A 144179-nucleotide genomic window follows, 5' to 3' on the forward strand; every position below is an offset into this window, starting at 1 on the left:
TATTTCTCCTTCAATTTTAAATGATAGCTTTGCTGGATAAAGTAGTCTTGGTTGTAAGTTCTTGTTCTGCATTACTTTGAATATTTCTTTCCATTCCCTTCCGGCCTCTAGTGTTTCTGTTGAGAAGTCTGATTTCATCCTTATGGGAACTCCTTTGTAGGTGATAGCCTTTTTTCTCTAGCAGGTTTTAATATTTTTTCTTTATCACTTAGTTTTGTTATTTTAATTATGATGTGTCTTGGTGTAGATTTCTTTGGGTTTCTCTTTAATGGAGTTTTCTGTGCTTCTTGAACTTGTGAGAGTTTTTCTGCATTAAGTTAGGGAAGGTTTCAGCTATGATATGATTGAACAAAGTCTCTATCCCTTGTTCTTTCTCTTCTTCTTTAGGAACCCATATAATGCATATGTTATTTCTCTTATGTTGTCACAGAGCTCTCTAAAAGTTTCCTCAGACTTTTGGAGTTTCTCTTCTGTTTTCTTCTTTGCTTTCATACCTTAATTCCAGTTGTCCTCCAACTTGCTGATTCGATCCTCAGCTCTATCTATCCTGTTTTTAATTCCTTTTATTGTGGTCTTCATTTCTGATATTGTATTTGTCATCTCCGACTGATTCTTTTTTAATATTTCAATATCCTTTTTTATACTTGCTATTTCTTTATTTAGATGTTTGTGATGACCATCCATTGTTGTTCTAAGATCCCTAAGCATAGTTACAATCATTATTTTGAACTCTACACCCAGAAGTTTGATTATTTCCATATCACTCAGTTCATCTTCTGAAGGATTGTCTTGTGGTTTCATTTGGATTGCACTTCTTTGTCTTCTCATTATGTCTGTTTGGGTGTTTTCTTTGTAGAGCTGGTTGAGTCTAAGCTTGACGTTTTCTGCTTCTAGTTTTCACTTGTGTTGTTTCTAGCTCTTCTTGGGTTGGCATCAGCTATTATTTGGAATCCATTTTCGGATTTGGGCTGCTTTGAAGTCTTGATTTGTTTGTTTTCTTAACAGGTGATTGTCTTGTTTGCTGATCTCAGCAGGGGGCTTATTTAAAACTGTATTCAGAAATGTGGTGGGTGTGACCTAAGGCTCTGAAGTCCTCTTCTGCCAGTTAATCTCTCTGGCGGCGGGTTGCTTTCTCAGCTTCAGTAGAGGGAGGTGTATCTCAGATCTTCATGGAGACCTGAGTTACTGGCCCTCCTCCCCACTTCTTGTTTTCAGCTGTTTCCTGCTGCACTGATTGGAGCTAGAGATGTCTGTATCTCTGTGACCTGGAAGTACTTTTGTGTTTTGCTTTGTGGAATGATCAGCCCCTCCCCCATTTATGGCTGCTTCCAGCACTGAATAAGTGAGCTTTTCAGGTCATCACCTGCTTTCCTCTCCCCTCGGCACCCGTCTCTCTCTCTTTTCTTTCTTTTTTGAAGACAAGCGGGCCCTTTCAACACACCTCGTTTTCTGGTCACCAGGGAAGTGGCTGTGAGCAGTATTTACTGCTCTTTTTTTTGGAGTGAGAGCCCAGCCTCACCTCCCCCCCCACCTGTTCCTGTAAGCAGGGGAGACTCAGGTGCTCTCTACCAGGTTTATTGTGGCTTCTTTGCTCCTTGGTTTTTGAGAGCTGTTTTTGTAGTCCAGATTTGGTTTTTCACACTGATTGTTCATAAATTAGTTTATAATCCAGTTCGGTGGTGTGAGCTGGGAGTCTGTGTATCTGCCTACTCTGCTGCCATCTTCAGGTCTAAAACATTTCTTTTTTTTTTTTTTCTGTATTTTTCTGAAGCCAGAAATGGGAAGAGACAGTCAGACAGACTCTTGCATGCGCCTGACCGGGATCTACCCGGCATGCTTACCAGGGTGCGACGCTCTGCCCACCAGGGGGCGATGCTCTGCCCCTCCGGGGCATCGCTCTGTTGCAAGCAGAGCAACTCTAGCACCTGGGGCAGAGGCCAAGGAGCCATCCCTAGCGCCCAGGCCATCTTGGCTCCAGTGGAGCCTCGGCTGCGGGAGGGGAAGAGAGAGACAGAGAGGAAGGAGAGAGGGAGGGGTGGAGAAGCAGATGGGCGCTTCTCCTGTGTGTCCTGGCCGGCAATTGAACCCAGGAATTCTGCATGCCAGGCTGACACTCTATCACTGAGCCAACCAGCCAGGGCTAAAACATTTCTTTTTTAAAAAAATTATTATCATTATTTTTTATTGACTTTAATTTATTGCATTTAAATAGATTCTAGTGTCCCTCCGAGTGCACCCCCCATGTTCCCTTCAAAATCTTCATTGCTCCTTTCCCACAAAGGCAGGTTTTTTGGGTTTTTTTTTTAGTGTTTTTTAACATTTACTCTTTTTACATTGTTATTTTAATTAATTTTAATGGGTGGCATTGATAAATTAGGGTACATATATTCAGAGAAAACATCTTCAGGTTATTTTGACATTTGATTATGTTGCATACCCATCACCCAAAGTCAAATTGTCTTCCGTCACCATCTTCTGGTTTTTATTGTGCCCCTCCACTCCTCCCATCCCATCCTTCTCCTTCCTTCCCCCCACTCTTATTTGTGTCCTGAGTCTCATTTTTATGTCCCACTTATGTATGGAATCATAGAGTTCTTACTGTTTTCTGATTTACTTATTTCACTCAGTATAATGTTATCAAGGTCCATCCATGTTGTTGCAAATGATTCTATGTCATCATTTCTTATGGCTGAGTAGTATTCCATAGTATATATGTACCACATCTTCTTTATCCAATCATCTATTGAAGGGCTTTTTGGTTGTTTCCATGTCTTGGCCACTGTGAACAATGCTGCAATGAACATGGGGCTGCATGTGTCTTTATGTACCAGTGTTTTTGAGTTATGGGGGTATATTCCCAGTAGAGGGATTGCTGGGTCATATGGTAGCTCTATTTTTAATTTTTTGAGGAGCCATCATACTTTTATTGTGGTTATACTACTTTACATTCCAACCAACAGTGAATGAGGGTCCTTTTTCTCCACAGCCTCTCCAACACTTGTTATTACCTGTCTTGTTGATAATAGCTAATCTAACAGGTGTGAAGGGGTATCTCATTGTAGTTTTGATTTGCATTTTTCTAATAGCTAATGAAGATGAGCATCCTTTCATATGTCTGTTGGCCATTTGTATTTTTTTCCGGGAGAAGTGTCTGTTCATGTCCTCTTCCCATTTTTTTGTTGTTGAGTTTTATGAGTTCTTTGTATATTTTGGATATTAGGCCCTTATCTGAGCTGTTGTTTGAAAATATCATCTCCCACTTAGTTGGCTGTCTGTTTGTTTTGTTGTCAGTTTCTCTTGCTGTGCAAAAGCTTCATAGTCTGATGTAGTCTCATTCATTTATCTTTGCCTTCACTTTCCTTGCCTTTAGAGTCAAATTCATAAAGTGCTCTTTATAACCAAGGTTTATGAGTTTAGAACCTATGTTTTCTTCTACATAATTTATTGCTTCAGGTCTTATATTTAGATCTTTGATCCATTTTTAATTAATTTTAGTACAAGGGGACAAACTGTAGTCGAGTTTTATTCTTTTGCATGTGGTTTTCCAGTTTTCCCAGCACCATTTGTTGAAGAGGCTTTCTTTTCTCCATTGTGTGTTGTTGGCCCCTTTATCAAAAATTATTTTACCATATACATGTGGCTTTATTTCTGGGCTTTCTATTCTTTTCCATTGGTCTGAGTGTCTGTTTTTCTGCCAATACCATGCTGTTTTGATTGTCATGGCTCTATAATATAATTTGAAGTCAGGTATTGTAATGCCCCCAGCTTTGTTCTTTTTCCTTAGGATTGCTTTTGCTATTTGGGGTTTTTTATAGTTCTATATAAATCTGATGATTTTTTGTTTTATTTCCTTAAAAAGTGACATTGGGATTTTAATCAGAATTGCATTAAATTTGTATATCTCTTTGGGTGATATAGTCATTTCCACTATATTTATTCTTTCTATCTAGGAACAAGAAATATTTTTCCACTTCATTATATCTTTTTCGATTTCCCTTAACAATGCTGTGTAGTTTTTATTATATAGGTCCTTTACCATCTTTGTTATGTTTATTCCTAAGTATTTTCTTTTTTTTTGTTGCAACCATGAAGGGGTTTTTTTTGAGTTTGTTTTCTGATGTTTTATTGTTGACATATAGGAAGGCAATGGACTTTTGTATACTAATTTTGTATCCTGCGACCTTACTGTATTGGCTTATTGTTTCTAGTAGTCTTTTTGTGGAGTCTTTGGGGTATTCAATGTATAGGATGATATCATCTGCAAACAGTGAAACCTTTACTTCTTCTTTTCCAATATGAATGCTTTTTTTTTTTTCTTGTCTGGTTGCTCTGGCTAGAACTTCCAGCACTATGTTGAATAAGAGCAGAGAGAGTGGACAACCTTGTCTTGTTTCTGATTTCAAGGGAAAAGTCCTCAGTTTTATGCCATTTAATATGATGTTAGCTGATGGTTTATCATAGATGGCCTTTATTATATTGAGGTATTTTCCTTCTATACACATTTTATTGAGTGTTTTAAACATAAAATGGTTTTGTATTTTATCAAATACCTTTTCTACATTTATTAATAGGATCATATAGTTTTTGTTCTTTGTTTTGTTGATATGGTGTATTACATTAACCGTTTTATGTATGTTGAACCATCCTTGTGATTTTGGGATGAGTCTCACTTGATCATGATGAATTATTTTTTTAATGTGTTGTTGTACTCAATTTGCTAGTATTTTGTTTAGTATTTTAGCATCTGTATTCATTGAGATATTGGTCTGTAGTTTTCTCTTTTTGTGTAGTCCTTGGAGGTTTTGGTATGAGGGTTATATTGGCCTCATAAAATGTGTTTGTGAGTATTGCTTCTTCTTCAATGTTTTTGAAGACTTTGTGTAGAATAGGATCCAAGTCTTCTTTGAATGTTTGATGGAATTCACTAGTATAGCCGTCTGGCCCTGGACTATTATTTTGGGGGAGGTTTTTGATAGTTGTTTCTATTTCCTCTCTGCTTATGGGTCTGTTTAAGCTTTCTGCCTCTTCATGATTCAGTCTAAGAAGATTGTATTGTTCTAGGAATTTATCCATTTTTTCTAGATTGTTAAATTTGGTGGCATATAGTGCTTTATATTATTCTACAATAATTCTTTGTATATCTATGGTATCTGTGGCGATTTCTCCTCTTTCATTTTGGATTTTGAGTCCTTTCTCTTTTTTCCTTGGTGAGTCTTGCCAAGGTTTTGTCAATTTTGTTGATCTTTTCCAAGAAACAGCTCTTTGTTTTATTAATTTTTGTATAGTTTTTCTCTTCTCTATTTCATTTATTTCTGCTCTGATTTTTATTATTTCATTTCTTCTGCTGGTTTTGGGTTGTTTTTGTTCTTTTTCTAGTTTCTTAATATGTGAAGTTAAGTGGTATACTTGGGCTCTCTCTTGTTTGTTTATATAGGCCTGTAGTGATATGAATTTTCCTCTTATTACTGCTTTTGCTGCATTCTAGAGATTCTGATATGCCTTATTTTTATTTTCATTTGTCTGTATGTAACTTTTTATCTCTGCTTTTATTTCTTCATGACCCACTCATTTTTTAAAAGTACGTTGTTTAGTTTCCACATTTTTGTGGGTTTGTTTCCTTCTTTTTTTGCAGTTGAATTCTAGTTTCAAGGCTTTATGGTCAGAGAATATGCTTGGTATAATTTTAGTTTTTCTGAATTTGTTGATATTATTTTTGTGGCCCAACATATGGTCAATTCTTGAGAATGTTCCATGTACACTAGAAAAAAGTGTATACTCTGGCACTTTGGGATGAAATGTCCTGTAGATGTCTATCATATCCAATTGTTCTAGTGTTTCATTCAAGGCCAATATTTCTTTATTTATTTCTGTTTGGATGAACAATCCAGAGCTGTCATCCATGTATTGAGGTCTCCAAATATGATTGTATTTTTGTCGGGTTTTTTTTTAAGTCACTCAGTAACTGTCTTATATATTTTGGTGCTTCTTGGTTCTGTGCACATATATTAAGAAGTGTTATGTCTTCTTGATTGAATGTCCTCTTTATCATTATGAAATGACCATTTTTTTTTCTTTGGTTACTTTTGCTGTCTGTAGTCAACATTGTTAGATATGAGTATTGCTACATCTGCTTTTTTTTGGATGTTATTTTCTTGGAGTATTGTTTTCCAAACTTTCACTTTGAATTTGTTTTTATCCTTGTAGCTTAGATGTGTCTTCTTAAGGCAACATACAGTTGGATTTTATTTTTTAATCTATTTTGCTACTCTGTGTCTTTTTATTGGTGAGTTCAGTCCATTTACATTTAGTGTAATTATTGACAGTTGAGAGTTTTCTATTGCTATTTTATGTATTGCTTTCCAATAGTTTTGTATCTTGTCCGGTTCTTCTCTTTTATTTTTTTTATCATTTGTTTTGTTTGGTTGTAATCCATACTTCTTTCCTCTGTTGGCTCTTTTTTCAAGCCATGTGCTTCTGTGGTGGTTTTTTCAGGGGTGTTTACCATTAAGTAATGAAAAAGGTACTATCATATTTATTGTAGTACATTATCTCATGAGTGCTTCTGCACTCCATCCTCCTTTACTACTGTTAATCTTTGTCCTCTCCCTTTTTTGTTTTTGTTGTCACAGATTAAATTTGATTTTATTGTGTTCTTTTTATTTTTATTTTTGATAAATTTTTAATTATTTTAATGGGGTGACATCAATAAATTATGGTACATATGTTTAAAAAAAACATGTCCAGGTTATCTTGTCATTTAATTTTATTGTGTTCTTGATGGAGCTTTTACTTGTGGTTTTGTTTTGTTTTGTTCTCTGTATCTGGTAGGAAAAGCCCTTTTAGTATATCCTGAAGTTGGGGTTTTCTGGTGATAAAGTCCCTCTTTTTCTCTGTATCTTTGAATTTTTTTATTTCTCCTTCATATTTTAAAAATAGCTTTGATGGGTGTAGTACTCTTGGCTGGAAGTTCCTCTCTTTCAGAACTTTAAATATTGGGGTCCACTCTTGTAGCTTATAAAATTTTTGCTGAGAAATCTATTGATAATCTAATGGGCCTTCCTTTATATATTGTATTCTTCTTTTCCCTGGCTGCCTTGAGAATTTTTTCTTTGTCATTGGTTTGTGCCAATTTTATTATGATGTGCCTTGGAGTAGGTTTGTTTGGGTTAAGATAACTTGGTGTTCTGTTTGCTTCTTGAATTCGAGGCTTTAGTTCTTTCCACAGGCTTGGGAAGTTCTTGTCCTTTATTTGTTTGAATATGTTCTCCATTCCATTTTCTCTCTCTTCTCCTTCTGATATACTCATTTTGTTATGTTGCTCTTTTTGATGGAGTCAAATAATTTCTGTAGAGCTTTCTCATTTTTTTTTTAATTTGTGAGTCTCTCTGCTCTTCTTTCTGTAGTGCCTCTAGTTGACTATCTTCTATGTCACTAATTCTCTTCTCTATCTGGCCTGTTCTATTAGCTAAGCTTGTTATCTCGTTTTTCAGTTCATGAATTGAGTTTTTCATCTCTGTTTGATTTGTTTTCATAGTTTTAATTTCCTTCATGATGTATTCTTTCTGTTCATTGAATTATTTTTGAACTCCCTAAATTGCCTTTCTGTGCTTTTTTTCTATATCCCTGAGTATTTTTAGGACTTTAATTTTAAATTCTCTGTCATTTAACTCTAAGGTTTTCAAGCTATTGAAATTTTTTTTATAGATTTTTTTCTCATCTATCTGAGCTACATCTCTGTCTTTTGTATCCACAATATTCTCTTTCTTTTTTCTTAATAGCATTTTAAAGTGGTATTTTTAATTACACTAATAAGAGAGTTGATAAAGAATAAAAAATAAAAGTAAAAAATTAAAAATTTTTTTTGAGAATATACAATGAAAAACTGAAAATTATATTGTGCTAATTGGAACAAAAACTACATAGAACAGAGGGCCTGAGTTGGGGCAAAGTGACAAGGAGGCAAAAAATGAGGTAACCCACAAAATGCTACCAGAAAATAATTTGGATCAAGAATAACATAATTTGTTTGTATATGATGGTCAAATGAGAGATATAGTGAAAGAGAAAAAAAGAAGAAAAAAGAAAAAAATGCAGTGAAACATACAAATTCTATTGTATTAAGTGGAACAAAAGAGTACATAGAATGGAGAGTTGAAATTGGGAGGAATGCCAATGAGATAAACAGTAAAGTAAAAAGCACACAAAATGCCGCAAAGAAAAAATTTGAATCCAAAATAAAATTGTTTGTGAGTGAGGATTGAATGAGAGAAAAAGTGAAAGAGAAAAGAAGAAACCAAAAGAGAGGGAGAAAAAAGAGAAAAGAAAAAAAATGAAGACATTTAAGGTTTTTGGAATGTAGCCCTCATAGACAGAAAAGAAAAGAATGGAAAATGTAACATCTATGGATAATGAAGTTCAAAATAAAAAGAAAAGAATAAAATGGAAAGAGGACAAAAGGACCAAGGTGGGGAAAAAAAATACAAAAATGAAAAAAAAAATGGAAAAAGTTATAAAAACTGTGGATTTTTTCTGGTTTTGAGAGGTTATCTTCCTTTTTCTTCTTTCTCTTTTTGGCTGGTGGCACTGTACGGCAGGTTTGGCCCCTGTGGCACTCTTAGGTAGAGACTTGCAGTTAATGTGTTGCTATGGCGATGACATAAACTAGGCCTCAGTCCCGTTGGTAGGCAGAGCTTGTTACTGTTTGCAGGCTTTGACAGTGGGAGAGTCCATTTTCCCGGAGCCTCTCCCCAAATCTCTCCTTCCTGAACCAGCAGCCTGGGGACCCATCTGTAACATTGCTGCTGCCACTGCCTAGATAGCAAGAGGCTCTAAGAGCTGCCAAAACCCCCCTCTCTCCCCACTCAATGTAGGGTTCTGGGTAAGGCCTTGCCTGTCTGAGCTGCCAGCGTAATCAGGCAAGGCTGGGAGCTGATTGTTCCTCAGGTGTCTTTCTGTAAGCCTCCAGGCATGTCTAGTATGCCTCAGCACTTTGCAGGACTACTCTCCCCAGGCTTTTTGCACTTTTTAACCTATATTGACTGGCAGGAAGATGCCCCAGTCACTGCTTGTACAACAAGAAGTCTTAAAAGCTGCCAAGTCCCTCTTCCAGGTCTGTTCAAAGCACAGCTCTGTGTATAAAAGCTTTGTCAACCAGAGCCACCAGCTCAAGCCTGCAGGGGAGTGAGCATTTCTCTGACCTTTTTTTTTTGACAGAGACAGAGAAAGAGAGACAAATTGGGACAGACAGGAAGGGAGAGAGATGAGAAGCATCAATTTTTTGTTGTGGCATCTTAGTTGTTCACTGATTGCTTTTTCATGTACCTTGACCAGTGGGCTACAGCAGAGTGAGTTACCCCTTGTTCAAGTCAGCAACCTTGGGTTTCAAGCTAGAGACCTTTGGGCTCAAGCCAGTGGTCCCGCACTCAAGCTGTTGAGCTCGTGCTCAAGCCGGCAACCTTGGGGTTTCAATCCTGGGTCCCCTGGGTCCCAATCCGATGCTCTATACACTGAGCTACTGCCTGGTCAGAAAAACATTTCTTGTTTTAAATATGTGTTGTGTGCCCTAGAGGGGGTGACTTAGGAAACTTCTGGTCTAGATTCTTCCTTTCCCATAATTTGCTCAATAATTAACTTCTAATAGACTCCAGTTCTTCTTTTTAAATATTTGCATAGTATTACAGGTATTTGTACCAAAAGCCTCCTTGAGGGTGATTTTTAAATGTTTTTTACAAAGAATGGTGTGATATTGTGTATTCAAAGACCTCCCCAAATGAAGAATCATTTTACTGTCTTTTATCTATTAATAAACATTTTATTGAAGTATAATTCAGATATACAGTATGATTCAATGACTGCATATACTGAGAAATGCTTCCATAATGTCTATTTAACATTCATCACCATACATAGTTACATTTTTTTGTGATGAGAACTTTAAGATCTACTTTGTTGGCAACTTCCAAATATGCAATACTTTATTATTGACCATAGTCACTATGTTGTCCATTACATGCCATCATTTATTTCTTTTATAACTGGAATTTTATAATTTTTTAATCCTTTTTTCCATTTCACATCCTCCCCCACCCCCCACATACACCCTGGCTCTGGCAGTACCAATCTGTTCTCTGAATCTATGAACTATTTTTTCTTTCTTTCTTTTTCTTTTTCTTTTTTTCTGGATTTCACATATAAGTGGGTTCATAGGGTGTTTGACTTTTTTCTGTCTTACTTATTTTTCTAGGCATAATAATGTCAAGGTCCATCCATGTTGTCATCAATAGCAACATTTTATTCTTTTTTATGGCTGAATAATATTCTAATTCATGGATGGACACTTAGATTGCTTCCACATCTTGGCTATTGTAAATAATGTTGCAATTAACATTGGGGTACATATATCTTTTTGGGTTAGCATTTTCTTCAAATAAATACCCAGAAGTTAAATTGCTGGATCATATGGTAATTTTATTTTTATCATTTCAGAAACTTTCAAAACAATTTTATGCTGCTATTTTGAAAAAATATAGGTTCCCAGGAAGTTACAGAAACAATGGTAAGAGGTCTTGTGTACCCTTCACTCAGGTTCCTGGAAAGGTTACATTTTTATGTAATGATAGTGAAATACTTGAATTAAGAAATTGATATTGATACAATGTGTGTATATACTTCTGTGACAGTCTCTCTCAGGCATAGATTCCTGTAACTGTCACTGCAATCAAGATACATAAAGATTTGGGTCTAGAAGGCACCATAGGTAAATGTGATATTCACCTCTTCCCATGGCTACATCATTGAGGGGGTGAATGCACAAAACTGTGAATCTGTTGTAGAATTGGCACCTGAAAATTACATAATTATGTTATCCTGTATCACCCCAACAAATTTAAATAAAAAAGAATAAAAATAAAATGAAGGTTGTTTCATTCTTTAACAATATTCAAAACAGTCTTAGATTTATACTTCTTGATAGAAGACAATATTTCTGATATGTTTTTAAAAATAATGAAAACATGCCCCCCAAATTTTCCTGTAGTCTGTGTGATGGAATTTTGTTAATTTTTCTTCACTTTTTACATTTACTCTTTTCTATGAGAGTAGTGTCACCCTAAACTTACTTTGGTCCAGTTTTTCAATTATTTACTACAAGAGCTTTGCTTTAGTCTTGCCTAAGATATTGTCTTTAATTTTGTACTGTTGAAGGTAAACCATAATTAAAAATTTAAAAAGATGAGAAATAACAATAAATAACAAAAAGAAAAAAATTTTTGGTAGATTTTAATATAATATAAATTATTCAGTAAATAATATTTCTTAAATGAATAAACCGTTGTCTTGACACAATTTATTGGAGAGAATATTATTTCCCTGACTTTACATGCCATTTTTCACACATTGACTTGAAATGCCCTTTCTATTCAACATTATGTTGCTATGTATGATTTAATCTCTAAAAAATGCCATATTTTTGGGGTCTTTATTTGTGTGTGAGTGTGTGTGTGTTGAAACAAATCTTTGTGTTTTATATCAAATATGTCCAAATCTGATGTGGATAAGAGAGACTTTAATTAGAAAGACTCTTCCAATAGGGAGGATGCTCTGATCTCAGAAATCAGTGAGCATCTCAAAATTACATGGAAAAAGATATTTCTTTAATAGGATAAATAAGGTAAAGGCAGGCTCTTTGGAGGGGAAGCTGGACAAATAGGGGAAATCATCAGTAGGTTGTGACTGGAGATGGCTCTCTCTGTAAACAGCCAGTTCCCAATAGAAACTGATAATGTCACACTTTATTTTTTGTCTGTCCTTGCTCAGGCTTGTGGGTATAGTATGGAAAGAAAAGCCTGATTTAAGTCCGGTCAAGCAGAGGGTAGGAAATGGGCAATGTGAACACTTAATCCCTTACTATTGTTTACAACTGTTCTGTCTCTTCTTTTACATTTTTCTTCTGTATAACCTTATAGTTTACTAAGTTTCATTAAAAAAAATGTCCTGGGACTTTCATTGTGATTGCATATACTGTGTAGATTAATTTAGAGTTAATAGTTTTCTTAGAACATTAACATTATTTCATCCCATCAGTATAATTATCTGTCTTTATGTAGATTATAATTTTTCAGTTATACATTATGGTATTGCCCTTGAGAACTTTGTTTTCTTTTATGAATGTGAGTATTTCTGAAGTTTTGTTCTAAAATTTTAAATGGGTTTGCTACTGTAACTTTTTTCAAGTTTTTTAAAATTGTTTTATTATGATAGTTTGGCTTCCCTAGGCAGCTATTGCTGGACCCAGTTGTTGAGGTGGCTTTCTGTTAAGATAGCAGCTCTGGATTTTTGTATTTTGAAGGGGAGAGAGAGACAGTTCCAAAAAGAGAGGTACCAAGTAGATAACCCAATACTATAGAGATATGCAGCAAAATATGTATAAAAGACTAAATTATTTATTTTTTGTTTATTTATTAATTGGCTTTGGGTGCCCAAGTCTGTACAACATATTATGTGTTCATCTCCCCAAGTCATTGTCCATCACCATTTATCTCCCTGTATTCTCCACTACCTCCTCCCGTCCTGCAATAATCACACTGCTGTTCCTGTTCATGAGTTTCTGTTTTGATTTTTTGTCTTTTTATGTTCAGTCCCTGAACCATCTCAAACAATCCCCACCTCCAACAGCTGTCAGCTTGCTTTCTATGTATGAGTCTGTCTCCATTTTGCTTGTTAGTTCATTTTGTTCATTAGATTCCACATATGAGTGAAATCATATGATACTTGTCATCCTTTGATTGGCTTATTTCATTTAGCATAATGCTTTCCAGGTTCACCCATGTTGTTGCAAAAGGTAAAATTTCTTTCTTTTTTATGGCTGTATAGTAAGTATTCCACTGTGTAAATGTACTACAACTTTTTTACCTACTCCTCTACGTTGGGCACTTGGGCTGCTTCCAAATCTTAGCTATTGTAAATAATGCTGCAATGAACATAGCGGTATATATATTTATTCAAATAAGTGCTCTGGGTGTCTTTAGATAAATTCTGAGAAGTGGAGTTGCTGGGTCATATGGCAGTTCTATTTTTAATATTTTGTGATAACTGTATAGTGCTTTCCACAGTGGCTGTATCAATCTGCACTCCCACAATGCACGAGGGTTCCCTTTTTTCTACATCCTTGCCAACACTTGTCATTTATCGATTTATTGATGATAGCCATTCAGGCGTGAGGTAATATCTCATTCTAGTTTTAATATGCATTTTTTGATGATTTGTGACTGAGCATCTTTTCATAGATCTAACATCCATCTGTGTGCCCTCTTTAGAAAAGTGACTATTCATGTCCTCTGCCCATTTTTTAAATAGATTGTTTGTTTTTTGATGTTGAGTTTTATTACTTCTTTATAAAATATCTTTTTCCCATTTAGTAGGTTGTCTTCATTTTGTTAGTTTCCTTTGCTTTGCAAAAAATTTATAAAAAATTCATTTTTCCTGACCTGTGGTGGCACAGTGGATAAAGTGTTGACTGGGAATGCTGAGGTTGTCTGTTTGAAACCCTGAACTTACCAGGTCAAGGCACATGCAACAAGCAAACAATGAACAACTAAACTGAAGCAACTATGGGTTGATACTTCTCATCTCCCACCCCTTAATAAAATAAAAAAATAAAAAATATTTTAAAAAATGTATTTATGGCCCTGGCTGGTGGCTCAGTGGATAGAGTGTCAGCCTGGCAAATGGACATCCCGGGTTTGATTCCTGGTCAGGGCACACAGGAGAAGTGACCATCTGCTTCTCCCCTATTCTCTCTCCCTCTTCTCTCTCTGTTCCTTTCCCACAGCCAACTCAAATAAAACACTGAAGATAGCTCTGTTGGAGTGTATCAACCTCAGGCCCTAGAAATAGCGCGGTACTTGAGCTTTGGCCCCAGATGGAGCTGCTGGGTGGATCCTGGTCAAGGCACATGCAGGAGTCTGCCTCATTATTTCCCTTCCTCTAGCCTAAAATAAATAATAATAATTACTATTATTATAATTATTTATTTTTAATTTAATTGATTGGGGTAACCCTGGTTAATATAATTACACAGGTTTCAGGTGCCTAATTCTACGACACATCTCTGTATACCATACTGTGAGTTCACCTCTCAATTCAAGTCTTTGTTCATCACCATTTTATCCCCATACCCTCCTTCACCTACCCTACTAACAATCACCACACTCTGTCCGTGTCCATGAGGTTGTATTTGTCCTTTAGTTTGATGTAGTCCCATTTGTTTATTTTTTCTTTTGTTTCCCTTGCCCAAGGAGATATATCTGAAAAAATTTTGCTAAAGTAATGTCTGAGATATTACTGCTTATGTTTTCTTCTAGTTTTTTTTTATGGTTTTCAGTCTAATATTTAAGTCGTTAATTCATTTTGAGTTTATCCTTATTTATGTTGTAAAAGGTGGTCTAGTTTTATTTTTCTGTGCACATCTGTTCAATTTCCACAACATCATTTATTGAATAGACTGTCCTTACCCATTGTATGTTCTTGCCTCCTTTGTCAAACATTAATTGACATATAAGCGTGTGTTGATTTCTGATTTCTCTATTCTGTTTCAGTTATCTATATTTCTTATTTTTTTTAAGCAAGAGTGAGACAGAGAGACAGAAAGAAGGACAGATAGGGACAGACAGACAGGAAGAGAGAGAGAGATGAGAAGCATCAGTTGTTTGTTCTGTCACCTTAGTTGTCCATTGATTACTTTCCCATATGTGCCTTGACTGGGGGGTTACAGTCAAGCCTGTGACCCCTTGCTCAAGCCAGTGACCCTGTGCGCGCTCAAGCTGGTGAGCCCACACTCAAGCTGGCTGAGCCCGCACTCAAGTCTGTGACCTCAGGGTTTCAAACCTGGGTCCTCTGCATCCCAGGCTGATGCTCTATCTATTGTGCCACTGCCTGGTCAGGCATATATTTTTGTTTTTATGCTGGTACCATGCTGGTTTGATTACTATGACCTTGTAGTATAGTTTACTATGTGGTAGCATAATTCCTTCAACTTTGTTCTTCTTTCTCAAGATCACTGTGGCTGTTCAGGGTCTTTTGTGGTTTCATATAAATTTTTGGAATATTCTAGTTTTGTGAAATATACCATTGGTATCGTGATAAAAATTGTGTTGAGCCTGACCAGGCAGGCGGTGGTGCAGTGGATAGAACATCAGACTGGGACAAAGAAGATCCGGGTTTGAAGCCATGAGGCCCTTGGTTTGGGGGCGAGCACATCTGACTTGAGCATGGGCTCACTAGTTTGAGCACGGGGTTGCTGGCTTGAGCAAAGGGTCACTCCCTCTGCTGGAGCCCCCTGGTCAAGCGACATATGAGAAAGCAATCAATAAACAATGAAGGTGCTGCAATAAAAAATTGATGCTTCTCATCTCCCTCCTTTCCTAGCTGTCTGTTCATGTCTGTACCTCTCTCTGTTTCTCTTAGTCTCTGTCACACACACAAAAAATGTAAATCTGTACATTGCTTTGGATAACATAGACATTTTAATGATGTTAATTTTTCCTATCCATGAACAGTATATGGTTCCACTTATTTGTATCATCTTCAATTTCTTTTTTTCAGTGTCTTCTAATGATCTGCATACAAGGTTTTTACATCCTTGAGATTAAATTTATTTCTAGGTATTTTATTCTTTTTAAAGTAATTGTGAACAAGATTTTTTTTTAGTTTTCTTTTCTTATGGATTATTATTGATGTATAAAAATGCAACAGATTTCTGGATTTTTTTTTGTATCCTGCTACTTTACTGAATTCATTTATCAGTTCTAGAAGTTTTTTGGTGGAATATTTTGGGTTCTCTACATATAGTATCATGTCATCTGCAAATAACCACAGTTTTATTTCCTCCTTTCCAATTTGGATGCCTTTTATTTCTTCTTCTTATCTGATTTTTGTGGCTAAGACTTTCACATACAGAAGGTGGGAAAAAAATTGTGAGCCAATTCAGGTATCAATTTTGAGAGTTTTTTGAAATGTATTTTAATGTGTGAACTGTGAGGATGCCCCACAGTAAGTCCTGCTTCATATCCAAAGGTAAATGCTCAGTGGTTAATAAATGAGAACTTGTAATTTAACAAAAACACCAGATATTCTGTATGCAGAAGAAGTTTCAAGAAGCATTGTCGGCATGATGGAGCACAAGTTAAGAAGAGTTAAAATATCATGACTTGAACTTTTCAGTATCTATATTCTTACCTTCCTTTGAATAGGGCACATTATTAAAACAATGTTTTAAGTTTTATTTTACATAAAAAGTAAAACATAAATACATTCTTGTAAAAAAAATACCAGAAACACAAGAGATACCTGATTGACCCTTATGTTAACACCATAAATAGGCATTTATGGTGTTAAATAGGCATTCTCTCCCATCACAAATTATAATTTTCTTTGATAGACATAGAATCTATATTTTCATTATAAAAGTTAAGTAAGAATATATCTCTGTAAACATTCAAATGTTTAAAAATGTTTTTAGAATTATATAGTATTGTATTAAAAACATCCAAGTTGACCTCACTTTATATTGTACATGAAAAATTTTCTGTGTCAACATAGATAACATTAATTCAGTCTTTGTGTCTGTGAGCCAGCATTCCTTAAATTTAAAAAAGACCTTAGGCACTTGAGGCTGATTCCCAGATATTGGTATCCTCTGAATCTGGAAAGCAGAACTTTATGACTGTGTAGTGTGGGAACCAGTCATAGGCTTACTGTATCTGAAATTCCAGATAATAGATCTACACTGAGTGAAACTAAAATTGCAGTATCTGGTGTCCAGAAATCCAGGAACAGGGTCCATAAGTCCAAAGCTTAGTCATTTGAGATTCTGAGAACCCAGGAGATAGAAGTTCCATGAATAGTAGATGTGAGAAATTGGAAGAATGTAGAGCTTGGAAAAAAATTCTAGAATCAGAGAATGGGAAAGACTATTCTATTATTCTAATATTTTGTTACCTTCATCATTGAATTTTAGAATTTCTTTGTATAATGTGGATATGAATCTCTTACTAACAAACACGTATTTTATCTTGTCTTCAGACTTCAGAATGTTTTAAATTAAATTTATTGATGTTACATGGGTTAATAAGATCATATAAGTTTTAAGTAGTACATTTCTATGGTACACGGTCTATATATTGCATTGTGTGCCCCCCTCCTAAAGTTAAATCATTTTTGTCACTTCCAACTTTTTAAAAGAGTGTCTTTTATTACTTAATGACTTTTCTTTAAGTATTAAATATTATAAGCTCTTTTCTGTGCCTTTGGATTTCATTAAAAGGGTGTTAATAAGAATTTAAATTGTGACCTCTATTTCCTTTTGAAATTTCTCATACGTTCATAATATTGTCCACTTCTTCCCATAAAACCAGGGACTTCTTAACCTGGGGGATAACAGAAGAGAACATAAAATTTCCTGTTGAGACCTGAAGATGGCATTGGAGTAGGCAGACACACAGACTCCCAGCTCTCACCACCAAACTGGAATACAAATCAATTTAGGAACAATCAGTGTGAAAAACCAACTCTGGACTAGAAGAACAGCTCTCAAAAACAAAGGAGCAAAGAAGAAGCCACAACAAACCTATTAGGGAGCACCTGAATCTCCCCTGCTTACAGAAATGGAGGGGAGGGTGAGGCTGAGAGCCCAGAAGGGCTCTCACTCCAGGGAAAAGAGCAGAAAATACTGCTCACAGCCACTTGCCTGGCAACCAGGGAGCGAGGTGTGTTAAAAGGACTGGCTTCTCTTCCAGTGGAAAGGAGAGGGAGAGGGACAGACAGTGAGGAGCAGAGGAATGCAAGGGATGACCTAAAAAAGCTGACTCATCCAGTACTGAAAGTGGCCATAGCTGGGAAAGGGACTGATCCTTTCACAAAACAGAAGACTGAATTGCTTCCGGATCACAGATCTCCAGACATCTCTTAGCTCCAATCAGCACAACATAAGACTCAGCTGAAAACAAAAAGTGGGGAGGAGGGGCAGTAACTCAGGTCTCCATGGAGATCTGAGATACACCACCCCCTACTGAAGCTGAGAAAACACCCTGTCCCCAGAGAGATTAGCTGGTGGAAGAGGCCTTCAGAGTCTCAGGTTACACACATCACATTCCTGGATACAGTTTTAAGGAAGCCCCCTGCTGAGATCAGTAAAAAGACTATCACCTGTTAAGAAAACAAAAAAATCAAGACTTCAAAGTGGCCCAAAACTGAAAGCAGATTACAAATAACAGTTGATGCCAACCCAAGAAGACCTAAAATTAACACAATTGAAAACTGGAGGCAGAAAACACCAAGCCTAGACTCAATGAGCTCTACAAGCAAAACACCCAAACACAGACATAATGAGAAGACAAAGAAGTGCAATCCAAATGAAACCACAAGAGAGTTGAACTGAGTGATATGGAAATAACCAAACTTCCAGATGCAGAGTTCAAAATAATGATTGTAAAGATGCTTAGGGAACTTAGAACAACAATGGATGGTCCGAACACCTAAATAAAGAAATAGCAAGTATAAAAAAGGATATTGAAATATTACAAAAGAATCAGTTGGAGATGACAAATACAATAACAGAAATGAAGACCACAATAAAAGGAATTAAAAACAGGATGGATAAAGCTGAGGATTGAATCAGTGAGTTGGAGGACAACTGAAATGGAGGCATGAAAACAGAGAAGAAAAAAGAAAAGAGACTCAAAAAGTTTGAGGAAACTCTTAGAGAGCTCTGTGACAACATAAGAGAAATAACATCTGCATTATAGGGGTTCCTGAAGAAGAAGAGAAAGAACAAGAAATAGAGACTTTTTTCAATCATATCATAGCTGAAAACTTCCCTAAATTGATGCAGGAGAAACTCTCACAAGTTCAAGAAGCACAGAGAACTCCATTAAAGAGAAACCCAAAGAAACCTACACCAAGACACATCATAATTAAAATACCAAAGCAAGTGATAAAGAGAAAATATTAAAAGCTGCAAGAGAAGAAAATGCTATCACCTACAAAGAAGCCCCCATAAGGATGACATCCGACTTCTCAACAGAAACACTTGAGGCCAGAAAGGAATGGCAAGAAATATTTAATGTAATTCAGAACAAGAACCTACAACCAAGACTACTTTATCCAGCAAGGCTATCATTTAAAATTGAAGGAGAAATAAAAAGCTTCCCAGAGAAAAACAAAACAAAACAAAAAATCTCAAAGAATTTATTACAACCAAACGAATGCTGAAGGAAATGTTAAGGGGCATGGTGTAAACAGATCAAAGTGGGAAAAGAATATAGCAAAAAAGGAATACAGCTTTAAAGAATAAAATGGCAATAAACAGCTACATATCAAAAATAACCTTAAATGTAAATGGATTAAATGATCTGATCAAAAAATATAGGGTAGCTGCATGTATAAGAAAACAGGACCCATACATATGTTGTCTAAAAGAGACACATCTTAAAACAAAAGATGCACATAGATTGAAGGTAAAAGGATGGAAAAAAAAAACATTTCATGCAAATGGAAATGAAAAAAATGCTGGGGTAGCAATACTTATAACAGAAAAAATGGACTTTAAAAAAAGGCTACAGTAAGAGATAAAGAAGGCCACTACATAATGATAAAGAGAGTAATCCAACAGGAAGATATAGCTATTATAAATACCTATGCACCTAATATAGGAGCACCTAAATATATAAAACAAACTTTGATGAATATAAAGGGCGAGATCAACAGCAATGCTATAATAGTAGGGAATTTTAATACCCCACTAACATCACTAGATAGATCCTCAAGAAAGAAAATTAACAAAGAACAGCAGACTTAAAGGACATACTAGATCAACTCTATTTAATAGATATCTTCAGAACCTTTCACCCTAAAGCAGCAGAATATACATTCTTTTCAAGTGCTCATGGTACATTCTCTAAGATAGACCACATGTTAGGGTACAAAAGTGGTCTCAACAAATTTAAGAAGATTGAAATCATATCAAGCACTTTCTCTGATCACAATGGCATGAAACTAGAAATGAACCACAACAGAAAAGCTCAGAAATTCTCAAACATATGGAAACTAAATAGCAGGCAGTTAAGTAATAAATGGAATAAGAATGAAATCAAAGAAGAAATAAAAAAATTCCTAGAAACAAATGATAATGAGCATACAACAACTCAAAATTTATGAAACACAGCAAAAGCTGTACTAAGGGAAATTCATAGCACTACAGGCACAATTTAAGAAACTAGAAAAAGCTCAAATAAACAACTTAACTCTGCATCTAAAAGAACTAGAAAAAGAACAGCAGGTAAAGCCCAGAGATAGAAGAAGGAAGGAAATAATAAAGATCAGAGCAGAAAAAAATGACATAATGGCTAAAGAAACAATACAGAGGATCAATGAAACTAGGAGCTGGTTCTTTGAAAAGGTAAACAAGATTGATTAACCTTTAACCTGACTCACCAAGAAAAAGAGAGAGAGGATCAAATAAATAAAATTGAAATTAGAGTGGAGAAATAACAACTGACAGAACAGAAATACAAAATATTGTAAGAAAATACTATGAAAAATTGTATGCCAAAAAACTAGACAACCTAGATAAAATGGACAAATTCCTTGAAACATACAATCTTCCAAAAATCAATCTGGAGGATTCAGAAAACCTAAACAAACCTATTACACCAAATGATATTGAAACAGTTATTAAAAAACTCCCAACAAAAAAAAATCCTGGGCCTGATGGTTTCACAAGTGAATTCTACGAAATATTCAAAGAAGAACTGACTCCTCTACTTCTCAAGCTATTTCAAATTTTCAAGAAGAAGGAAGACTTCCAAGCTCCTTTTATGAGGCGAACATAATTAAGATTCCAAAACCAGGCAAAGACAACACAAAAAAAGAAAATTATAGGCCAATATTTCTGATGAATATAGAGGCTAAAATCCTCAACAAAGTATTAGCAAAACAGATCCAACAATATATGGAAAAAATCATATACCATGATCAAGTGGGATTTATTCTGGGGAGGCAAGGCTGGTACAATATCCGCAAATCAATCAATGTGATTCATCACATAAACAAAAGAAAAGAGAAAAACCACATGATAATTTCAATAGATGCAGAAAAAGCATTTGATAAAATCCAGCATCCATTCATGATCAAAATTCTCAGCAAAGTGGAACGACAGGGAACATTTCAACATGATAAAGGCAATCTATGACAAACCCACAGCGAACATCATACTCAATGGGCAAAAATTAAAAGCAATCCCCTTAAGATCAGGAACAAGGCAGGGGTGCCCCCTTTCACCACTGTTATTCAACATAGTTCTGGAACTCCTAGCCACAGCAATCAGACTAGGTAAAGAAATAAAAGGCTTCCAAATTGGAAAAGAAATAAAACTATCATTATTTGCAAATGATATGATATTGTATATAGAAAACCCTTAAGTCCCAGTCAAAAAACTCCTAGACCTGATAAATGAATTCAGCAAGGTGGCAGGATATGAAATTGATACTGAGAAATTAGAGGCATTTTTATACACTAACAATGAACTGTCAGAAAGAGAAATTAAGGAATCAATCCCCTTTACCATTGCAACCGAAAAACTAAAGTACCTCGGAATAAATTTAACCAGGAAGATTAAAGACTTGTACTTGGAAAACTATAAAACATTGATAAAAGAACTCAGGGAAGATACAAACAAGTGGAGGTATATAACATGCTCATGGTTAGGAAGAATAAACATCATTAAAATGTCTATATTACCCAAAGCAATCTATAAATTCAATGCAATACTAATTAAAATACCGATTACTTACTTCAAAGATATAGAACATATATTCCAAAAATTTATATGGAACTAAAAGAGAACACGAATAGCCTCAGCAATCTCGTTAATGAAGAATAAAGTGGGAGGTATCACACATCCTTGATATCAAGTTATATTATAAGGCCATTGTACTCAAAACAGCCTGGTACTGGCATAAGAACAGGCATATAGATCAATGGAACAAAACTGACAATGCAGAAATAAACCCACACTTTTATGAACAACTGATATTTGACAAGGAGGTAAGAGCATACATTGGAGTAATGACAGCCTTTTCAACAAATGGTGTTGGGAAAATTGGACAGCTACCTGCAAAAAAAATGAAACTAGACAACCAACTTACACCATTCACAAAAATAATCTCAAAATGGATAAAAGACTTAAATGTAAGTTGTGAAACCATAAACATCTTAGAAGAAAACATAGGCAGTAAGCTTTCCAACATCTATCGCAGCAATATATTTGCCATTTGTCTCCACAGACAACGGAAATAAAAGACAAGATAAATAAATGGGACTTTATCAAACTAAAAAACTTTTGCACAGTTAAAGACAATAAGAACAGAATAAAAAGACAAACTATACAATGGAAGAATATATTTGACAATGCGTCTGATAAGGGGTTAATAACCAAAATTTATAAAGAACTTGTAAAACTCAATACCAGGAAGACAAACAATCCAATCCAAAAATGGGAAAAAGAAATAAATAGACACTTCCCAAAGAGGACATACAGATGGCCAATAGGCATATGAAAAAAATGCTCAACATCACTAAGCATTAGAGAAATTTAAATTAAAACCACAATGAGATATCACCTCACACCAGTCAGAATGGTGCTCATCAACAAAACAAAGCAGAATAAGTTCTGGCAAGGATGTGGAGAAAAGGGAACCCTCCTGCACTGCTGGTGGGAATGCAGACTGGTGCAGCCACTGTTGAAAACAGTATGGAGATTCCTCAAAAAATTAAAAATCAAACTGCCTTTTGACCTAGTTATACCACTGTTAGGAATATACCCCAAGAACACCATAGCACTGTTTGAAAAGAAGAAATGCACTCCCATGTTTATGGCAGCATTGTTCACAATAGCGAAGATCTGGAAACAGCCCAAGTGTCCGTCAGAGGATGAGTGGATTAAAAAGCTTAGGTACATATATACTATGGAATACTACTCAGCCATAAGAAATGATGACATCGAATCTTTTACAACAGCATGGATGGACCCTGATAACATTTTACTGAGAAAAATAAGTAAATCAGAAAAAACTAAGAACTATATGATTCCATACATAAGTGGGACATAAAAATGAGACTCATAGACATGGACAACATTGTTGAGGTTACAGAGTGGGAGGGGGGAGGAGAAGGAGGGGGTTGGGGGAGGGGAAGGGCACAATGAAAACCAGTTAGAAGTTGACAGAAGACAATTTAATCAATGTCACCCCATTAAAATTAATAAAAACAGGAGTGACGTCACGGAAATGGCGCCGTGAGCAGCGCGTCCGACAGCTCACCCCTAAATCACAACAAATTTATCAACTAGAAACAGAAAAATTTATCCTTGGAGCATTCCGGAGTTCCACACAAACTGATAGCGAAAGGACTGTTATCACTTGAATCTGAGAGACGAGGGTGTGGAGGAATCTACCGCAGCGACGTTCATTCAAGCCGCGAGGAAGTGCTCCTGTGGTGAGTCAGCCCACATTTGGGAGCCGCGAGCCACCGCTGCGAGCCGCCGTGTGCGTGCCCGGTCCGGTTGGGCACCGCTAACATTCTTAGCGGCCTGCACACAGCGAGTGAGAGTCGCCAGCCACCGGTGCCTGGAGCACCCCATTCGCGTGCGTGCCCTGGGCATTCCACGCGCCCAGAGCGCCCTACTGGCCCGCAAACCCAGGTGCTCCATTATCCTGCGCCTGGTGCGATCCAGCCGCCAGCGGCAGGGCGAGCGGGAGAGGCTTGGGAGATTCTCTCCGTGGGCAGGGCACTTCACCCAGCCATTCAAGCTAACAATCAAGCATTGGGGGAGGGGCGCACGCAGGCAGCCTAAATACCTTCGGAAGCACAACTGCGACCCAATCACTGAAATTAGCTTAACCCATGAAATCTGCGCACCCTCGGTTCTAATTGATAAGATCTCTCTCAGTTCAGCGATCCAAGACAAGAGGCGTGATATTTTTTAGTGCCTCTCGCTAAAGGGGCGGGGGCAACTTCTGATTGATAGAGCCTCCATATTCAGGGATAAACGCTAACAAGAAGGACTTGGCAGATAATAAGATCTATACTACACTAGTCGCAAGCAGAGACTAGTGCCTCTTCTTCCCGGCAAAAACAGGCTACAAAGTGTGGAAAGCCTGGGTTGAGAGGTCCAACTAAATGATAGGCGCTGAACAGTCACCTTGACAACAATTGACTCCCACCCCCGCCTGATTAAACTGGAGGCCCTGACTGTCAGAGCCTTTCCCAAAGCCTTGCACTGAGTGGGGATAGAGTGGGGATTTCCCAGCTCTTTGAGCCTCTTACTCCCCAGGCAGAAGCAGTTGCAGCCTTATAGCTGGGTCACCAGGCTGCTAATTCAGAAAGGGGGGACTAGGAGAGAGAATCCAGGAAAGCAAACTCTCTCATCGTTGGACCCTGCAAACGCCAACAAGCCGTGACTACCAGCAAGACTAAAGCCAATTATATGACATTGCCATAGAATCCCATCAACTGCAATCCCTACCTAAGTGTGACACAGGGGCAGAGCCTGGGGTACAGAGTCACCGACCAGGAAGAGGGAGAGAAAAGAAAAAGGAAGAAGTTAACCTCTCAAAATCAAGAAAAATCCACAGACTTTACAACTTGATTCACTAATTTTTTTGTTGTTGTTGTTTGTTTCTTCTGTCTTGTTGCCTTTATTTCCTCCACATCGGTCCTTCTATTCTCTGCCCATCTTATGCTTCCCCTTTCTTGAACTACACTACCCATGAGTGTTGCATTTTATTTCTCTTCTTCATCCTCACCCTCCTTTAAGGTTATACTCCAAAACACTTAACTCTCACTCTCTCCTCTTTTGTTTTTTTTTTTTGTCTTGCTTTATTTTGTTTTTCTCTCTTCCTATTTTATTTCTTCCTTCGTTTTTCTTTTTCTTATTTTTTCCTTTCTATTCGTTTTTTCTTTTCTCATTTTACTTTCCTCCCATATAATCCTCAATCACGAACAAATTAGTTAATTTGGGACTCAAGGCTTTTTTTTTTAGATTTATTTCTCTGTTTTGCTTTTGTTTTTATTTTTTTTCTTGTTTGTTTATTTTTGTGGCAATTTGGGTCCTTCCAACCCAAGGTCTCCATTGTATTTAATCTTCACTCCACTTAATACAACAGATTTTTACTTATTATTTTTATTTTTTTCTTCTTTATTATTCTTTTTTGTTCCTTTTTTCTGGTTCCCTCTTATCCCTCTCATTATTTCTCTTAGTTGACCATCACTTACAAGCAAATCATCTTATGCTTGTCTAAGATTTTCTTCCTTTTTTTTCTTTTTTTTTTTGCATTTAGTAGGTCCCTACTCCCTTTTTTTGCCCCTTGAACTCTTCACCCCAAATCAGGCCCTCCATTATAGGCACGATATTTCCCTGAGGAGGGAAGAGGAGGGAAAGAGAAGAAAGAAAAAAGGGGGAAATAATAAATTATTACTGTTTTTTTGGGGGGGTGTTTTACCTTTTTTTTTTTTAATTTTTTTTATTTTTTATTTTTCTTTTTTTTTACTTTTTACTCATTAATTCTAATTAGTGCTATCAACAAGACCACCCTCAGATGCCGATAAGAAAGAGGAAATCGAATATTATGGATACAAAAGAAAGAGAGGTAACACAAATAGATGTGGAAAAATCTATGGAGAAAAGACTTAACATATTGGAAGCCTTGGAGCTAAATGACAGAGAATTTAAAATAGAAATCTTAAAAATACTCAGAGATATACAAGAAAACACAGAAAGGCAATATAGGGAGATCAGAAAACAACTCAATGAACACAAAGAATATATTACCAAGGAAATTGAAACTATTAAAACAAATCAAACAGAAATGAAAAACTCAATTCACGAGCTGAAAAACGAGGTAACAAGCTTAGCTAACAGAACAGCCCAGATTGAAGATAGGATTAGTGAAATAGAAGACAAACAACTTGAGGCACAACAGAGAGAAGAAGAAAGAGACTCAAAAATAATAAAAAACGAGAAAGCCCTACAGGAATTGTCTGACTCCATCAGAAAGAATAACATAAGAATAATAGGTATATCAGAGGGAGAAGAGAAAGAAAATGGAATGGAGAATATACTCAAACAAATAATAGACGAGAACTTCCCAAGCCTGTGGAAAGAACTAAAGCCTCAAATTCAAGAAGCAAACAGAACACCGAGTTTTCTTAACCCCAACAAACCCACTCCAAGGCACATCATAATAAAGATGACACAAACCAATGACAAAGAAAAAATTCTCAAGGCAGCCAGGGAAAAGAAGAGTACAACATATAAAGGAAGGCCTATTAGATTATCATCAGATTTCTCAGCAGAAACTCTACAAGCTAGAAGAGAGTGGACCCCAATATTTAAAGCCCTGAAAGAGAGGAACTTTCAGCCAAGAATACTATACCCATCAAAGCTATCCTTCAAGTATGAAGGAGATATAAAAACATTCACAAATACAGAAAAGATGAGAGAATTTATCAACAGAAAGTCCCCACTCCAGGAAATATTAAAGGGGGTTTTTCAACCAGATTCAAAGAACAAAAGAAAACAACACCACAAGTAACAGCTCCACCAAGAACACAATAAAACCAAACTTAAACTGTGACAACAAAGGAAAAAAAGGGGGGAGAGGATGGAGATTAACAGTAGCAAAGGACGATGAAGTGCAGAAATACTTATAAGATAGGGTACTACAATGAATATGGTAGGTACCCTTTTCATTACTTAATGGTAACCACCCTTGAAAAAACCACCACAAAAACACTTGACTTAAAAAAGGTAGCAACAGAGAAAAGAAGTATGGAACACAAACAAACAAAAACAAATGATAGAAAAACAAAAGAGAAGAATCAAACTAGATACAAAACTAACAGAAAGCAATTTATAAAATGGCAGTAGGGAACCCACAAGTGTCAATAATTACACTAAATGTAAATGGATTAAACTTACCAATAAAAAGACACAGAGTAGCAGAATGGATTAAAAAAGAAAATCCAACTATATGCTGCCTACAAGAAACACATCTAAGCAACAAGGATAAAAACAAATTCAAAGTGAAAGGCTGGAAAACAATACTCCAAGCAAACAACACCCAAAAAAAGGCAGGTGTAGCAATTCTCATATCTAATAATGCTGACTACAAGACAGAAAAAGTACTCAGAGACAAAAATGGTCATTTCATAATGATTAAGGGGAAGTTGAATCAAGAAGACATAACAATCCTTAATATATATGCACCAAACCAAGGAGCACCAAAATATATAAGACAGCTACTTATTGACCTTAAAACAAAAACTAACAAAAACACAATCATACTTGGAGACCTCAATACACCGCTGACGGCTCTAGATCGGTCATCCAAACAGAGAATCAACAAAGACATAGTGGCCTTAAACAAAATACTAGAACACTTGGATATGATAGACATCTACAGGACACTTCATCCCAAAGCGACAGAGTATACATTTTTCTCTAGTGTACATGAAACATTCTCAAGAATTGACCATATGTTGGGCCACAAAGACTATATGAGCAAATTTAGAAAAATTGAAATTGTACCAAGCATATTTTCTGATCATAAAGCCTTGAAACTAGAATTCAACTGCAAAAAAGAGGGGAAAAAACCCACAAAATGTGGAAACTAAACAACATACTTCTAAAAAATGAATGGGTCAAAGAAGAAATAAGTGCAGAGATCAAAAGATATATACAGACAAATGAAAATGAAAATACGACATATCAGAATCTCTGGGATGCAGCAAAAGCAGTAATAAGAGGAAAGCTCATATCACTTCAGGCCTATATGAACAAACAAGAGAGAGCCGAAGTAAACCACTTAACTTCACACCTTAAGGAACTAGAAAAAGAAGAACAAAGACAACCCAAAACCAGCCAAAGAAAGGAGATAATAAAAATCAGAGCAGAAATAAATGAAATAGAGAACAGAAAAACTATAGAAAAAATCAATAAAACAAGGAGCTGGTTCTTTGAAAAGATCAACAAATTTGACAAACCCTTGGCAAGACTCACCAAGGAAAAAAGGCACAGGACTCAAATAAATAAAATCCAAAATGAAAGAGGAGAAATCACCACAGACATCATAGATATACAAAGAATTATTGTAGAATACTATGAAAAATTATATGCCACCAAATACAATAATCTAGAAGAAATGGATAAATTCCTTGAACAATACAGCCTTCCTAGACTGAGTCATGAAGAGGCAGAAAGCCTAAACAGACCAATCAGCAGGGAGGAAATAGAAAAAACTATTAAAAACCTCCCCAAAAATAAAAGTCCAGGCCCAGACGGTTATACTAATGAATTCTATCAAACATTCAAAGAAGACTTGGTTGCTATTCTACTGAAAGTCTTCCAAAAAATTGAAGAAGAAGCAATACTTCCAAACACATTTTATGAGGCCAACATAACCCTCATACCAAAACCTGGCAAGGATGGCACAAAGAAAGAAAACTACAGACCAATATCTCTAATGAATACAGATGCTAAAATACTAAACAAAATACTGGCAAACCGAATACAACAACATATTAAAAAAATAATACATCATGATCAAGTGGGATTCATCCCAGAATCTCAAGGATGGTTCAACATACGCAAAATGGTTAACGTAATACACCATATCAACAAAACAAAGAACAAAAACCACATGATCTTATCAATAGATGCAGAAAAGGCTTTTGATAAAATACAACACAATTTTATGTTTAAGACTCTCAACAAAATGGGTATAGAAGGAAAATATCTCAACATGATAAAGGCCATATATGATAAATCATCAGCCAACATCCTATTAAACGGCATAAAACTGAGGACTTTCTACCTTAAATCAGGAACAAGACAGGGTTGTCCACTCTCTCCACTCTTATTCAACGTGGTGCTAGAAGTTCTGGCCAGAGCAATCAGACAAGACAAAGAAATAAAAGGCATCCATATCGGAAAAGAAGAAGTAAAGCTATCACTTTTTGCTGATGATATGATCCTATACATCGAAAACCCGAAGGACTCCACAAAAAGATTATTAGAAACAATAAACCAATACAGTAAGGTCGCAGGATACAAAATTAACATACAAAAGTCCATAGCCTTTCTATATGCCAACAATGAAATATTAGAAAACGAACTCAAAAGAATAATCCCCTTCACGATTGCAACAAAAAAAATAAAATACCTAGGAATAAACATAACAAAGAACGTAAAGGACCTATATAATGAAAATTACAAAGCATTGTTAAGGGAAATCAAAAAAGATACAATGAGATGGAAAAATATTCCTTGTTCTTGGATAGGAAGAATAAATATAATCAAAATGGCCATATTACCCAAAGCAATATACAAATTTAATGCAATTCCCATCAAAATCCCTATGAGATTTTTTAAAGAAATGGAACAAAAAATCATCAGATTTATATGGAACTATAAAAAACTCCGAATAGCCAAAGCAATCCTAAGGAAAAAGAATGAAGCTGGGGGCATTACAATACCTGACTTTAAAGTATATTATAGGGCCACGATAATCAAAACAGCATGGTATTGGCAGAAAAATAGACACTCAGACCAATGGAACAGAATAGAAAGCCCAGAAATAAAACCACATATATATGGTCAAATAATCTTTGATAAAGGGGCCAACAACACACAATGGAGAAAAGAAAGCCTCTTCAACAAATGGTGTTGGGAAAACTGGAAAGCCACATGCAAAAGAATGAAACTCGACTACAGCCTGTCCCCGTGTACTAAAATTAATTCAAAATGGATCAAAGACCTAAATATAAGACCTGAAACAATAAAGCACATAGAAGAAGACATAGGTACTAAAATCATGGACCTGGGTTTTAAAGAACATTTTATGAACTTGACTCCAATGGCAAGAGAAGTGAAGGCAAAGATAAATGAATGGGACTACATCAGAATTAAAAGTTTTTGCTCAGCAAGAGAAACTGATATCAAAATAAACAGACAGCCAACTATATGGGAACTGATATTTTCAAACGACAGCTCAGATAAGGGCCTAATATCCAAAATTTACAAAGAACTCATAAAACTCAACAACAAACAAACAAACAATCCAATAAAAAAATGGGAAGAGGACATGAACAGACACTTCTCCCAGGAAGAGATACAAATGGCCAACAGATATATGAAAAGATGCTCAGCTTCATTAGTTATTAGAGAAATGCAAATCAAAACTACAATGAGATACCACCTCACTCCTGTTAGATTAGCTATTATCAACAAGACGGGTAATAGCAAATGTTGGAGAGGCTGTGGAGAAAAAGGAACCCTCATTCACTGTTGGTGGGACTGTAAAGTAGTACAACCATTATGGAGGAAAGTATGGTGGTTCCTCAAAAAACTGCAAATAGAACTACCTTATGACCCAGCAATCCCTCTACTGGGTATATACCCCAAAACCTCAGAAACATTGATACGTGAAGACACATGTAGCCCCATGTTCATTGCAGCACTGTTCACAGTGGCCAAGACATGGAAACAACCAAAAAGCCCTTCAATAGAAGACTGGATAAAGAAGATGTGGCACATATACACTATGGAATATTACTCAGCCATAAGAAATGATGACATCAGATCATTTACAGCAAAATGGTGGGATCTTGATAACATTATAAGGAGTGAAATAAGTAAATCAGAAAAAAACAAGAACTACATGATTCCATACATTGGTGGAACATAAAAATGAGACTAAGAGACATGGACAAGAGTGTGGTGGTTACCAAGGGTGGGGGGCGAGGGAGGACATGGGAGGGAGGGAGGGAGAGAGTTAGGGGTAGGGGGAGGGGCACAGAGAACTAGATAGAGGGTGGCGGAGGACAATCTGACTTTGGGCGAGGGGTTTGCAACATAATTTGATGACAAAATAACCTAGACATGTTTTCTTTGAATATATGTACCCTGATTTATTAATGTCATCCCATTACCATTAATAAAAATTTATTAAAAAAAAAAAAAGAATGACATATACACCAATAGAATAGAATAGAGGGCCTAAAATAAACGTTTTCATATGTGATTAAATAATTTTTGACAAGTTTGCCAAGAACATTCAATGGAGAAAAGATAATCTTTTCAACAAAAAGTAGGAAAACTGACCATTTACAACCAAAAGTTGAACCTTACCTAACATAATTTACAAAAATTAACTCAAAAATACTTCAAAGGCCCAAATGTAAGACCTTAAACTATAAAACTCTTAAAAGAAAGCATAGGGCAAAAGCTTCATGACATTAGATTTGGCGATAATTTCTTAGCTATGACACCAAAATAGTATAACAAAAAAAATAAATAAGTTGTAGTTCATGGAAGTTTAAAAATTGTGTGCATCAAAAGAATACTATCAACAGAAGGAAAAAACAAACAATAGAATGAAAGAAAATATTTACAAATTATATACATGATAAGAAATTCATATCCAGAACAAGTAGTGAATTCATAAAACTCAACAACAAAAAGACAAACAACACAATTCAAAAATGGGCAAAGAACTTGAGTTTCTTCAAAAAAAATATGAATGTCCAATAAACACATTTAAAAATGTTTGACATCACTATCATTAGAGAAATACAAATTAAAGTCACCATGAGCTATTACCTCATACTTATTAGGATATCTACTCTCAAAAAACAGAAAACAATGAGTACTGGTGAGGATGTGAAGAAATTGAAACACTTGTACACTGTTGGTAAAAATGTAAAATGATACAACTGCTATGGAAAACAATTGGCAGTTCCTCAAAAAATTAAAAATATAGCTACCATGTGACTGAGCAATTCCACTTCTGTGAATATACCCCCTAAAATTGAAAGCAAAAACATGAACAGATATTGTACACTTGTGTTCATAGCAGCATTATTCACAATAGCTAAAATGTGGAAAGAACTCAAGTGTCCATCAATGGATGAATGGATAAGCAAAATGTGATAGATACATACAATAGAATATTACTCAGTCTTAAAATGGGAGGAAAGTTCTCAATATGCTACACATGAATGGGCCTTGAGAACATTATGCTAAGTCAAATAAACCAGTCACAAAAACACAAACAATATATGCTTCCACTTCTATGAAGTATCTACAGTAGTAAAATTCATAGGGATGGAAAGTAGGAGGGTGGTTGGCAGGTGATACACGGGGAGGGAGATGGGGAATTAGTGTTTAGTAGGGACAGGATTTCAGTTTGGGAAGATGGAAAAGTTCTGGAGTTGGATGATAATGGTTATACAACAATGTGAATGTACTTAATGCCACTGCAATGTACAACTAAAAGTAGTTAAAATGGTAAATTTAAAGTCATCTGTATTTTACCACAATAAAAGATTCATCTAACTTAAAAAATAAATGTAAACATTCTTTGGACATTTTTCATAAGGCCATGGAAGTAATCCATGTTTAACAGAACAAAACTCTCTTTGTAGTTGAAGTAGTTTCATGTTGAAGTTATGGAGAAAGGAAATGTTTTTCATTTGGATTTCATCAGAAAGTCAGAGTATCTAAGCTGGTATCAAGAGAGGGTGGTTGCACCTCCCCCTCCTGAACCCTCAGAATCCCTGTGAGAGGACATCAGGCACTCAGAACCATATGGCCTTGCTCCTGGACCCTGCTTTGTATGGGGCAGTGTGCCCTTCTGATCCATCTCACCTGGTACTCTGGAGGGTGGACACATCACTTTTGAGTGAGGAGAGCTTGTTTTTCAAAATCTAGATGGTTGTCAGAAACACCGCCAAGTTGATGTGTGGAAACCCCACAAGGCATATTGAATACATTACACATCTGTAAATCTTCCTCCTCATCATCCAACACCTAACCCAGTAAGTAAGAAGCCTTTGTATTTCACAGTCAAGGAAAACCAGGCCCAAGACCAAGTGATTCAGGCACATTATTGTCCTATAACTGGGGTGACAAACTTGTCTTAATTGGCATGGGAATTTCCAAGTTTTAGCACTGGAAGGAAATCCAATGTCTCAGGAATCCCATCTGTCCTGATTTAAAACTGAAACTATGCCTCCTGGAAGCCCCTTCAGTCCTGAAAAAACTGGATAATTTCTCGTCTTTCCTGCAACCCTCTTTGTCTGTAACACTTGCTCTTTGATTGACCCACAGCTGGGCAGGAAGGATGCTCTGATGTCATCATTTACTCACAGAGATGATGGTACAAATGGGCCCAAGGAAGGTCCATACAAATCCTTTGTGTGTGTGGAGCCAGCATCTAAGAGAGATGGACAGGAACTGAATAATCTATTTGCATTTGTGGATAAAGAATCAATAAATAAAAATATCTCTTACTTCCCACAGTTTCATCCTGACTCCTTTATTGTTATTTTTATTATTGCTTTTTGGGTAAGAGCATTTAACTTGAGATCTATCATCATAGTAAATTACAAGTATGCAATATAATATTGCTAACTATAGACACTGTGAATTTATACATGTTCTATAGATCTCCTGAACTTATCTTTCATAATCAAAACTTTCTTTAATCCCTTGAGGGTGGTAATGGTTTTATGGGTGTATACTTATCAGGTTGTATACATTAAATATGTACAACTTTTTACACATTAATTACACATTGCAAAATAGCTTTTAAAATTTGAATTCTTTTTTTTTTTTGTGAGAGATAGAGCAAGAGGGACAGACAGGGACAGACAGACAGGAAGGGAGAGAGAGATGAGAAGCATCAATTTTTCATTGTGGCACCTTAGTTGTTTGATTGCTTTCTCATATGTGCCCTGACTGGGAGCTCCAGTAGAGCCAGTGACCTCTTGCTCAAGCCAGCGACCTTGGACTCAAGCCAGAGACCATGGGGTTATGTCTATGATCCCACACTTAAGCCAGTAACCTTGTGCTCAAGCTGGTGAGCCCATGCTTAAGCCAGCAACCTGAGGTTTCAAACCTGGATCCTCAGCATCCCAGGCTGATGCTATATCCACTGTGTCACTGCCAAGTCAGGCTAAAATTTAAATTCTTTTAAAAAGGTTTTGATAAGTCCTGGGCCCCAGAAATGTTTGTAGATATATATATGTTTCAAAAATAATTGACAAATTCATTAATTTATGGTTTATTGGACAAATATTATGTCTCCTCTGTATCGGGACCTGTGCTTGACTTGAGGACCCAATTACAATTAAGATAGATGTATCATAGTCCTCAGGGAGGCCCCAGCTGAGTGAGAAGGTCACCAATTAGACAACAGAAACAATCAAGATGATGAGTTTTATGATCAAGTGTGAGGAGCTATGAGAACACTTAGCTGGATCCACAGACCAGTCTGGGCTCTAGGAGATTCAGGTACAGCCGTCCCTCACCGTATTGTGGTTCACTTTTTGTGGTCTCACTGTATCGCGGATTTTTAAATTGTGTATATTTAATTTTGTATCGCAGATTTTTCACTATATAATGGGATTTTGTGGTATATAAGTATTTTTATATATTTATTATTTTAATTATTTTTACAGTAAAATAAGCAAAATAAGTGTGGGAAAGGTCAATAACAGTGTAGGAAAGGTTTATAAGAGTGTGGGGAGAGTTTGTAAAGCCTTAAAATATATATAAATAATAAAATAAAAATAATGTCACTACATTGCTGATTTTTGCCTATCGCAGGGGTTCTGGAACCTAACTCTCACCATAGGCGAGGGACCACTGTACTTAGGAAGGGCTCCCTGAGAGAACTGTCTGTGCATATGCTGAGATATGAAGGATGGGTACATGCAAAGAAGGTGAAAACATTTGGGAAATGCAAGACAATAAAAAAATAGATGATAACAGTAAGCTGACACAGTACTAATTCAGGCTCATGTGCATTATAGAATTTATTCCTTTTGACAGCATTGAGACTTGAGTGATTACAGGTTGGCATCTGATGGTTAAGGAAGCACAGCAGCTAAGGCCACGCTGATAGAAATAATAGAACTGGAATCTGATCTCAATTGAGATGCTTGTGAATGAGTCAGGAGCTGTGTGAATGAGTTGGGAGGTGTGAATGGAATTAGATGGATCCCACAGAAGACTCACAGAGAACACTACTAAGGCAATGTTTGTTTACTACAAGCTGTGGGCCAAATGGGGTCACCTTCTGATGTTGTCATGTGTTTTATTGGAACAGGTTACACTCATTCCCTTATGTATACTTAAGGAAATAAATAACAAAAAACCCAGTCCCATTAATTAATGCAATCTATGGTGGCTCTTGTGCTACAAGGACAGAGATGAGTAGTTGCAACAGGGATTCTATGTCCACAAAGCTGAAAAGAATTAATCTTTTCCCTTTTAGAGAAAAAGCTGCTGACTTTTATGTTAAACTGTATGGGAAGCCCAGCTGGCCAGACCTTGTCGCATGGAGGTGAACATTCGTCAGCACAGGAGATGTTGTGAGTGCCATATGTCTGGGTTTGATCCCAGCTCTGCCACACACCAGTTCAGCTCTGTGATTATGGCCAGTCACCTATGTGCCTATTTCTTCATCTGTAAAACCTGCATTTTGCCTGACCAGGTGGTGGAGCAGTGAATAGAGCACCGGACTGGGATGCGGAGGACCCAGGTTCAAGACCCCAAGGTCACCAGCTTCAGTGCGGGCTCATCTGGTTTGAGCAAAAGCTCACCAGCTTGGACCCAAGGTTGCTGGCTCGAGCAAGGGGTTACTCGGTCTACTGTAGTCCCATGGTCAAGGCACATATGAGAAAGCAATCAATGAACAACTAAGGTGTCGCAATGAAAAACTAACGATTGATGCTTCTCATCTCTCTCCGTTCCTGTCTGTCTGTCCCTAGCTATCCCTCTCTCTGACTCTCTCTCTGTCTCTGTAAAATCAAACAAACAAACAAACAAAAAAAAAAAACCCTTGCATTTCACTGGTTTCTTATCAGAAAATTGTTGGGCCTGACCAGGTGGTGGCGCAGTGGATAGAGCGTCGGACTGGGATGCGGAAGGACCCAGGTTCGAGACCCCGAGGTCACCAGCTTGAGCGTGGGCTCATCTGGCTTGAGCAAAGAGCTCCCCAGCTTGGGCCCAGGGTCGCTGGCTCCAGCAGGGGGTTACTCGGTCTGCTGAAGGCCCACAGTCAAGGCACATGTGAGAAAGCAATCAATGAACAACTAAGAAGTCGCAACGCGCACAACAAGAAACTGATGATTGATGCTTCTCATCTCTCTCCGTTCCTGTCTGTCTGTCCCTGTCTATCTCTGCCTCTGTAAAAAAAAAAAAAAAAAAAAAAGAAAATTGTTGGGAGGATGATTTGAGTTTATACATGCAAAATATTTTAAACAGTGATTGCATTTCAGAAGTTTATAGTAATAATTATTAAATTAAAATCATCCTTCATTCTTTTAGATTTAGGAAAAGTGGGTTACACAAACCAGTGCAATCCTTTTGTTTCAATTTTGCTTTCTAAAAGATATAAAATAGTCTCCTCAGTGGGGCAATGAGTGGAAAAGTGACGGAAAATAGCATCAATAATATTGTGATAAGTTTGTATGGTTAAAGATAATTACTAGAATTAGTGAGATGATCATATTGTAAGGTATGAAAATGTCAAATTACTATATTGTACACCTGAAACTATTATAACTAATATAATATTGTATACCAATTATACTTAAATAAATAAATAACAAAAAAACCAGTCCCATTAATTAATACAATAAATATGATATTCATGTACAGTTACTTATTATAAGATTCAATTACTATTATACCAATAACTAGTTATTAATATCATATATAATTAATATTTGAAATAATTAAATCTACATGATCAAAAAATAGTCACCTTATTTATTTTAACTATATTTCATTTATAGTCATTAATACTATATTAGTATATTGTTAATGTTATGCACAATTAACATTATGTGAATATATAATTACTTGCATACTATATAATTAACATCTAAAACAATCAAATCTCTAAGGCATAAAAATGGCTACTTCAGTGAACACAATCTTCTACCAAGAAGACATCTTTGGGGTAATCACTGAGTTTTTCTCTGTTTATCATATTTTCATGAAATTAAAGTGCTTCATTGGTTCTAGCTGGTCATGGTCATGTGGAGAAGATAAGAATAGTGGAAATTTGCATTTACCAGGCGGGTGTTCCATAAAGGCGAGGTCTGGATGCTGCAAAAATGGCCACAATCACAGCTGGGACTCCGCAACCCACAAGGAGCATGAACTTCTTTATGAACTTGCTCACACTGGAGTAGTTGACCACCATCAAGTTGCGTGCAGTGAGGAAGAGGTTCAGGCCCTCCAGCAGCATCCAGGTGAAGGAGGCCAGGTAGAGATAGTGTAAGGCACCCGCGATGATGGCACACAGCACCTGGGGAGAAGCAAGAGTCATTAGGTGGGATCGTCAGTGTGGAGTGTGACCTGAGGACCTCCCCTATATATTGGAGAGAACTCTGTTTATGAAGTAATTGTCAAGAGAAGATCTGTTTTCTTGTTGTGTCAGTGTGAAAGTGGCTCCTCACTTCTCTAACCTTCCAAGAACTGAAAAACAGTTTATTAAGGTGTCCTATAAAGCATGGCCCCACAAACTCCACATCTCCTGGAGAGGTCATAGGGTCCTTTGAGACAGTGTCAGTACCTTGTGCTCAGTTCTGTCGATGGTTGTGAGGAAAAGCAGGTGGGCCAGGAAGAGGCAGACTGAGAGGTGCAGGTGGAGGGAGGTGCTGGTGTTCTGGATGGCTTTGCACAGCAGGAAGGTGAGCGCCGCCAGGAGGAGGCACAGCAGGGAAAGGCTCAGCCCCACATAGGTGATCACAACCAGGGCGGCATCCTCCTCCTGGGACTCAGCAAAGAGGAGATATTCGTTATATTTTCCTGCTCTTTGTACAATTGTGCTTTTCAAAGTACACAGATTAGAATGGCAAAACAAACAAAAATAGTGCCAAGTGTGGGTAAAATGGAGCAATTGGACCTCTCACACACTGCTGGGTGAGAGTGTAATAGGTAATACCTTCTGGAATGGAGTGTGGTCATTTCTTACAAAGTTAGACATACAATTACTATATGATCCAGCAATTCCATTTCTGAATATTCACCCAAAAGAAATGAAAACAAATGCCCACAAATGTTTAAGAATGGTCTTGGCAGCTTTCTTCATAATAGCCTAGAGAGGAAACAATGCAAATGTCCATTAACTGGAGAACAGATAAACAGATTGTGGGATAGTCATACATTGGCATGCTTGAGCATTAAAAGGAAATGAGCTATGGTTGTAGACAATAAAACAAGAGAGACTCTCATAGATATTATGTTGAACAAAAGAAGTCAAACACAAAAGAGAATGATTCTATTCTACTGAATGATTCTGGAACAATCAAAAGTAAACTATGGTGATGAACATCAGACCTGTGCTTTCCTGAGGGTGGGGATGAGAGCTTCAACTGAGATTGTAAGGAAGGACTTTCTGGGGTTATTGAAAGGGGGTATATATCTCAGGGTTGTGGTTACAGGGTGTTTACTATTATCAAAACTCATGAACTGTATAGTTATAATCAAATTTTATTGCAAATATATTGTACCCCAATAAAGTCAGTTAAAAAAATAAATTCCTTGAGTGTCTGAGGCCTAAAGGGGGAATAGAACTCTTATGAACTGCTTATTCTACTCCGTGGTACCAGTGTAGTAGGATAGCCCTCCCTCAAGACACCAAGCGTTTGAATTCATAATAGTTGTATTTTGATCCTGAAATTTGCATATCACTAAGCTTATTACAGTTGCATGTTGTTTTCCTGAAAGTGATGGTCAATTTTCTACCCATCCCAATCACCCAAGATCTTCTTCATGAGTGTTCATACCAGGTCAGCTAAAAAAGAATAATATTCCAGGGCTGTGAAAAATAAGATGGACCACAAAGTGCATGCATCAGTCTATATCTATCTCCTGCTCCCTTCCCATCTCTACACAGTCCAAGTCCTAGTATTTTCCAAGTTTTAAAGGACACCCTTAGCTGAAAGAAAAAGTCAATATTTTGGCACTAAAGATGATAGACCATAAAGTTTACACACACACACACACACACACACACACACCTTTTATTGAAAATAATTCAAATGCTACAAGTATAATGAGAAACAGTATCATTTCAGTTTTCTGTGAAACTAGAGAATAATTGAAAGAGATACTAAAATCAGAGAAGATTGACTAGAGAAACATGTGGGAGGGAAGTTGAATAATCTGTTTCATGACTATAAGAGTAGGAATGATGTGGGCAGGAGTTTCCTCACACTAGTTGGTTTAGAGATTCAGAGGGATTGAAGCTAAGTGTATAATTGGACAAACATAGTCCATATTTGCAGGAAGAAATTTGACTGTGGCTATGGAGGGAAACACGTATTTTGGACAAAAAAGCTTTCACCACTGACATTTCATTTTGTTTGGATAAATCCTAAAAACTTACACTATATCTCTATGATGTGCTATAATACAGGCTTCACCATGTTTACAGAAATATCTTGGAAACAAAATCCTCTAGGAAATACTATCTGCTTTAAAGACAAGTAATCAAAAGAATAAACACAATACTTATAGAAAATATTACAAGGAAAAAAGGAAAAGAAAAAAATTGTAAGGAAGGAAGACTCATCAAATAGCTTACCATGGAACAAATGAAAGTTGTGGCATTATTTGCCATGAATCAAAATATGTAAGGAAGCCTTTATAGGCAAGAAACAAAAGCAAAGATGTAAGATCTCATGAAGAGAGGCCTTGTGAAATTACACATTAAGAAAGCTCAGTAAATCAATGAAAAGAAACATCCCTACAAATGATGAAGGCAAAATATAAGGAGGTATGAAGTCTGGACCCAGATAGAAACACAGTTTAAGGAACACAGAAAATGGGAATGGAAAAAAGTTAGCAAAATTAACATTAAAATGATAAAACAAAAAAGACTCAGAGAAAAAACAAACATGAGAGTTAGTCAAAGAAGAGTCATAATATGCATAATTGGAATCTTCATTGGGAAAAAACCCACAAATTAATGAAGAGAGCAAATACTGTAAAGTAGATTTAAAGACATATTTCAAAAATAGAAGAAAAGTTGAATTTATACACTTAAACACTTTGCATGGGTGGGAAGGAGAACAGCCAAGAATGATAGTACATTTACCAAACTCAAAGATTTAAAGGACATTAATAGGAAGCTACAAAAATGTGTTGAAATGTGGCATTATCTATCAAAATTACAAGTTTGACCAGCAATGGTATAACTCCACAGAAGCAAAATATTGAAAAAAAAAGTTTATTATTAGAGAATTGTTGAAGTATAAAACATCCATAGAATGGAAAGGTATATCAATGCAAAAGTGAACGAGAAAGTTCTTTATGCACTAGTTTAGAATCTCTCAAATATTTTAAGTAAAAAAAAAAAGAAGCACATGAGAGTGACTAGGGTATGCAATGGCGTGAGTGAAAACAGAACTGTGTACTATGTGTATGTGTTTGTTTATACATAAAATATCTCTAAGAGGGCTCAGAAGAAACAAAGTTCTTCAAAGAAAGATCCTGATCACTGAGAAATATGGGTAGGAAAAAGACTTCAATGTTATCCCTCCCATTACTTTTGAGATTTAAATAGTTTTATCTCTTCAAAAATTTAAATTTAGGAAACTTGCTCAATGCTTTCTATTCTATAGCAAAGTGGCAGGAAGAAACAGTGTTTTTTGTTGGGAGGGAGGGGTTGAATTTTTCTGGATTCTCATGAATCCTGGCCATTTAGCTAAAAGAGTTCTCACCCTTACCTCCATGTGTTTCTTCATCACCTGGTGTCACGTGAGCGAATCTCAATTCCTGATGATCCCCCAGAAGAAGTAACCAGTGTGGCCAGGAGAGAATGGTTTGGCCTTTCATGTGGTTGCTCTCACTGGCTGCCCTCTGATCGCATCTCTTTCTGATCTCTGTAGTCCGAAGCATCCTCATCCCATTGCTCCTCTTAGGGATCTCACCTGCACGTCATAGTGGGCCAGGAGGACAGCAAAGCTGCTGAGGTGAGTGCATTGGCAGGTGGTGCTGGTGTTTCCGGTGTTCACCATCCTACAGCCTTTGATGGTCCAGTGACCACACTCATCCTGGACACATTCTCAGAAGACACAGAGTATCTTCTCCCTTGGCCCAGGGATCATCGGCTGTAGGCACAGGGCACAGGTGTAAGCTGGTTAATGGTTCTGGTGCTCAGAGATACTGATTCAAAGCTGACTCTAGAAAGGCTGACTTTCCTGGGGAAAATGTGTGCCCATGAGGGAGGGACTTGAATCCCAAGGCTGAGCAGAGTGGCAAGGCTGTGTCCAGAACTCAGATTCTTTCCATACACACAGCCCAGTCCCACCAGCACTCACATGGTGGGAGAAGATGAAAGTGACTGTGGAGCTGAGATTCTGGGTATCTTTGTTGCTCACAAAGGCAGAGTTGACATCAGAGAACAGGACAGAGGAGACTCCCTGCAGCAAGGCCTTGTGTGTCGCATGCAAAACTTCCTGCTTCTCAGGGTCCAGGACCAGCGGGACCTCAGCCAGCAACTTGCCCATCCCTGGAGTGGAGACAAGGCCCACCACTGAAGGGGCTGCAGGACGAGGCCAAGGTTGACATCTCAGGGCCCCACCAAGGCTACTTCCTCCTCATACGGTTTCTCCCATATGGTCCTACCCACCATACAATTTATTTTTAAATCTTTAATTCTGTGTGTTTGATGCTGGCTGTCTTGTCCCATGGCAAGTTCTAAGTGGCCTTCCCCTTCCCTTCTCAGTCATTACCCAAGTCGCTGGATTTCTGCACCATGTCCCAGTTCAACTGCATTTTTGCCTGGTTTTGTCTCAAGATGACCTCTCCTACTCCTTGCTCCTGTACCTTCAGAGACAGTTCTGCAGTGGTGGTGATGGTATGAGGGGGGGGGGGGGGAGAAATCAGGTTATTTTTTGCATTTGGGATTAAATTTTTTGTTATGCTGACACATGACATCAATTTTAAGCACTAAAAGAAGAGTAATGTATCTGGTTTAAGACTCATTTTAGCTTTTTTAATAGCTTAAAACCAGTAGTGTCTCCAAAAATTGCACTTATTTGGAAAACATTCTACTAACACTGCATCTCTAGAAAAGGAAGAGATGCTCATGAACAAGGCACAGTTTCTGTTGCAATGACAATTCTAACTCTAGTTCAAAGATTTTAGGGATTTAAATGTGTACAACACCATTTTTAAATCTGATGCAGGTACCTGCAATTAAGACTGACAGGGTCTAGTGTCCAGAATATACAAGGGTGGGTGAAAACAAATTAATAATCATTAGAATAAATAAAATAGTTAACTAATAAATAATAATACACAAATTGTTTTGCATGGTCACAACTGTAAAACTACTTTTGTCTACCCTTGTAGAGAGTTCTCACAACTCAATAATAAGACAAATAACTCAACTTAAAAATAGGTAAAATATTTGAATAAATGTTTATCTAAAGAAGATATAGAACATTTCAATAAACATATGGAAAGAATTTAGCATCATTAGTCACTAAATAAATGAAAACTAAAACCACAATGAGATATCATCTCACATGTACTAGGATGGCTGTAATAAAAAATTTCACAAAAATGACATGTTTCAACAATAAAACCATTGTTATGCTACTTAAGATTATACTCAAAATAGACAAAATATATACTTTTCAACATTTCAAGATTAAACACATTTTCTTCATTTTCAAGTAATGTTTATCTTTGAATACCTTATTTTTATGAATATAATTGCAGGGATTTTATATTATAATTATATAAATAATATAATGATATCTTACCAGTGATGTTTGTATATATTTACTTTTGCTTCTCATTTTTGAAAACATTTAATCTTTAAGACAAATAAAAGACTTAGTATCACAGGGCTTCATTTTATTATATGAGTAATATTTTACTTTAAATAAAACCCTGAGATGTGATTGGGATCACTCAGCTCCAAAAGGGCAGTCTTTAGGAAGAGGGAAGAATTAGATGGCAAATAGGTGAGTCAGGAGCCTGGGGCAGACCCCGGTACTTACCTGTGCCTGCAGGAGCATGCAGAGTCAGTGACCCACTGGGCAGGGCCTTGCTCAGCCCTCTCAGAACATCCTCCAGGCCAGTGAGCAGGTTGGCTACACAGTGCTGCTCTGAGCAAGGCAGGGTCTCCAGGTCTCTGGGAGTCTCCAGCAACTCATCCACCTCTTGAATGAGGTCCTGGGAGAATGGGGACACTGAGCCACTGGGCAACAGACCGAAGGGGTTGCATGAAGATCTCAATTATTTAGACCCAGAGAACAGACCCTAGAAACTGTCTATTTGGAGAATAACAATGGCACTGAATTAGATTCTTCAGATGGACCTTGATGCTTAGACCTCAGCCACTCAGAGGTCAACCTGGGCCAGGAAGTCCAAGGATGAGGTAAACCTAAAGTCTGAAACCAGCAATAGGGAACAAACCATAAGTTAGCACACCTGGGCGGTTTGAAAGTGCTTCTAGATTGCCGGGTGCCGCAGCCTTCTCTCCACCATAGGGGAGAGGCCAGTTGCAGTACTTACTACATGGGGCTTTCACAGCCACTCCTATCACAGTGACCCAGGTCTCTATGGATTTCCATATCTTGCTTCTTTCTTGGTTCTGACTTTACCTGGATAGTGTTCTCAGCCAAGGCTGGCTTGAAGTCTTGAGATAACTGCTGGACTTTGTCAAAGAAGCGGAGAGGTTCTGGAGAGGCAGGACATGGGGGTGGGTCAGGGGATCTGAAGGTGGAACTTGGAGAGAGGATAGAGACACAAGACAGTATTGGCAAGGATCTCTCTGCTTCATGGCCTTCTGCTGAGTCTTCACTCACCTGACCCTTGATTCCAGAAGGTGGTGTCCATGAGAAGGAGACTTCTGGAAGGAAAAGAGGCAGGAGCACCATTGGGATGTGTGCGTGCACATGCATTTTGTTAGTGTGTGCATGCAAGCATGCATGTGTATACTTGCTTTTGTGAATGTGCACACGTGCACATACACATCAGTGCAGTTTGAATAATGTGTGCACACATGTGTGTCTGTATGTGTATCAGATATACCTTCACAGACAGTGGTGCTTAGACCACTGGGCCCAGACCTGGCCACCTAGCCATGGTGACAGTAGCATGTGTAGCTGCCCCTCACATTGATGCAGTGTATAGAATTGTTGCATTAGTGTCATCTTGAGCTGCACACATCCACATCTGGAGACATAAAAAAAAAGGGTTAGTTACCTATCCAAGCCCTGCTAAGGCCTCCCTTCAACTTGTGAACCCCACCCAGACTTACTACCCTTCAGGACCTTTCTCAAGTTCATGCATCAGAAGTTCGTCACAGATGAGAGAGATAGCATCTTGTGGTAGCACTCTACTCTACAGCCCCCTCAGGGCATGAGTTGGCAAACTATGGTTCCCAGGCCAAACCCACCTTCTGCCTGTTTCTGTACAGTCCACAAGAAAAGAATGGTTTTAGTTGTTTTCAATGGCCAAAAATTTCAAAGAAAGAGCTATCTTTTGTGACATAAAAATTATACAAACTTCAACTTTTTAAGAACTTTATTTAGAAAATTAAATTTAACAGGGTGACATTGATCAATAAGAGTACATTACCACCTCACAGCTGTTAGATTGGGTATTATCAACAAGACAGGTAATAACAAGTGTTGGAGAAGCTGTGGAGAAAAAAACTCTCATTCACTGCGGGTGGAAATGCAAATTAGTACAACCATTATGGAAGAAAGTATGGTGGTTTCTCAAAAAACTAAGAATAGAACTACCATATGACCCAGCAATCCTTCTACTGGGTATATACCCACAAAACTAAAAAATATTGGTACATAAAGACACATGCATCCCCATGTTCAATGCAGCATTATTCACAGTGTACAAGACATGGAAACAACCAAAGTGTCCCTTGATAGAGTATTGGATAAAGAAGTGGTACATATATATAATGGAATACTACTCAGCCATAAGAAATAGTGACATTTATGACAACATAGATGGAACTTGGGAACATTATACTGAGTGAGATAAGTAAATCAGAAAAAGCTAAGAACTGTATAATTTCACACACAGGTGGGATATAAACTGAGACTATGGACATAGATAAAAGTGAAATGGTTACCGGGGTTGGGGGATGTGCAGGAGGGTGACTGGGGAGGAGGTAGTGGGAAGGGAGTAAAGAGGAACAAACATAAGGTGACAGAAAATAATTTGACTTTGGGTGATAGTTAAACAACAAAATTAACAGTTCAAATGCTATAGAAATATTTACCTGAAACCTATGTACTCTTATTGATCAATGCCACCCTGTTAAATTCAATTTTATAAATAAAATTAAAACTAAAAACTATATAACATAAACTTCAACTTCTAGTATTCATAGATAAAATGTTATTGGAATGCAGCCACTCCTATTTATTTTTATGTTGCCTATGGCTGCTGTCAAACTATAATGGCAGAGCTAAGTACCTGTGACAGGGACCTTCTGGTCCCCAAAGCCTAAGGTATTTACTATCTGGCCCTTCACAGAAGTAAGTTCCTGGCCTCTGTATTCAAGCAAGGTGGGCAAAACAAGAACTATGTGAGTGTGTATGTGCGCATGTGTGGGTGGGCGTGTGTGTGTGATATTCTAAACTAGAGCTGCTGGTGGATGGTGAGTATGGTAGACAAAATAATGGCCTCTTTAAAGATGCTCAAGTGTCCAAGTTCTAATTTCTGGAACATATGAACATGTTGCCTTTTTCTTGAAAGAATTTTTTTGAACTTTGTGATTAAGGGTATTGAAATGCGAGATTATCCTGGATGATCTGGCTGCACCTGGTGTAGTCATGAAGGACCCTTATAAGAGGGAGGGAGTTGGTCAGAGAGAAGAAGAGATAATAGCTGTGCTGTTGGTTTTGAAGAGCAAGAAATATGTCTAGAACCATGGAATGCAGGCAGCCTCTAGAATAGTGGTAGTCAACCTGGTCCCTACTGCCCACTAGTGGGCATTCCAGCTTTCATGGTGGGTGGTAGCAGAGCAACCAAAGTATAAATAAAAAGATAGATTTAACTATAGTAAGTTGTTTTATAAAGATTTATTCTGCCAAACAGTGAAAATCTGACATAAAGTATTTGGTAAGTAATTATTATTATATGCTTTAACTTGCTGTAACTCTGCTTTATAAATTTTATAAAGTAAAGTTACTTCCCTACTTTATAAATCACCATTACTGTGGAACCGGTGAGTGGTTAGAAAATTTTACTACTAACAGAGATATAAAAGTGGGCGGTAGGTAAAAAAAGGTTGACTACCCCTGCTCTAGAATCTATAAAAGACAAGGAAATGGTCCCCATAAGGCCTCTAGAAGAAACCATTTAAAACTCTGACCTCACAAACTGTAAGAATCTATTTTGCTTTCAACTACTAATCTTGTGGTAATTTGTTATGTCAGCAACAGGAAATGAATACAGTGGTCCATTCAGGAATCTGGGAATTGCTTCCAGCCCAGAAGTGTTGGTATCAGCTCTGAGTGTTGCTGAAGGAGTCTCATGGGTAACCTGGAGCTGTGCTTATCCAGTTCATAAAACCTTCAGCTCCTCTGGCTAATGCTTCTCTTCAATCATCTGTGGCTCCAACCGTAGTTTTACCCTCTAAGGCAGCCTTAGTACTGCCCACAACCCATGGGGTAGGTGGTGGGTCTGTTTTACATGCCACACCTAGAGGGAACTTATCTTGGCTTCAGAGTATCTTGAGCATTTCTGCTATCTCCTCACTCAGGGGAAGTTTGTGGTTGAGAAATGAGGAAGCCATGTGATTGTGGTCACAGTGCTAAGTAAGTGGCTCCAAACTTATCTTTCTTTTATAGTTAGGAGAGAAATTTGATCATCTCTTGTTAACTTAGAAACCAATAGAATGGAGCTTGGATAATATTTACTAAAGCTTTCTTTGTCTGTAGCCAGTGAAGGGAGAGGAGCCCCTCTTAACTGAAGATCAGAGGTCTCTCTCCTTTAGTGATAGTAACTAATTTATAAAGAGCATAACACTCTCAAAAAGATTGATGTTTATAAACTGATGATGTATAATAGAATTGTATACTCAAAACCTATTTAATCTTACTAATCAATGACACCCAAATAAATTTTTTATTTTTATTTATTTATTCATTTTAGGGTGGGGGGAGAGAGACAGAGAGAAAGAAAGAAAAGGGGGGAGGAGCAGGAAGCATCAACTCCCATATGTGCCTTGACCGGGCAAGCCCAGGGTTTTGAACTGGCGACCTCAGTGTTCCAGGTCGAATCTTGATCCACTGCGCCACCATAGGTCAGGCTCACCTAAATAAATTTAAATAAATAAATCTTTAAAGAAGTGAAACCATTTCAAAGCAAATATATTACTGTCATATTTCTTAATAGTGGATATAATATTTTACTTTTCTTCTTAGTGAATACTAAATACTTCTGTCTCTAAGTTTATTCAAATATTTTAAAACATTATTCAAACAACTATGTAAATGACAAAAATAGATAGTATAAAAATGATTAATGTTTTGAAAAGTCATTCATTCATCTAAGTCTGTTAAACTTTTTTTAGAAAGTGTATTGTGACACAGCTAGATGAGGAAAAATCTATGGAGAAAAAATTTAATATATTGGAAACTTTGGAGCTAAATGACAGAGAATTCAAGATAGAAATCCTAAAAATCCTCCGAGATATACAAGAAAACACAGAAAGGCAATTTAGGGAGCTCAGAAAACAACTCAAAGAACACAAAGAATATATGTCCAAAGAAATTGAAACTATAAAAACAAATCAAACAGAGATGAAAAACTCAATTCATGAGCTGAAAAACGAAGTAACAAGCTTAGCTAATAGAACAGGTCAGATAGAAGAGAGGATTAGTGAAATAGAAGACAAGCAACTTGAGGCACAACAGAGAGAAGAAGAAAGAGACTCAAAAATTTAAAAAAAAGAGATAGCCCTACAAGAATTATCTGACTCCATCAAAAAGAATAACATAAGAATAATAGGTATATCAGAGGGAGAAGAGAGAGAAAATGGAATGGAGAACATACTCAAACAAATAATAGATTAGAACTTCCCAAGCCTGTGGAAAGAGCTAAAGCCCAAAATTCAAGAAGCAAACAGAACACCGAGTTTTCTTAACCCCAACAAACCTACTCCAAGGCATATCATAATGAAATTGACACAAACCAACAGCAAAGAAAAAATTCTCAAGGCAGCCAGGGAAAAGAAGAATACAACATATAAAGGAAGGCCCATTAGATTATCATCAGATTTCTCAGCAGAAACTCTACAAGCTAGAAGAGAGTGGACCCCAATATTTAAAGTCCTGAAAGAGAGGAACTTTCAGCCACGAATACTATACCCATCAAAGCTATCCTTCAAATACGAAGGAGAAATAAAAACATTCACAGATACAGAAAAGATGAGGAAATTTATCATCAGAAAACCCCCACTCCAGGAATTACTAAAGGGGGTTCTCCAATCAGATACAAAGAACAAAAAAAAAAAAAACAGAGCCACAAGTAAAACCTCCAAGAAGAACACAATAAAACCAAATTTAAACTGTGACAACAACAAAAAGAAAGAGGAGGAGAAGATGGAGATTAACAGTAGCAAAGGACGATGGAGTGCAAAAGTACTCACAAAATAGTTCGCTACAATGAACAGGGTAGGGACCCTTTTCATTACTCAAAGGTAACCACCATTGAAAAAACCACCACAGAAGCACATGAGATAAAAAAGATAGCAACAGAGGAAAGATGTATGGAATACAACCAAATAAAAACAAAAGATAGCAAAACGAAAGAGAAGGATCAAACAAGACACAAAACTAACAGAAAACAAGATATAAAATGGCAATAGGGAACTCACAAGTATCAATAATTACACTAAATGTAAATGGATTAAACTCACCAATAAAAAGGCACAGAGTAGCAGAATGGATTAAAAAAGAAAATCCAACTGTATGCTGCCTACAGGAAACTCATCTAAGTAACAAGGATAAAAACAAATTCAAAGTGAAAGGCTGGAAAACAATACTCCAAGCAAATAACATCCAAAAAAAAGCAGGTGTAGCAATACTCATATCGGATAATGCTGACTACAAGACAGGAAAAGTACTCAGAGATAAAAATGGCCATTTCATAATGGCTAAGGGGACACTGAATCAAGAAGACATAACAATTCTTAATATATATGCACCAAACCAAGGAGCACCAAAATATATAAGACAGCTACTTATTGATCTTAAAACAAAAACTGACAAAAATACAATCATACTTGGAGACCTCAATACACCGCTGACGGCTCTAGATTGGTCATCCAAACAGAGAATCAACAAAGACATAGTGACCTTAAACAAAACACTAGAGCACCTGGATATGATAGACATCTACAGGACATTTCATCCCAAAGTGACTGAGTATACATTTTTCTCCAGTGTACATGGATCATTCTCAAGAATTGACCATATGTTGGGCCACAAAAACAACATCAGCAAATTCAGAAAAATTGAAGTTGTACCAAGCATATTTTCTGATCATAAAGCCTTGAAACTAGAATTCAACTGCAAAAAAGAGGAAAAAATCCCACAAAAATGTGGAAACTAAACAACATACTTTTAAAAAATGAATGGGTCAAAGAAGAAATAAGTGCAGAGATCAAAAGATATATACAGACTAATGAAAATGACAATACGACATATCAGAATCTATGGGATGCAGCAAAAGCAGTGATAAGAGGGAAGTTCATATCACTTCAGGCATATATGAACAAACAAGAGAGAGCCCAAGTGAACCACTTAACTTCCCACCTTAAGGAACTAGAAAAAGAAGAACAAAGACAACCCAAAACTAGCCGAAGAAAGGAGATAATAAAAATCAGAGCAGAAATAAATGAATTAGAGAACAGAAAAACTATAGAAAAAATTAATAGAACAAGGAGCTGGTTCTTTGAAAAGATCAACAAAATTGACAAACCCTTGGCAAGACCCACCAAGGAAAAAAGAGAAAGAACTCATATAAACAAAATCCAAAATGAAAGAGGGGAAATCACCACGGACACCATAGGTATACAAAGAATTATTGTAGAATACTATGAAAAACTTTATGCCACTAAATTCAACAACCTAGAAGAAATGGATAAATTCCTAGAACAATACAACCTTCCTAGACTGAGTCAAGAAGAAGCAGAAAGCCTAAACAGACCTATCAGTAGAGAAGAAATAGAAAAAACCATTAAAAACCTCCCCAAAAATAAAAGTCCAGGCCCTGACGGCTATACCAGCAAATTTTATCAAACATTCAAAGAAGACTTGGTTCCTATTCTACTCAAAGTCTTCCAAAAAATTGAAGAAGAAGCAATACTTCCAAACACATTTTATGAGGCCAACATAACCCTCATACCAAAACCAGGCAAGGATGGCACAAAAAAAGAAAACTACAGACCAATATCTCTAATGAATACAGATGCTAAAATACAAAACAAAATACTAGCAAATCGAATACAACAACATATTAAAAAAATAATACATCATGATCAAGTGGGATTCATCCCAGAATCTCAAGGATGTTTCAACATATGTAAAACGGTTAACGTAATACACTATATCAACAAAACAAAGAACAAAAACCACATGATCTTATCAATAGACGCAGAAAAGGCTTTCGATAAAATACAACACAATTTTATGTTTAAGACTCTCAACAAAATGGGTATAGAAGGAAAATATCTCAACATGATAAAGGCCATATGTGATAAACCATCAGCTAACATCATATTAAATGGCACTAAACTGAAGGCTTTCCCCCTTAAATCAGGAACAAGACAGGGTTGTCCACTCTCTCCACTCTTATTTAATGAGGTACTAGAGGTTCTGGCCAGAGCAATCAGACAAGACAAAGAAATAAAAGGCATCCATATCGGAAAAGAAGTAAAGGTATCACTTTTTGCAGATGATATGATCCTATACATCGAAAACCCCAAAGAATCCACAAAAAGACTACTAGAAACAATAAGCCAATACAGTAAGGTCGCAGGATACAAAATTAACATACAGAAGTCAATAGCCTTTCTATATGCCAACAATGAAACAATTCAGAACGAACTCAAAAGAATAATCCCCTTCACGATTGCAACAAAAAAAAAAAATACTTAGGAATAAACATAACAAAGAATGTAAAGGACTTATATAATGAAAACTATAAACCATTGTTAAGGGAAATCGAAAAAGATATAATGAGATGGAAGAATATACCTTGTTCTTGGCTAGGAAGAATAAATATAATCAAGATGGCTATATTACTCAAAGCAATATACAAATTTAATGCAATTCCCATCAAACTTCCAATGACGTTTTTTAAAGAAATAGAGCAAAAAATCATCAGATTTATATGGAACTATAAAAAACCCCGAATAGCCAAAGCAATCCTAAAGAAAAAGAATGAAGCTGGGGGCATTACAATACCTGACTTCAAACTCTATTATAGGGCCACGACAATCAAAACAGCATGGTATTGGCAGAAAAATAGACACTCAGACCAATGGAACAGAATAGAAAGTCCAGAAATAAAACCACATATATATAGTCAAATAATTTTTGATAAAGGGGCCAACAACACACAATGGAGAAAAGAAAGCCTCTTCAATAAATGGTGCTGGGAAAACTGGAAAGCCACATGCAAAAGAATGAAACTGGACTACAGTCTCTCCCCCTGTACAAAAATTAACTCAAAATGGATCAAAGATCTAAACATAAGACCTGAAACAATTAAGTACATAGAAGAAGACATAGGTACTCAACTCATGGACCTGGGTTTTAAAGAGCATTTTATGAATTTGACTCCAATGGCAAGAGAAGTGAAGGCAAAAATTAATGAATGGGACTACATCAGACTAAGAAGTTTTTGCTCAGCAAGAGAAACTGATAACAAAATAAACAGACACCCAACTAAGTGGGAAATGATATTTTCAAACAACAGCTCAGATAAGGGCCTAATATCCAAAATATACAAAGAACTCATAAAACTCAACAATAAACAAACAAACAAACAATCCAATAAAAAAATGGGAAGAGGATATGAACAGACACTTCTCCCAGGAAGAGATACAAATGGCCAACAGATATATGAAAAGATGCTCATCTTCTTTAGCTATTAGAGAAATGCAAATCAAAACGGCAATGAGATACCACTTCACACCTGTTCGATTAGCTATTATTACCAAGACAGGTAATAGCAAATGTTGGAGAGGCTGTGGAGAAAAAGGAACCTTCATCCACTGTTGGTGGAATGTAAAGTAGTACAACCATTATGGAAGAAAGTATGGTGGTTCCTCAAAAAACTGAAAATAGAACTACCTTATGACCCAGCAATCCCTCTACTGGGTATATACCCCCAAAACTCAGAAACATTGATATGTAAAGACACATGCAGCCCCATGTTTATTGCAGCATTGTTCACAGTGGCCAGGACATGGAAACAACCAAAAAGCCCGTCAATAGATGACTGGATAAAGAAGATGTGGCACATATACACTATGGAATACTACTCAGCCATAAGAAATGATGACATCGGAACATTTACAGCAAAATGGTGGGATCTTGATAACATGATACGAAGCGAAATAAGTAAATCAGAAAAAACCAGGAACTGCATTATTCCATACGTAGGTGGGACATAAAATTGAAACTGAGAGACATTGGTAAGGGTGTGGTGGTTACGGGGGGGGGAGGGGGAAATGGGATAGGGAAAGGGGGAGGGGGAGGGGCACAGAGAGAACAAGATAGAGGGTGACGGAGGACAATCTGACTTTGGGTGATGGGTATGCAACATGATTGAACGACAAGATACCCTGGACTTGTTATCTTTGAATATATGTATCCTGATTTATTGATGTTACCCCATTAAAAAAATAATAAAATTATTTAAAAACAAAAAACAAAAAACAAAAAAACAAAAAAAATAAAATATTAAATACATTTAAAAATAAATAAATAAAAAAGAAAGTGTATTGTGTTTCACCAAGTGGTTGAGCAGTGGGTAGAGCATCAACCTAGGATGCTGAGGGCCCAAGTTCAAAACCTTGAGGTTGCCAGCTTGAGCGCAGGATCGCCAGCTTAAGCATGGGATCATAGACATGACCTCATGGCCACTGGCTTGAGCCCAAAGGTCCCGGCTTGAAGCCCAAAGTTGCTGGCTTGAGCAAGGTGTCACTGGCTCAGCTGGAGCCCACTGGTCAAGGCACATATGAGAAAGTAATCAATGAACATTTAAGGTGCCACAACTATGAGTTAATGTTTCTTATCTCTCTCTCTTCCTGTCTGTCTGGCCCTCTCTCTCTCTCAAAAAAAGCATGTGTTGTGTGATACAATGAACTATCATTCAGAAATAAATGTGAAATTTTTCCGTTTACAATAACATGGATGGACCTAGAAGGTAATATGCTAAGTGAAATAAATCAGAGATAGAAAGACAATACTGTATGATCGTACTTATATGTGGAATCTAAAAAACAACAACAAGACATATAAACAAAACAGAAGCATACTTATAGATACAGAAAACAATATGATGGTTGCCAGAGAGTAGGGTGGTAGGAGGAATAGGAGAGTACAAAGCACCAGGTATAAAAGATATGTCATGGGGATATAGTGTACAGCACAGGAAATATAGTCAATAATGTCATAATAACTTTGTATGGTAACAGATGGTTACTAGACTTAGTGTGGTGATCACATTATAAGGTATATAAATGTAGAATTACTATGTTGTATACTTGAAACTAAGAATATACTATTATTTTTCAACTGCACTTTAATAAAAAGTGTATGTACTCTTTTATAAGATAAACAACTTAATATTGAGTTTTTTTAAAAACTTAGTCTCTTCAAGAGTAGATATTATCATTCCTGACTTAGATATAAGGAAACCAGAGAGTTAAAAAACCTGGCCAAAATCAAGGCCAAGTGTCAGGTTACTGTAACAACAGAGCTCTCTCAAGTTCTTCATTTATTCATATTTATAAAATGCCCTCATGTACCAGGTACTGGAATACAGTGATGAGAAGGAGGCTGTCTGCCCATGAAGTGGATGGTTTATGCAGTGACTGTTCCTTTTTACATTCTTGGACTTACATTGCACTTGTCTACAGGTCTGTCTGCCCACTGGAGAACAGGCCCCAGGAGATAGGACTTATCTCTCCCAGTTCTATTTATAGGTCTGGGTATGCAGCTCAGAGCAATGGTAGAAAATCAAATTATACCTATTATGATATTACTATCTTAATAATACTAAAAGGGACTTGAAGAGTTTTCAGATTAACTATATATATATATATATATCATTATTTAGTGAGAAAGAGAGAGAGAGAGAGAGAGAGAGAGAGAGAGATAGGAAGGGATAGAGATGAGAAGCATCAACTCATAGTTGCAGCACCTTAATTGTTCATTTATTACTTTCTCATATGTGCCTTGATGGGGGTAGGGGGATACCAGCCAAGCCACTGACCCCTTGCTTAAGTGAGAGACCTTGGACTCAAGTCAGCAACCCTGGGCCTCAAGCCAGTGACCTTTGGTCTCAAGTCAGCGACTGTGGGGTCATGTCTATGATCTCACGCTCAAGCCAATGATCTTGCGCTCAAGCTGATGAGCTTATGCTCAAGCTGGCAATCACACACTCAAGCCAGATGAAACTTTGCTCAAGCCAGTGACCTCAGGGTCTCAGCCCTGGGTCTTCAGCATCCCAGGCCAATGCCCTATACACTGCGTCACCCCACAGTCAGGCTAGATTAAAAATATTTTTAAAACAATACTTGAGATGAATAAAAAGGAAAATCAGGAAGAAGAAAAGCTGTTGGCATGCTATAGAAACCATTCTGCAGTATTTAAAAATGTTTTTAAACTGAACTTGAAAAGCATTCCAACTTAGTTTATCAAGAGCTTTCTCATTTAGCTCTATTCATAATCACCCAAGATTGGATGCTACCTGAATGCCATTCAATGGGAGAATGGTTAAACAAAGTGTGGTATGGCCGTATAATGAAATATCACTTAGCAACAAAAAGAAATAAACTATTGCTACACAAAACAACATGTATGAACTTCAAAATAATTATGCCATGTGGGAGAAACCTGACTCTAGCTCATTGTAGTATTCTGTTTTTATATATTCTAAAAGTCCATAGTACAAGCAAAAGAAAATAAGTTAAGGGTTTCCATGAGGTACAGGTTGGGGTGATAATAAAGGGACAAGATAAGGAAGCACTTGGGAATAATGAATTAATTGTTCTGAACCCTAATGGTGGTGGTAACCCAACTCTGGACATGTGTTAAAAATTCATAGAATTGTCCACGAAAATAAAATAAGAACTCATGAAAGGTTTTAAAACTTATCATTGTAAGGTTATATCATAATATATTAAACTATTCTCCATTAATGAATGCCATGTCATTTGTTTCCAATCTTTAACTGTTGCACATTATGTCACAATAAAGAATCTTCTAAGGCACACTAACATGAGTTATAAATCTGAACAAGAACAGAAAATGGGAGGAATAGGCCCCTAATAGACCCAAGAGTTTTCTCTCCTGGGCTCTCAGACCTAGTAATTATATTTTCAAGACAGTCCCAAAGTTGACCAGATGAGCTTGCGTGTGTGAACGCCGTGGGGTGACAGGTGGAAGGAATGAATATACGACCTGGGAAACTATTTACCTCGGCAAGTGTTCTCTTCCTCACTTTTGAGTTTGTTGCCCCCTGAAAGAAGCTCATACCCAGGAGTGCACTCACAATAATAACTTCCCTCCACATTGTGACAGTCTGCAGAGCTTCCACAAGACACATATAATGGCGGGCCACACTCGTTGATATCTGGAACACAAGTGGGAACTTCTAGGAATGGTCAAAATTCCAGTTAGGATGGGAAGCAACCCGATTTAAATTACTTTACCCATGGTGTTTTTCTTTTTACACAAAATAATGTGTTCACAAGAGAAAACTGGAAAAGAAGAAAATGCAAGCAACACAAAAATATGCAATCACTAAGACTGAAATAATTTTTTAAAAGGGAGAATATGTGCCTATGGCTCAGCTTCAACAATTCGGAAGACCGCATCGTTCCTGTTTCATCTGTTCCCCACTTACCATGACCACACCTTTGCTTTATGCAAATTCTTCCAGGATTAAAACATATTTTGTGACTCCTTTTCCATATTAAAATACTAAGTGATTTTCATGCCCATAGTATATTCTCTAGTAAGAATATTTCATATTTCATCCAATTCAGGACCAACTCAGAATACTGTAGTTTGAGACATAGGTCCAGGTTCTCCCACTTTCTAATTGTGTGGCTTCGGATAAGTTACTTCACCTCTTGGGGCCCAAGTTTCTTCATTTATTAAATGGCAGCAGCATGATTTTTTCAGGGGGATTCTCTGAGCCTCTTAGGAGACAGTATTTGATAGCTTTCTGAACTTCAGATAAACCCCATCTGACTCCCAGCAGCATGACCAGCTGCGTGAGCCTGAGAATGTTGCCTCCCAAAGTCTGTTTCCTTTTCTATAACTGGAGGATAATAATATTCACTCATCTAGATATTATGTGCTTTAAATTAATTTTAATTTCAGAAACTGTATTTTACAAATGGAAAATGGTCATACTGATGAGAGATTACAGTGATTATTTTTAGATGAAGGAACTGAAATTTTGACTTAAAGAGCGTTCCCTGCAAACTAGTGTTCAAGTTGGTAGAACACTCCAAATCTCTACTTACTGCATGGTCCTCTCCATATCTTCCTCTTTCACCATGCTGCCTCTGTCTTTGACCAATTAGCAACAACAACAACAAAATGTAGCAAGTTCTTATCAAGTTCAAGGGAGAGTCCTAAGTATTTTTACATGCATTAATTCATCTTTTTTATTGAAGTAAAAATTCACATAAAATCAACCATCTTAAACTGAACAATTCAGTTATATTTGACATATTCACAGTATTGTGCAACAACCACTTCTATTTAGTTCCAAAACATTTTCATCTCTCCAATAGAAAATGATGTTAAGTAGTCATTTCCCTCCTCCAGCATCTGGCACTTACCATTTGCTTTCTGTCTCTATGGATTCCATGTACATGTATCGTTCAAAGCAGTGGTCCCTAACCTTTTTTGGGCCATGGACCGGTTTAATGTCAGAAAATATTTTCACGGACCAGCCTTTAGGGTAGAATGGATAAATGTATCATGTGACCGAGACAAGCATCAAGAGTGAGTCTTAGACAGATGTAACAGAGGGAGTCTGGTCATTTTTTAAAAATAAAAACATCATTCAGACTTAAATATAAATAAAATGGAAATAATGTAAGTTATTTATTCTTTCTCTGTGGACCTGTACCAAATGGCCCATGGACCGGTACCAGTCTGCAGCCTGGGGGTTGGGAACTACTGATTTAAAGCATACAAGTCATAGATAAGTTGATACTATTATCCTGATTTACAGATAAGGGAATTGAGATACTGGGAAGTGAGACAATTGCTTGGGCTCACACAGCTGGTCAGTATATAGCTGGAATGGTCCAACTCCAAAGCCTGAGCTCTTAACACTACACCCCTTGACTATGAGAACTGGTTGTCCTCTTTCTTGGCTTCTCTCTTCTACCTTTGGCAAAAAATTTAATACTGCTTCAAGGGCTGAGGACTCTAGATGTCCTCAAATTTCTGATGACCCCCTCTGTTATCTCCTAGCCTCTTACCTGTACAGACTTCTAAGAGGTTGTTAAAGATGACCTTTCTGGACAGAGAAGTGAATCCAGGTTCACAGATGCAGAAAGTGGCATCGATACAATGGGCATTCCATGGGCACCGAGCACAGGGAGCTGTGGTAAATGGACATCTAAGTTTGAACTTCCTCAGAAGATGCAGCTGCCAGTTGGGAACAAGGAGATGGAGGAAGGAGAGGGAAGAGATGCTTGTCTTTATACAGGGAAGAGCCCTTGGAAATGGGCTGGAAGTTTGGAAAAAAATAAGGATCAATTTCTCAAAGCCTAAGAAGACCATTCCCAAGAAGTTCTTGTTAGTGTGAAGTTCCTGTCCTGGGGTTCAGGTGCTGGGAGGAGTTTGTTCACACATACGCACCTCTAGGCTTCTGGGCAATAACTCCCAATGATATCAGCATGACCCAGAGCCCTAGAACAGAGAGACAGGAGGTGAATATGGCTAAGAAATGAGATCCAAAGCACCCACAGAAAGAGCTTCTACCACCTGGTTAATGGATTCTAGCAGCTCCCAGTGTCTCCCTTTAGACAGGCTCCTAGACTTTCCCACAGAACCCAGGGAAAGATTTTCCCTTTTATGTTCCAGAAGCCTCCCAAGATATTGATAGTAACAGGCTTTTAGTATGGGGATCAAAATCTACACAGATGGAAAATAATAGGCACACATATTAAATAGATATTCCCATCCATTGTACAAGATATATCTTATGAAGAAACTCTTCGGATCTGGCTGTCTTTACTTAGTAAAAGTTATTAAAAGAAACTACTGCACAGTTTACAGCAACAAAAGAAAACAAAGAATCAAGAAACTAATTTTAGTTCTTTGCAGTTCGGGATCTTTTAAAATTTTTCATTGTTTAGTAGATGGGCACACAATGCAATCAACAGTTCACATGTTATAGAGATGTTAACCTGAAACCAACGTACTCTTATTGATCAGTGTCGCCCCATTAAATTTAACTTCAAAACAAAGGAAGATACTGTACTGTACACTAAAAATGTGTTAAGAAAAAACAGACAACAAAAAAGAAAATTCTGAACATACTAAAAAGTAGGAAAACAGACACCTGAACTCCTGTGTATCAATCACCCAGCTATAACAACCGTAAATTAAAGGCCACTTTTATTTCATCTATACATCCACTCACTCCCCTGCCCCCATGGGATTGTCTGGAGGCTCATTACAGGCATCATATTACTTCTCAGGATATATTCTAAGAACAAAAGTATTTATAGATAATAATAACAAAATATTATAGCTAATAAACTGAGAAATCCTCATATACGCCCCCAGATCCCCAACTCTAGCAGCAATTTCAAACCACTTCCCTCTCTGAGAGGTTGACAGAATAAAACAAACTGCCCCTTTTTGTTATTACCCTTCCCAGGAATAGTGCAAGAACAAGCTAGGCATCAAGCAGAAGACACAGATAGTGATTAATTACTTTTTACAAAGGAGGATATGAAGGCTTTTGTTTTTTAGGTATTTCTAGTAGACCCTATAAGGTATTTAGTCTCATTGAATTCTCCCAATACCCTGGTGAGAATAACTTTGGAGAACCAAAGGGATAAAGAACATTCAGATGGTTTTAATTAAAGACCCGCCCAATTATATCTACCTGGATAAAATGTAAAATATCTGCTCATCATTGTGCAGAAACATGAAGCCTGAGCAGTGGGAGAATTTTATCTTGAGCTGTGAACCAGTAGCACTTCCTGTTGAAGCAAATAACATATGCCATAGAAGAAGTGCCTTGGGAAAGAGCTGGCCGGGGTGCATTCTTCTCCTACCTCCACCCAATTTAAACTTATCAGATCTCTGTGTTCTGCTTTTTATTCTTTGCTTAGGGTTACTACTGTTTGGACTGCCAGACTCCTTGCTGGTGTCTCTTAATTCCTGATGATTAAAGACTGATGCTGACTCTATTTAGAGGGTCTTCCTAAAATAGTAAATGTGTGGGTCCCTGGCCAATGAGACTGTCCAGTACTGTTTGAGCCAGAGTAAGACTACCACCTAGCTCATATTCACTGAGTACCTTCAATATCCTGGGTGTCAGGTCATATGAGTTACTCTTTCTCATTCTTGCTTTTTCCTATTGCTTTCACTCTAGTGATTCCAATCAAACAAGAATTTGTTGAGATAGGAACATAAAAGGATTTACAGTTACTAGTTTTATCATATCAGGCACATCCTTTAAGATTTTATAAATATGGAAATAGTTATTCTCACCAGGGTATTGGGAGAATTTAATGAGACTAAATACCTTATAGGGTCTACTAGAAATACCTAAAAAACAAAAGCCTTCATATCCTCCTTTGTGAAAAGTAATTAATCATGAAAATTTAGTTATTTCCATTATTTCACCAACATTATTATTAATACATTAATTTTTGCTTTTAATTTTTTTAAGTTCCATAAAATTATTTGTCTCCATATCAGAATTCCAACAGAAATAAAGCTACTATTGATATCCTACTGAAATGACTTAAAAGTTTTATATCTTATTTTTAAATCGGCAAATTAAATAACTACATATTTGATTATTAAAGATATGTTTTGTAACTAAATGCATATAGATACAAAAATTCTCAATAAAAATACTGGCAAACCAAATTTAGCAGTACATTAAAAAAGATCATTCACTGTGATCCAGTAGGATTTATCCCTGGGAAACAAGAATGATTGAACATATGCAAATCACATAATATAACACATCACATTAATAAAATGGAAGTACAAAAATCAAAACACACACACACAAATACACAAAAATCAAATCACAAAACTTCGTTTTCTGACTACTGCCCACATGGCCAGATCCATGTCTCAGTTTTCATCAGCTGCCTGTAGTTTAATTAATTCCCACTTTAAATCTTCTGTGGGCTCCTCCTGGTGTGCACCTACCCTATATCCACTTGAAATAACTCCAACCTTCCTTCTAGCTTCAGTACAGTGATAGGTTTGTCTGTAAAGAATTTATTAATCTTCTCAGGAAGTGGTAACTTTTTTGAATCCATGTAGCAGGATACAGTGCCAGCTCTATATTGTACTTATTTACATGTCTTGTCCAAAGTTTAGATTTACTCTTGTGTTTTCTCTAAAGTGGTTTATAGACTTGTTTCTTTAAAAAATATATTTTATTTATTCATTTTTTTTAGAAAGGAGGGGGAGAGAGAGAGAGAGAGAGAGAGAGAGAGAAAGGGGGAGGAGCAAGAAGCATCAACTCCCATATGTGCTTTGACCAGGCAAGCCCGGGATTTTGAAGCAGAGACCTCAGCGTTCCAGGTTGATGCTCTATCCACTGTGCCACCACAGGTCAGGCCAGACTTGTTTCTTATGTTTAGGTCTGTGATCCATTGGAGTAATTTTTATGTATAGTGGAAAACAATAATCATTTTTTTTTGCTTGTGAATATCCAGATTTGTCACCCAAATTTCTTGAGAAGGCTGTTCTTTTACTATTAAATTGTCTTGACATGCTTGTAAAAGAATCATTCAATTGTATTCATGTGAGATTTATTTTTGGGCTCTCTTCTATTTAATTGATTTGTATTTCTTTGTTGTTGCTGTTGTTGGAAACTGATTATTGCAAAATTATAATGTAGTAACTGTGAAAATTATATTTTCCCCCTTTCTCAGGGTATTTTTGCTTGTTGTCAGTTGTTGTTTGCTTGCTTAATGGCTTTTCTAAACTATTTTTTTAAAGACTGTATTCTTTGTTATGTGTAGTCTCTGAAGTGTTCCTTTAGCTGGTGGTCACCTACTGGTTTGATGATATTTTCTTAAATGACTGGATCCCTCCTCCCTCACAAAAAAGGAGAGGGAAAAAAATCTCCAGGTTTATGGAAATTGGCTCTGTGTTGTTGTATTCCTCTCCTGATTAGCTAAATGAATACAACTCTGCCTTTAACTTCACATTTTTGTTTGTTCAGGTTTCAAATCAACAAAAGATGAAAGGCTATGGCCTCTTTAGATTTTTTCTGAGCACCAGTCTTGCCTGGGGCATGTCTGTGACTATGTAACCTTGTATATATGGGAGATTTTCAACTCCTCATTTCATAGACTCTCTCACTCCAGCTTTTCCTGACAGAACTTAATGAGTCAGTTGTTTGCCTCAATTGTGATCTTCTGTCGCCAACCATAGTATCTTGTTCATTAGCCTTTCAGTTTTTAGGAATATCTTCATTATAGTCATTTCTCCTCTCCGAGAGAGGTCCGAGTATACATGATACAGGTACACCTGTTATAACACTCCTGTAAGACAGGTCAGATCACAAATATATTTTGGGGGGGGGAAATGATTTTTTTCATCTCTCTAAAGTTAGGAAGCCACACTGGGGATTTGGACAGCCATCTTTATGAACCCCACAGGACCAGGCTAGATGATGGGATAACTTAAATCACCACAAAGCTCTTCTACTATGTTTAAATCATCTGTTTCCTGCTTCATCACATGTTTAGTTTTTGTAAACCTTTGAGTATCTTCTAGTGCCAATCAGATTGATTCTGAATATGTCTTTAGACACTTGGAAATTTTTGTGGCATTTCTGATAAAAAAAATGGCCCCTAAGTGTTACGGGACTCGCAAGGAATAAGACACATCAGATAAAAGTAGTACAAGCAAAGGGCTGAAACAGAGGCGGAATCAGCCCTGAGAAACTGCACCACTGCATATTTATTGAGTTCCAAAAATCACAGCTCAGCAGATAAAGCTAGAATGCTACAAAAGCCTTTTTTCCCATCCGTTTCACCCCCACCCTACACATCTACTGTTTCCTTCATGATCAAGGACACAAGAAGAGTCAGAGTCTCAGAGCTTATCAATCATAAAGGACATCTGGTTCTTGGAGGCATTCCTCCAAGAATCCTGCGTATTTGCATTTAAGTAACCCCAGGCCAGTCTCCTGTTATGGTTAACATACTCTAAGATCTCTTGTCTCCAAGTAACCCCTGCTGTGAAGTTAACTGCCATTTATATTTGTGCAGGGTCTTTTCCTTCACCTAAGTTTTCCTACTTTATGATCCTCTCTAACCAATAACTTTTAAAAATAACATTTTATTATTTTTTGCTGCCCTCACCATAATCACTCCTCATCTTTTCACCAATTCTTACCCTGTGCTCTTCTAGTACTCATCATTTCCACTTGATTTTCACAGTATCAGGTGTCTGTGTCTAAGATTGTCCCAAGATGACCTTTCTACAGGGTGAACTTGATCCTGGACATTCCTGTCTCGAAAACTCCACTGACTCTCTACTGTTTTCATTAACAAGCATCAATCCTGTAACCTAAGTATGAGCACTTCTATTAGCTAAGTGCTGCACACCTGCCCAGGTCATTCTTCAATTTACATTCTTGCACCTGATTGGTAGCCAGGTAGTATGAATTACTTTCAATATCTTGAGCACAGTCTCCAGTTTAATTAACCCCTACATTTATTCCCTTGATACTTCTTCCTGGAGAGCTCTTAGACATTTCTCTACCTTTATGGCTTGGCACAATTATTAGCTTGTAGGCACAGCCTTCACTTGAAGAGCTGACTATATTTGGATCCTCTTCACTGGGTTCCAGCACCACCTCAGGTCATTGAACTCATTGACTTTCACTTCCCTTTTCCTGTTTAGCCTGTGAGCTTTTAAAACAAAGGAACAATTTCTTACATTTTTTCATAGTTTAGTGCTGTATAAACATTTGCAAATGTCTGCAAAAACAAATGATTAGGTGATGTTAAGCAGATAGTTGCCTGCACCAAAGAAGAAGGGGAAAGCAGGGAAAAAGGAAATACGCAGTTGAGAGCAGGGCTTCCATGACTGGGAGTCAATACTAGAGAATGCAGATTGGAGAAAGGTGATATTTGTATATCTGGACTCTCTCTTCCAAATCAAGGATTGGATAAGGATTATGGGGTCCTGCTATTATAATGAGAATACCTATACAGAGATATCCTCCTCCTAGGGCAAAGAAGTTTAATGAAATAAAATATGATCATAGAATGCCAAAGCTCTTTTCCAAGACCAAAATTAAGACAAACTTGTATTGTACTTTCTCTCCTTGCTCCAGAGAACTAATTGTCTTAAGGGAATGAGAGACAGAAGAAGATGTCATTAGTGAGACTCATGAGAATTCAGGCACTAAATCACAGATGCTAAATGCTTCTGCTATACCCTAATCTCAGGTAATAGAAGACACACTTGTGTCTTCCAAAGCCTTTATGAGTGGGACCATTTGCTTTCTGTTCTTGGGGGCATAACTTCTGACTACATCAATCATCCATGAAAAAAATTGTATCAGTGATCTCAGACTGTTCCCTAATAACATGTAAATAAGCCATTGCATCTTCATAAAGGTGTGGAGAATGTGGTAAGCACAAGGGATCCCTTTTATTGGCAGTTACTTTAGGGGCAACAACAGGGTTAATAGGTTCAGAAATTTAATGCTAAGTCCTGATCATTTAAAGACCTAAATTCTGGAGGGTAATTCTAGAGCACTAAAACATCTTATTTCTCTGATCTGTTTTCTTTGATTTTGGTGCTTAATCAAAAATGTGGTCCTCTATTTATCAATTGTAATTTTATTTGTTTTCCTATTTGTCTATACTTTCCCATTGTTGAGAGTATTTGTTTCTCCACATTCAACTATTTGTCATTCAACAAAACTTTTTCAGCAATTAATGTACTTCAGGTACTAAATTTTATTCTGGAAATAAAAAAATAAATAAGACATTGTTTCATCTTTGAAGGTACTCCCTGTGTATATACAACAAGAGCTGTAAAAGCAAAGAAATGCAATATCCTGACTTGAAGTTGAAATCTGGTGAAAAGGATGCAAAGAAGTTGCCTCTTCAATAGGAGGTTAGTGAAGACTTCACAGACAAGCTTATAATTGTACTGAGTCTAGAAGGAGGTATTGAAGTTCTTCTGAGTGGACAAGGGGTATGAGCACTCTGGGTAAGACAGCAGAAGAGGGAATGTGGAGTTAAGCTATAAGATGGGTATGTTTATGAGATGACAAATATTTTTAAATATCTGACCAACAATCCAATGCAGGGGATGCAAAGTGAAAAATGAGTTTAGCCTGGTTGACAAAACGAAACTTATATTTTGGTTACAAGTTTAAAATTTAATTCTGAAATTTGGGGAGAGCAGCTCAGAGTTTATGTAAAGGGTTAACAATACCCCTAGGATGCAACTCTATCAACTATAGTACTGTGCTTCTATACTGTTTCTTTTGGTTTTAGTTTCACAAACCCTAGCCATTTCCAAAATGACAGTTCAGTATTCCTTCCTCTACCCTGTTCATTGAGGTTGTTTTATACATTTGTTTTATAGGTTATTCTTTACATTCTGCATTCCATTAAGGACTCTCTCAACTGTCTAAAGAAGTTCTTTTGTTTGCATACATTTCTTTTCACTCTCCATGCTGTAAAATTCAATGTTTTTGCAAATGCCTGAAATGTAGCCACATTTACAATATCATGCAGAATCATTTCACTGCACTAAAATATTCCATGTTTCATCTATTCAACTGTCCCTCTCTGTGGCTACAACTGATGTTTTTATTGTCTCTACACATCTGTCTTTTTCTAGAATAACATATAATTGGAATATATACTATGTAGCTTTTTCAGATTAGCTTACACATAACAGAAGCTTTTAAGATTTATCTATATCTTTCTGTGGCTTAATATTTTCTTTCTTTTGATCTCTGAATAATAATCTATTTTATAGAGGCACGATAGTTTTTTTCTCCATTCACCCATTTAAAGACATCTTGATTGATTTCAGTGTTTGAAGATGATGAGTAAAGCTAATACAAAGTTTTGCATGTGGGTTGTTTTAGTGACTGTAAGTTTTCAAATGAGGTGAGTGAATACCTAGTGTTGTAATTGCTGGGATGGTAGGAGTATCATTAGCTTTGTATAAAATTGCCAAACTGTCTTTCAATATGTGGATCTTATAGCTTAACTCCATAATATGGCTGTGCCATTTTGCAATCCCATTAGCAATGAATGACAATTTGTGTTGCCGCACATCCTCATGAATAATTAGTATCATCACGTGTCTTTTTATTTGTTAGTTTTAGCAACTCTGATAACTGTGTAGAGGGTATGCTTATTTTCTATCTGTATATATTTTTGGTGAGATGCCTTTTTTGATCTTCTGCTCATTTTTTATCTACTTTGAAATATAGTCTGCCAGCCTATGACTTTTTTATTCTATCAATAGTATCTTTTGGCCCTGGCCAGTTTGCTCAGTGGTAGATCATCAGTCCAGCATGTGGATGTTTTGGGTTCAATTCCTGGGAAGGGCACACAGGAGAAGCCCCCATCTTCTTTTCCACCACTCCCCCCCCTTGCTTCTCTTTCTGTCTCTCTCCCTCTTCCCTTCTTGCAGCCATGGCTTGATTGAAGCGAGTTGGCCCTGGTGCTGAGGATGGCTTTATGGCCTCCACCTCAGGCACTAAGAAGAGTCCTGTTGTTGAACAACAGTGCAATGTCCCAGATGGGTAGAGCATCACCCCTTAGCGGGCTTGCCAAGTGGATCCCAGTCAGGGCGCATGCGGGAGTCTGTCTCTCTGCCTCCCCTCCTCTCACTGAATAATAAAAAAGAAATTGTATCTTTTACAGAGCAAAAATATTTTAATTTAATAAACTCCAACTTATCAATTTTTCATTAATAAATTATGTTTTTGGGGTTGAATCTAAAAATGTATTTTTGAACTCAAAGACACCTCCATTTTCTATATGTTTTTTATTCCCAGAAGTTTTATAGTTTGCTGTTGGAGACTGCAAGATGACAGGATCCTTGGAGTTTAGATTTTGGGGGGATAGAGGTGTGGGGGACTGGTAGTAAGCTGACAGTCTTCCCAACCCCCCACTTCATTGCTTAAGCTGCTAAAAGCTAAGTTTTTCTCCACACCTCCATGTTAGCTGTGATGCTGGACTGTTTTTACTGTCCTATCCCCCATGTCCCTTGGAGAGACTAGAGGTAGTTTTCCTTTTATCCTTTGTTTTGTGAAGTTAAGATGTTATGTATGGTGGGGGTTTTCTGCATTTGGGAGAATTCTTGGGTTGCCTTGGAAATGTGACTTTGTATAAGAGATCTCTTTGATTTGCTAATGACTTCATTCTGCCCTATAAATTAAGTGGTTTAGGGGTGGAGACTCGCTCTTGCAAGCTATCTTGGTGCTTCAAAGAGACCTCCCGATCCCATCCTTTCTCTCTTAGTTTATTTCCTGCATTCTGCACTGTTCACACTCAGGAGCTGGACAGTTACTAGCCACACTGGTCCGCAGCAAGTTGTGCCTGAACAGGGACCTAAGGAAGAGAAAACTAAAGTAAAGGCAGGTGACGAACTCCCCAAGTGTGCACAGTGAGTAAAGTTTTTGGGGAAAGTATAGTCGGAGGTAATAAATTACGGGACAATTAGTGTCAAAAGTAAAGGAACTTTTTCTTTTTGTACAAATGTTTTTATTTGAGGAGGAGCTATTGTCTGAGGAGTATCAGGATGAGCTAGAAATGGAGGGATGTAAATATGAGACCTTGGGGTCTGAGGATGACTCAGGAGATAATGAGAGTGTTGTGGCTATGACTGCCTTAACCTTCATGTCTCCACTGCTCTCTGCTCCTTCTTATGCTCAACCCTCTGCTCCTCTTTACCCTTATCAGGTTGCTCCCAGGGCCTCTAGCTCAGACCCTTGGAGGTCCCCACTCCAACAAGCTTTAGATTGCTATGGACCAAACACGAGTAATTATTAACCCAGAGCCCAAATTGATTATAAACTTAAAGAGCTTTTATTAGCTGGGTGGCAACTGCTAGCTGAGAAACAGCTAACAGTCCCGAGCCTAGGGAGAGAGCAGTATTTAAGGGGATAAACCACAAAGTCATAGCTGTTACAACAGCTATGCACAACATTCTTGACATTTCAGTAGAAAGCATTCTTTGTTCTAAAGCTGTTTACAGTTTTTCCTGTAATTGCTGCAAGGCTAAAGCGTAAAACTATATCCTGCTTCTGTAGGCAAGATTTAAGTCAAGATATCTAGTTGGCCATGCGAACTTTTCCTGGATGTGGACTTTTCCTGGACTCCTGCTCCTTGTGACAGCTCCTAACTGACTGAACTGGGGTTGAGTTGCATTTGCAGGGATTTGGAATGGTGTGGGTGCCAACTTGGACTTAGTAAACATGTTAAGGACACTACTCTTTTATGGATTCTTGCTGTAATGGCCAAGAGTTTGCATAAAAGCCTTAATCACTGTAAAAAAAACCAGAAGACTGGATAAAGAATGTACACTATGGTATACTACTCAGCCATAAAAAATGATGACATCGGATCATTTACAACAAAATGATGGGATCTTGATAACAATGATTCCATACATTGGTGGGTCATAAAAACGAGACCAAGAGACATGGATAAGAGTCTGGTGGTAATGGGGGGGAGGGAAGGAGGGAGAGAGAGGGGGGGAGGAGCACAAAGAAAACTAGATAGAAGGTGACGGAGGACAATCTGACTTTTGGGTGCTGGGTATGCAACATAATTGAATGACAAGATAACCTGGACATGTTTTCTTTAAATATATGTACCCTGATTTATTGATGTCACCCCCCAAACCCTCCCCCCCAAAAAAAGACATCTAGTTGGGTTTGTAAAATTTTTCACTCTAAGCTACTACTACAGGCAAGCTCTGTTTAATGCTTAACTAACTTGTACAGACTATTTTCTACTCTTAAGCAGCTACCAAAAGCAAGTTTAAAGTTCATCTTTATGTCCAACTCTCTATACACAATAATGAGGTCCCATATATAACACTAGGCCCCTATCACAAGATCTGGCTCGAGATATAGGGGATTACATCAGAATATGCACTAATATTGGGCCATAATACATCCAAGGTCTGGGTATTGCTGCAGCTCTTCAGAGGAGGCCTCCAGGACAATACTTTGATAAATGGCAGAACAAACAAAGGAAAGGAGGCCAGGGAAGTACTTCTGCCAGTGAAACTTGTTTCCAATGCAGGGGTTTAGACATGTTGCGAGAAAATTCCCTACTCTCCTCAGATATCACTCTCAGCCTCCCCCTCAAGGGCAGCCAACTCCTAAAGCATCTGACCTCTGCCCACACTGTAGGAGAGGAAAACATTGGGTGAATGAATGTAAATCTAAGTATACTTCTGAAGGTCAGGTGATTCATAGAAATGAACAACGGGGCCCTCCCAGGCCCCATAAAACAGTAGGGGCAATGTCAGTGTTTCCTCGGCCAATTCTGATTTCAGCAGGCCAAACATCATCCAATTATCCCTAGCAATGGCAGGGCAGCTACTCCTAGTTCTCTCTGGATGCTTAGTCTGCCGCTCAGATAAAATTGAAATAGAGGAGAAGTCTCAGCATAGTCAACCTGAACTGCAGTTACAGCAATTATGGAATTTGAGAATGGATAGAAAACTCAAGTATTAGGCAATTATAGTGTGGGTCAAATAAGTTTGCAAATATGATGTATATGTTTGCTCGCTTATAATTTGCATTGGGTAGGGGAGACAGGCTGTAAGCAGGCAGGGTTCTTATAGCCTAAGACTTATCTTTAAGACTAAGCCTTTCCCACCCTTTTATCCTAAGATCTTCTCAACACTAAGCTTTTCTCCACACCCTTGACTATTGCATGATGTGGGATGGTGCACTCTTATGAAGAATCCCATTTATGCCTCAGATAAGTGACTTTGTATCAGACACTTTTTTATTTGTATGTTAGTTTAATGTTTTGATTTCTACACTATAAAATGGGGCAGACCAGGAGCTCTATAGCTTGGTTCCTGAAATTAGCATTGCTCATGAGAGGCAGCCAAGATGGCGGAGTGCTGAGGGAGAAGCTAATTTGTGCAGAGATTGTGTGGAGAGAAGGAGATGGGGAATAGAGGTGAATAAGGCTGGTGAGGTAGAAACCTTTGATTCTAGGATACTCGGATGAGTCAGTGGCTTTGGGAGCCCTGAATAGAAAGGGAAGTGTTTTTTCACTGTGTGTATTTCTTGCCTGCTAGGTGCAAGTTAGGATTAAATGTAATGGCCCATCAGTTCTCGGCTCTGTTGTTTCATACCATCTGTCCAAATCAAATGCAAAACTGCGCGGGCCAGGTGGCTGTGATGGTAGCTGTGGCTACTGGCCTTACATACAGCTTTTCCTGTTATTGTCTGATTTTCTTTAATGTTTTAGCTATAATACTCTAAACTATCATTTGTTTTTTTCCTATTCTTTGCCTGAAAATTAGGCAGAGTACCCCTGGTGGATCTGACTACAAAATTTCCCATGAAACTTCCGAGTAAATTTTCTTGAGGAGATTTTGTTGGTTCCATCCTTTAGTGTGCTTACATCAGAAAATGCCCTGACTGAGATCAGGCAGGCATCTTTCTGGTATGGTTGTGCCCTGAAATCCCAGGTTTTCCTCTGGTTTGTCTGATTCTACTTTCTGTTTAGTTTTTGTCTGATGTTGTCCAAAATGTGTCTGCTTTTAAGGTCTGAATTAAGTTCTTGCATGCAAAAGTTGGAAATGTTGGCTCTTATATTGAAAAAAAAGTTTCATCTCTACATTTCTGCTTAAAAATTGGAACTGTAAGGAACACTCATTTAAATTTAAATAGAATGGAATGTGAATCCTAAAGACTTGCTAATTTGGTTGGTGCTTTGTAAGATGTGCTCTGAGTTGGGAGCCAAATGATAACTCAGGTATTAGGATTAATCAGGTTTATGTGTTATATTGTGTTTCTGTACTGTAAATTGTCTTGTTTATGTGTAAAACTATACTCAGGTCTGTGAAACAAAAGAATTGAGCAGAATTAAGCAAGGTCCTGATAAGTTATTTCAAGAATTTGTCTCGAGCTGCTTCAGGCAGTTGGAAGAATAGTATAAAATGCTAATTCTGCTTTTCAGGCCACTTCCTGCAAAAGGGGCCCCAAGGAAATCTAGAATTTGACTCCTCTGATGCCCTGAAATGGAGTTAACAATACAAGGGTGTAAATTCAGAGGACTCTTAGATAAAGGAGCTGATGTATCTGTTACTGCTGAGCAATATTGGCTTTTTTCTTGGCTCATGCATGAAGCAGTCACAAAGCTAAAAAAGGCTTAGGGAAAAGTAAATTTTTCTAACAAAGCTCTAAGTTTTTTATTTTTACAATGGAAAGATTAAAAAGGTCATACTAGACTTTTTCAGTCTTATGTGCTCTCTAGATGCCTGTTAATTTATGGGATTAAAATATTTTGAAAGGTATGGGAGTGTTACTTGTAAAAGCATTTACTGTATTTTGTCAGAACTGACTTGAGGACAGGTATTTTTTACAATCCTCAGGGTCAAGACATTGTAGACCATGCCCATCAAACAGTTAAAAATCAATTATAAAAAAGTAAAAAAGAGGGAGTCATGCCTTGGAACTCTTGCAGATATTCTTTATCATGCTCCTTTTACTTAAAAATTTTTTTGAATACTGATATACAGGGCCATTCAGCAGCCAAGAGACTCTGAAATCCAACAAGGAAAGCCTTCCCTGAAGTGCAATGGAAGGACCCACTTATAGGAATCTCCTATGGGGCCGAGGATATGTGTGTGTTTTTCTTAGATCTGCTAAGGCTCCTTTGTGGGTTCCTAAACATTTGGTGAGACACCATGAGCCAGGATGAGAGACTCAGTCCACAAGAACAATTGTATAAGGCTTATTTTACTATGCTCTTGTCCCTCTCTCTGTCAAACCTGTTCCACCTATTAAATTCTCTTAGCACATTCCAAACATCTTCCTCCTGCAAATTCCACTGTCTTTCTCTTTTCTCAATCAGCCCCAGATATACAGAAAAAAGCTTTAAAAGGCAGAGGAGAGCCCTCAAACCTTTCAACAAGATCTCCTGAGCATAGCTTTTAAGGTCTATAATGATGGAGAGGAACAGGAGAAGGCAGACAGAGCCCAAAGAGATCAGGCAAAATGCCAGTTCTTGGCAGATGTCCTTAAAGGCTCCACCGCCCCTAAGAGGCCTCATAAGACTCCATCAGGGCCCTGCTTCAAGTGTGAAAAGGAAGGTCATTGGACTAAGCCTGCCTGGCTCTTCAGCCCCCACCAGGGTCATGCCCTCCCTGTGAGAGAAAGGAACACTTAAAGGTAAACTGCTCCTTTGCTCCTCCAAGGGAGGGTTCAGTCTGTTCCAGCCACCTCTGACCTTACCTTGCTCAGCTTGCTAGGACTTGCCTCTTTAGACTAAAGGTGCCCAGGGCTGTTGGCCCCATCTCATGTCACCATTGAGAAGCCCAGGGTAACCATCCAAGTAGCAGGTGGGCTGATCTCACTTTTTTTTTGTATTTTTTTTGAAGTGAGAAGTGGAGAGGCAGAGAGACAAACTCCCTCATGGACTGGGATCCACCAGGCATACCCACTAGGGGGCGATGCTCTGCCCATCTGGGGCATTGCTCTGTTGAAACTGGACTCATTCTAGTGCCTGAGGTGTAGGCCATGGAGCCATCCTCAGTGCCTGGGCCAACTTTTACTCCAGTGGAGCCTTGGCTGCAGGAGGGGAAGAAAGAGATAGAACGTAGAGGAGGAAAGGGGGAAAAGCAGATGGGCACTTCTCCTGTGTGCCCTGGCTGGGAATTGAACCCAGGACTTCCACACACTGGGTTGATGTTCTACTGCTGAGCTAGCCAGACAGGGCCCAATCTCATTTCTTATAGGCACAAGGGCCACTTACTCTGCTTGCCCGAATATTTGGGTCCTGCTCATCCCTTGAAGATCTCTGTTGTGGTGTTGATGGTCCTATTTCCTCAGCACTTGCCATGGATCCACTGCCTTGTCTAATACATTGTGTCTCCTTTGCACACTTTTCTCCTTCTACCTTGATTCCCCATGCCTACTTTAGGCCAGGAACTACTCTCCAAATTCAGAGCCTCTCTCTCTTTTCTCCTCCCATCCTTGGAGTTGGCCTTGTTTCTACTTTTGGCCAGCCATATTTGCCCACTTCTGTTACAAATTTACTCTACCACCCAGCATAGTAAATCTTAAAGTTCTCTTCAACACCCCATGGCTGCAAAACTCCAGGAAAAGACCCCCTGTTTTCATCTCTCCAGGTTAAAGAAAACAGAAGCTCCATCTCCACACATGCTATAGACGGCCCTTTCAGTCTACCTGAATCATTGCCAGAAATCCAGAATTGACATTAAGCTCGAGACAAAATATAAAGAACTTTTCAAACAATAAAAAACTAAAGGAGTTCATCACCACCAAACCAGTATTGCAAGAAATGTTAAAGGGTATTTAAGAAGAAGGAAAAGAAAGATCAATAATAAAATAGGAAAACTATATAATGGCATGAAATATGTATCTATCAACAAGTACATAAAATACAAATGGTTAAATGTTTCAATCAAAAGATATATGGTGGGGCCCTGGCTGGTTGGCTCAGCAGTAGATCATCGGCCCAGTGGGTGGAAGTCCCAGTTTGATTCCTGGCCAGGGCACACAGGAGAAGTGCCCATCTGCTTCTTCACCATTCCCTCTCTCCTTTTCCTCTATATCTCTCTTCCCCTCCTGTAGCCAAGGCTCCATTGAAGCAAAGTTGGCCTAGGAGCTGAAGATGGCTCCATGGCCTCTGCCTCAGGCACTAGAATGGCTTTGATTCAGTGAAACAACACCCCTAGGGGCCAAGCATCACCCCCTGTTGGGCATGCTAGGTGGATCCCAGTAGGGCGCCTGTGGGAACCTGTCTCTCTGCTCTCCCCCTCCCTGCTTCTCACTTCAGGGGGAAAAATAGATATATGGTGGGATTCCAAGATGGCAACAGAGTAAGCAGACATTCCAACTGTCTCCTCCCAAAAACAAATTGGATTACAAATTTATTTAAGAACACTCATCTTGAAAACCCAACTTTGGACTCAACAAAGAAAAGTCTATAACCAAGGATCATGGAAGAAGCTACAACAAGACTGGTGGGAAGAGCAAATATGTTGAAAGGGATTCTCCACTCTCAGGAGCAAGTGGCAGAGGGTCCTGAGGGACTCTCAGAGGAGGTTCCCTCCTGAGAATGAAGAGTCCTCAGCCCCAGGCCAGGTATCCCAGCCTAGAGACCCAAAGCCTAGAAGAAGAGCCCACACAGCCAAAGTTTCTTTCTGTGAGAAAGAGATGGAGCTCTCGGAGATGCAGGCTTTGTCTTATAGGGCCAATAAAGAAAATCTCATTCACAACTACTTACCTGGGACTCCTAGAGGGGAGCAATCAGAGGACTAGAGTTGCGTGAGGGGAGTGTGAAGATGGTGGTCTAAGGAGAGACACTGTGGGGGAAGGCCACAGAACCCCTGTGCTGAGTTATTCTCCAATACCATGGTCACCATCTTTCTTGGGTGGAGCAGTGCCTTCTGAGAGGCATGAGCCTGGGGAAAAGCCAATGCCCTGCTCTGGGGAGTCTTTCCTGCCCCATCCATGGAGACTTAGTTCCTTCTGAGAAGCCAGGAAGCAAAAGGCCCATCAATGACTCAGTTTTCTGACATTGAAGCTGAAGCTTTCTCCTGAACTCTCTCAAATCTATGACTGGTGCTTCTACCTCATGGGAAACTCAGTAGAAACTGTCTTGACTATGGGCAGGCCACACCTCTGGGTCTTAGAGGCCACCCTCATCAGACTTCTAGGGCCACACCCTACTGAGGGCTGTGAAAAGTCTGGACAGACTGATACCTGGGGCCGAGCTACACCCATCACCCTTCCTCATCCCTGAATTGCCATCCTCTAGACTCTACCAGAGGTTTTTTTCAGGGGCAAGCCCAACAAGCAACCAGCAGACAGAAGCTGCAAAAGCCAGGACTCAGAGAACCTTGGTCTTTTAAGCAGACCTTCCCCCAGGTCCAGTGTGGGTAAAAGACAGTCTAAGTGTGCAGCTTGATATTTCCATGTGCACCTGGGCCCAGCAGAGGCAGCCACAAACTTTGGATTGTTTGTAGCTCCAAGAAGGTTGCTAAGGGCCAGTCACAGGCAGTTCCTCCCACTGGTCTTCACCGGGTTCCCTCCAGGAGGCCCAGGGCTGACACATCCAGTGGCCAGCTTCAGAGAGCATCGGTTCAGAACCTAACAACCTTTGCTACTGGAGAATCCTAAGGAAGGGTTCCTCACACCTGGCCCAGCTGAGGTGAGTTCTGCTCTCTGTGATTAGCATCATCATAGTGGCTCCTGTACGTTGGATAGAGTGGAGCTTCAGGGTCAGCTGGGTATCCTGCCCCACTGGGCTAGGTTCCACAGGGGGGAGGGAGAGAGGCTTGGATCATGGACATTTAAGGTGTGGGTCCCTGTACACCTATTGTTGGGTCTGGTCAAGAGGCCTAGCCAACTTCCAGGGGGGCACAGTCAGCCCCAAGAGAGGACTCTCTCAGTCTTCCTTCCTGAGACCAGGGTCTCTCTCACCAGCTGTAAGAACTTCTGCAGAGGGGAGTATCAGCCCCACTTGATCTGAACCTGCTGCTCACCTTGTTAGAAAGAAAAAAAAATTGAGTATCCAGAAATGGCTGAAGGATTAAGCTCTGAAGTTGGGGCCACATTCCCTATACTGAGCTCCTGAACAAGAGACCCCTGAAGTACGGGTTCTAATAACATTGTATTTCCAACCCCAGCTGCTCTAACCCACAAAGCTATCAACCTGTAGAGAGATTGGTTGGGCAAGGCTAGTGGGAGCCCACAGTACAGTCTTTCTACAGAAGACTCTGGGAAGACAAGGCATCTGCAAGAGGAGAAGTGGCAGCTGAAAAGTGGAGACAAATCTTAAAGAACTTGGAGCTTTTACAGAGCTGCTGTTATCTCTAAGCAGGAGGAAGCTGATCCTTATACACAGGTTGGCCCTCCACACTACCCAAGCATAGGAAACACAGACACAAACAGCAAAAAGGGCAGTAGCTGCAGACAGGTAGCCCAAAGCAGGTTAAAAAAACCCAGCTGAAGCCAAAAATATCTAGAACCAACACAATTAGTAGTGGGTGGAAGAAAGCACCAACACTAGACTTAGCTAGATACACAAGCAGCATGCCTAAAGGAGGAGTCTAGCAGGCACCAGATTCTGTGGAGGACAAATAAGCCCAACAGGAAAGACATTGCATGGTATCTAATACAGGGTTGACCCTTAGAGCCAGCCAGCCTGAAGGGATAACCACACCCATAAAAGGACCAACTGCATTCAATACTCACATACAACGAGAGGGAAAATGCTACTTTCAAGAAGTGTTCTTAGAGCCTGACCTGTGGTGGTGCAGTGGATAAAGCGTCGACCTGGAATGCTGAGGTTGCCGGATCAAAACCCTGGGCCTGCCTGGTCAAGGCACATATGGGAGTTGATGCTTCCTGTTCCTCCCCCCTTTCTTTCTCTCTCTCTCTTCTCTAAAATGAATAAATAAAAATTTTAAAAAAAGAAGTGTTCTTAGAGCAAGGAAATCAGGTGGCTTGGAGATCAGTACCACTGAGCCCACCTACCTCATAAGGACAATACAAAAAATTTCAAAGTCAGACAGTGCTACCTAATATACAGACAAAATGAGCAGAAAAAGAAATACTACCCAAATTAATCAACAAGAGAAATTTCCAGGAAAAGAACTAAATGAAATAGAAACAACCAAACTACCAGATGCAGAATTTAAAACAATAATTTTTAGAATGCTCAAGGATCTTAAAGCAAAAATGGATGGTCATAATAAGTACCTAAACAAAGAGATAGCAAGCATTGAAAATGACATTAAAATTATAAAAAAGAACCAGTCAGAAATAACAAATACAAGATCAGAAATAAAGCCTGCATTAGAAGGAATCAACAACAGGCTGGATAAAGCAGAGAAATGAATCACTGATTTAGAGGATAAGATAAACAGAAACACAGAAGCAGAGCAGCAAAATAAAAAGAGGCTCAAAAAGACTGAGGAAACTGTAAGAGACTTCTGTGACAACATGAAGAGAAAGAACATCTGTATCATAGAGTTTCCTGAAGGAGAAGAGAACAATCAAAGGATAGAGAGCCTGTTTGAACAAATCATAGCTTAAAATTTCCCCAAATTGATGAAGAAAAAAGTCACACAAGTTTAAGAAGCACAGAAAGTCCCATTAAAAAGGAACTCAAGGAGGCCTACACCAAGACACATCATAATTAAAATGTCAAAGTTAAGAGACAAAGAAAGAATACTAAAAGATACAAGAGAAAAGCAATTAATTACCTACAGAGGAGCCCCCATAAGGATGACATTTGACTTCTCAACCAAAACACATGAGGCCAGAAGGGATTGGTAAGAAATATTTAAATGATGCAAAACAAGAATCTATAACCAAGACTACTTTATCCAGCAAGGCTATCATTTAAAACTGAAGAAGAAATGAAAAGCTTTCTGACAAAAAAAGACTCAAGGAATTCATTACAACCAAACCAGAACTGCAAGAAATGTTAAGGAGCCTGCTTTAAAAAGAGCAAAGTTAAAAATAAAATTGAGAAAAACAAAATTGTAGATTTAAAGAATAAAATGGCAATAAATAAGTACATGTCAATAATAACCTTAAATGTAAATGGATTAAATACTCCAATCAAAAGACATAGGGTAGCTGCATGAATAAGAAAACAAGACCCATATATATGCTGTCTACAAGAGACCCACCTCAGAACAAAAGATATACATAAACTGAAAGTGAAGGGATGAAAAATGTATTTCATACAAATGGAAATGAAAAAGAAAAGCTGGGGTAGCAATACAAAATACCTTTAAAACAAAGCCTATTTTAAAGGATAAAGAAAGTCACTACATAATGATAAAGGGACCAATTCAACAAGAGGATATAATCATTGTAAATATTTATGCACCTAACATAGGAGCACCTAAATATATAAAGCAGATTTTGATGGACATAAAGGTGAGATCAACAGCAATACTATAATAGTAGGGGATTTTAATACCTCATTAACACTTATGGATACATCCTTTAGACAGAAAATTAACAAAGAAGCAGCAGCAGTAAATAATGCTCTAGATCAGCGGTTCTCAACCTGTGGGTCGCGACCCCAGCGGGGTCACCTAAAGTCACCGGAAAATACATAATGCATATCAGGTATTTACATTCTGAATCTTAACTGTAGCAAAATTACAGTTATGAAGTAGCCACCAAAATTATTTTTTGGTTTGGGGTCACCGCAACATGAGGAACTGCATTGCGGGGTCACGGCATTAGAAAGGTTGAGAACCACTGCTCTAGATCAAATGGATTTAATTGATCTCTTCAAAACCTTTAACCTCAAAGCAGCAGAATATATATATTTTTCAAGAGCACATGGTACATTCTCTAGGATAAACCACATGTTAGGACACAGAACAGGTCTCAATAAATTTAAGGAGATTGAAATCATATGAAGTATATTCTCTGACCACAATAGCATGAAACTAGAAATTAACTACGAGAGAAAAACTGAAAAGCATTAAAACACTTGGAGGTTATATAGCATGTTAGTAAATAAGAAATAGAATAACAATGAGATCAAAGAAGAAATCAAGAATTTTCTTGAAACAAATGAAGATGAACATAGAACTACTCAAAATCTATGGGATATAGCAAAAACAATCCTGAGAGGGAAGGCATACCTTAAGAAATAAGAAAAAAAAATCAAATAACCAAATTAAACCTGCACCTAAAATAACTAGTAAAAGAACAACAAATAAAGCCCAGAGGAAGTAGAAGAAAGGAAATAATAAAGACCAGAGTGGAAATAAATGACATAGAGACTAAAAAAAATACAAAAGATTAATGAAACCAAGAGCTGATTCTTTGAACAGGTAAACAAGATTGATGAACCTTTAACCAGACTCATCAAGAAATAAAAGAGAAAGGAGTCAAATAAATATAATTAGAAATAAAGGTGGAGAAGTAACAAATGACACTGAAAAAATACAAAGTATTGTAAGAAAATACTATGAAGATCTATATGTCAAAAAGTTGGACAACTTAGGCAAAAGGAATAAATTCCTAGAAACATGCAGTCTTCCAAAACTCAACCAGAAAGAAACAGAAAACCTAAACAGACCAATTACAACAAATAAAATTGAAGCAGTTATCAAAAAAGTCCCAGGAAACAAAAATCCTGGACCAGATGGCTTTACTGGTGAATTTTACTAAACATTCAAAGAACTAATACCTATCTTTCTCAAGGTATTTCAAAAAATTTAAGAGGAGGGAAGATGTCCAAGCTCTTTTTATGAGGCAAGCATTGTCTTCATTCTAAAATCAGGTAAAGACCCTACAAAGAAGGAAGCGAACCCTCCTGCACTGCTGGTGGAAATGCAGATTTATGCAGCTACTATGAAAAATAGTATGGTATTTTCTCAAAAAATTAAAAATGGAACTGCCTTTTGACCTAGCTATTCTACTTTTAGAAATATATCCTAAGAATACCAAATCAGTGCTCGCTTCAGCAGCACATATACTAAAAATTGGAATGATACAGAGAAGATTAGCATGGCCCCTGCACAAAGATGACACGCAAATTCGTGAAGCATTCCATATTTTTAGATTAACAGTAGCAAAGGACGATGAAGCGCAGAAACACTCATAAGATAGGGTACTACAATGAATATGGTAGGTACCCTTTTCATTACTTAATGGTAACCACCCTTGAAAAAACATCCACAAAAACACATGACTTAAAAAAGGTAGCAACAGAGGAAAGAAGTATGGAACACAAACAAACAAAAACAAATGATAGAAAAACAAAAGAGAAGAATCAAACAAGATACAAAACTAACAGAAAGCAATTTATAAAATGGCAATAGGGAACCCACAAGTGTCAATAATTACACTAAATGTAAACGGATTAAACTTACCAATAAAAAGACACAGAGTAGCAGAATGGATTAAAAAAGGAAATCCAAGTATATGCTGCCTACAAGAAACACATCTAAGCAACAAGGATAAAAACAAATTCAAAGTGAAAGGCTGGAAAACAATACTCCAAGCAAATAACACCCAAAAAAAGCAGGCGTAGCAATACTCATATCTAATAATGCTGACTACAAGACAGAAAAAGTACTCAGAGACAAAAATGGTCATTTCATAATGATTAAGGGGACACTGAATCAAGAAGACATAACAATTCTTAATATATATGCACCAAAACAAGGAGCACCAAATATATAAGACAGCTACTTATTGACCTAAAAACAAAAACAAACAAAAATACAATCATACTTGGAGACCTCAATACACCGCTGATGGCTCTAGATCAGTCATCCAAACAGAGAATCAATAAAGATATATAGGCCTTAAACAATACACTAGAACACCTGGATATGATAGACATCTACAGGATACTTCATCCCAAAGTGACAGAGTATACATTTTTCTCTAGTGTACATGGAACATTCTCAAGAATTGACCATATGTTGGGCCACAAAGACAATATCAGCAAATTCAGAAAAATTGAAATTGTAACAAGCATATTTTCTGATCATAAAGCCTTGAAACTAGAATTCAACTGCAAAAAAGAGGGGGGGAAACCCACAAAAATGTGGAAACTAAACAACATACTTTTAAAAAATGAATGGGTCAAAGAAGAAATAAGCGTAGAGATAAAAAGATATATACAGACAAATGAAAATGACAATACGACATATCAGAATCTATGGGATGCAGCAAAAGCAGTGATAAGAAGGAAGTTCATATCACTTCAGGCATATATGAACAAACAAGAGAGAGCCCAAGTAAACCACTTAACTTCACACCTTAAGGAACTAGAAAAAGAAGAACAAAGACAACCCAAAACCAGCTGAAGAAAGGAGATAATAAAAATCAGAGCAGAAATAAATGAAATAGAAAACAGAAAAACTATAGAAAAAATCAATAAAACAAGAAGCTGGTTCTTTTAAAAGATCAACAAAATTGACAAACCCTTGGCAAGACCCACCAAGGAAAAAAGGCACAGGACTCAAATAAATAAAATCCAAAATGAAAGAGGAGAAATCACCACAGACATCATAGATATACAAAGAATCATTGTAGAATACTATGAAAAACTATATGCCACCAAATTCAACAATCTAGAAAAAATGGATAAATTCCTAGAACAATACAACCTTCCTAGACTGAGTCATGAAGAAGCAGAAAGCCTAAACAGACCAATTAGCAGGGAGGAAATAGAAAAAACTATTAAAAACCTCCCCAAATATAAAAGTCCAGGCCCAGATGGTTATACTAGTGAATTCTATCAAACATTCAAAGAAGACTTGGTTCCTATTCTACTGAAAGTCTTCCAAAAAATTGAAGAAGAAGCAATACTTCCAAACACATTTTATGAGGCCAACATAACCCTCATACAGAAACCTGGCAAGGACGGCACAAAGAAAGAAAACTACAGACCAATATCTCTAATGAATACAGATGCTAAAATACTAAACAAAATACTGGCAAATTGAATACAACAACATATTAAAAAAATAATACTTCATGATCAAGTGGGATTCATCCCAGAATCTCAAGGATGGTTCAACATACGTAAAACGGTTAACGTAATACACCATATCAACAAAACAAAGAACAAAAACCACATGATCTTATCAATAGATGCAGAAAAGGCTTTCAATAAAATACAACACAATTTTATGTTTAAGACTCTCAACAAAATGGGTATAGAAGGAAAATATCTCAACATGATAAAGGCCATATATGATAAACCATCAGCCAACATCATATTAAATGGCATAAAACTGAGGACTTTCCACCTTAAATCAGGAACAAGACAGGGTTGTCCACTCTCTCCACTCTTATTTAACGTGGTGCTAGAAGTTCTGGCCAGAGCAATCAGACAAGACAAAGAAATAAAAGGCATCCATATCAGAAAAGAAGAAGTAAAGATATCACTTTTTGCTGATGATATGATCCTATACATCGAAAACCTGAAGAACTCCACAAAAAGATTACTAGAAACAATAAACCAATACAGTAAGGTCGCAGGATACAAAATTAACATACAGAAGTCAATAGCCTTTCTATATGCCAACAATGAAACATTTGAGAACGAACTCAAAAGAATAATCCCCTTCACGATTGCAACAAAAAAATAAAATACCTAGGAATAAACATAACAAAGAATGTAAAGGACCTATATAATGAAAACTACAAAGCATTGTTAAGAGAAATAGAAAAAGACACAATGAGATGGAAAAATATTCCTTGTTCTTGGATAGAAAGAATAAATATAATTAAAATGGCCATATTACCCAAAGCAATTTATAAATTTAATGCAATTCCCCATCAAAATTCCTATGACATTTTTTAAAGAAATGGAACAAAAAAATCATCAGATTTATATGGAACTATAAAAATTCCCGAATAGCCAAAGCAATCCTAAGGAAAAAGAATGAAGCTGGGGGCATTACAATACCTGACTTCAAACTATATTATAGGGCCACGATAATCAAAACAGCATGGTATTGGCAGAAAAATAGACACTCACACCAATGGAACAGAATAGAAAGCCCAGAAATAAAACCACATATATATGGTCAAATAATTTTCGATAAAGGGGCCAACAACACACAATGGAGAAAAGAAAGCCTTTTCAACAAATGGTGTTGGGAAAACTTGAAAGCCACATGCAAAAGAATGAAACTCGACTATAGCTTGTCCCCATGTACTAAAATTAATTCAAAATGGATCAAAGACCTAAATATAAGACCTGAAACAATTAAGTAAATAGAAGAAGACATAGGTACTAAACTCATGGTCCTGGGTTTTAAAGAACATTTTATGAACTTGACTCCAAAGGCAAGAGAGGTGAAGGCAAAGATAAATGAATGGGACTACATCAGAATAAAAAGTTTTTGCTCAGCAAGAGAAACTGACATCAAAATAAACAGACAGCCAACTAAATGGGAAATGATATTTTCAAACAACAGCTCAGATAAGGGCCTAATATCCAAAATTTACAAAGAACTCATAAAACTCAACAACAAACAATCCAATAAAAAAATGGGAAGAGGACATGAATAGACACTTCTCCCAGGAAGAAATACAAATGGCCAACAGATATATGAAAAGATGCTCATCTTCATTAGTTATTAGAGAAATGCAAATCAAAACTACAATGAGATACCACCTCACCCCTGTTAGATTAGCTATTATCAACAAGACGGGTAATAGCAAATGTTGGAGAGGCTGCGGAGAAAAGGGAACTCTCATCCACTGTTGGTGGGACTGTAAAGTAGTACAACCATTATGGAGGAAAGTATGGTGGTTCCTCAAAAAACTGCAAATAGAACTACCTTATGACCCAGCAATCCCTCTACTGGGTATATACCCCAAAACCTCAGAAACATTGATACGTAAAGACACATGTATCGCCATGTTCATTGCAGCACTGTTCACAGTGGCCATGACATGGAAACAACTAAAAAGCTCTTCAATAGAAGACTGGATAAAGAAGATGTGGCACATATACACTATGGAATACTACTCGGCCATAAGAAATGATGACTTCGGATCCAGGGCTCCTTTTTACACAGGGGGTCAGTTCACTGTCCCTCAGACGGTTTTGAGGGCCACCACATACAGTGCTCCTCTCACTGACCACCAATGAGAGAGTTGCCCCTTCTGGAAGTGCGGCGGGAGCTGGATAAATGGCCTCAGGGGGCCGCATTGCGGCCCGTGGGGGGTAGTTTGGGGACGCCTGAGTGGGATCTTAATAACATTATACGGAGTGAAATAAGTAAATCAGAAAAAAACAAGAACTACATGTTTCCATACATTGGTGGAACATAAAAACGAGACTAAGAGACATGGACAAGAGTGTGGTGGTTACCAGGGGTGGGGGGAGGGAGGACATGGGAGGGAAGGAGAGAGAGGGTTAGGGGGAGGGGGAGGGGCACAAAGAAAACTAGATAGAGGGTGATGGAAGACAATCTGTCTTTGGGCGAGGGGTATGCAACATAATTGAATGACAAGATAACCTAGGCATGTTTTCTTTGAATATATGTACCCTGATTTATTAATGTCACCCCATTAACATTAATAAATATTTATAAAAAAAAAGAATACCAAATCACTGATTCAAAAGAAGATATGCATGCCTATGTTTATTGCAGCATTGTTTATAATAGCTAAGATCTGGAAACATCCCAAGTGTCCATCAGTGGACGAGTGGACTAAAAAGCTGTGGTACATATACACAATAGAATACTATGCAGCTATGAAAAAGAAGGAAACCTTACCTTTTGCGATGGCATGGATAGAGTTGGAGATTATGATGCTAAGTGAAATAAGCCAGGCAGAGAAAAACAAATATCATATGATCTCACTTATATGAGGAATTTAATGAACAAGGTGAACTGAAGGACAGAATAGAGGCAGAGGCAGAGTCACAGGGAGCAGAGGGACAGCAGGCAAGGGAAGGGAGACGAGGGGATGGGATCAGAGAAGGTGAAGGGATTAGTGAAATTATATATACATAACACATAAATACAGATAACAGGACAGCAAATCCCAGAGGGAAGGGGGAAGTGAGTTAGGGGTATGGAGGTAAAGGGGGGGGTAAAGGGGGATAAAGGGGTGGGTAGAGGGTGTTATATTGAGTGGGACACTTAAACACATGTTAACACAATAAATTAAAATTAATAAAAAATTAAAAATAAATAAAAACAACGGATGTCTGAGAAATCATCACGGCATAGAGGAGCCTAAGGATCAATCATCTCTAAATGTAACATTGTATCCTGGATGGGAGATATTAAATAAAGATGACTGGATATGTAGTTCATAAAAACTCTCTGTAATGTCTTTTTTTTATTTAGAAAATTAACTTTTTACAGGGTGACATTAATAGTAAGAGTATATAAGTTTCAGGTAAATGACATTTACAACAACATGGATGGATGGACCTCTGTAATGTTTTTATAAATCTAAACCTCTTTTAAAAATAGAGACTATTCAGTGGTAGAGCGTTGGCCTGGCATGCAGGAGTCCCGGGTTTGATTCCCGGCCAGGGCTCACAGGAGAAGCGCCCATCTGCTTCTCTGCCCCTCCCCGCTCCTTCCTCTCTGTCTCTCTCTTTCTCTCCCGCAGCCAAGGCTCCATTGGAGCAAAAAGTTGGCCTGGGCACTGAGGATGGCTCCATGGCCTCCGCCTCAGGCGCTGGAATGGCTCTGGTTGCAACAGAGCAATGACCCAGATGGGCAGAGCATCACCCCCTGGTGGGTATGCCGGGTGGATCCCGGTCGGGTGCAAGCGGGAATCTGACTGCCTCCCCGTTTCCAACTTCAGAAAAATACAGAAAAAAAAAAAAATAGACTATTAAAATTAAAAACACAAGTGAAATATGAGTGGAACACCTTGGAAACAGTGAATGCCATGTTTGACTGTGGATTCCACTGCATGCCTTTTGTATGCATTGCCACTGATGGAAGCCTCACATTCTTTACCCATAAAATAGGAGTAATGGTACCAATTTTGTAGAAATGTTGGAATAATTAATTAAAATAATGAATAATAAAATGCTCACTTCTGCCTAGCATTATTCAGTGAATTGTTGGATACACAGTCCCAGCTGCTAACAGATTCATTTCCACCTCTCATCACTACCTACACTGTGCCTTTCCACTACTCATTATCTGTCATGGCTTTGAAGTCAGAAGTTCTGTTTCTCACATCAGCATGGGTAATCTTCCCACACAGTGAACCTGATCATGGACATCACTTGCTATAATCATGTGGTTACTCCACTAATTTCAGAATCAACATAAATGCAATAATAAAACATAAGTTCTCTTATCTGGCTGCTACCTGGCCCAACTCATATTTCACTTTTCATCCGCTGCCCTCATTATTGGTCAGATACTAGAACTATTTTTAATTCCTAAGCACATAATACAGTTGGATTAATCTCTACTTTTACTTCCCTGCTGCTTCTTTTCTTTTATTCACTAGAAGAATTCACTACTGCTTCAAAGCTCAGTACAATTATAAGCTTATCTGTAGCCTTTATTAATGTCTCCAGAAATAATTGACTATTTTTTGATCCACTTTACCAGGATTGTAGTTCCATCTCGGGATATTGCCTTTGTGTATTTGTACATTTCTTCCGCTTAAACTGTATGCCCCTAGAGAGAAGGTACAATGTCTTATTCTGCTCTTCAACCCCAGAACAGTTTCCTGCCTGCCATGCAGTAATTCCTGAATCATCAGTATTTGTTGATCACCTGAAAGGACACAGTGTGGAATGTTAGATGGTTATTTCCATTAATGAAGAAGTTAAGGGAAGCAGTGAAACAAGAGGAAATGCTGTTGAGAGAGGAAGGTCCCATGATTGAGACTTAACACCAGAGGAGACTGATTGAAGACAAAAGATATTTCAGTGTACTCAGAATCTTCCCCCCAAATGAGGGATGCTAACTTGGCAGGGCTCTGTATTAGTACATTTTCTTTTCCTTGTTATCATGTTGATGTGCCCAAAGTTACTATGAATAAAAAGAGTTCATGATGCTCTTCCGTGTCCCCTGACACCTGTGAAGATACTATGGAATACCTACATATGATCAGGGGACAGCCTCAGTTCATTAATCTAGTTTCTTCTTTGGATGATGGATGAAGTTGAAAGCTCTGCCTCCAGGAAGGGAAGGCAGATGGAACCACTCATGAGGCCTATGGAAGTTATTGTTAGGTCTGTTCATCACCAGAGATTAGTAAACTAGACTTGAGAGAGTGGCAGAAGCATTTACAGCATCTGTGGCTTTACAGGCTGAATTCCCGTGAGCCTCATTAGTGAAGTATTCATTTGGCTCTCTAACCTTGAGAGATTCCATTCTCATGAGGGAAAAGAGAAAAACAGAAAAACTTGTGTCAACTTGGCCTTTGGGAGTGTGTTTGCAGCTCCATGTATATCTCTTATCTCATTGGGCTCCTTCCTTCTAGGTGTGGCCCATGGCAGGGGTGGGGGGGGAAGGGAACTCCACAACAATTGCTGCTGCCATTTCTGGGGTGTGCTTTCTTCTCCAAGAAGCTCAAGAACATGGTCTTACATCATTCATTGCCACCTTAGCATTTTATGAAAATAATTCTGACCACGTCAACTATGTATGGGTTCACTGCTGTTTCTTCTGTCATGGCTTCCATCTTGATTAATTGATAAGAGGTTCACAATAAAGGGAGAGGCATCTCTGTCAAGAGAGCCTAGGGGAAGAAACTTATAGAATGGTCTCTGGGACTATCTACACCTATTGGGATTAAAAAAAAGATAAAGAGACAAAGGGTGAAACCTTCTAATTTAGTGTGCCAGGTTACAAAATTTCTCGCAACAAATAAGAAACTCAAGCATTGGACTTCTAGTCAAGATGGCAGAGTAGGTAAATAAGTTATTTCTGGGGATATAATGTACAGCATGGTGACTAAAGTCACTAACTAATATTACATATGAAAGTTGTCAAAAGAACAAATCTTAAAAATTCTCATCACAAGAAAAACATTTTTTGTTATTATGTATGGTGATGAATGTTAACTAGACTTATTTGGTGAATCATTATTTTGTACACCTGAAACGAATAAAATGTTAAATGTCAATTATATCTTTAAAAAAACCACACACACATTTATTACCCTTCAGTTCTTAAGGTTAAATGTCCAAAGTATGCCTCATTTTATTAAAAGTCAAGGTGTCTGCAGAGCTGTGCTTTTTCAGGATGCTGTAAAGGATAACTGTTTACCTTTCCCTGGTTCTGGAGGATGTCAAGATTCCTTGACTTGTGTCCCGTTTCTCCATTTTCAAAATCAGCAAAGGTGGGTCAAGTCTTTCTTGTATCACATCTCTCTGCCACTGACTTGCTGGCTCTTTTACACTGAAGAGTCACACTGACTCTTTCACATTTAAGGAAGTGTGATCACATTGGGCCCATGCAGATAATCCTGGATAGTCTCCTGATCAATGGTTAGCTGTTTAGAAACCTCAGTTTCATTTGCAATCTAATTCATGTAACCTAGCATATTCACAATTTCTGGGGGTTAGGATGTGGGCATCTTTGGGAGTTCATTATTCTGCCTCCCATACTATGTGACACAATTTTGACCAAAGACATGTCAATGGTAGTCTGTTAGATGTAATTTTTTTGGAAATTCTGTATTTTTTTAATTTAAAATATGTATTTTTGACTGAATGGATTTTTTTTAATTGAACATATTAGGGTGACACTGGTTAATAAAATTATATAGGTTCCAGGTATACAATTTCACAACACATAAAATTGTATGATACATACACTGTATAATACAGTCACTATATCTGTACACTGTACAATACATACACTGTATGTGTTCACCACCCCAAGTCAAGTCTCCTTCCATCACCATTTATCTGCCCTATACCCTCCTCCACCTTCTCCCACCCACCCTTCCCTGGCAGTCACCACACTGCAGTGTGTGTACATGAGTTTCTTTCTCTATTTTTTCTTTTTTGCTGAATCCCCTCCACCCCTCACCCAGCCCCCCATTCCCTCACTGCTCATATCTGTCAGTCTGCTGTCTATCTATGAGTCTGTCTCTTTTGCTTGTTAGCTTATTTTGTTCATTAGATTCCACATATGAGTGAAATCATATGATACTTGTCTTTCCCTGACTGGCTTATTTCTCTTAGCATAATATTCTAAAGGTTCAAAAATACAGACTCATAATATTGAGCAATACAAGCATAATATTAAGCAAAATATGGCAGGCACAAAAATACACATTGTAAGATTCTATTTACATGAAGTTTAAAATAGGCAAAAAGTAATCTATGCGGTTAGAATTCTGGAGAATGGGGAGAAGTGGTGACTGGAATTAAGCACAAAGGAAGCTACTGTATGTCTAGACATGTTCTACATTTTTGTCTAGGTCACGATTACAAGGGCTATATTTATTTGTGAAAATTCATTAAACATTCGATATGACATTTTCCCTTCTGTTGGTTGCAACTTCAAAAAATGTTTTGAAGAAACACCCTTCTGGCATTCTCCATCAGCATGTTGAATCCTTCTGCATCTGGCAGATTACTGAGATCAGTCAGCTCCCGTCTGGGCAGGAAATGGAACTACTGGTCCCTGCAAAGTACTAAAATAGAGGCTAAAATAGAGATTGTTAGCAAAAATTTTGTTCCTGTTTTTGTTCCAATAGGCTTATTAGCTTTTAGTTAGTACATTTAATTTTGTTAGTGCTATAGAAAATAATGATGAACATGTAAGTGAAAACTGTAGGCTCAGATTTTCCTCTACAATAAAATTATGTAATTGACCTTAGTAGCCACGTGTAGTTTTGTCCATAGGAGTAGTATGATTGATGACTATTCTTTCAGTAAAAAAAATAGAAAAATTACTTGGAATAATATATGTCACAAGAGAATAAATTATGCTAAAGTAATTCATGTTAATCCATGAAATAAATGAGAATTTTTAATTACTACATATGTTACAAATATTGGATTAATTTATGTCAGAATTTCTGGTTCTGAAGCTTTGAACCCTACATTTATATGTGTACGTCTTTTTTTTCATTTTTTTATTTTGAAATTAAATTTACTGGGGTGACATTGATCAATAAGAGTACATAGGTTTCAGGTGAACATCTCTATAGCATTTAAACTGTTGCTAGCATTGTATACCCATCACCCAAAGTCAAGTCATTTTCTGTCATCTTTGTCCCTCTGTATTTCTCTTATTCCCCAACCACTCCTCTGGATAACCATTTCACTTTTATTTATGTCCATTAGTCTCAGTTTTACATCCCACCTATGAGGGATATATTTGTCCATGAGCACTTCTTCAGCCTAGTACAATTTGCCCTTGAAAAGCTTACCTGCCAAGAAATCTTTCCAAAGCCCTCTTTATGTCCTTGTTCCTGAGACTGTAGATGAAGGGGTTCAGCATGGGTGTGACCACGGTGTACATCACCGAGGCTGTTGCACTTGAGTGTGAGCTGTGGGTAGCAGCAGAGCTGAAGTACACTCCTAAGCTCGTACCATAAAATAAGGAGACAGCTGAGAGGTGAGATGCACAGGTAGAAAATGCTTTATACTTCCCCTGAGCTGATGGGATTCTACATAAGGAGGACATTATCTTAGAGTAAGTGTAAAGGATCCCAATAAGGGGACCACCACCCAGCAGCCCAGCTGAAAAATACATCGCCATGTTATTAAGAAAGGTGTCAGAACAGGCAAGTTGGACCACCTGATTGAGTTCACAGAAAAAGTGGGGGATTTCCAAGTCTGAGCAGAAGGGAAGAACCAACGCCATTAAGCTTTGTAACAGAGAATTTAGGACACTTATGACCCAGGACACCAGAACCAGCAGTCCACAGAGCTGAGGGTTCATGATGACCGTGTAGTGCAGGGGGTGACAGATGGCCACAAAGCGGTCATAGGCCATCACAGTCAGGATAAAGTCATCTAAAACTGCAAAGAGCATGAAAAAGTACATCTGGGTGATGCAGCCTTCATAGGTTATGACTCTGCTCTGAGTGTGGATGTTCAGCAGCATCTTCGGGATGGTGGTGGAAGTGAAGCAGATGTCCACCAGGGACAGGTTGCAAAGGAAGAAGTACATGGGCATGTGGAGGTGGGAGTCTGAGCTGACGGCCAGGATGATGAGCAGGTTTCCCAACACAGTGATCAGGTACATGGACAGGAAGAGCCCGAATATGAGGGGCTGCAGTTCTAGTGCCTCTGACAGTCCCAGGAGAAGAAATTCTGAAATTTGTGTATCATTGCTTGGTTCCATGTGTTAGAGGTGACTACAGAAAATAGAAAAAATCAATACCTAATTTTCACATTAGCAAGCATTGGTAACTGAGAATAAAAGCTACATTTATATTTAGAATCAGGAAAATAATTTCCATATTTGGTGTATGATCTGGTTCCCATTAAGGTATCTCTAGTGCCATTTCTCATTACAATTTCCTTTTGTACCATCAACTTGTTCTTCAAACATAATGTATATTGCTGTTTTATTGAGGATACCATTCATGCATTTGTGGAATATATATAGGCTGTAAAGCATGTTCCGGGTACTGTTCAGGGTATGCAATGCTAAAAAACATGTCTCTATAAATTAATGATAGAGAAAGAATAAATTCAAATAAAATAATAAATTAACATATCCAAAGATGCAGATGCTATGAAGAAAAAAAATCACATTAAATAGAGGGAGAGATTTTTTTTATAGAGTTTATCCAAGATTTGCCAGCAAATGACTTTGACAGACACCTCAAAGAAGACTAAATGGAAGACTAAGGGAGGAGTATTGCATAATAGAAGGAAAGCCAGTGCAAAGGCCCTGAGGAAGATGGTTGTTTTAGAAAATCAAGGCTCAAATTAGCCAGTGTGTCATGGGAAAAGAGTAAGGCAGAGCAGGTGTCAGAAAATATTAAGAAACAAGGTTGCCTGTGTGTTGCCGTGGAAACTTCAAGTCACAGAGAACCTCTTATGCACACTCTGTAAATCTTGCACTGATTTATCTCTTTGCAAAAGCATCCTATGAACGAAAAGATCTCCTCTTTAGTATCTTCTCTTAATAGAGTTCTGGCTCCTGTATTATAGATCACCTTGGAACATATGAGTCCAGGGATCCCTGCTCTGTGGACTTCTCTCAGTTTACAAGAAACACACACATCCCTGGCCAATTGGCTCACTGGTAGAGCATTGGCCTGGTGTGTGGATGTCCCGGGTTTGATTCCTGGTCAGGGCACACAGGAGAAGTGCCCATCTGCTTCTCTACCCTTCTGCCTCTCGCTTCTATCTCTGTGTTTCTCTCTTCCCCTCCCGCAGTCATGGCTCGATTGGTTAGAATGTGTTGGCCCCAGGCCCTGAGGATGGTTTCATGTCCTCTGCCTCAGGCATTAAGAAGAGCTCAGTTGCTGAGCAATGGAGTAATGCCCCAGATGAGCAGTGCATTATCCCCTAATGGGCTTGCCAGGTGGATCCTAGTCAGGGCGCATTCAGGAGTCTATCTTTCTGCTTCCTCTCCTCTCATTGAATAAAAAAAGAAAAAAAAGAAAGAAACACACATACAGTACAGCACACCATGGCCTCCTCATCTGTGTTATTCTCATGTCCTTCTCACTCCCTGCCCTCCATACTATTTAGGCTATGAATAGCTACAACTCAAGCTGTCTAAATCAAGTAACTTTCCAAAAGGAGTTTAGGAATAGCACCTCGATAGTTCTATCGTAAGCCTCCCATGGAAAAAAAAGCTTGGAGTTCCATATGAGTATGTCTATTTTCTGCCCTGTAGTTAAAGAAATATGGACAATAGGTTAAATAAACATAGAGGGAGAGATAACAATGAAATGGACATGAGGAAGAAAAAAGATTTAATAAGCTCAAGTAGTCCTTGAGAGATGATAAAGAAGGAAAAAATTTTCTTTGGATTCTAGCAATTTCCCAACTCTTGAAGCCAAACAAAATTAATAAAAGAGAAAAATTAATTTGTGCAAAGGACAATGGTAGTTGTAAATATATGGTGTGAAACACCTTACGGATTGACTAGTCCAAGTGAAAACTGACCAAAAAAGTAAACCAATAATTTACAAAAAGAAATATACAAAAACAACACAAGTTGAATATTCTTTTTTCCTTTTTGTATTTTTTTTGAAGCTGGAAACAGGGAGGCAGTCAGACAGACTCCTGCATGCGCCCGACCCGGATCCACCTGGCATGCCCACCAGGGGGCAATGTTCTGCCCATCCGGGGCATCGCTCTGTTGCAACCAGAGCCATTCCAGTGCCTGAGGCAGAGGCCACAGAGCCATCCTCAGTGCCCGGGCCAATTTTGCTCCAATGGAACCTTGGCTGCAGGAGGAGAAGAGAGAGACAGAGAGGAAGGAGAGGGGGAGGGGTGGAGAAGCAGATGGGTGCTTCTCCTGTGTGCCCTGGCTGGGAATCGAACCCGGGACTCCCACACGCCAGGCCAATGCTCTACCACTGAGCCAACCAGCCAGGGCCTGAATATTTTTTATATCAAGCAATAGAAGACTGTTTTTTTTCCTGCGCCTGTTTATATTTATTTGACCAGTGGTTTTTATATGGTTGAATTACAAATGACACAAACTCCTTTCTTTCTTTTCTTATATAATATTTTTGTTTTTCTTGGACTTTGGATTTTGACCTCATTTTTTAAAAGATTTTATTTACTGATTTTACAGAGAAAGGGGGAGAAAAGGGGAGTAAGAATTATCAACTTGCTGTTGGTTCACTCTAGCTGTTCATCACTTCTTCTTGTATGTGTCTTAACTGGACAAACCTAGGGTTTCGAACTGACAACCTTAGCATTCCAGATCAGTGCTCTATCCATTGTGCCACCACAGGTCAGGCTGATCTCACTTTCTCACTTTTGACAAATTAATAAGCACAGTCTACTTCTGATCTTATCTTCACCTAACATAAAAAGGCCTCCCCAGGACATGTAAATAAATCCTGCACAAGCCATAACAGCCCATCCTCTGATACTGAGTAACATCCCTCATACAACTGAAGCCTGAACACTTCATCCTGCAAACACTTATCTAACTGTACTCTGACCTCACCATTAGAATGCCAATTCAAACAAGCAGGACCTCACCTGTTACGTTCAGCTTTGTATTTTCACAAATGTATGTGAATATATGTTCACTTATATAGGAACACATTTAAGTAAATGTGACATTATAAAATAAAAGGAAAGACAGACAGAATGAAACCTGGTTAAACAAAGTGATGTCAAAACAACTGTATTCAAGAAAATTGAGTGGAGCATCAAAAACTAAAGGAAATGATATAAACAATAATTTAGTGAAACCAACATAAAGTAGTAATTAAATTGACAAAGGCTTAAGTATAGAAGGTAATGTATAATGTTTCTAGAAATTGTAGCAAATAGCAGATGCTTGGTTACTATTGGTTGTATTAATCAGAAGTTAGGTCTCAGTAGATAAGTACATTTGATACATGGTAAGATTTTATTTCAATATCTTTGAAAAAATTAAATTGTTGAATAAAAGCTGGAAAAATAAATATTGACCTGAGAGAAAATTAAATGTTTCCCATACCTCAGTCACATTAAAAAAATAAGAGGGGTAGCCTGACCTGTGGTGGCGCAGTGGATAAAGCGTCGACCTGGAAACACTGAGGTCGCTGGTTCGAAACCCTGGAACTGCCTGGTCAAGGCACATATGGGAGTTGATGCTTCCTGCTCCTCCCCCCTTCTCTCTCTCTCTCTCTCTATCCCTCTCTCTCTCCTCTCTAAAATGAATAAATAAAGAAAGAAAGAAAAGAAAAGAAAAAAAAATATATATATATAAAAGTCTTTAAAAAAAAATAAGAGGGGTTGCCTACTCACTGTAAAAGTAACCAATCCTTTCAGGCGAACAGATAGAAAATTACATATTAATGTTTATGAGTGAGCCAAACCATCGTAATTAAGTCAAGAAACTCCAAAGTAATGAAACAGACATAATTACCTAAATAAAATATAAAACCTTTTATGGCCAAATCATCCATCCCCCAAAGCCAATTGAGAAATAATCATTTTAATTTATTTTTATTTTTTAAATTTTTTATGAAATTTATTAGGGTGACATTGGTTAATAACATTATATAGTGTCAGGTGTACAAAGCTATAATACATCATCTGTATATTGTATGGTCTGTTCAGCACCCCAAGTCAAGTCTCTTCCCATTACCACTTTCCCCTCTTTTACCTTCTTTCACCTCTCTCCATCATAATAATTTTTAAAAATCATTTAAAAGGCTAATAATGAAAAAATAAGCATATAATAATATTCAAATTAAAAAGACTATCAAATATATGAATCTTTAATCAAACTCAGAAAAGTTTAAGAAAACAGCAAAAAAAAATCTTTCACACCTATCAGCCTGAGGAGGAACTTAGAAAGGTGTCACAGTTACTGGGGCTGGAAATTTTAAACAGGCAGCAAAGAGGTTCTCTATTTTTCTTCTGGCATAACTATAAAGTGTTATAACATGGAAAAACAACCTTAAGACAGCTGTAAACACTACAAATACATATATTCTTTGTTTTCTTTTCTCCTTTCTTTCTTCCTTTTGTTCTTTCTTTCTTTCTTTTTTTAGAGAGCACAGAAAGAGAAAGGGATGGGATGAAGGAAGGAGCAGGAAGCATCAACTTGTAGTTGCTTCTCATATTTGCCTTGACCAGGCAAGCCCAGGGTTTCAAACCAGCGACCTCAACATTCCAGGTCAACACTTGATCTACTGCACCACCACTAGTCAGGCAGTACATATATTCTTTTACTCATGATTTCTCAGACTCTGCACCATTGATATTCTGGGTCGGATGACTGTCTATGGCAGGGGTCCCCAAACTACGGCCTGTGGGCCACATGTGGCCCCCTGAGGCCATTTATCCGCCCCCGCCGCACTTCCGGAAGGGGCACCTCTTCCATTGGTGGTCAGTGAGAGGAGCACATTGACCATCTCATTAGCCAAAAGAAGTTCCATTGTTCCCATTGAAATACTGGTCAGTTTGTTGATTTAAATTTACTTGTTCTTTATTTTAAATATTATATTTGTTCCTGTTTTGTTTTGTTTGTTGTTTTTTACTTTAAAATAAGATATGTGCAGTATGCATAGGGATTTGTTCATTGTTTTTTTTATAGTCCGGCCCTCCAACGGTCTGAGGGACAGTGAACTGGCCCCCTGTGTAAAAAGTTTGGGGACCCCTGGTCTATGGTGTGGTTGCTCCTGTGCAGTGCAGGATGTTTAGATGGCCTCTACCTACCTCTCCCACGTGACAGCCAAAAATGTCTCTGGACATTGCCCAATATCCTCTGGGGAAACAATATTGCCTCTGGTGAAGAACCATAGTAACAATCTCAAAATAGTTTTGTTTAATTATTATAATAGCAATTTGTTTAGAAAGCGTATGTAAAATTTTCGACATGTGAATAGCACAGCCATGACATAAAATATTATGTAGACATGATAATAATTAATCAGCATCACACTAGTTGATTGGAGGGAAAATATAAGATATTGTTGAGTAAGAAGAAAGAGTGGACATATAGAGAAAAGACTGTACAACACACGAAGAGCGTTTCTGATGGGTCAAGATGCTATTCATGCATTTGTATAAAAGCGTATAAATGCCTGACCAAGCGGTGGCACCGTGGATAGAGAGCTTCAAACTGGGATGCGGAGGTCCCAGGTTCGAGACCCCTAAGGTCGCCAGCTTGAGCACGGGCTCATCTGGTTTGAGCAAGGCTCACCAGCTTGAGCCCAACCAAGGTCGCTGGCTCGAGCAAGGGGTCACTTGATCTGCTGTAGCCACCAGGTCAAGGCACATATGAGAAATCAATCAATGAACAACTAAGGAATTGCAATGAAGAATTGATGTTTCTCGTCTCTCTCCCTTCCTGTCTGTCTGTTCCTATCTGTCCCTCTCTCTGACTCTGTCTCTGCTACAAAAAAAAAAAAAAAAAAAAAAAAAGCGTATAAATGTGCATGTATGTGTAACATAGGAAGAGAAGTTTTAAAGGAAACCAAGAACTTATGAGATAAAAAACATTAGTAGAAATGAAATTAATTTAAGTATAAGTTATAAAACAATTGTATGAACAAAATTAAGTGAGAATCAAATTAATTTATATAAAGACAGAAAATAATAATAATAATATCAACATGGGCCACTAATTCCAGATTAAATTTCCAAAGACCTGGAAAATAAAAGAATATTATAGAAGGAATTTTATTTATTTATTTTTTAAGTGAGGGGAAGTGGACAGACAGGGACAGACAGACAAGAAGGGAGAGAGATGAGAAGCATCTATTCTTTGTTGTGATTTCTTAGTTATCCATTGATTGCTTTCTCATATGTGCCTTGACCAGGAAGCTCCAGCAGAATGAATGACCCCTTGCTCAAGCCAGTAACCTTAGATTCAAACCAGCAACCTTAGGCTTTAAGCCAGCGACCTTTGGGCTCAAGCCAGTGGCCATGGGGTCATGTCTATGATCCCACACACAAGCTGGAGACACTGAACTCAAACTGGTGAGCTTGCACTCAAGCCAGTGATGTCAGGGTTTCAAACCTGGGTCCTTAGCATCCCAAGCTGATGCTCTATCCACTTCACCATTACCTAGTCAGGCCAAAGGGCTTTTAAAATCAGGGCAAAAGCAGTATCTAAGTTATAATTTCTTCTTATAAAAAGATATATGGATTAAAATATGCTTATGGAAGGTAAAGGTAATCTTTAGTCAAATTTTTTTTAAATGCCTTTCAGATATTGGTACAAGATGATGCAAATTTTAGAAATAGAGCTAATCACAAAAGAAAAAAAGGAACAATAGGAATAACAGAGATGAGAAACAGGTTGGCAATATGTATGTAGGGTGATTTATAAGCACTAAATACACAGAAGAACATTCATTTTTGTTTATAGCAAGGATTCGCAAGTGGAGAATACAAAAGTAACAGCTAAACTTTTAGTAAGGAAAGTAAGAAATAAAAAAGCAATGGAGAGAATACAGTATGACTGGTAGATTTTAGCCCACACTATTCACAAACACAGTTTCCCACATAGACAGACACACATAAAAGTACTCAGTGACAAACAGCAAAGTTGGTGGTAAAAATGCTTCAATTCCTTGTTTAGAAGAATGCAATCAAAAACAGAAATAAAAGCACTCTGACCCTACCATACAAATGTCAGGACTTGTACAAATAATGTATACTAGAAAAACAAATGAATAACTAACCCATAAATATATTCAGGTCACAGTTAATGAAGTAATTGCAATGTTAAGCTACTTAGCATTCCTCTTTATACTTATCAAATGCATTATTTTTCATGTGAATTGAATACCCAGAGTGAAAGAAGATACTGTGAAATGTATGTCTCATGAACAACTGTTGCAAGGTAATATTTGCGAGAAAGAGGTATATTGGATCTGGATCTTTGTCATCAATATGAACACACAGTTGAATATGTCTCATGATAAAAATAAAGAAGAACATCCTTCACTTTACCGGACATCCATCCATACCTAGTACTCTTCCTACTCCTTTTAGTTGCAAAACTTATTGTATATGTTCTTCTTTTACTTTATATACTTTATGCCTCCCATTACCACCTCTAATTGGGTTTCCATCAGCTAATTGTCAACAATTACCAATGTGTGGCTGAGTTCAATATTCATTTCTCTTTTTAGCATAATAAATCATTAATTAGTTAATGAGGCAAGCAAAGAGCCATGGGCTGATGGCTATCAAGAGACCTCAGGTACATGTGCTCAGCTTTGATTCTCTCTGACTCTTTCCTGTCCTTCCTACTGGACCTTTGGACTCACCTGATTGCAAACTCTGAGGGGAAGGTCTCTGGGTGAAAGTCCAACCTCTGGATGGTTGATAATGGAGGCTGAAGCACTGTCCCCAGAAAAGATGTCAGGAAGTAAGCAAGCATTGGTCTCCTAAACAAACTGAGATTCCCAAGGCAACAACCAGGTCCCATCTAGCCCAAAGTCATATATGCTAAGAAGCTGGAGATGAGGAGATATTTATAGCTCCCTAAGTCTGCTTATTAAGTACGTACACTTCTGCCTTGTCACTCTAACCTCTAATTGCATGTTTTCCCTGTGGGTCTGGACTGAAGAAAAAGTTTTCCTAGAGATTCTATGTTCCCAAAAGACCAGCGTAGAAGTCAAGTGAACCCAGTTTTTACTAGTTTTTCCTCATAAAGTCTGTTGGCTTCCAGAAAACTAACCCTCCAGCACATAATCCTAACCCTGATTTAAAATTTTTCCAAATTTGAGACTGAGGATCCAGTCTGGATAAGAAAACTTGAATCTCCAAGTATTGACTTGTGGTAAGGACACAGCCACTGATTGGAACAGAAAATGGTATTGCTCTTTTCAACAAGGGGGAGAACTAAGTTCCTTTGGTTTATTAAGTGTTATACACTGGAATTCATGACACATTAGCCAAAACAATTTGGAATTTCAACCTTTTATCACAAGTTAAAAATTAATTCCTCACTATGAAATATTTGTTTATAAGGAATATATTTAGATTTTTTTGTACCATAAGCTTGGAGAAAAGATCTACTATTTAAGATTCTTTTTAAGAGTCTTCCCTGTAGCCTCCAGGAAAAACTGAGCCCTGCAAACACTTCTACTTTAAGTCTTTGTATCTAAATTTCTACATCTTTTAATTTTATATTAATTCAAACATTCATTCTTTTCATTTGTATTCTCTTCAATTTCAAGTTTCCTTTCAACATAAAATGTGAGATTATGAAAGTCTGTGTTTGTGTACATATGTGTGTGTTTATTTGAAATAAAAATTTATATGAATAAACACATATACATACACACAACTTTACCTTTGAACCTTTTATTTGGACTCAACAAAATGTCCACATATCTCATTTATTTCTTGCAACATTCATCTGAAGTTATGTTTACTATCCTACATTACCTTCTGAGATAAGAATATTGAGGCTTAGATATATTAATTGTCTAACAATAACATTAAGAAGCCATTAAAATTTGTGTGGCCCTGGCCAGTGGCTCAATGGATAGAGTGTCAGCCTAGCATATGAATGTCCCAGGTTCAATCCCCAGCCTGGGCACATAGGAGAAGCAATCACCTGCTTCTCCTCCACCCTTGTCTCCCTCTTCCCCTCCTACAGCCAGTGGCTTGCTTGGGAGCATGGCCCCACACACTGAGAGTAGTTCCATTGGAGCACATCAGCCTCAGGTGCTAAAAATAGCATAGTTGATTCAAACACTGGCCTCAGATAAGGTTGCTGGGTGCATCTTGGTCAGGGCACATGCGAGAGTCTGCCTCATTATCTCCCCTACTTTCACCTTAAAAAGAAAAAAAGTTTATTGTGCACTTTCTTGACTTATACACAAGTGGAAACATGAGGTATGGACTATAATTTTTGTCTGGCTTTTATTCACCAAATTGTACATTTTAATAATATTCAGTTTATAGTATGTGATTACACTTCAATAAATTACTAAAAAGGAAGAAAGCCTGGCAATACATGGATTGGAGGAGGAGCTGATTTGCATTGAGAAATGGTAGAAGTATCATCTCTTCTACCTGGAAAAAAAGCAAGGTGTTATGGATATAGGAACTGTAGAAGTGAAATAAAGCAATTCACATTTTGATGCTCCCTTTTTTAAAAGTAGAAGATAAAAGTAGATTTAGAAATAGGGTAAGCTGATCATATATTGCTTCAAGGGAGAAGAGCACCATGGCCATCCTCAACACCATGAAGGAGCCTTAGAAATACATGTAGAGACTCACAGCTGATTATAGACTCATAAAAAGACTCACAGACAATAAACTGAGGGACAAAATTAGAAACAGAGGTAGCTGTCAGAAGGAAGGGGGAAGAGGGGACAGGATCAGAGAAGGTGAAACAGATTAGCGAAAATCATATATACATAAAACATATACCCAGATAACAGGGTAGCAATAGCCAGAGGGAAAGTGGGATGTGGAGATGGGGAGAGGGAGAGCAAAGGGGTTGAATGGAAGTGGAAAGAGACTTTGCATGGGGCATGGGGGGGACACAATGCAGTGTGTAGAGGGTGTTATACTGAGTGGGAAACCATGTCAACACAATAAATTAAAAATAAAAATTAAGAGACCTAGCCAATTAGCTCAGTGGTAGAGTGTTGGTCTGGTGTGTGGATGTCCCAGGTTTGATTCCCACCAGGGCATGCAGGAGAAGTGCCCATCTGCTTCTCCACCCCTCCCCCCTCTCCTTTCTCCCTGTCTTTCTCCCTTCCTGCAGCCAAGGCTCCATCGGAGAAAAGTTGACCTGGGCACTGAGGATGGCTCCATGGCCTCCACCTCAGGTGCTAGAATGGCTCCGGTTGCAACAGAGCAATGTGCCAGATGGGCAGAGCATCGCCCCCCAGTGGGCATGCTGGGTGGATCCTGGTTGGATGCATGCGGGAGTCTGTCTTTCTGCCTCCTCGCTTCTCACTTCAGAAAAATACAAAACAAAAACAAAAAAAAGTGTAAAAAAAATTTAGACTCACAGAACTCAGAACAACTCCCTACCATCTACTCTCACTTGATAATAATGACATTATATTAAATAATTTGCTTTTAGGATGGTTTCTCATATAGCAATAGCTTACTGATACAATAATCAAATGAACAGAAGTGAGGATGATGATAATCTGTTGCTAATTATTGTTGGCATTTGTTCTCATTTTAAATACAGCATTCATGGTTATTGTGTTATTTTACTTTATTTCAGACAACTGTATTTAAAATTTCTTATTGGGGTTAAATTTCACTGTAACCAGGAGAGGTTTAAAGAACATGCATGTTTGTGTAGGAAAACTGTTCATCCTGATTTACATGATTGAATAAGAATGCAAGTTCTCTCTTGAGTCATTCTTTGATCATACATAAATACCAACCAATCTTCAACCATATGTATAAACAAACCTCTTTACAAACAGGCATCATTCCTCCATATTCCAATGAATAAATATACAGCATGAGGATAGTAATACAATGTGTGATTTTAAAATTTGCTTCAACACATTGAAATTTATCTGTGATTTTAAGGTGGAGTTAGGTCAACCTATTTAACAAAATCTGTCTTTCAATGAAGAGTCCTCTTGGAGACATGTATTTGATAATCATTCTGAGAGTGGCTAAGGTTGAGATTGTGAACACTGACCTGAAATAGAATAGGATCCTCATGAGGAGAATAAAACCCAGTGACCAGCTATTGAACACACCATATCTTAGAGTCTACAATATTAGAAAGAGCAGTTAAGATAGTGATGTACAAAGGGATGTCAGACACAAAAGTGAAAGGTCTCAAGTTTTCCTCTCTCATAAAATTGTATAAATTGCCATGGTCATTAAGTGTAGTGTTTTCCATAGGAGTAGTACAATTCAGGATTATTTTAGCAAAAAATAATTATTTTATATGATATATATCATTTGAGAAAAATTATTCTAAAAAATACATGATATTTCATTAGGTAAATAAAATTATCCAAATATTTCTGATCCATGATGAAAATAAATTTGGGAAGTAGGAAGATAAAGAGAAAAGCCATTGGATATCTGAGAGAACAGAAAGCTTAATTGAGTTACATAAATTGAATAGAGAAGATGAGGTCAAAGAAATAGAAAGTCCAGGAAATAAATAAAAAGAGCAAGTTCTTAACTCATCTATTTCCACAGTCTGAAAATAATCACAACATCTGACTCTGAGCCTTTGCCTCTGCAATCACGGGCATTTCTTCCATCTTAGGGCACTTGGCTAGTTTGTAGTTTCCTACAAACTGCTTTCAGAGCCTGTTTGATGTCTTTGTTCCTGAGACTGTAGATGAAGGGGTTCAGCATGGGTGTGACCACGGCGTACATCACCTAGGCTGTTGCACTTGAGTGTGAGCTGTGGGTGACAGCAGAGCTGAGGTACATGCGAGCAATGTACAGTAAAATAGGGAGACAACCAAGAGGTGAGACACACAAGAAAAAAATGCTTTATACTTCCCCTGAGCTGATGACATTCCATGTATGCAGGACACTATCTTAGAGTAAAAGTAAAGGATCCTAGCGAAAGGGCCACCTCCCAGCAGGAGAGCTGCAGCATACATGACCATGTTATTAAGAAAAGTGTTAGAACAGGCAAGTTTGATCAGCTGATTGAGTTCACAGATAAGTGATGGATTTCCAAGTCTGTGCAGAAGGACAGTCATAAATCCAGTAAGCTTTGTAGTAAGGAATTCAGGATACACATGATCCTGGATACCAGAACCAGCAGTCCACAGAGCCGAGGGTTCATGATGACCACGTAGTGCAGGGGTGACAGATGGCCACAAAGCGGTCATAGGCCATCACAGTCAGGATAAAGTCATCTAAAACTGCAAAGAGCATGAAAAAGTACATCTGAGTGATGCAGCCTTCATAGGTTATGACTCTGCTCTGAGTCTGCATGTTCAGCAGCATCTTCGGGATGGTGGTGGAGGTGGAGCAGATGTCCACCAGGGACAGGTTGCAGAGGAAGAAGTACGTGGGCGTGTGGAGGTGGGAGTCTGAGCTGACGGCCAGGATGATGAGCAGGTTTCCCAACGCAGTGATCAGGTACATGGACAGGAAGAGCCCGAATGCAAGGGGCTGCAGTTCTGGTGCCTCTGACAGTCCCAGGAGAAGAAAGTCTGAAATTTGTGTAAGGTTCATTGGTTGTATGTGGTGGAGATAAGTATCTATCAAGAAAGATGAAAGTACCATGAGTAATTTTCACACAAACTTGCATTACTGACATATTTGAAATGCTGCAATTTATACTTTCAGTCAGACATGAAAATTAATATTTTATGTATGGATACAGTCCCCTTTAGGGAATATCTAACGCCACCTCTGGTATGGAATATCTGTCCCAATGAACTATGTCTCTGAGGAGTTCATGTATTTTACAATTTTAATGAGAATTTCTTCATGCCTTAGGAATAGAAACTGAACACTGACCATGTTTTAGACACTGTCCAGGCTGTGGGAATAGGGTGCGGAAGAACAAAAGCCTCTGCAATTCAGTGTGGGAGAATGAATGTAGAAACAAGTGATAAAATAGTAAATGATTTCAGATGGTGGCAAACGGTATGAAAAGGCGAGCAGGACTGTAGGAGGGAGGGACTAGTGTGTTCTGTTTTTCATGGGTCTGTGAGCAAGATCTGCAAACAAATTGACATTTGAACAGAGACCTCAAACAAGTAAAAAGGGAAAATTTTTGAGATGTCCTAAATTAAATAACAGTGGTGCCAGAGAATGAAAGCAAAAGACAGCAGTAATTAACCAGCTAAAAGCTGTGGGCCAGCTAACCAAAGACAGTTATTTCTGAATGTGTGTTGCAACTTTGAATCAACTTCTGTAGTGACCACTAGATCATTCTGCGTGGGCATGAACTTTCCGTACTATTGCCTGTAACCAATGCAGAGCGTCGCCCCCTGGTGGGCGTCCCGGGTGGATCCCGGTCGGGTGCATGCGGGAGTCTGACTGTCTCTCCCCGTTTCCGGCTTCAGAAAAATACAGAAAAATAAATAAATAAATAAAATATTTCTTCCTGTGTACCTATCCTGAAACTGCCGCCCTCACCCACCTCCTTATCTCTAACCAATGTAAATTCTTTCAAAACAACTTGGGTTAGCCCCCTCTGCCTTTTCTTATGTAGCATCCTTTTCTGTTATTTGGCAGCATTAGATTTTGATCTCTTTTGTGACACACGCAGTGGCCCCACTCTGGTCCTGGTCTTCATCCAACATGCAAAAACCTCCACAGACCATCCTTTATAAATCCTGCCCACACGGTGACAGTTCTATCCATTTATACTGAATAACTTTCTTCATATAATTCTGTCCGAGGACATTATCTAAACACACATTTATTTCATGTTCTCTGACATCTCTGTTATACTGTATGACCCAGAAGAGCAAGGGTTTCACTTTGGGGTTTCCACAGAGGTATGGAAATAGATGTGCACTTACATGGAAACAAGTCTAAGAAAGTGAAAGTGTTCAAATGAAAAAATGAAGGAATAATGAAACCAGGTGAAAGTGAGTGGTTTCAAAACAACTGTAGTAAATAAAATTGAATGGAGAATTAAACACTAAGTGAAACAAGACATTAAATAATATATATATATACGATATATATATCGTATATATATATATATATATTTTAATTCAGTGAGAGGAAGGGAGACAGAGATAGACTCCTGCATGCACCTTAACCAGGATCCACCCGGCAAGTCCACTAGGGGCGATGCTCTGCCCATCTAGGGCATTGCTCCATTGTTCAGCAACCAAGCTCTTCTGAGCCCTGAGGCAGAGGCCATAGAGCCATCCTCAGCCCCTGGGGCCAACTCACTTCAAATGACCCATGGCTGCAGGAGGGGAAGAGAGAGAGAGTGAGAGAGAGAAGAGAGAGGGGGAGGGGTGGAGAAGCAGATGGGTGCTTCGTCTGTGTGCCCTGACCAGGAATCAAACCTAGGACATCCTCATGCCAGGTGGACACTTTACCACAGAGGGTCTAAATAGCAATATTTTAATAATATCAACATGGGTTAATAATTAAATTATAAAGACTTAGAGCTAAAAGAATAAAATATATTCCTAGCATGTTATGGCACATAGAAGATGCTCAATTATTATTCATTTAATGAATCTGGAACTAGGTCTCAATGTATATAAACATTTATTATATGACAAGGTTGTACTTAATTTAGTTGAAAAAGGTTGAATTTTTAAATGAAAACTGGCATAAATTGCTGTCAGTCTGAAGGAATATAAAATCGGTCCTCTCCCTCAGACATCTTACAAAAGATCAGAGAGATTACAAACTCGGTGTAAGAATAACCAATACAGAGAGTAATGGCGGGGTAGGAAGCGATACCGATAAATCTCCCCCAAAACTCAACAAGATCTTCAACCAGAAACAGAAAAACCTATACTTGGAGCCTCCAGATGCTTCGCAATACACCCAAAGGTATGGTTGAGTGAAAAATTGGCTAAATATGTAACCAAACCCCGAAGGAAATAGGGAGTAAGAAATGCTCCGCCTTCCTCACTAACCTAAACAGGGCGGCTTTCTCTGGTAACTGTGAATATAGAAACTGAGGCAGGCAAAGGGGGTGAATAGATCCAGGCCGCCGCGGAACAAACGGCCGAACCAGGCTGTGGCACAGAGATCCAAGCCGAGGAAAATCTGATCCTGTGGAACCCCGGGCAATACAAGCTAACACTCGCGCCAAACCCAAACAAAGAAAGACAAGCAGAGCGGCCATTTTACCCGGTCTCCTGGTCGGCGTGCGCGCAGTTAGTGGGCGAGAGATTTCTTCCTAAGCCCCAGGAGTAGGTGCCCGTGTTGCCCCACAGAGAGGCAGGGTCAGAGGCTTTTCTGTGGGCCGAGGGCAGAGTCTCTGGGCAGCCCCAGTGCCCTGGGAAAGCCACGCACGGGAGGGAGTGAGAACTAATTCCAATGGTGGAGATTTTCCGTGTGGGCGGGGTTTCACTCAGAGGGAAACGCGGCTGACCTCATATCCGGGTTTGCGTGCGCAGATAGTGAATGAGAGATTCCTCCGAGTGCGTCGGCAGTGCGCGCCCGTGATATCGCACAGAGGGGCAGAGTCAGGGGCCTTTGTGTGGGCCAAAGCGGAATCTCGGGCCGCCCCAGCGCCTTGCAAAAACCACGCACGGGGACGGAGCGAGACTCAATTCCAACGCTGCAACTTTTCCCTGCGGTTGGGGGATTCACTCAGAGTGTGAGACTGCTGGCCGGATATCCTGGTCGCAGACAGTGAGTGAGAGTTTCCTCCAAGCGCCCCGGAAGTGGGCACCCGCCTGTGTTACCGGACAGAGTGGCAGAGCCAGAGGTCTTTCAGTGGGTGGAAAGCCCGCCTGATTATGCTAGCAGCTCTGAATGACTGAGCCTTACCCAGAGCCCTGTGCTGAGTGGAAATAGAGTGGGGAGTTGCCAGCTCTTTGAGCCTCTTACTATCTAGGCAGAGGCAGCAGCAACCCCATAGCTGGATTATCAGGCTACTAATTGAGGAAGGAAAGACTAGGAGAAAGGCTCCAGGAACACGGAATCTCTCACTGTCGGAGCCTATAAATGCTAATGAGCCTCTACTGCCAACGAGACTAAAGCACAATACATGACATTGCCATAGAGACTTATCAACTGCAAACCTCTACCTGAGCATGCCAAAGGGGCAGAACCCGGGGTACAGAGTCACTGACCAGGAAGAGGGAGAGAAAAGAAAAAGCAAGAAGATAACCTCTCAAAATCAAGAATAATCTGCAGACTTTATAACCTACCCCATTTTATTATATTTGTTCGTTTGTTTCTCTTATCTTCATTCTTGATACTTTTTTTCCTCCTCCAATTTGGCCGATTAACTCTCTGCCTGTCTTACTATCTCCTCTCCTTGAACTACACTACCCATAAGTGTTACATCTCCCATTATCTTTTCTCTTCTCTTCCTTTCTCTCTATGAGGGTTGCACTCCAAAACCCTTAACTTTCTCTCTCTCTCTCTCTCTCTCTCCTTTTTTTTCTTCTTTTAGTGGTTCCCTCTTTTTTTCTCTCTCTCTCTTTCTTTTCTCCCTCTATATTAGTTTCTTCCTTTCTCCTTTACATCTCCTCTCATTCAAACATCAATAACAAACAAATTATCTTATCTGGGACTCAAACTTATGTTTGTGGCATTTTGGGGGGTTTTTACTTCACCATTTTAACTCACTAGCAGTGCTCCCATCCCTGGCTCTCCATATTATCTAGTTCCTGTTCCACTAAATACAATAGTAATTTTTTAATCTGTCCCCCCATTTTTTCCATTTTCCTCTTATTCCTCTCATCATAACTGTTAGACAACCAACACCTAAAAGCAAATCATTTTATTCTTGACCCAAATTTTTTCCTTATTTTCTTTTTGTGGGTCCATACGCTCTTTTTTTTTTCTCTTTTTTCTTTTTTTTTCTTTTTCTTTTTTTTTTTTTTGCCCCTTTATTACTTTTCCCCAATTCAGGCCCTCCATCACAGGCATTGTTCATTATAATTCACAGTTCACCACAAGATTTTCTCAAGAAAGAGGGGAGAGGATAGGAGAGGAAAAAAGAAGGGGGGGGGATAATTTCTTTTTAAAAAAACTTTTTATTTTATTTTATTTTTCTTTATTTCATTATTATTTTTTTAAAAAAAACAACTCTTTTCGATTTTTTATTTTTTTATTATTATTTTTATTTTTTTTAACTTTTTATTCTTTATTAAATCTCATTAATACTATCAACAAAACCACCCTCAGATGCCATTAAGGAAGAGAAAAGCGAATATCATGGATACAAAAGAAAGAGGTAACACAGCTAGATGAGGAAAAATCTATGGAGAAAAAATTTAATATACTGGAAACCTTGGAGCTAAATGACAGAGAATTCAAGATAGAAATCCTAAAAGTCCTCCGAGATATTCAAGAAAACACAGAAAGGCAATTTAGGGAGCTCAGAAAACAACTCAATAAACACAAAGAATATATGTCCAAGGAAATTGAAACTATAAAAACAAATCAAACAAAGATGAAAAACTCAATTCACGAGCTGAAAAATGAAGTAACAAGCTTAGCTAATAGAACAGGTCAGATAGAAGAGAGGATTAGTGAAATAGAAGACAAGCAACTTGAGGCACAACAGAGAGAAGAAGAAAGAGACTCAAATATTAAAAAAAAAGAGATAGCCCTACAAGAATTATCTGACTCCATCAAAAAGAATAACATAAGAATAATAGGTATATCAGAGGGAGAAGAGAGAGAAAATGGAATGGAGAACATACTCAAACAAATAATAGATGAGAACTTCCCAAGCCTGTGGAAAGAACTAAAGCCTCACGTTCAAGAAGCAAACAGAACTCCGAGTTTTCTTAACCCCAACAAACCTACTCCAAGGCATATCATAATGAAATTGACACAAACCAACAGCAAAGAAAAAATTCTCAAGGCAGCCAGGGAAAAGAAGAATACAACATATAAAGGAAGGCCTATTAGATTATCATCAGATTTCTCAGCAGAATCTCTACAAGCTAGAAGAGAGTGGACCCCAATATTTAAAGTCCTGAAAGAGTGGAACTTTCAGCCACAAATACTATACCCATCAAAGCTATCCTTCAAATATGAAGGAGAAATAAAAACATTCACAGATACAGAAAAGATGAGGGAATTTATCATCAGAAAACCCCCACTCCAGGAATTACTAAAGGGGGTTCTCCAATCAGATACAAAGAACAAAAAAAAAACAGAGCCACAAGTAAAAGCTCCAAGAAGAACACAATAAAACCAAATTTAAACTGTGACAACAACAAAAAGAAAGAGGGGGAGAAGATGGAGATTAACAGTAGCAAAGGACGATGGAGTGCAAAAGTACTCACAAAATAGTTCACTACAATGAACAGGGTAGGAACTCTTTTCATTACTCAAAGGTAACCACCATTGAAAAAACCACCACAGAAGCACATGAGATAAAAAAGATAGCAACAGAGGAAAGATGTATGGAATACAACCAAATAAAAACAAAAGATAGAAAAACGAAAGAGAAGGATCAAACAAGACACAAAACTAACAGAAAGCAAGATATAAAATGGCAATAGGGAACTCACAAGTATCAATAATTACACTAAATGTAAATGGATTAAACTCACCAATAAAAAGGCACAGAGTAGCAGAATGGATTAAAAAAGAAAATCCAACTGTATGCTGCCTACAGGAAACTCATCTAAGTAACAAGGATAAAAACAAATTCAAAGTGAAAGGCTGGAAAACAATACTCCAAGCAAATAACATCCAAAAAAAAGCAGGTGTAGCAATACTCATATCGGATAATGCTGACTACAAGACAGGAAAAGTACTCAGAGACAAAAATGGCCATTTCATAATGGCTAAGGGGACACTGAATCAAGAAGACATAACAATTCTTAATATATATGCACCAAACCAAGGAGCACCAAAATATATAAGACAGCTACTTATTGATCTTAAAACAAAAACTGACAAAAACACAATCATAATTGGAGACCTCAATAAACCGTTGACGGCTCTAGATCGGTCATCCAAACAGAGAATCAACAAAGACATAGTGGCCTTAAACAAAACACTAGAGCACCTGGATATGATAGACATCTACAGGACATTTCATCCCAAAGTGACTGAGTATACACTTTTCTCCAGTGTACATGGATCATTCTCAAGAATTGACCATATGTTGGGCCACAAAAACAACATCAGCAAATTCAGAAAAATTGAAGTTGTACCAAGCATATTTTCTGATCATAAAGCCTTAAACTAGAATTCAACTGCAAAAAAGAGGGAAAAAATCCCACAAAAATGTGGAAACTAAACAACATACTTTTAAAAAATGAATGGGTCAAAGAAGAAATAAGTGCAGAGATCAAAAGATATATACAGACTAATGAAAATGACAATACGACATATCAGAATCTATGGGATGCAGCAAAAGCAGTGATAAGAGGGAAGTTCATATCACTTCAGGCATATATGAACAAACAAGAGAGAGCCCAAGTGAACCACTTAACTTCCCACCTTAAGGAACTAGAAAAAGAAGAACAAAGACAACCCAAAACCAGCCGAAGAAAGGAAATAATAAAAATCAGAGCAGAAATAAATGAATTAGAGAACAGTAAAACTATAGAAAAAATTAATAGAACAAGGAGCTGGTTCTTTGAAAATATCAACAAAATTGACAAACCCTTGGCAAGACTTACCAAGGAAAAAAGAGAAAGAACTCATATAAACAAAATCCAAAATGAAAGAGGAGAAATCACCACGGACACCGTAGATATACAAAGAATTATTGTAGAATACTATGAAAAACTTTATGCCACTATATTCAACAACCTAGAAGAAATGGATAAATTCCTAGAACAATACAACCTTTCTAGACTGAGTCAAGAAGAAGCAGAAAGCCTAAACAGACCTATCAGTAGAGAAGAAATAGAAAAAACCATTAAAAACCTCCCCAAAAATAAAAGTCCAGGCCCTGACGGCTATACCAGCAAATTTTATCAAACATTCAAAGAAGACTTGGTTCCTATTCTACACAAAGTCTTCCAAAAAGTTGAAGAAGAAGCAATACTTCCAAACACATTTTATGAGGCCAACATAACCCTCATACCAAAACCAGGCAAGGATGGCACAAAAAAAGAAAACTACAGACCAATATCTCTAATGAATACAGATGCTAAAATACTAAACAAAATACTAGCAAATCGAATACAACAACATATTAAAAAAATAATACATCATGATCAAGTGGGATTCATCCCAGAATCTCAAGGATGGTTCAACATACGTAAAACGGTTAACGTAATACACCATATCAACAAAACAAAGATCAAAAACCACATGATCTTATCAACAGACGCAGAAAAGGCTTTCGATAAAATACAACACAATTTTATGTTTAAGACTCTCAACAAAATGGGTATAGAAGGAAAATATCTCAACATGATTAAGGCCATATATAATAAACCATCAGCTAACATCATATTAAATGGCACTAAACTGAAGGCTTTCCCCCTTAAATCAGGAACAAGACAGGGTTGTCCATTCTCTCCACTGTTATTTTATGTGGTACTAGAGGTTCTGGCCAGAGCAATCAGACAAGACAAAGAAATAAAAGGCATCCATATCAGAAAAGAAGAAGTAAAGGTATCACTTTTTGCAGATGATATGATCCTATACATCGAAAACCCCAAAGAATCCACAAAAAGACTACTAGAAACAATAAGCCAATACAGTAAGGTCGCAGGATACAAAATTAACATACAGAAGTCAATAGCCTTTCTATATGCCAACAATGAAACAACTGAGAACGAACTCAAAAGAATAATCCCCTTCACGATTGCAACAACAACAAAAAAATACTTAGGAATAAACATAACAAAGAATGTAAAGGACTTATATAATGAAAACTATAAACCATTGTTAAGGGAAATCGAAAAAGATATAATGAGATGGAAGAATATACCTTGTTCTTGGCTAGGAAGAATAAATATAATCAAGATGGCTATATTACCCAAAGCAATATACAAATTTAATGCAATTCCCATCAAACTTCCAATGACGTTTTTTAAAGAAATAGAGCAAAAAATCATCAGATTTATATGGAACTATAAAAAACCCCGAATAGCCAAAGCAATCCTAAAGAAAAAGAATGAAGCTGGGGGCATTACAATACCTGACTTCAAACTCTAGTATAGGGCCACGACAATCAAAACAGCATGGTATTGGCAGAAAAATAGACACTCAGACCAATGGAACAAAGTCCAGAAATAAAACCACATATATATAGTCAAATAATTTTTGATAAAGGGGCCAAGAACACACAATGGAGAAAAGAAAGCCTCTTCAATAAATGGTGCTGGGAAAACTGGAAAGCCACATGCAAAAGAATGAAACTGGACTACAGTCTCTCCCCCTGTACAAAAATTAACTCAAAATGGATCAAAGATCTAAACATAAGACCTGAAACAATTAAGTACATAGAAGAAGACATAGGTACTCAACTCATGGACCTGGGTTTTAAAGAGCATTTTATGAATTTGACTCCACAGGCAAGAGAAGTGAAGGCAAAAATTAATGAATGGGACTACATCAGACTAAGAAGTTTTTGCTCAGCAAGAGAAACTGATAACAAAATAAACAGACAGCCAACTAAATGGGAAATGATATTTTCAAACAACAGCTCAGATAAGGGCCTAATATCCAAAATATACAAAGAACTTATAAAACTCAACAATAAACAAACAAACAATCCCATAAAAAAATGGGAAGAGGATATGAATAGACACTTCTCCCAGGAAGAAATACAAATGGCTAACAGATATATGAAAAGATGCTCATCTTCTTTAGCTATTAGAGAAATGCAAATCAAAACGGCAATGAGATACCACCTCACACCTGTTCGATTAGCTGTTATTAGCAAGACAGGTAATAGCAAATGTTGGAAAGGCTGTGGAGAAAAAGGAACCCTCATACACTGTTGGTGGGAATGTAAAGTAGTACAACCATTATGGAGGAAAGTATGGTGGTTCCTCAAAAAACTGAAAATAGAACTACCTTATGACCCAGCAATCCCTCTACTGGGTATATATCCCAAAAACTCAGAAACATTGATACGTAAAGACACATGCAACCCCATGTTTATTGCAGCATTGTTCACAGTGGCCAAGACATGGATACAACCAAAAAGCCCATCAATAGATGACTGGATAAAGAAGATGTGGCACATATACACTATGGAATACTACTCAGCCATAAGAAATGATGACATTGGAACATTGACAGCAAAATGGTGGGATCTAGATAACATGATACAAAGCGAAATAAGTAAATCAGAAAAAACCAGGAACTGTATTATTCCATACGTAGGTGGAACGTAATAGTGAAACTAAGAGACATTGATAAGAGTGTGGTGGTTACGGGGCGGGGGGAATGGGAGAGGGAAAGGGGGTAGGGAGGGGCACAAAGAAAACAAGATAGAAGGTGACAGAGGACAATCTGACTTTGGGTGGTTGGTATGCAACATAATTGAAGGACAAGATAACCTGGACTTGTTATCTTTGAATATATGTATCCTGATTTATTGATGTCACCCCATTAAAAAAATAAAATTATAAAAAAAAAAAAGAATAACCAATACATATTTTAAGGAACATTAGAAACTACATCTAAAATGTACAAGTGGGCAAACCTATATTAAATAGAGCAAGAACTCAGTAATAAAAAGATAGATATATTTAAGTAAAATTTAAAATTTTTTATGGTAAAAAATATTCTACAAATATCAATTGAGAAACAATGATCTATAGGAATCACTTGAAATGTTATACAAAAAAAATAGGAAAATAAAATATGGGTATATAATGACAGTAGGTACATTAAAATGGTAATCAAATAAATGAAGTTGGCTGAAACTGAGTAATATCAATAGTTTGAGAAAACAACAGGGAAGCTCTTTCACACCCAACCTCCTGGAAAAAGACCTACGGAGCAGTCACATTTATTGGGGTTGGAACTTTTAAACTGGTAGAGGAAGGGCATAACCCACTTTAGCTGGCAGAAAAGTAAAGTGTTACAGTTTTGGGTAACAACCTGAAGTCAGCTATAAATATTACCAATAATGATGTTATTTAACGCGGAGTTTCTCTGTCTCAGCTCTGTGGACATTCTGGGCAAGACTGTTCTCTGCAGTGAGGTATGTCCTGGGAATGAAGATTGGTTAAAGCGTCCCTCCCTTCACTGCCCCCTCCAGTGTGACAGGAAAATCTCTCCAGACATAGCTCATGTCTTGGGGGGGGAGGGGGGGAGGAAGGGCACATCGGGCCTGATCAGAATCACAGTTTGGATTTAATAATTTAAACATATTTTTTAGCATTGATATGATAGCAATTTAATGATAAAAAGTATGGAAGATCATCAAAAGTGTGAGTAGCAGTCACACTATGAGCTTTTACGTAGCTATGAAATAAATACATTAATTAATCAGACGAACACAGCAATCTCTTGCCTATGGTCTAGGTTAAATTGGCACTCAGGTGACAACAGGTAAATGTTCTTGGCTTCCATTCTCTCTGACCCTCTCATGCAGTGTCAGCTGCGTTGTTGGACTCTCACCTGGATGGGATCTCTGAGAGGAAGGTCTTTGTGGGGACGCCTGAATTCGTGCCTGGATGATTGATGATGGAGACCGAAGCCCTGTTCACAGACAAGACAGCAGGAAGTTGTGAAGCATCAGTCCCCAGCCAGAATCGGGACTCCAAGCAAACCAACCACAATAACAAATAAACAAGCCATGTTCCCCCCAAACTAAGGCTGCACCTGCCGAGAGACTAGAGATGAGGTGCTCTTTACAGCTCCCTGTACCCGCTCATCACACACCGCTCCCTCTTGCTGCTCCAGGTGGTAAGCACACGATTCCCCTGTGGAAACATTCTGGACAGAAAGGAAACCTTTCCTGATTCTCTGTTTCCAATAAACCAGGTTACGAGTCACATGAATTGTTTTTTTGTGGCTGTTTTTTGCTTTTGCTTTTTACTTCCTCTCCATGAACTTGCCTCCTTTCCGTATCTCTAAATCTCCTAGCACCTCATCTCAACTCTGAGTTAAGTGTGAGGGATGAGGACCCTGTCTGGATTTAGGCCTCTTATGTCTTCAGCTCTGATTTGTCATGGCGACACAGTCCTGATAGCTCCAAAAACTGTCTGTTCTTTTCAATAAAGGGAGAACTGATTCTTTTGATAATAAACCTTAAATGCCACACACACTGGCTTCATGAGACCTTTGCCATAACAATTAAGAATTTCCTGTTTACATCACAAGTTAAGAACTGTCACTCAGTCCCTCGCTGTGAAAATGATTGTTAATTTTTGAAAGGTATATTTTTATCTTTTTATGCACTATAAATTAAACTTAGCACCCTGAACCGATTATCTCATTTTTTTTTTTTTTTCTCTCTGAAGCTGGAAACAGGGAGAGACAGTCAGACAGACTCCCGCATGCGCCCGACCGGGATCCACCCGGCACGCCCACCAGGGGGCGATGCTCTGCCCATCCTGGGCGTCGCCATGTTGCGACCCTCCTGGGCGTCGCCATGTTGCGACCAGAGCCACTCTAGCGCCTGGGGCAGAGGCCACAGAGCCATCCCCATCGCCCGGGCCATCTTTGCTCCAATGGAGCCTTGGCTGCGGGAGGGGAAGAGAGAGACAGAGAGGAAAGCGCGGCGGAGGGGTGGAGAAGCAAATGGGCGCTTCTCCTATGTGCCCTGGCCGGGAATCGAACCCAGGTCCTCCGCACGCTAGGCCGACGCTCTACCGCTGAGCCAACCGGCCAGGGCCTCATTTATTTATTTATTTATTTATTTATTTATTTATTTATTTTTTCAGAGGCAGAGATAGACAGGGACAGACAGACAGGAACAGAGAGAGATGAGAAGCATCAATCATCAGTTTCTCATTGCGCGTTGCGACTTCTTAGTTGTTCATTGATTGCTTTCTCACACGTGCCTTGACCGCGGGCCTTCAGTAGACCGAGTAACCCCCTGCTGGAGCCAGCGACCTTGGGTCCAAACTGGCGAGCTCTTTGCTCAAGCCAGATGAGCCCACGCGCGACCTCTGGGGTCTCGAACCTGGGTACTTCCGCATCCCAGTCCGACGCTCTATCCACTGCGCCACCGCCTGGTCAGGCCTCATTTATTTTTTATAAACAACTTATCCATATTTATGAACTCCTTTCTCTATTGCAGAAGTGGGACTTGGAGTTTTGTGATCTGCCCAAAGCTAATCCAAATATGTGATGGGCCTTGATTATAATTATGTCAGATGCTTCATAAGGCAATGGTTCTCAACCAGAAATGACTTCTCCCTGGGGATGTTTAGCAGTGTCTGGTGGGATGCTGCTAAATACCTACAATCCACAGGAAAGTACCTACCTCCACCCCAAATTATTACACTGTCCCCAATGTCAAGGTGAGAGAACCTATTCTAAACCAGCACCTTACCAACTTCAGTGTACCTGGGAATCCAGAGGGATCCTACCAGAAATGCAGAATCTGACTCAGCGGGTCCTGGAGGGCTCAGAGACTCTACATTTCTGACATGCTCCCAGGAGGGGGCGGTGCTGCAGATCTCAGTCTGTGGACCAGTCTGTGCAGCAAGGCTGTGTGTGGCCTTATGCTAGAGTCAGGTGTAAGTGGTTTTAGGTCTTCTGAACCAAAAATGACCTTTGCATATAAATTTGAAAGAATAGTATATCCACTCATTCCAGAGACTATGATAAAAATCTGTGTTTGTTTTTTTATATATAAGGGCCTATGAATGACACAAAATTATACACTTCTGAAAAAGACTGTATAGCAGGCAGAATAAGGGCCTCCAAAAGATGTCCACATCCTAATCCCCAGTACCTTTTAATATGATATTTTATAGCAAGGGGAAGATTAGGGCAGCAGATTGGACAGGGTTGTTAATCAGCTGACTTTAAGGCTTAAGATGAACCAGGCTCGTCCAGCTGGAACCTTTAAGGTAAGCACATGGTTCTGCAAGTGTTGCAGAGGGAGACACAAGTTGCTCAGAGAGATTTTGAAAATGCTATACAACTGGCTTTGAAGACAGAGAAAGGACTGCAGGTGGCCAGCAATTCGAACAGGAATTAGAGAGAAGCAGGTTCTCCCCTGAGCCTCGAGGAAGAACCCGGCCCTCCACATTTTAACATTTGCCAGCGAAATTCATTTCAAGCTTCTAACATCCAGTCTGTAAAGGCATATGTTTGTTTATTTTAAGCAACCAGTGTAGGAATACTTTATAGCAGCTACAGGATTCTAATATAGACATTTATTCAATAAAATTTGTTTGAGGGAACTGAGTTTAAGCTTCTTCATTCATTAGCTTCATTCATTAGCCAAAAAAACCACATGAAGTAGAAAAGAAATTTTAAATAGACCTGGAGGTATTCCACCCTATTGCTGGTACAGTGAAGTCCTCAGTGAACGAGTGGATTAAAAAACTGTGATACAGGCCCTGGCCGGTTGGCTCAGTGGTAGAGTGTCAGCCTGGCGTGCGAGAGTCCCAGGTTCAATTCCCGGCCGGGGCACACAGGAGAAGCGCCCATCTGCTTCTCCACCCCTCCCCTTCTCCTTCCTCTCTGTCTCTCTCTTCCCCTCCTGCAGCCGAGGCTCCATTGGAGCAAAGTTTGCCCGAGTGCTGAGGATGGCTCTGTGGCCTCTGCCTCAGGCGCTAGAATGGCTCTGATTGCGGCAGAGTGATGCCCCAGATGGGCAGAGCATTGCCCCATGGTGGGCATGCCGGGTGGATCCCGGTCGGGTGCATGGGGAGTGTGTCTGACTGCCTCCCCATTTCCAACTTCAGAAAAATCAAACAAACAAACAAACAAACAAAAAAACTGTGGTACATATATACAATGGAATACTATGGGGCTATGAAAAAGAAAGAAATATTACCTTTTGCAACAATATGGATGGACCAGGAAACTATTAGGTTGAGTGAAATAAGCCAGGCAGAGAAAGAAAAATATCATGACCTCACTCATTTGAGGAATCCAAGAAATAATGAGAACTGAGGAATAGAATTGAGACAGAGGAGGGCTCAAAGGGACCAGAGGAAAAGTGGACAGAGAGAAAGGGGATGATAGGACGGAATAAACCTGAAAGGAAGGGGGGAGGGTTCTGGAAGGAGGGGGGCATGGGAGATGTTGAGGGGAATATGGGGGAGGGGGGATGCATTCGGAGTGACCCTAAAATCTATGTAAACACAATTAATTAAATTAAAAAATATATAAATATAAATTAACTCTGGTGCCTTTGTGGCATTAAGATCAAAGGTACAATCGGTGACCTTTATTTCTCCATCATGGAACTATAGTGACATTTTTCTCTCAGCACCCTATATCTTTGCTTAGAAGTCGGTCAGTCCTCAATTTCTATTCCCCAAGTGCATGACAGAATTTCTTATTAAAAGTAGAGAATGTAGGACCACTGAGGGAAAGGCTGAGTATGGGATAGGAATTCCTAGTAATTGTTCAAAAAGAGAAAGTAAATGGGTAACAAATCCAAGAATATATGCAGCCTTGCCAGTAATAAAATAATAGGAAGTAAAACTATTTAGTATTTCTCTTTCAACTTAGTAAATATTGTTTCCTGTGAAGACCCAGCATGAGAGAAGAGACTACAATGTCTGTCTCATTAACTACTGTTGCAAGGTATTGTCTACCTCCCTTCGTCTGGATCTTTTCAATGAACATAAAACATGCTCAAATGACCCTGTCTTAGAACTTTCAACAACCATGCTCACCGCACTGCACCATCCTCCACATCTAGTGCTCTGTTTCCTTTTCGAACAGCGAAACTCCTCAGAAATGTTTTCGTTTTACTGCAATCATTTTACACATCTCACTCATTCTACAGTGTCATCCAAGGAAACTCTTATTCCCATCTCTTAATTATTGATTAGGAGCCTTATATTGCAGAGTCAAACAAACACATCTTTCTTAATATGTTAAATAAATTAATTACAAATTAGTCACTTAACCAAGAATACACGCACAATGATGTCGTCTTTGGTCTGCTGTTTGGGCTCCCAGGTAACTTAGGTAAAAGTTCTCAGATTCCATTCTCTTTGACCCTTTCCTGTTGTACTTATTGGGCTCCCAGACTCACCTGGATGGGGTCTCTGAGAGGATGGTCTCCCTGTGGAAGTCTCAATTGTTCCCTGGATAGTTGATGATAGAAATTGAAGCTTTGTACCCACACAGAGCACGACAGCAGAAGGAGTTAAGCATCCGTTCCTGAACCAGCTTAAGAATCAGTAGCACCAACTACTATATGTCCTGTCCCCCAATTGTTGTAAAAGCTAAGGGACTGCACAGGGGAGACATTTACAGCTCTCTCTATATCAGTCATTAGGCACATTTCCCTTGTGGTATTCCATCTTCTAAGCATGTGATTTCCCTCTGGGCCTCTGGAATAAACAGAAATTTTTTCTAATGATTCTCTGATCTCAAGAGAACAAGTTAGAAGTCAAGTGAATTCAGTTTTAATGACCCCTTGTCCTTGACCTCACCTGCTTTCCAGAGGTCTAAACTTCTACTACCTTATCCCATCTCTGACTTCACATTTTCTTCAGAGTATAAGACTAAGGGAACTTTGATACTTAGAGCACTGATTTGTGGCAGTACACAGACCTGATATCTCTGGGAAATTGCTACTTTCCTCTCCAACAAGACAGAACTGTGTTCCTGTGACATGCAATCCTGCATACCACACTTTTTGGCTTCTTGACACATTTGTCAAAATAATTAGAAATTTTATACTTTAAAAAAATTTTAGGCAGTGACGTCACGGAAATGGCACCGTGAGCAGCGCGTCCGACAGATCTCCCCTAAATCACAAAAAATTTATCAACTAGAAACAGAAAAATTTATCCTCGGAGCATTCCGGAGTTCCACACAAACTGAAAGCGAAAGGACTGTTATCACTTGAATCTGAGAGACGAGGGTGTGGAGGAAGCTACCGCAGCGACGTTCATTCAAGCCGCCAGGGAGTGCGCCTGTGGTGAGTCAGCCCACACTCCGGAGCGCGAGCAGCAACCGGCGTGCCCGGTACGGTTGCAGAGCGAGCACCGCCCACACTCCGGAGCACGAGCAGCCACCGGCGTGCCCGGTCTGGTTGCAGAGCGAGCACCGCCCACACTCAGGAGCTGCGAGCAGCTGCTGGCGAGCACCCGGTACGGTTGCAGAGCGAGCACCGCCCACACTCGGGAGCAGTGAGCAGCTGCCGGCACGCGCGCCCGGTCCAGTTGCAGAGCGAGCACCGCTAACGTTCCCAGCGGCCGGCGCACTGCGAGTGAGAGTCGCCAGCCACCAGTGCCCGGAGCACCCCATTTGCGCGCGTGCCCTGGGCATTCCACACGCCCAGAGCGCCTTACTGGCCTGCACACCCAGGGTGCCCCATTATCCTGCGCCTGGTGCGATTCAGCCGCCAGCGGCAGGGCGAGCGGGAGAGGCACCAGGGTGGTCTTCTACTTGGGAGATTCTCTCTGTGGGCGGGGCACCTCACCCAGCCATTCAAGCTAACAATCAAGTGTTGGGGGAGAGGCGCGTGCAGGCAGCCTAAAATACCTTCGGGAGCACAGCTGCGACCCAATCACTGAAATTAGCTTAACCCATGAAATCTGCGCACCCTCGGTTCTAATTGATAAGATCTCTCTCAGTTCAGCGACCCAAGACAAGAGGCGTGATATTTTTTAGTGCCTCTCGCTAAAGGGGCGGGGGCAACTTCTGATTGATAGAGCCTCCATATTCAGGGATAAACGCTAAGAAGAGGGACTTGGCAGATAATAAGATCTATACTACACTAGTCGCAAGCAGAGACTAGTGCCTCTTCTTCCCAGCCAAAACAGGCTACAAAGTGTGGAAAGCCTGGGTTGAGAGGTCCAACTGAATGGTAGGCGCTGAACAGTCACCTTGACAACAATTGACTCCCACCCCCGCCTGATTACACTGGAGGCCCTGACTGTCAGAGCCTTTCCCAAAGCCTTGCACTGAGTGGGGATAGAGTGGGGATTTCCCAGCTCTTTGAGCCTCTTACTCCCCAGGCAGAAGCAGTTGCAGCCTTATAGCTGGATCACCAGGCTGCTAATTCAGGAAGGGGAATAGGAGAGAGAATCCAGGAAAGCAAACTCTCTCATCGTTGGACCCTGCAAACGCCAACAAGCCTTGACTACCAGCAAGACTAAAGCCAATTATATGACATTGCCATAGAATCCCATCAACTGCAAATCCCTACCTAAGTGTGACACAGGGGCAGAGCCTGGGGTACAGAGTCACCGACCAGGAAGAGGGAGAGAAAAGAAAAAGAAAGAAGTTAACCTCTCAAAATCAAGAAAAATCCACAGACTTTACAACTTGTTCCACTAATTTTTGTTGTTGTTGTTGTTTGTTTCTTCTATCTTATTGCCTTTATTTCCTCCACCTCGGTCCTTCTATTCTCTGCCCATCTTATGCTTCCCTTTTCTTGAACTACACTACCCATAACTGTTACATTTTATTTCTCTTCTTCATCCTCACCCTCCTTTAAGGTTATACTCCAAAACACTTAACTCTCACTCTCTCCTCTTTTGTTTTTTTTTTTATTTGCTTTATTTTGTTTTTTTCTCTTCCTTTTTTATTACTTCCTTCGTTTTTCTCTTTTTCTTATTTTTTCCTTTCTATTTGTTTTTTCTTTTCTCGTTTTACTTTCCTCCCATTTAATCCTCAATCACGAACAAATTAGTTAATTTGGGACTCAAGGCTTTTTTTGGCTTTATTTTTCTTTTTTGCTTTTGTTTTTGTTTTTTTCTTGTTTGTTTATTTTTGTGGCATTTTGGGTCATCCCAACCCAAGGTCTCCATTGTATTTAGTCTTCACTCCACTTAATACAACAGATTTTTACTTATTATTTTATTTTTTTCTTCTTTATTATTCTTTTTTTGGTCCTTTTTTCTGGTTCCCTCTTATCCCTCTCATTATATCTCTTAGTTGACCATCACTTACAAGCAAATCATCTTATGCTTGTCTAAAATTTTCTTCCTTTTTTTTTTTTGCATTTAGTAGGTTCCTACTCCCTTTTATTGCCCCTTGAACTCTTCACCCCAAATCAGGCCCTCCATTATAGGCACGATATTTCCCTGAGGAGGGGAGAGGAGGGAAAGAGAAGAAAGAAAAAAAGGGGAAATAATAAATTATTACTGTTTTTTTTTGTGGGGTGTTTTACCGTTTTTTTTTTTGTTTTTTTTTACTTTTTACTCTTTATTAATTCTAATTAGTGCTATCAACAAGACCACCCTCAGATGCCAATAAGAAAGAGGAAATCGAATATTATGGATACAAAAGAAAGAGAGGTAACACAAATAGATGTGGAAAAATCTATGGAGAAAAGCTTAACATATTGGAAGCCTTGGAGCTAAATGACAGAGAATTCAAAATAGAAATCTTAAAAATACTCAGAGATATACAAGAAAACACAGAAAGGCAATATAGGGAGATCAGAAAACAACTCAATGAACACAAAGAATATATTACCAAGGAAATTGAAACTATTAAAACAAATCAAACAGAAATGAAAAACTCAATTCACGAGCTGAAAAACGAGGTAACAAGCTTAGCTAACAGAACAGCCCAGATTAAGGATAGGATTAGTGAAATAGAAGACAAACAACTTGAGGCACAACAGAGAGAAGAAGAAAGAGACTCAAAAATAATAAAAAACGAGAAAGCCCTACAGGAATTGTCTGACTCCATCAGAAAGAATAACATAAGAATAATAGGTATATCAGAGGGAGAAGAGAAAGAAAATGGAATGGAGAATATACTCAAACAAATAATAGACGAGAACTTCCCAAGCCTGTGGAAAGAACTAAAGCCTCAAATTCAAGAAGCAAACAGAACACCGAGTTTTCTTAACCCCAACAAACCCACTCCAAGGCACATCATAATAAAGATGACACAAACCAATGACAAAGAAAAAATTCTCAAGGCAGCCAGGGAAAAGAAGAGTACAACATATAAAGGAAGGCCTATTAGATTATCATCAGACTTCTCAGCAGAAACTCTACAAGCTAGAAGAGAGTGGACCCCAATATTTAAAGCCCTGAAAGAGAGGAACTTTCAGCCAAGAATACTATACCCATCAAAGCTATCCTTCAAGTATGAAGGAGATATAAAAACATTCACAAATACAGAAAAGATGAGAGAATTTATCAACAGAAAGCCCCCACTCCAGGAAATACTAAAGGAGGTTTTCCAACCAGATTCAAAGAACAAAAGAAAACAACACCACAAGTAACAGCTCCACCAAGAACACAATAAAACCAAACTTAAACTGTGACAACAAAGGAAAAAAAGGGGGGAGAGGATGGAGATTAACAGTAGCAAAGGATGATGAAGTGCAGAAATACTTATAAGATAGGGTACTACAATGAATATGGTAGGTACCCTTTTCATTACTTAATGGTAACCACCCTTGAAAAAACCACCACAAAAACACTTGACTTAAAAAAGGTAGCAACAGAGGAAAGAAGTATGGAACACAAACAAACAAAAACAAATGATAGAAAAACAAAAGAGAAGAATCAAACTAGATACAAAACTAACAGAAAGCAATTTATAAAATGGCAGTAGGGAACCCACAAGTGTCAATAATTACATTAAATGTAAATGGATTAAACTTACCAATAAAAAGACACAGAGTAGCAGAATGGATTAAAAAAGAAAATCCAACTATATGCTGCCTACAAGAAACACATCTAAGCAACAAGGATAAAAACAAATTCAAAGTGAAAGGCTGGAAAACAATACTCCAAGCAAACAACACCCAAAAAAAAGCAGGCGTAGCGATACTCATATCTAATAATGCTGACTACAAGACAGAAAAATTACTTAGAGACAAAAATGGTCATTTCATAATGATTAAGGGGAAGTTGAATCAAGAAGACATAACAATCCTTAATATATATGCACCAAACCAAGGAGCACCAAAATATATAAGACAGCTACTTATTGACCTTAAAACAAAAACTAACAAAAATACAATCATACTTGGAGACCTCAATACACCGCTGACGGCTCTAGATCGGTCATCCAAACAGAGAATCAATAAAGATATAGTGGTCTTAAACGAAATACTAGAACACCTGGATATGATAGACATCTACAGGACACTTCATCCCAAAGTGACAGAGTATACATTTTTCTCTAGTGTACATGGAACATTCTCAAGAATTGACCATATGTTGGGCCACAAAGACAATATCAGCAAATTTAGAAAAATTGAAATTGTACCAAGCATATTTTCTGATCATAAAGCCTTGAAACTAGAATTCAACTGCAAAAAAGAGGGGGAAAACCCACAAAAATGTGGAAACTAAACAACATACTTCTAAAAAATGAATGGGTCAAAGAAGAAATAAGCGCAGAGATCAAAAGATATATACAGACAAATGAAAATGAAAATACGACATATCAGAATCTCTGGGATGCAGCAAAAGCAGTAATAAGAGGAAAGTTCATATCACTTCAGGCCTATATGAACAAACAAGAGAGAGCCAAAGTAAACCACTGAACTTCACACCTTAAGAAACTAGAAAAAGAAGAACAAAGACAACCCAAAACCAGCCAAAGAAAGGAGATAATAAAAATCAGAGCAGAAATAAATGAAATAGAGAACAGAAAAACTATAGAAAAAATCAATAAAACAAGGAGCTGGTTCTTTGAAAAGATCAACAAAATTGACAAACCCTTGGCAAGACTCACCAAGGAAAAAAGGCACGGGACTCAAATAAATAAAATCCAAAATGAAAGAGGAGAGATCACCACAGACATCATAGATATACAAAGAATTATTGTAGAATACTATGAAAAATTATATGCCACCAAATACAACAATCTAGAAGAAATGGATAAATTCCTAGAACAATACAACCTTTCTAGACTGAGTCAAGAAGAAGCAGAAAGCCTAAACAGACCAATCAGCAGGGAGGAAATAGAAAAAACTATTAAAAACCTCCCCAAAAATAAAAGTTCAGGCCCAGACGGTTATACTAGTGAATTCTATCAAACATTCAAAGAAGACTTGGTTCCTATTCTACTCAAAGTCTTCCAAAAAATTGAAGAAGAAGCAATACTTCCAAACACATTTTATGAGGCCAACATAACCCTCATACCAAAACCTGGCAAGGATGGCACAAAGAAAGAAAACTACAGACCAATATCTCTAATGAATACAGATGCTAAAATACTAAACAAAATACTGGCAAACTGAATACAACAACATATTAAAAAAATAATACATCATGATCAAGTGGGATTCATCCCAGAATCTCAAGGATGGTTCAACATACGCAAAACGGTTAACGTAATACACCATATCAACAAAACAAAGAACAAAAACCACATGATCTTATCAATAGATGCAGAAAAGGCTTTTGATAAAATACAACACTATTTTATGTTTAAGACTCTCAACAAAATGGGTATAGAAGGAAAATATCTCAATATGATAAAGGCCATATATGATAAACCATCAGCCAACATCCTATTAAACGGCATAAAACTGAGAACTTTCTACCTTAAATCAGGAACAAGACAGGGTTGTCCACTCTCTCCACTCTTATTTAACATGGTGCTAGAAGTTCTGGCCAGAGCAATCAGACAAGACAAAGAAATAAAAGGCATCCATATCAGAAAAGAAGAAGTAAAGCTATCACTTTTTGCTGATGATATGATCCTATACATCGAAAACCCGAAGGACTCCACAAAAAGATTATTAGAAATAATAAACCAATACAGTAAGGTCGCAGGATACAAAATTAACATACAAAAGTCCATAGCCTTTCTATATGCCAACAATGAAATATTAGAAAACGAACTCAAAAATATAATCCCCTTCACGATTGCAACAAAAAAAATAAAATACCTAGGAATAAACATAACAAAGAATGTAAAGGACCTATATAAAGAAATTTACAAAGCATTGTTGTGGGAAATCAAAAAAGATACAATGAGATGGAAAAATATTCCTTGTTCTTGGATAGGAAGACTAAATATAATCAAAATGGCCATATTACCCAAAGCAATATACAAATTTAATGCAATTCCCATCAAAATCCCTATGAGATTTTTTAAAGAAATGGAAAAAAAAATCATCAGATTTATATGGAACTATAAAAAACCCCGAATAGCCAAAACAATCCAAAGGAAAAAGAATGAAGCTGGGGGCATTACAATACCTGACTTTAAACTATATTATAGGGCCACGATAATCAAAACAGCATGGTATTGGCAGAAAAATAGACACTCAGACCAATAAAACAGAATAGAAAGCCCAGAAATAAAACCACATATATATGGTCAAATAATCTTTGATAAACAACATACAATGGAGAAAAGAAAGCCTCTTCAACAAATGGTGTTGGGAAAACTGGAAAGCCACATGCAAAAGAATGAAACTCAACTATAGCCTGTCCCGTGTACTAAAATTAATTCAAAATGGATCAAAGACCTAAATATAAGACCTGAAACAATAAAGTACATAGAAGAAGACATAGGTACTAAAATCATGGACCTGGGTTTTAAAGAACATTTTATGAACTTGACTCCAATGGCAAAAGAAGTGAAGGCAAAGATAAATGAATGGGACTACATCAGAATAAAACGTTTTTGCTCAGCAAGAGAAACTGATATAAAAATAAACAGACAGCCAACTAAATGGGAAATGATATTTATAAACAACAGCTCAGATAAGGGCCTAATTTCCAAAATTTACAAAGAACTCATAAAACTCAACAACAAACAAACAAACAATCCAATAAAAAAATGGGAAGAGGACATGAACAGACACTTCTCCCAGGAAGAGATACAAATGGCCAACAGATATATGAAAAGATGCTCAGTTTCATTAGTTATTAGATAAATGCAAATCAAAACTACAATGAGATACCACCTCACCCCTGTTAGATTAGCTATTATCAACAAGACGGGTAATAGCAAATGTTGGAGAGGCTGTGGAGAAAGAGGAACCCTCATTCACTGTTGGTGGGAATGTAAAGTAGTACAACCATTATGGAGGAAAGTATGGTGGTTCCTCAAAAAACTGCAAATAGAACTACCTTATGACCCAGCAATTCCTCTACTGGGTATATACCCCAAAACCTCAGAAACATTGATACATGAAGACACATGTAGCCCCATGTTCATTGCAGCACTGTTCACAGTGGCCAAGACATGGAAACAACCAAAAACCCTTCAATAGAAGACTGGATAAAGAAGATGTGGCACATATACACTATGGAATACTACTCAGCCATAAGAAATGATGACATCAGATCATTTACAGCAAAATGGTGGGATCTTGATAACATTATAAGGAGTGAAATAAGTAAATCAGAAAAAAACAAGAACTACATGATTCCATACATTGGTGGAACATAAAAATGAGACTAAGAGACATGGACAAGAGTGTGGTGGTTACCAGGGGTGGGGGGAGGGAGGACATGGGAGGGAGGGAGGGAGAGAGTTAGGGGGAGGGGGAGGGGCACAGAGAACTAGATAGAGGGTGGCGGAGGACAATCTGACTTTGGGCGAGGGGTACGCAACATAATTTAATGACAAAATAACCTAGACATGTTTTCTTTGAATATATGTACCCTGATTTATTAATGTCATCCCATTACCACTAATAAAAATTTATAAAAAAATAAAATTTTAAATCTTATTTATAAAATTAAATTTAACAGAGTGATATTGATCAATAAGAGCATATAGGTTTCAGGTAAACATTTCTATAGCATTTGAACTGTTAATTATGTTGTATACCCATCATCCAAAGTCAAATCATTTTCCATCACCTTATATTTGTCCCTCTTTACACCCTTCCCCCCACCCATGCCCCAGCCCCCTGCCCCTGGTAATCACTTCACTTTTACCTATGTCCATGAGTCTCAGTTTTATATCCCACCTATTTGTGAAATCATACAATTCTTAGCTTTTTCTGATTTACTTATCTCACTCAGTGTAATGTTCTCAAGGTTCATCCATGTTGTCATAAATGACACTATGTCATTATTTCTTATGGATGAGTAGTATTCCATTGTATATATGTACCACATCTTTATCTAATCCTCTCTTGAGGGGCACTTTGGTTGTTTCCATGTCTTGGCCACTGTGAATAATGCTGCAATGAACATGGAATTTTTATACTTATATCATAAGTTAAGAGCTTTCATTTAGTGTCTAATAAAATAATTATTAATTGTGAGATAAATTTATATAGTTTATGTCACATGACCTGAGCTTAGCATTTTGTAGAAATTTTCTGATTTAATTTTTAGAAAAGTCCATTCTATGAAGTAATATTAGTATGACTTTTATTTCCCATTACAGAAACAGGGCTTGAAGGAGTTGACTGATCTGCTCATAGTTCAATCTGGTGAGAAATGAGGCTTTAATTGGAATTCTGTAAGAATGTTTTTAGTTTTCATTGTGGGGCAGTGGTTGTCAGTCAGAACTTTGCCCCAGGGGCCACATGGCAATGTCTAAACTCTAAAGGATGCTGATGAACACTGACTATACCCAACACAAATAATTATCCTGTCTCATTTGTTAACATAAAAAGATGAGAAGACTTAGTCCAGACCAGCACTTCTCCAACTTCAGTGTGCGTATGAGTCACCCAGGATTCTAGGTTGAATGCAGAATCTGACTGATCAGGTCCTGGTGGTCTTCAGATTCTGAGAATAAATTTCCTATGTGATGTTGATGCTGCAGGTCTTGGTCTGAGGACCACTCTTTGAGTAGCAAGGCTACAGCTCTGTGTTAGAGTCAGGTGAAGGTAGTTTTAGATCTTTTGAATAAAAATTTATAGTTGCAGGTAATTTTGAACAAATAAGATATTCATTCATTCCAGAGGTTGTGATAAATTCATCATTCACTTATTTCACATAAGGATTTATGAATAACATTATATGCTTTTGAAAAATGCCTTGTTGAATTCTTTTATATAAGGCCCTTGAGTGACTGAATAATACATTACTGAAAAAGATTTTATAATAAGCAGAATGAACATCTCCAAAGATGCTAGCATCCTAGCTCCCGGAAAATTATATACAATAATATGACATTTTTTATTTTTTTATTTTTTTTTTTTTTTTTTTTTATTTTTTTTTTATTTATTCATTTTAGAGAGGAGAGAGAGAGACAGAGAGAGAAGAGAGAGACAGGGGGGAGGAGCTGGAAGCATCAACTCCCATATGTGCCTTGACCAGGCAAGCCCAGGGTTTCGAACCGGTGACCTCAGCATTTCCAGGTCGACGCTTTATCCACTGCGCCACCACAGGTCAGGCCAATGACATTTTTTATAACAAAAGAGGACTAAGGTAATGGATGGATTATGTTTGCCAATCAGCTGACTTTAAGACAAAATTGGCCAGACACAAAAGCAGAAATAACTAAATGGGACAAAATCAAACAAAAAACCTTTGCACAATCAAGAAAACCATCAAGACATAAAGACAACCTACTGTATGCAAGATTTTTATAAATCACATATATGATAAGGGGTTAATATCCAAAATGTATAAATAACTCAAATAACTCAACACAAAAAATAAACAATTTAATTAAAAAGGGAAGAATGCCTGAGCAGACATTGTTCCAAAGCAGACAGACAGATGGCCAACAGACACATGAAAAGATGTTCAACATCATTAATCATCAGGGAAATGCAAATCAAAACACAATGAGATATCATCTCATAGCTGGCTATTATCAAAAAGTCAACAAACAAGTGTTGACGAGGATGTGAAGAACAAGGTACCTTCATGCATTCATTGTTGGTGGGATTGCAAATAGGTACAGCCACTATAGAAAACAGTATGGAGCTTCCTCAAAAGTTAAAAATAGAGCTACTATATGACCCAGCAATTCCACTTCTGAGTATTTATCTGGATAAAATGAAAACAATAATTTGAAAAGACATACACACCCTTGTGTTCATTGCAGCATTGTTTACAATAGCCAACATATGGAAGCAGCTTAGGTTTCCACTGATTAGATGAATGGATCAAGAAGTATCAATGGCAGTATTATTACTCAGCCATGAAAACAATGAAGTTTTGCCATTTGGATAACATGGATGAACCTAGAGAGTATTATGTTAAGTGAAATAAGTCAAACAGCAAAAGACAAGTATGATATGATTTTACTTATACATGGAATCTTAAAAAAAACGACAAATAAAATGAAACAGATATGTAGCCAGAAAAGTGCAGGTCTGGCTGCCTATTGCCATGAAAACCAATTACATGACACAGGTGCTGACGAGAAAGAAAGAGGTTTATTCAAGTGTTGGCCACCTAATAAGATGGGTAGACTTCTGTCCTCAAAAACCCATCTCTTGGCCTGACCTGTGGTGGCGCAATGGATAAAGTGTCAGCCTAGTAACGCTGAGGTTGCCGGTTCAAAACCCTGGGCTTGCCTGTTCAAGGCACATATGGGAGTTGATGCTTCCTGCTGCTCCCTCTTTCTCTCTCTCTCTCTCTCTCTCTCTCTCTCTCTCTCTCTCTCCTCTCTATAATGCATAAATAAAATCTTAAAAAACAAGCAAACAAATAAAAAACCCATCTCACTCCTTTGGTATAGGCAGAGGGTTTTTATAAGGAGGGGGAATAAACAAAAAATAGAACAGAGGGATCAAAAGGAGGGGATTGAGAGTTGTTTCCTGAGGGGGATGGCAGCTAGTGCAAACTAGCTCAGTGTGTTTAGATAATTGATTAAAGGTTGGCAACTCTCTTTAAGCTGGCACATCTGAAGGCTGGGATTTGTTTCTTTGGTTGTTATAAGAATTGAAGCTAGCAAGTATCTTATAAACTAGGGGTCTGGTCTATGTAGCAGGTCTCCACACACTCTCACAGTCAAGTTGTCCTCTTGGCCTTGAGTGAAAATCAGAACTGTGCGCTTCAGCATGGTGGGAGTGAGGCAAAGGGAGGGGGGCTGAACTCAAAATTATATAGACCCTCATGTTCATCACAGCATTATTCATGGTGGCCAAGACATGGAAACAACCAAAGAGTCCCTCGATAGAGGACGTGGTACATAATATTATGGAACGCTACACAGTCATAAGAAATGACAACATAGTGACATTTATGACATGAATGGACCTTGAAAACATTATACTAATCAGGGGTCGGGAACCTTTTTGGCTGAGAGAGCCATGAATGCCACATATTTTAAAATGTAATTCCGTGAGAGCCATACAACGATCCGTGTACCTTATGCATTATCCAATAAAAATTTGGTGTTGTCCCAGAGGACAGCTGTGATTGGTTCCAGCCACCTGCAACCATGAACATGAGCGGTAGGAAATGAATGGATTGTAATACATGAGAATGTTTTATATTTTTAACATTTTTTTTTATTAAAGATTTTTCTGCAAGCCAGATGCAACCATCAAAAGAGCCACATCTGGCTCACGAGTTATATGTTTCTGACCCCTGTACTAAGTGAAATAAGTAAATCAGAAAAAGCTAATGACTATATGACTTTACACATAGGTGGGATATAAAACTGAAACTCAGGGACATAGACAAATGTGAAGTGATTACCAGAAGGAAAGGTGAAGGAATTTTAATTGTGCACTGACATAAACTCAGAGCAGGAGTTATTGAAGGGTGTGAGGAGCTGAAGGAGTCTTAAAAATAACAAGACATTGGCCTGTGTTCTGCACGCAGACACACAGGAATCTTGGAGGCACACCACAAGAAACAGATGTCTTATTGATGATTGAGACTATCTAAAAGCATTTGTCCTGTCCTTCACTTAGTGTTCTGGGAGAAATGGAGAAGTGCATGATTTAAAGATTACAGTAAATATTTAGAAAAAAAAAAAGACATAGTTAGACAGGTGCACCCCCACTGTATGTTAACCAGTAAATACGCAGAGAAAACAATGTCCGAGGCTGATTCCGCCTTATGAGTTTCAGTCCTCTGCTTTCTTTCATCTGTCTCTGACTTTTTCTTTGCATCTGCGTTATTAAGAAACAACATTTGGCACCCAACTCGGGACATGAAGAAGAAGATAACAGGGAGTTCTTGCTCTCCAGAGACAGACTGAAGGGGAAAAAGTCCGCTCAGTGGTAAGCAAAACCTTCGGGATATTTTAGGCAGAGTCATTGGGAATTCACTGTCTGTTGAGACCCAGTATATAAATATACTGCAAGCATTGTTAAAGGGATCTGGTAAAACTGTTAAAGATTAGAATTTTAAGTTACTCTTTCTTTCTTTCTTTCTTTCTTTCTTTCTTTCTTTCTTTCTTTCTTTCTCTCTCTCTCTCTCTCTCTCTCTTTCTTTCTTTCTTTCTTTCTTTCTTTCTTTTCTTTCTTTTGTATTTTGTATTTTCTTTTGTATTTTTTCCAGCTGTATTTCTTTTGCAGCTGGAAACCGGGAGGCAGTCAGACAGACTCCCGCATGCGCCCGACCGGGATCCACCCAGCATGCCCACCAGGGGAGGATGCTCTGCCCATCCGGGGCGTCGCTCTGTCATACCCAGAGCCACTCCAGCACCTGGGGCAGAGGCCACAGAGCCATCCTCAGCGCCCAGGCAAACTTTGCTCCAATGGAGCCTCGGCTGCAGGAGGGGAAGAGAGAGACAGAGAGGAAGGAGAGGGGGAGGGGTGGAGAAGCAGATGGGCACCTCCCCTGTTTGCCCTGGCCAGGAATCGAACCCGGGACTTCCGCACACCAGGCCAACGCTCTACCACTTAGCCAACCGGCCAGGGCTTAAGTTACTCTTTAAAAATGTTAGGAGGCATTGTTATTGGTTTACCTCCACAGGAAAAAATTTACTTAATTTATGACAGTGGAGATTAGTAATGAAGTCTCTTTGGAAAGCTCATTAGAGTAAAGAAATCATTTGTTTAAAATCCTGGTCTGATGGTAGTGGGTGAACAGAATTTATGAACTTAGTTTGCCGCTCAGGTGGAATTGAGGTGGAGGAGAGGTCTCAGCACGGTCAACCTGAACTGCCGGTTGCAGCAGCTATAGAATTTGAGAATGGATAGGAGACTCAGGTATTAGAAAGGTTACAGCTTTTCTTTTATGGTCTGATTTTCTTTAATGTTTTAGATACAATCCTCTGAACAATATATCATTTTATTTCTTTCTTATTCTTTGCCTGGAAATTTAGATGGAGGATTCCTGATGGACCTGATTACAAAATCTCTCAGCGATTATGAGTTTTTTTTCTCAAAGAGATTTTGATTAGTCTCATCTGCCTTTAATCTCTCTGAAAATGCCCTGAGATCAGCAGGCATCTTTCTAGTCTGATTGTGCTCTGAAATTCCGGGTTTCTCTCTGATTTGTCTGATTGTAGTTTCTGTTTAGTTTTTGTTTGATGTTGTCTAAAATGTGATTTATAAGTTCTTGCATGCAAAAATTGGAAATGCCGGCTCTTATATTGAAAAAATAGTTTCATCCCTACATTTTTTGCTTTAAAATTGAAACTTGCAAAGAAAGCTCATTTAAATTCAGATTAAATAGAATATGGATCCTTAAGACTTGCTAATTTGGTTAGTGCATTGTAAGATATATTTGGAGTTAGAAGTCAAATAGTAATCAAGTATTAAGATTAATCAAAATGATATGTTATACTTCTGTTTCTGTGCTGTAAATTGTCTTGTTTGTGGGTAAAGATGTGCTCAGATCTGTGAAATGAAAGAATTAAGCAAAATGAAGCAGGGCCCTTATAAGTCATTTCAAGAATTTGTCTCAAGCTGCTTCAGGCAGTTGGCTGCTTGTCAGGTCACATCCTGCAAAAGGAGTGACTTTTTGAATCACAGTCTAAACTTTCTAAGCAGAGGTTTGACACAGTACTACAGTATTGAAAGTAACCCTTTCAAAACTAACCAAGATAATTGGCCTCCCCCTCCTCCTTCTGTTGCTGGGAGATGTTAGCTTGGTCTATTTTTTCAAGAGCGGAATATTTACAATTTATGACTTGGTGGGAGGATCAGGCTCGTGTTCAAGCTAATTGGAATGCTAACGCTAACCCTCCTGTTAATATTACACAAGATGAGCTTTTTGGAAAAGGACAAAAGAGAGAAAAAAATGCTGTTACTAAAACTGCTCCTCCTGGAATATGCCCAATATGTCAAAAAGGCAAACACCGGGCTAATGAATGTCAATCAAAATGGACCAGGGATGGACAGAAAATAAACAGACAAGGAAATGAGAGTCGGGGCCCAGTGACTCGGGCCCACACACAAATAATATGAGTTATCCACAGTGTCCAGTCAGCAACGGCCAACAGCATGCCGATATGTCTCTGAGCCCCTCCACGCAACGAGCGGGAGTGCAGCATTAGATCTTTCTTTAACAGATTATTTCAAACTCATGCCTTATAATGAGATGACTAAAGTTCCACTGGAATATATGGACCTATACCTAAAGATACTGTAGGTCTGATAATTGGCAGAAGTAGCTTAACCTCACAAGGAGTGTTTGTACATTTAGGGATAATAGATGGTGATTATGAAGGAGAAATCCAAATTATGATGAGTTCTAAGAAAACTGTTCAGCTAGAAGCTAGTCAAGAGTTGCTCAATTGCTTCTACTGCCTTGTATAAAGGGAAGTGCAGCTCCTGTGAAATGATCTGGAGGTTTTGGAAGTACAAATCGAGCTATTTTTTGGCAAACTAAAATAGACAATAATAGACCTCAAATGACAATTGATATACAGGTATTGCTCGAATTACCACCTATGCAACTTACTACCATTCGACTTTACGACCACAATCACTAGCCACGACTGCTCCGCATCTGGCAGCACAAGCATTGCCCAGCTGGGCATACGACAGTGTGAACCAGCTTCTGGCAGCACTACCATCTCCACGTGCACCATTTCAACTGTTATCCCAGACTCGGTACAGCAATTTGTGTTTTGTGTCGCGGATATTTTTTATCAAACCCCTCCCAAGATGTCTACCAAGAAAAAATTGTCTTTGTCTATGCCTCAGCCTGCCAAGAAGGAAAGAAAGGCCATTGATCTCAACACAAAAATGAAGGTAATTAAGCAGTATGAAGGAGGAAAAAAATTATGATAAAATATGACAAAGATTTTTATAACATCATTTCACAGTACTGTACATATAACCTACTCAACTCATGACCAAATTGTGTTACGACTGGTCTGTTGGAACCAATTGTGGTTGTAAGTCGAGTACTAGCTGTAAGTGGAATTAAATTTACTAGATTAGTTGATACTGGAGCAGATATGTCTATCATTCCTAAGCACTTATGGCCCCCAGAGTGGCCTCTGGAGTCTGTTCCTATCACTTTTACTAGGGTAAGATCAATTAGAGGTGTAGCAAAGTTCTTTAAGTTTAAAATGTAAAGGACCAGAGAATGAGGATGGAACTGTTCAACCTTATGTAGCAGACATACGTTTAATATTATTGGGTCAGATTTATTGACACAATGGGGAACCTCTTTACATATTCCTATTATATTCCCTCAAGCAAAAAATATTATGGCCAATATGCACAATTTTTTTCTTAAAGGGTTAGGAAAAAGAGAACAGGGTTCTGTGGAACCTATAAGTATAACAGTCAAAAATGATCGAAGAGTATTAGGCTATTCAAATTTAGAATAGCGGCCACTCAGACAAGTTTCGACCAGCCATTGAAATAGATGAAAAGCCAATTTGGGTTGAGCAGTGGCCACTTTCAAAAGAGAAGCTTGATGCTTCATAATTACTAGTAGATGAACAACTAGAAGCAGATCATATTAAAGAATCTCAAAGCCCCTAGAATTCTCCAGTTTTTGTTATAAAAAAAAATCAAGTAAATGGAGAATGCTAACAGATTTGAGGAAAATAAATTCTGTTATTTAGCCTATGGGAGCTTTACAACCTGGTCTGCCACAACCCAGTATGATTCCCCAACAATGGGAATTAATTATAATAGATTTGAAAGATTGTTTTTCACAATTCCATTACAACCAAAAGACAGAGAAAAATTTGCCTTTACAGTACCGACATTGAATAATGCAGCACCTATTAAAAGGTATTAATGGAAAGTGCTTCCACAAGAGATGTTAAATAGTCCTACTATGTGTCAGTATTTTGGAAATCAACCTTTAGAAAAAAACAGGCAACAAAATCCTGACAGTATGATAATCTGTTATATGGATGATATATTGATAGCTCATAAAAATAAGGAAAAATTACAAAATATATTTAGAGATTTAAAAATTCAATTGCACAATTATGGACTTCAAATAGCTGAAGAAAAAATACAACAACTAAGTCCATTTAAATATTTAGAACAAATTTTAGAAAATTAGAGAGTACTTCCACAGAAGGTTCAAATATGGCATGATCATTTAAAAATTATAAAAGACTTTCAAAAATTATTAGGTGATATTAACTGGTTATGTCCATCTTTAGGTATCCCTACATATGCATTAAAAATGTATTTAATATGTATATATTACAAAGAGATCCTGATTTAAACAGTCCTCATAATCTAATTGACTTAACTAAAAAGGAGTTACAGTATATTGAGTATATAATGAGAACCATCTATTTAGATAAAATAAATTCTACAAAACCTATTTCTTTCATTATTTTCCCTTCAGATCATTCCCCGTCAGGAATAATATGGCAGAAGAATAAAATCTTAGAGTGGCAGTTTTTGCCTCATAAAACTCAAAAGAAATTATGTACCTATCTTGAAAAATTTGCTCTCTTATACTTAAAGGTAGATTACGATTAAGACAACTTATTGGTAAAGACCCAGATATTATTCTTGTGCTATTAACTACTAACCAGATACAGAAATGTTGGAAAATAAATACTGATTGGCAAATAGCATTGGCTGATTTTTTTGGAAACATAACTAATCAATTTCTAAATGATAAAGGGATACAATTTCTGAAAAGAAAGCAATTTATTATACCTAAAATTATTGTTAGTAACCTTTTGGTTAAAGCTGCAACTTTCTATACTGATGTTAACAAAACTGGCATGGCTGGATATATTGCCCTTTACAAAAAGTTGTACAGACGCCATGCCAGTCAGTACAAAAGGCTGAAATTGCTGCTGTAATTATGTTATTACATGATATAACAGAGTCATTCAATATTGTAACTGATTCTCAATATGTTGAACAAACTGTTAAATTAATTGAAACAGTATATATCCCTAATGATGATACTGAGTTACACAAATTGTTTCAAGAGTTACAACAACTAAGATGGTATCATATTGAGCCAGTGTATATTACCCATATTAGGGCTCATACTAAATTGCCTGGACTAATGTCAGAAGCTAATGACCAAATAGATCAGCTATTAATAGCTTCTGTAGATCTAGCAAAAAAATTTCATGAAGGAACTCATGTAAATAAGAAGGGACTAATAAAGAAATTTAACATATCTAATAAAGAAGCTTCTGACATTATACACTCTTGCACTTACTTCTCTTTTGTTAATGGGAGAACTCTAGACACTGGAGTTAAGCCTAGAGGAAACAAAACTAATCAATAATGGCAAATGGATGTCACACATGTACTTAGCTTTGGTAAACAATCTTATGTTCATTGTTCCATAAATACTTTCTTATCTTTCCAATGGGCTACTCCCTTGAATGGAGAAAAGGCTGATTGTGTAATACATCTTCTTGAAGCATTTAACATCATGGGTATTCCTAAAACTATAAAAACAGATAATGATTCTGCATATCTATCTGTTAAATTTAAACAATTTTTGCAAATATAGAATATTAAACATATTACTGGAATTCCCTATAACTCTCAAGGCCAAGCTATTGTAGAATGGAGTAACTATACCTTAAAAGAAATGCTAGTGACGTCACGAAAATGGCGCCGTGAGAAGCGCGTCCGACAGCTCTCCCCTAAATCACAACAAATTTATCAACTAGAAACAGAAAAATTTATCCTCGGAGCATTCCGGAGTTCCACACAAACTGAAAGCAAAAGGACTGTTATCACTTGAATCTGAGAGACGAGGGTGTGGAGGAAGCTACCGCAGCAGCGACGCTCATTCAAGCCGCGAGGGAGTGCGCCTGCGTGCTATCAATAAGACCACCCTCAGATGCCGATAAGAAAGAGGAAATCGAATATTATGGATACAAAAGAAAGAGAGGTAACACAAATAGATGTGGAAAAATCTATGGAGAAAAGACTTAACATATTGGAAGCCTTGGAGCTAAATGACAGAGAATTTAAAATAGAAATCTTAAAAATACTCAGAGATATACAAGAAAACACAGAAAGGCAATATAGGGAGTTCAGAAAACAACTCAATGAACACAAAGAATATATTACCCAGGAAATTGAAACTATAAAAACAAATCCAACAGAAATGAAATATTCAATTCACGAGCTGAAAAACGAGGTAACAAGCTTAGCTAACAGAACAGCCCAGATTGAAGATAGGATTAGTGAAATAGAAGACAAACAACTTGAGGCACAACAGAGAGAAGAAGAAAGAGACTCAAAAATAATAAAAAATGAGAAAGCCCTACAGGAATTGTCTGACTCCATCAGAAAGAATAACATAAGAATAATAGGTATATCAGAGGGAGAAGAGAAAGAAAATGGAATGGAGAATATACTCAAACAAATAATAGACGAGAACTTCCCAAGCCTGTGGAAGGAACTAAAGCCTCAAATTCGAGAAGCAAACAGAACACCAAGTTTTCTTAACCCCAACAAACCCACAAAGGCACATCATAATAAAGATGACACAAACCAATGACAAAGAAAAAATTCTCAAGGCAGCCAGGGAAAAGAAGAGTACAACATATAAAGGAAGGCCTATTAGATTATCATCAGATTTCTCAGCAGAAACTCTACAAGCTAGAAGAGATGTGGACCCCAATATTTAAAGCCCTGAAAGAGAGGAACTTTCAGCCAAGAATACTATACCCATCAAAGCTATCCTTCAAGTATGAAGGAGATATAAAAACATTCACAAATACAGAAAAGATGAGAGAATTTATCAACAGAAAGCCCCCACTCCAGGAAATACTAACGGGGGTTTTCCAACCAGATTCAAAGAACAAAGAAAACAACACCACAAGTAACAGCTCCACCAAGAACACAATAAACCAAACTTAAACTGTGACAACAAAAGGAAAAAAAAGGGGGAGAGGATGGAGATTAACAGTAGCAAAGGATGATGAAGTGCAGAAATACTTATAAGATAGGGTACTACAATGAATATGGTAGGTACCCTTTTCATTACTTAATGGTAACCACCCTTAAAAAAACCACCACAAAAACACTTGACTTAAAAAAGGTAGCAACAGAGGAAAGAAGTATGGAACACAAACAAACAAAAACAAATGATAGAAAAACAAAAGAGAAGAATCAAACTAGATACAAAACTAACAGAAAGCAATTTATAATATGGTAGTAGGGAACCCACAAGTGTCAATAACTACACTAATATAAATGGATTAAACTTACCAATAAAAAGACACAGAGTAGCATAATGGATTAAAAAGAAAATCCAACTATATGCTGCCTACAAGAAACACATCTAAGCAACAAGGATAAAAACAATTCAAAGTGAAAGGCTGGGAAAACAATACTCCAAGCAAACAACACCCAAAAAAAAGCAGGCATAGCAATACTCATATCTAATAATGCTGACTACAAGACAGAAAAAGTACTCAGAGACAAAAATGGTCATTTCATAATGATTAAGGGAAGTTGAATCAAGAAGACATAACAATCCTTAATATATATGCACCAAACCAAGGAGCACCAAAATATATAAGACAGCTACTTATTGACCCTTAAAACAAAAACTAACAAAATACAATCATACTTGGAGACCTCAATACACCGCTGACGGCTCTAGATCGGTCATCCAAACAGAGAATCAATAAAGATATAGTGGCCTTAACGAAATACTACAACACTTGGATATGATAGACATCTACAGGACACTTCATCCCAAAGCGACAGAGTATACATTTTTCTCTAGTGTACATGGAACATTCTCAAGAATTGACCATATGTTGGGCCACAAAGACAATATCAGCAAATTTAGAAAAATTGAAATTGTACCAAGCATATTTTCTGATCATAAAGCCTTGAAACTAGAATTCAACTGCAAAAAAGAGGGGGAAAAAACCCACAAAAAATGTGGAAACTAAACAACATACTTCTAAAAAAATGAATGGGTCAAAGAAGAAATAAGCGCAGAAATCAAAAGATATATACAGACAAATGAAAATGAAAATACGACATATCAGAATCTCTGGGATGCAGCAAAAGCAGTAATAAGAGGAAAGTTCATATCACTTCAGGCCTATATGAACAAACAAAAGAGAGCGAAGTAAACCACTTAACTTCACACCTTAAGGAGCTAAAAAAAGAAGAACAAAGACAACCCAAAACCAGCCAAAGAAAGGAGATAATAAAATCAGAGCAGAAATAAATGAAATAGAGAACAGAAAAACTATAGAAAAAATCAATAAAACAAGGAGCTGGTTCTTTGAAAAGATCAACAAAATTGACAAACCCTTAGCAAGACTCACCAAGGAAAAAAGACACAGGACTCAAATAAATAAAATCCAAAATGAAAGAGGAGAGATCACCACAGACATCATAGAAATACAAAGAATTATTGTAGAATACTATGAAAAAATTATATGCCACCAAATACAACAATCTAGAAGAAATGGATAAATTCCTAGAACAATACAACCTTCCTAGACTGAGTCATGAAGAAGCAGAAAGCCTAAACAGACCAGTCAGCAGGGAGGAAATAGAAAAAACTATTAAAAACCTCCCCAAAAATAAAAGTCCAGGCCCAGACGGTTATACTAGTGAATTCTATCAAACATTCAAAGAAGACTTGGTTCCTATTCTACTCAAAGTCTTCCAAAAAATTGAAGAAGAAGCAATACTTCCAAACACATTTTATGAGGCCAACATAACCCTCATACCAAAACCTGGCAAGGATGGCACAAAGAAAGAAAACTACAGACCAATATCTCTAATGAATACAGATGCTAAAATACTAAACAAAATACTGGCAAACCGAATACAACAACATATTAAAAAAATAAACATCATGATCAAGTGGGATTCATCCCAGAATCTCAAGAATGGTTCAACATACGGAAAACGGTTAATGTAATACACCATATCAAGAAAACAAAGAACAAAAACCACATGATCTTATCAATAGATGCAGAAAAGGCTTTTGATAAAATACAACACAATTTTATGTTTAAGACTTCAACAAATGGTATTAGAAGGAAAATATCTCAACATGATAAAGGCCATATATGATAACCATCAGCCAACATCCTATTAAACGGCATAAACTGAGGACTTTCTGCCTTAAATCAGGAACAAGACAAGGTTGTCCACTCTCTCCACTCTTATTCAACGTGGTGCTAGAAGTTCTGGCCAGAGCAATCAGACAAGACAAAGAAATAAAAGGCATCCATATCGGAAAAGAAGAGTAAAGCTATCACTTTTTGCTGATGATATGATCTATACATCGAAAACCCGAAGGACTCACAAAAAGATTATTAGAAACAATAAACCATAACAGTAAGGTTGCAGGATACAAAATTAACATACAAAAAGTCCATAGCCTTTCTATATGCCAACAATGAAATATTAGAAAACGAACTCAAAAAAATAATCCCCTTCACGATTGCAACAAAAAAATAAAATACCTAGGAATAACATAACAAAGAACGTAAAGGAACTATATAATGAAAATTACAAAGCATTGTTAAGGGAAATCAAAAAAGATACAATGAGATGGAAAAATATTCCTTGTTCTTGGATAGGAAGACTAAATATAATCAAAATGGCCATATTACCCAAAGCAATATACAAATTTAATGCAATTCCCATCAAAATTCCAATGACATTTTTTAAAGAAATAGAGCAAAAAATCATCAGATTTATATGGAACTATAAAAAACCCCGAATAGCCAAAACAATCCTAAGGAAAAAGAATGAAGCTGGGGGCATTACAATACCTGACTTTAACTATATTATAGGGCCACGATAATCAAAACAGCATGGTATTGGCAAAAAATAGGACACTCAGACCAATGGAACAGAATAGAAAGCCCAGAAATAAAACCACATATATATGGTCAAATAATCTTTGATAAAGGGGCCAACACACAATGGAGAGAAGAAAGCCTCTTCAACAAATGGTGTTGGGAAAACTGGAAAGCCACATGCAAAAGAATGAAACTCGACTACAGCCTGTCCCCGTGTACTAAAATTAATTCAAAATGGATCAAAGACCTAAATATAAGAACTGAAACAATGAAGTACATAGAAGAAGACATAGGTACTAAAATCATGGACCTGGGTTTTAAAGAACATTTTATGAACTTGACTCCCATGGCAAGAGAAGTGAAGGCAAAGATAATGAATGGGACTACATCAGAATTAAAAGTTTTGCTCAGCAAGAGAAAACTGATATCAAATAAACAGACAGCCAACTATATGGGAACTGATATTTTCAAACGACACCTCAGATAAGGGCCTAATATCCAAAATTTACAAAGAACTCATAAACTCAACAACAAACAAACAAACAATCCAATAAAAAAATGGGAAGAGGACATGAACAGACACTTTCACCCCAGGAAGAGATACAAATGGCCAACAGATATATGAAAAGATGCTCAGCTTCATTAGTTATTAGAGAAATGCAAATCAAAACTACAATGAGATACCACCTCACTCCTGTTAGATTAGCTATTATCAACAAGACGGGTAATAGCAAATGTTGTAGAGGCTGTGGAGAAAAAGGAACCCTCATTCACTTTTGGTGGGACTGTAAAGTAGTACAACTATTATGGAGGAAAGTATGGTGGTTCCTCAAAAAACTGCAAATAGAACTACCTTATGACCCAGCAATCCCTCTACTGGGTATATACCCCAAAACCTCAGAAACCATTGATATGTGAAGGACACATGTAGCCCCCATGTTCATTGCAGCACTGTTCACAGTGGCCAAGACATGGAAACAACCAAAAAGCCCTTCACATAGAAGACTGGATAAAGAAGATGTGGCACATATACACTATGGAATACTACTCAGCCATAAGAAATGATGACATCAGATCATTTACAGCAAATGGTGGGATCTTGATAACATTATAAGGAGTGAAATAAGCAAATCAGAAAAAACAAGAACTACATGATTCCATACATTGGTGGAAACATAAAAATGAGACTAAGAGACATGGACAAGAGTGTGGTGGTTACCAAGGGTGGGGGGGGAGGGAGGACATGGGAGGAAGGGAGGGAAGAGAGTTAGGGGGAGGGGGAGGGCACAGAGAACTAGATAGAGGGTGACGGAGGACAATCTGACTTTGGGCGAGGGGTTTGCAACATAATTTGATGACAAAATAACCTAGACATGTTTTCTTTGAATATATGTACCCTGATTTATTAATGTCATCCCATTACCATTAATAAAAATTTATTTAAAAAAAAAAAAAAGAAATGCTTATTAAACAAAAGGTGGGATTTGATAAGGGTTTGAATAGAATACCAAGAGTGTTAGTTCATAAAACTCTTTTTTACTCTGAATTTTTTAAATGTTGCTGGAGATGAATTGACTGCAGCTGAGAGACATTGGGGTAGAGTAGAAAGAAAAAAATTACAACAACCTATATACAGTGTGTCCATAAAGTCATGGTGTACTTTTGACTGGTCACAGGAAAGCAGCAAAAGATGATAGAAATATGAAATCTGCACCAAATAAAAGGAAAACCCTCCCAGTTTCTGTAGGATGATGTGGCAGCATGTGCGCATGCGCAGATGATGATGTAACACCGTGCATACAGCGGAGCAGCCCACGGCCATGCCAGTCGAGATGTGAACAGTACAGAGGAAAGTTCATTGTGTTCTGTGGCTCGCTAAATTCGAATTCGTGACCAAAGTGCAACATGAATATCAGCATGTTTATAACAAAGCACCACCACATAGGAATAACATTACTCGGTGGGATAAGCAGTTGAAGGAAACCAGCAATTTGGGGGAGAAACCCCGTTCTGGTAGGCCATCAGTCAGTGATGAGTCTGTAGGGGCTATACAGGATAGCTACCCAAGGAGCCCTAAAAAATCTGTGCATGAGCCCATATCGAACTGCACTGAATAGTATAAAACTGGGAGAGTTTTCTTTTATTTGGTGCAGATTTCACATTTCTATCATCTTTTGTTGCTTTCCTGTGACCGGTCAAAAGTGCACCATGACTTTATGAACACACTGTACTATAAAAATGAAACAGAACAATGGAGTCTGGGTGTAGTTAAGTATTGGGAAAGAGGGTTTGCTTATATCATTACAGAACAAGGAGAACAAATATGGATTCCTACAAGAAAAATCAAGATCGTAGAATGAGATCCTGATTCACACCTTATGTTCCGATATCGGAGATGGAAGATCTTCATCTGGGACCTCACAGTTTTCGAGTTCTATTACTTAAAACCCAAAAACTCATATTCCTACTTGGGGACAAATTAAAAAGCTCACGGTGGAAGGAGAAAAGTTGGTGCACCAACAAGGACAAGAAAAGAATGCTGCAATGCTGTTTGTGGCCATGTTGGCCCTATTAACATGTCCAGTAAGTACCACAGAAAATTAT

The 144179-nt window shown here is 38.1% G+C and overlaps 1 protein-coding gene, 1 non-coding gene and 2 pseudogenes across 2 annotated transcripts; 1 reads left to right on the forward strand and 3 right to left on the reverse strand.

Annotated features, from left to right (window-relative positions):
- Positions 1-23517: 23517 nt before the first annotated feature.
- Positions 23518-59543, reverse strand: LOC136319358 (adhesion G protein-coupled receptor E2-like; annotated as a pseudogene).
- A 19770-nt stretch (positions 59544-79313) lies between these two features.
- Positions 79314-79421, forward strand: LOC136321597 (U6 spliceosomal RNA). Its single transcript, XR_010728744.1, has one exon. It is a non-coding gene; the product is annotated as a U6 spliceosomal RNA (small nuclear RNA).
- A 10291-nt stretch (positions 79422-89712) lies between these two features.
- On the reverse strand, positions 89713-90642 carry LOC136320162 (olfactory receptor 7A17-like). Its single transcript, XM_066253327.1, has one exon. The coding sequence runs from the start codon at positions 90634-90636 to the stop codon at positions 89713-89715; it is 924 nt and encodes a 307-aa protein (XP_066109424.1). The 5' UTR covers positions 90637-90642.
- An 11516-nt stretch (positions 90643-102158) lies between these two features.
- LOC136319359 (olfactory receptor 7A17-like) lies at positions 102159-103094 on the reverse strand (annotated as a pseudogene).
- Between the last annotated feature and the right edge of the window lie 41085 nt (positions 103095-144179).

Source organism: Saccopteryx bilineata, chromosome 1 (genome assembly GCF_036850765.1).
Source record: "Saccopteryx bilineata isolate mSacBil1 chromosome 1, mSacBil1_pri_phased_curated, whole genome shotgun sequence".
Taxonomy (NCBI): Eukaryota; Metazoa; Chordata; class Mammalia; order Chiroptera; family Emballonuridae; genus Saccopteryx; species Saccopteryx bilineata.

Bases quoted from the DNA above. Each gene is read 5' to 3' on its own strand.
- LOC136320162 (XM_066253327.1), bottom strand. From the start codon at position 90,636: ATGGAACCAAGCAATGATACACAAATTTCAGAATTTCTTCTCCTGGGA.